At 44.7% G+C, this 121896-nt stretch overlaps 1 protein-coding gene across 4 annotated transcripts; it reads left to right on the forward strand.

Moving 5' to 3' along the window:
- The first annotated feature begins 2928 nt into the window (after window positions 1-2928).
- On the forward strand, window positions 2929-117979 carry LDLRAD3 (low density lipoprotein receptor class A domain containing 3). 4 transcript variants are annotated; one of them, XM_082760739.1, is made up of 7 exons: window positions 2929-3010; window positions 3258-3407; window positions 42695-42841; window positions 60774-60899; window positions 64494-64628; window positions 111024-111369; window positions 112966-117979. In XM_082760739.1, the coding sequence occupies exons 3-7, from the start codon at window positions 42754-42756 to the stop codon at window positions 113225-113227; spliced, it is 957 nt and encodes a 318-aa protein (XP_082616865.1). In that variant the 5' UTR covers window positions 2929-3010; window positions 3258-3407; window positions 42695-42753; the 3' UTR covers window positions 113228-117979. The 4 variants fall into 4 exon arrangements, with proteins under 4 accessions (XP_082616865.1, XP_082616862.1, XP_082616864.1 ...); XM_082760736.1 differs by lacking the exons at window positions 2929-3010; window positions 3258-3407 and adding an exon at window positions 11454-11577; XM_082760738.1 differs by lacking the exons at window positions 2929-3010; window positions 3258-3407 and adding an exon at window positions 11454-11577 and having other exon boundaries at window positions 112969-117979.
- The last annotated feature ends 3917 nt before the right edge of the window (window positions 117980-121896 follow it).

Raw genomic sequence — 121896 nt, forward strand, 5'->3', positions numbered from 1 at the left:
CTGCTCCTCCCACTGCAGTCTTTGCTGCACAGGTGTCCTGTGCTTGGGCTGCAAAGAAAAAAAACACACGACTTTTTATCTTCTTGCTGTAATTGTGCTTTGTGAGTGCGTGCAGCTGAAGGGCAACGTGCACCTGCTGGTGCAGACTTCAGACAGGCCCGTTTGCTCTCATGTTGAAGTTATTTGCTTTTCTCATCTGTTCCTGAGGGGTTAATGAAGACGTGTGTCTCTCCTGGACTATTTCTTGTCTGCAGAGGGGCTGAAGATGCAGCTTTGTTTTTATCTATGACAATGTAGTCAGATGTCCTGATGGCTGCAGGCAGAGCTGGAAGCAGCTTACCAGGCCAGCCGATATATCTCCCTCCCGATGCGAGGTTCATCCTTGAAGGGCAGTCCTCGTGTTTTAATCAATATGATATATAGGAGCTTCGATTACTTCCCTTGCTACCTCCTGCTTCTCTGCTGTTCGCAAATCCTAGAGCTGGCTGGAAACCCTGAGAAATTTGTTCTGCGTTCATAGCGTTGGCAGTGTGGGGAGGTCTGCTTCTGGTTGCAGTTAGCGCCTGGTAAGAGCCACGCATACAGATTGTTTGGAGGTTTGCTTTTAGGCTCTGGCCAGGCTGGGCTGCTCTGCCATAGCGTGGCTGCCGATGAACACAGGAATGTGTCCTTTGAGTTTTGCCTCAAATGGTGAAGTTCAACATTTTCCAGGCTCCGTGAGCAGCACGGACGATGAGGGTGTTTTATCTTCATGGGAAGATTAATGTCAAGCGTGAGGATTAGTTCTCTGCAGCGCAGGAGATTAAGTTAGGATTTTGCAAGCTTTCCCATTATCGGCTTTCTGCCGGGACGATCCCCACGCGAGTGGCTCGCCTCGCCATTTCCCCCCGCTCGGCTGGTGCTGGTCAGCGGGGATGTGCTGGGGACTGGCCTGTGTCTGTCTTCAGATCACATCGCCCTCCTTGCAGGCTTGGTCTGTGGGACCCCACAGACGTGTAACCCAACCAGCAGCCACGCCAGGACCATGCAGCCCCTGCCCTGTCCCCATTGAGCCAGCACCGAAGCAGTGAAATCTGAGAGCTGTAAAAAATGCGTTTTGACTTGAGTAATCAAGAAAGTGTCAAAGGAAAGGCCCTGTTTTATTACGAGCTATAAAACACAAGGAAAAGGCCCCATTCATTCTCGCCAGTTTTATTTTTAATAGATTTACTTAATGGGTTGGTGCAGAGGTAAATATATGTGTGCATAAAGAGAGCTTCAAAACGACGGTGCCCATACTAATGACCCCTCACAATGCTAAGGAAAACAGAGCGTGTGAAAGTGCAGCTAGCTCTCGATCTGTCAGGCCAGTTTTTATTTTGCACCTTAGCAAAGCCGGTCTCCAAACCCCAGTCTCCAGCCATAACTCCTTGCCCTGCCTCCCAAGGCTTCCCCTTCCCACCCCAGCACCAGACCAGCGATCCCAGTACATGCAGTGAGGACCAGGGGAGCACGTGTAGGAGCAGCCTGACCTTCTGGGCAGGGCTTTAGGGGCTTTCCTGGGGGGCAGCAGGGCAGTGCCCTCGGTGGGGAGCGCTCTGGCTGCCGGGGCTGGCGGTGTGGTGCTCTGAGCAGCCGCACACATCTGTGTCTGCTGAGGTAATGTGCTGATGTGCCCTTCCTAAAGCAAAGAAAATAATCTCTGCTAACCTCGCGAGCCCTCTATTGTTTACTGGAAAAGGCTAATAGGAAAAAAAGGAAGGAGACAGAAAGAAACAAGCCTTGAAATGAAAAGAAAATAATTGCATTGGATGGGATATGGAATCAGGGACAATATTTTTCCTCCCTGCTATAGGCATTTATTTTTACTAGTCGAGTACTGGGATAAGGAGACATTGTTCTCCTAACATAGTCAAAACAAATGTAAGATTCTCAGTCTGACATTGGAAATGACGGATGCTTTTGCAGAAGGCTGGACTGGGGCAATCCAGCTCGGTGTCGCTGTGTTCGCTCACGTTTAACTCGCCTCCTTCACGTCCACATAAAAGAATCCCAAACAGGCAGCTCGGGGTGCTGCCTGTCACATAAATGCAGTATCTGCGAATCAGAGCAAAATGCATACAGAAACAAAATGCCTTAAATCCGCAGTATTATGTAAATTTTCCTAATTGACTTTGTTAATCAGTAGAGCTTTAGGAGCTACAGAGAGCTGTGTGCTTGCAAAGGAGAGCACTAAGACCCCGAGCTCAGAGGGAGCGCGCTAAGGAAGAGGCTCTCTGGGAGAACAATAACTCAGCCTTCAGCTTCTAATAATTTTAGAAAAGATTTCATGGCCAAACACTCGCATGTTGGGGATTACCTAGCAGCAAATTATATGACTGTCGGCAAACCGAATCGTTTTGAATAGGGACGAACGAGACACGTAAGCTGAGTCAGAAAACTATTGTTAACTAATTGCTTGTCTGACCTTAACTGCTCCCTAATAACAGCGTGTAGATGCTGGGTGCCTTAGATAAACGTGTATAATAACATAATGCCTGTTACAGAAAGACCAGCAGCGCCTTGTATTTAGGCTCCTCAAGTTGAGAGCAGCGTTAAGCCCTGTGAGATGGAGCCGGGGCTGACGGCTGTCCTCTGGTTATCTCCCTGCTGCGGGATGGACCAGGTGGGACTTGGGGCATCGCTTTGGTCCCCAGTTCCCCCCTAGTTGTCCTCCCGGAGCTGGTGTCCCACAGCCCCTTTCCTCCCATCAGGGAGGGATCGGCTTCTCCACTTTTATGGGTTTTGGCCACCTGAGGCCTCCTGCTGAACGGCACCCGGCTGCGGGGGGAGCCGGCAGGGGCAGAGAGGCTCTGTGATCACCTCAGGCACACGCGGGGCTGTTCTCCCAAGCACGTCTGTCGTGACGGCATTGCAGGGGCCTCGGTCACGAGTGAGGTCTTCCTGGGGCCAGCACGGCGCTAGCACACCGGGGAGCGGTCGTCCAAACAGACAGAGAATAAAGGGGAAGCGGCTGCAAAGAAACGCTAAGGTTAGCTTTTGGCTCCCGAGAAGGAAAATGAATGGAATAGGATATCCTTTTGGTTAGCTAATATAACTCGTGCTGGAAAGGGTTGCCAGCACTCCAGTACTCTGCCAAGGCCAAGACTTTCTGGGGTAGTCTTACAGCACAAAATTGTTTTCCCATTCCTGGCTGAATTCCCCCTCTCTCCTCGGGATGCAGGTTAAATTCAAAGGTGTCTTCTCCATTTTTAATAACCGTCTTGTTTTTTTTCCAGGTGTCTGCTTTTGCATTTCTCTGATGTTTCCTGTGGGGATTTTCCTCCGCGACTCCCTGCGATGACACTCAGGAAGACAGACTGCTAAATATGAATCACAGATGCTCTGAAGAATTCCCTGACAGCGCTACCAAAAGGGAGGTGGAGGAGGTAAGAGTTAAGGGCAAAAAGTAATATCACAGTGGAAGAGATTTTTTCAATCCTACATGCTGCAGGAAAGAATTTTGTTAATGGAGTGTTACAATCTTTTGAGTGTGTCCCTTTCCCAGAAGGATTTCTTGGAAGCTCGTAAGTGCCTTTGGTAGGTCTTTGCATATAGGCCATACATCTCTTGTGTGGAGGACGTGGAAACTCTAGCTCCTGCTTCAGAGCAGAAGGGCAGACCCTAAGCATTGCTTTAACTCTTTCATGTTAGATTTGGGATGGGATTGGTGCAAGGTCTATTATAACATGCTGGACAGAAGTTGGCTTGACGTGTTGATTTTAAGCTGTCTGATGTTAATAGCTGCTTGTTTGCGTTCTTGTTGCCTTGCTTCCTGTTGAGTTACCACGTGCTTTAAAGTATTGTAACAGAACTGATGTGGGATCAAGTCATTAACTCCTTCCTCCTCTGTACAAATAAGAAAAAAATTATGCCCTCCTGCATTGGTGTGAGATGAAGACAGGAGATTTGTCATGATCAACTAATGCTATTGCTAGGATCCCTCTCACTCTTGAAAAAATACTTTATAATTTTTTTCCTCATTTTAAAGTCTTCAACTCTGTTTGCCCTAGATTTTTCCCAATTTTATGTTTCTTTACCCATCCATTTTCTATAATTTATAATCCTGATTGATTGTATACCATACAAACTTGTACTCAAATGTGTTCCTAACCTGGAGCTTCCATTTTGTGCAGAAATCAGAGCAGGGAGGGCTGTCTTTTAAATGATACTTCTTAGTCAGTTTTGGGCCGGTCTAATCTGACCTGCCACACCTCAGTGTGCATTGCAATTTAGCCATTAATGTTGTCAAATTTAGAAAGAAGAACTGACTGATTCAAACATGAGGCTTTGAGGTGAGGATTAATAAAGATAGTTCCCATTTTCATGCCATCGCAGCAGGTCCAGCTGCCAGCATTTCAAACAGCTCCACTAGGGCCTGACTTCCTCTAATGTTTGCAAGCTCAGGGCAGTGCTCCCTGTTTATGTCACTAAATTTTTACAACTAACCCAAAGGAATGCCTATATGGCGCTCTAGTCACCCTTAAGAGGTTTCTAATAGTACACTGAATAAATAAATGCTCAGCAGTTAACTAATAACCCAAATCAATCAACCCAATGGCCACGTACAGGCAGGAAAAGCACATGCTAGGTATTTGTGCAACATCTAGCGCAGGACTGTAAGTGTAATACAAACAGTAATGAAAGTATTTCAGGAGCGTTAGCCCCAGCTTCTAAAAAAAGGAACCCTTTGGGCTTTGGGGACGTTTTGTGCTCAGATCCAAATTTGCATTGGTTTTATATGAAAAATAAAATACTGTAAAACTGGAGCAACAGCTTCTCTGGCAGTGGTTCTGTGATCTTCCTCTACACCCATGAAAGCTGTACCCTGTCTCTAGAGGTCAGCTGGACAGTCTCTTACATGATGCCTCGTGTACTGTGAGTATGGAGTATGGGCAAACACAGCTTCTCTCGTAGTCAGCGACACAGCACGGCACATTTCACAAACATCAGCTGTCCCGCAGCGGAGCACACACTTGCTCCTTTTGTCGGACAGAGGAGAAGCAGAGGCTTTTGCAGGGGGAGATGCACAGGACAGGTGAATCTGCTGGCAGGAGAGTTTCAGGTGTAACTGCGCTGCCACGGGTTCTGGTTTGCAGCACCATCGTGTGTTTCACTGTCGGCCCTGCTGATGCTCCCAGCAGCCTCTGGACCTGCAAACCCCTTTGTGCTTCTGGTGTGTGAAACAAATACCAATGCACGCGCAGGAGAGGTCACTTTGGATTTCCATACAGACAGGTTTTCCTTTTTTTCTTTAATGAGATTTCAGGAGAGAGCGAGGGAAGGTGGCTGATGGAACACTATTATGGAGCTTGTAATTGCTTATACAGTTCTCCAACCTACCTGCACTAAGAAGAGCGTGAGGGAAGAGGCAAGGGGCTGCTGCTCTTTAGAGTGTGGTGGGGAAGGGCAGGGACGCAGGGGGGTGAGGGGTGGAGAAGGGCTCTTCTGACATTGCATGTGTAATCTAATCTAGGCCATAATCATTTCCTACTGGCTCAGCATCAGTCACATCGTTAGCCTAATGCTGAAATTAGATCTTGCCCGTCAGTGACATTTGCTTTCCTATCTGGACCATCTCCATACTGCAGCGCTTCCTGGCTCAATTCATATGGGACCAGCAATCCCAGTTATGTCGATCCAGACATAGCAGAAAGCTTTTACTGAGCACTCCCTGCAGACCAGGGAAACCATCAAAGTGAGTGTTTCAATATGCCATTGCTCTCTTGTGTAAACTAAGAACAACTTCACGTTACAATTTGGGGTCTTACGCCCTTCCGACTCCCTGCATTGATCACAAACAAGCAACAAAGACTAAAAAGGGATGTGAAGGATATCCCGTATTGAAATCCATGCCATAGCTGTGCCTATGCTGCATGCAGTCTGGGTGAGACACCGGGCTGCTGGGCCAGATTCCTGCAGCTGTTACTCCGCTTCCCCTGCTGGCAGTAGGACCACAGAGACGCAGTACTGCTGGCCCCTGTACCACACCTCTGGCCATACAAGCTTGGGATGTGATCTTACTTGTTCAACTCTGTTTAGCCAGCTCGTTTCTCACTTAGCAAGACTCAAAGTTTTCAAAAGTTGTGGCAAGGAAACGGGAGGTGCCCTTTCCTCGGATCAGCGCTATTAGAGCCACCACACTGACAATGCTACAAGCACTGAAGTTTTCCCTCTGTCCCGTGCCCCAAAAATGACAGATTATTCAGAACTACTTGTAATAACCAGAGACTGCTTCACACTTCAACAAATCAGAAAAATCTGGACAAGTTCCTGTGCAGATCATAAATTTCTGTGGGGTCTCCTGCACTGCCCAGGGTGCCAACTGCTTGTTGTGCCCCACTACGCTGTCACGCTGCTGTGTCTCCGCCAGCCAGCCGGATGGCTGCACCTCAGAGGCAGCAGAAGTAATCTGGGCACCCCTCCTGCCCCAGGAGGATGGCAGCGAAGTAAAGGGGATGTGCTTCCTTCCAGTCGCAGGTCTGTCTGTGAATGCATGAGCGAGGGATTCGTCCCCTCTTTGCTCAAGACATTTCCAGTGTAGTTGTTTCCTCCACAGCCAGGCATTGTGGTTCTTAAACATTCAATAGGCAAGTCTAGGCATTGAGCTCATCCTGAAGCAGACATTGAAAAGGCAGGTGAAGCCTAGAAGCACTTTCTAGGAGGACGTTATCTGTGAAGAGCAGTAGCCGTTGAAAAGACTAACCTTTGGACAAACTCCAAGTTCCTTTTGCTGCTTAAAAATGGAGCGTTTTAAACATTTTAATGTAAGCAAACATTCAATTTACTCTTGGTAGCAAACACAAAGTGACTAAATTCACAATTTAAAAAATACCAGCAGGGTTTCCAGTTAGGAACTGCAAACGCCATAAAAATGCCCTTCTCCCATCATCTTGTTGCCTTGCGTTTCAGGAGGGCTTTGAAGAGCCAAGATGGGTTCCCTTTTTCACCTCTTATCTAATCTTGAAGTCCCTTTGTGGTCAAGACCGTCTTTCAAGCTCCGGGGAGGTTTGTCTGATTAAGGACCTCAGGGTTCAATTCCAAAAGAATAAATTTCAAATCCAGCACTCAGAAAATGCAGTTTAGCTCAGGTCTTATTTTCGCGTGAAGGTTTTAGGATCCTGGCTATTCCATTCCCTCCCAGCCTTGTATTTTTAATGACTTCTCGGCTTCTTGCTACGTTCCCTCTACCCTGTATACAAAGGCATCAGTGTGAGATAGATAGCACAAATATTTTGAGAAAATATTAAAAAAAAAAAAAAAATAAAAATCCCACATCTGCACATAAAAAGAGGCTTTCATGATGTGTTTTTTCACGACCTGGAGCAAACGAGAGACGCTCTGCTTTTAAAATAGGTGTTAAACCAGTGCCATGAATTAAGCTGTCAGACCTTCAGGTGGCACAGATAGGTGGTGTAACATTTTACTTGAGCTGGGGATTTACACATGTAATGCAGTTTTATGGCATTTTCCTGCAAATTGAACCAAATTGTCATCATCCCGACATATCGATTTGCCTTTTGTTATTTATTTGTTAAAACCTCTTTAAGGGACAATTGGAGCTAAACTGCTGTGGTCCTGCTAGGCGATGCGTATTGATCCGGGCATTCATTTATTGATTATCTACTTTACTGCCAAATAATCCTCTCTTGTTTGCTTGTCTTCACCTGCTTTGGATTCGGGAAGCAGACTGGAAATTTCACACACTGCCCATTACGTTAATGGGAAGTATTGATATGCTAATTGTCCAGGAGGTGAGCAGAAGAAATGGGAACCACATAATAATCCTGCTGCTCCACTTCCTGTCTATGATTACTGATTTTACAATCATTAGCTGAAAATATTGACATGTTGGGTAATGAATAAAACTCACATCAAAGAAACAAAATTACTTTTGGAATTAAAAAAAAAAAAAAGAAAGCCCGCAAACACAATGGATTTCTAATCAGTCCTTCCAGAAAATACGACTCCTCAGAAGGTCAAGTATAATAAAACTGCGAGCTGAGGTGGTGAGAGGGGTGGGGGTGAGGAGCTCGCAAACAAGAAGACCTCTGTCTGGCTTTGTAGCTAGAAACTGTAAGTACAGAACCGCCTAATTTATATGTACATTCATAAATACGCGGAATGGCAAGGAGGCAGGTTTTTGAAAGTGCTTTTATATTGCAATTGAATCTGCTAGGGTAGTCCCTGCTGCTCCAGAGAAGGATTGAAAGGTAAAACAGGCATTGCAACTTTGCATCATCATCTCTGATTTTGAACTTTGTCCTTTGCATCAGAGTTGCTGAAATTGGGACTTTGCTGGGCTTGGGGAAGTCGTGTAGGGATGTGGAGTTGTCTGGATGGACTGGGACAGCCACGAGCATGGGGTGGGCAGGGCAGAGGAGTGCGAGGACTGCTCTGAAAGTGCTCCAGATGAAGTTTGACATCGCTCAGAGTGAGGTGGGGAGAAGGGAAGCCAGCTGTGTCACGGTGGGCAGAGCGATGAGCCCTGCTGTTGGGCAGTGCCCTGGGATGTGCTGCTCCCTGCCATGGCTTTGGCAGCAGGGGAGAGCTCGCAACCCAGTGCAGCCTGGGTCGGTAACTCTGGAGCAAGTGTGTGCCAGCATGGGCACAGTTTGTGCTGAGAGCAGAAGGACAGGGCTGAAGTTGTGAAGGCCAAAGTTATGCCCTTGGCATGGAAAAGGCGAGGAGAAGGGCCTTGGCCCACCCCAGGTCCCACCATCAGAAGGATGGGAGGCAGGTGGAGGAGGCCTGGCACAGCATGGGGGCCTCCCATATCCTGGAGGGCAGCCCCTCCATGCAGGCCTGTAAGAGGGGCCTAGGCAGGAGGCAGAAAGGTTGGCTGTGCAAAAGAGAACAACCTCTGCTCTGTCAAGGGCACCTAACACGCCTTTTCCATCTGTAATTCCTGAGTCACACACAGGGAATGCCACTACAGCCACAGCGGGGCCAAGTGGGAGCTGTGCGGCAGGGGGCTCTTTGCAGATGGGTGATGGGCGAGGAATAAAATGAAGAGGAATGAGCCAGAGCTTCGGGGCCTTCCCTTTCCATCGTGCTGGGACAGAAAGCCCAGCTGCTAGCGTAGAGCAAGGACTGCTGCAGTTTCTGTGCATTTTCCAACGCACTGAGCCCACAGCCTGGGGGCTCACAGAGAGGAAGAAGGGGGGTTAGCACTTAAGCTAGCTGAATTTGTACAAGCAGAACACCCCAGATCGGGTCTGCCATAACACACTTTTTCTGGATGCTCATTAAAACCCTCTCCGCACACAGAAAATAGAGCAGGTTGGATCTGCAGAGACCAGAGCTGGCGTTAACCATGTGCGTGCCCCAGGCAGTGCCCCAGGAGCGGGCAGGCTGGGCACGGTGCCTCTGAGGTGCTGCCCCCAAACCTGGCGCTTCTGGGGCTCCAGGACAGGTGTAGCCAGGTGCCTCCTGCAGCCGTGGGCTCTGCTATCCACAGTGTGCAGGGGATGGGGAAGCTTGTTGCTCTCTCTGAGCCTTGTTGTGGTTGGGTTTGCTTTTCTGAAAGGGCTGCCAGTGGAATTGCCTGTCTGAAAACAGTTCCTTACTTTTGTGATGGGTACCAATGCATCAAGGCATACAGTTTTTGCATGTTAAGATGTTATCAGAGAAGCGTATGAGTGATATGAGGGAATCTGACTGCCTATTATGGCTCCCCCTTTGAAAACTGATCTCCAGCTCTGCTTTCTAAAGAGAATAATGTTGCAATATTCAGGAGAGCTTCAAGCTTGATGCAGAGCTAAAGATCAAAACACTCCGGAGCCATAATGGAGATGAATCCTAATGGATAGATGGATATAGGGTGATATGCTAATACTCCTGTTTAACTTGATAGATGTTAATGGTGATGACAAATTGATAAATGTATTTGGATCTACATTTATCATTTTGCTGCAATATATTAAGAACAGGATTACTATTATTTTGAATCCATCAAAAGCTGTTGCTAAGCACAGTGCCAAACTCTCTGGCTTCCTAAGTGGCATTCAGTCATATACAAAACATTGCAATATATTATTACAAATTTTTATCTTTAATTAACACGTTCGTGAATTTTCATCATCATTTTCATCAATCCCGTCAGTGGGCATGACACATATAAATGACTAGAATTAATTTTTTTTCAAAGCACTATTTCTAGATTGAAGTCAGCAAGTTTAGATTGCATCTACAGGCATTATTGCATTTTGCTTCTGTGCCTCAAAACAGTCCAAACGCCCTAAAAAATCAACCGCTAGGTTATAGGAATGACTGTGAAATTAAATATGAGTTGTATACGGAGCTGCTTAGAAAGGAGAAATGAAAAAGGTCTGAGCTTCAGCTTACAATGTGCAGAGTGCCATTACCTCCTTAGCTCCTGGAGAGGTCAGGTGCTTGTGGAGATGCAGATCCTCTGCAATGTATTTACAATTTGTCCCTCAGAGTAAGGACTGGCACGTCTGCCAATACAAGATGAAGACACTCCACAGTCTGCTATAACCTAGAGAGAGTAGTTCTTCAGTTAATAATTGGCAGTCATTAGCTATATTTCAATAAATACCTGCATAATTTTACGGTGGGAAACCCTTTAAGTTATCTGATACCTTTCATGTGGGCATCTCAAAAGAATATGTAACTAAAAGGGGTTTAAATCCCACAATCCTGGTGGCAGGCTTGCAATACTAAGCCTAAATGCCTGACCCTTTGCAGCAAAGTAGATCGGAGAATGAACTTGATGCCAAAGCCAGATATCCTCACACCTATCCTGCTGTCATCAGCCACCCAGACTTTAAGAGTTTGCTGAGGGAACACCTGACTTATTCAGAGAGATTGGGATGTTTATGAAGTAGTGGGCTGATGATTTCATTGCAGAAGGTAAAGCTGCATTTGGAAACGAAATGCCAGCAGGATAAACCCCGCATCTTTTAGAGCAGTGAAGAAAGCACCAAAACTTTTGGCTAGCAGCAGTTGTGCTCATATAAACGAGCCTCTCTGACAAGCTGGGCTCGGAAGAAAATTTCCCTTTCTAGCCTTCAGTCCTCATGCACAAAGCTCCAGTAAGTGGCTCTCTCCTAATGGGTCTTGCCAAGACCCCAGGCCAAGCACAGCTCTTCATTACCCTGGCATCATTCACTGCAGTGCTAATAAAAGGAAGGAAATAATATTTTTTCAGGGTGTATCTCCTTGTTTGTTCGGACCACCCTTCTCTGCTGGTGCCCTGCATTACTCTCGCAGAACACGCAGTCAGGGCGCCCTACAGCCACCCCTTTCTCCTCGCAGCACCCCCGTGGTGCAGGCGGCCTGGGATGGCTCCTTGCCTCCCTGTCCCGAAGCAGAAACCCCTCAGGTGCGGAGCGGGGCCTCGGGGCGGCCTCGGCGGGGCGGGGCGGCAGCGGGCGCCGCCCCCGGGCCCTGCCACCACCGCCACCGCCTCCGCCTCCTCCCCGCCCCGCTCCTCCCGGCCGCCGGCTGCGTGGGGGCCGGGCCGGCGGCGCAGCCCCGGAGCTGGCGGAGCGGCCGGGGCCATGTGGCTGCTGTGGCTGCTGCTGGGCTCGGCGGGTGAGTGAGGGCGGCCGCGGGGGGCTCGGCGGGAGGGAGGGAAGGCGGCGGGGCCTCCCCGCAGCGCCTGGCGGGCCGGGCTGGGGGCTGCCGGCCTCCCCTGCCCTCCCCTCCCCTTCCCTCCCCTCCCTTCCCTTCCCCTCCCTTCTCCTCCCCGGTGGGAGCCCGGCCCCTGCTGGGGTCGCCCCTTGCAGGGGGTGAGCCCTCGGTCACACGGCGCGGTTTCGTTTTTTGAGGGGTGTTTGTTGTCGCGAGCAAGTTTGGAGCCTGCCGGCTCCTGCAGCAGAACTTGGCACCCCGTGGGTGTAGGGGGGAGATTGCTGAAATTGGGGAACTTCTCAGGCTGGGGGCCCTGCTCACGGGTATCCCAGCAGAGCCGTACTGGGGAGCCTGCAGGAGCAGCCTGGCGTTGTTTATCTGCCTGGTGTTGCCTCCTTCCCCACCGAGCCCCATCACGCTGCCAAACCGTGGCCCAGCTGCTCGCAGGACGTGCGGGTGCCCACCTGCTGATAGGACCTGTGTGCAGCCTCCCCATCAGCCTAACGCACAGGGCTGCGTGCCCCCAGCGCCCTGTCTGGGCAGGGGGAGGCTCCCAGACCCCATCCCGTGTCCCCTTAGGGCCCTGGCCACGCAGACCCAGACCTGTTTCTCATCTGGGACTCAGCGCCGCAGCCCGTCCGATGCTCTTGCACAAGAGTCAGGCTGCAGTTGTTTAACCAGAGCCCCTGGCTTATTTTGGTGCAGATTCAAGGAGTTTTCTGAAACTTCTTGAACGCCTTCGGTTTTGCTTTTGAAGGCCGAAGCATCGGGTCTTCGGGGATTTCTTAAAAATGTTTCTTCCTCTGTATGTTTTGGCACCCCCGTAACCTCCCCACAGGGACAGCTAGTTGGTCTTTGCCCAGCCTGCGCTCTGTTTTGGATTTTAGTTTTGATAACTCCTGAAAGTATTTCTTTCCTTTTGAGTCTGTTTTGGGTACGGATCAGAAACTTTGAAGCCCTGGGGATCAATTTCAGTTAACAGAAAATAAACGCTGATTCCAGTCTGCCTAAACAATTGTTCCTGCTGGCTTGCACAAGTAACTGGTGGCTTGGTTCGTGTCAGTGAAGACTTGCAAGGCAAAGTTCAATACTTTATTTGCATCTTTTTTTCTCAACAGTGTAGTTGGATTGAATACTGCTTTTGCTCCTGGAAGACCTTATCTGCATGGGAAAGGTTGTATCTTGTCACGATACCTAGTGTGAACTCACACAGGGCTGGTTTAATTTTACTGAGGGCTGATTAGAAAGAGATTGTTGATCTGCGGCTGCAACCTCTGCTCCCAGTGCAGGAGCTCCTCACCTGCCTTGCTTTCTTTTTCCACTCCCCACCTTGTTTCAAGTCCTATCAAGCTCTCACATGCGAGCACACCCAGGCTCTTTCATCTCTCTGTGCTCTTGCCCATATACCCAGGTAGTGCTCGGCTCCGATCCCATCCCTCTGCCGTCTTTGTGCCGTGCTCAGACCTGGTTCCCAGTGCTTTACGGTGGCTCCGTGTCTTCTTGGGGGTTCCTGGATGTGGGTTAGGTCCACATACTTAGGAGTCACACACACTTAGCTGAATGAACTGCTTTAAAAACGTGTGATTACAAAGTGAGCTGAAAAGGAAGACTGCGTTTCTTCTGACAGCTACAAAACTTGTTCCTGTGTGGGTATGAGGTAGTCTTACAAACATCAGCCTTCAGCAGGCCAGGCAGTCAGACTGCAGGACACAGCTGGAATGCCTATGTGTGGCCTCTGGGATGTCACAGGCCATTGCAAAGACCTTTCTAAATATATAGTATAGATATTATGCTTCTTAAAATGCATTCAACCTGCTCAGCCTTAGGGGGAGGCTTTTTTGTTCTGCTCCCCCCAGTCTTTTGAGCTAATGCTGTTGGCATCCAGACCTTGTTCCATACAGAGCGTAAACGTGCAGGGCCATGTGTGCTGTCATCACAATGTGCCACTACATCTCAACAGCTTGGAAAAGAAATGACACCCCCAAAACCAAGTAGGAGTGGAAAGGTGCTGGAGAGTAATGTTACCCCCTCCATACTCTGCATTGCAATGCCCGCTAGCTTAAAACTTCCTCACACTGCAAAGGAAATACCTAGGATTTCCCTGTGCAGGTGTTCATTTGTGCTGAGGTACAGAAGTGCTGCCTTGGTGGAATTGCCTTGCTGAAAACCTCCATGTGCCGCATGGGAGCTGAAGAGCTTTACAGCTCTACTGCTGTATAAATGGAGCAAGAAAACCACTCTGTACTTGGAGACACGTCTGTCCTGTGTGTACAGTACATTTCATTTCATATTCTTGATACAGGCCTCTTAAAAACTCTCAGACTGGGACTAGTGAGTCAATAACCAATATTGTCCTCTTTCACCACGCAGGGAAGCTGCAGAGGGTTGTAGCACATGGGCACGGGAGAGATGAACAAGGATTCCTGTAGTAGCTTTGGCAAGTCAAGAAACTTGCAGCTTGGCAGACTAATGGAAGAGAGGTGTTACACAAGAGGCACTGGGTATGTGCTGGAGGAGTAAACCCGGCAGCAGGCATGGTGAGAGCAGCTGGAGGGGCTACCTTGGTGACAAGCTCCACGTCCCTTTTGGGGGGGATGCCTGGGATTTCTAGCAGGAGACGGGGACCACAGGCAGGTTCTCTCAGGTCACTCGCTGGTTATGGGGCGTTTGATGCCTAAAGACTTCTTTTTTAGACAACTGGTACCCTGCTCCTTGTGTTGCTGTCCGAACCACCGTGTGCTGAGAGTCTGTCACTGCTCCCTTTGCTTTTGGGGTGCGAACAGTTGCCAGGCTCCACTTTTGTAAGTACAATTCTTGATGCAAGGACTCAAGTAAGCAGATGATGAATTCGTGAGTTTCACGTTAATGTCAGGGACCTCTGATAGCGGCAGGGAAACAAACCTGGCCTTGACCAGGGGTTTGTAAGTTTCCCGTTGCTGCTGGGCTATGAGGAGTTGCAGGGCCCAGGAGCTTCCAGCCACCCTGCGTGAGACAAGGTGATCTCAGCAGTAGCCTCAGCTGCCTGGGCTTGGGAGGCTGAACGTCTGGCTGCGATGTTGCAGTCACATATTGGGATAGGAAGTGGAGCCTGTGAACTATAAAGTAGGTTGCAAAAATGCACCTTTTGTGCAAATGGAAAATAAAATGTTTAGGCTGACCATCAGTCTGCAGAGCCTGTTGCACCAAGAGGCTAGCAAGCTCTTCAGATGAAAAAAAATCATGGTGATAGTGTGACGCGGGTTGTGGCAGCAGGAATCTGGCATCCCACTGCCATTTGCATGTTGACTGTCTACCAGGTGAGGAATAAAATGGCTCTTCCCTTTGCTGTAAATGTGGAAGACTGTCTGGGAGGTGATGGTTTGTTAGACAGTGATGGTGGAGCGAGCAGACGTTCAGGCATCCCTCTGTTTCAGGGCAGTGGGCTGGCAAGGACTGATGCAAAATTAATTTATCACCTGGGGACAGAATTTGGTTTCTCTTTTTTGCTTGTTTGCTTAAGCCAATAAATCTGAGCAGAATAGCTTCTGTGACACCCTGTCCTGTGCTTGCTCTCTGTGCAGGCAGAAAGGCAGAAACGTAGCAGGCCTGAAAAATCTGTAGCACGAGGCCTGTAGTGATGATAGCCGTGCTTTAAATTTCAGTATTTCTGTTGTGGGAGCTACGTGATGACTTTTGTGAGCTGGTAGGAAGCCTTGGAGGCTGTCATTGCTCGGTTGCCCTACCTGTTGCAGACAAGCTGTGGATGGTCCTACCTTTGGTGGCAGGCACTCTGCGATGAGTATTTAAACTGGTGTCTTCAGAGCCTGAACTTGGAAACAATTTTGTTGTCAGCAGGTAGGTTTTGAAGGTGAAGAAGGAAAAAAAAAATTATATCTTAGTAGCTGGTTGTTCTTTTTTTGTTGTTTTTGTTTTTTGTCTTTTAAATATTAAAGCAAGACTCTCCTGCTCTGGCAAGATCTCCTAACAAGATATGCTAAGATGCAGAATGGAATATTTCAAGTGAAACCAGTTCTAATGATGAGATGCATTTTGAAGTGTCTCTAAAATGAAAAACTGAATGACAGACTGCCCTTTGCCTGAAATGTAAGTAGATCATGGCTGAGGGTAATTTTATAGTCAGCCATTAGTGTAATCAGTTTATGGTAAATTTACTGAATGCTGAAGAATTTTTGAGGGGGAGCTTTGTATGTCATTATAAACAACAACAAAAAAAGGCAAACAGTTCTGCAGAAAAACATTTAACTAAATTAACATCTCCTCTAATGAAACTTTTAACTTTAACTTACACATGATGAATGGAAGATTCAGTCTGAGAGTTTTACACTGCTTTTGGCGTGGACTGAGATTGTGTATCCAGATCCTTATTTGACAAGTAAGAACTTGTTAAGCTGCAGTAACTTGATCATGTTGAGTCTGCTATTTTTTTTTTTTTTATTCATGGATCTTCTTGCGCAGTAAACCTGTGAGATTAGGAGCCAGTTCAAGCAAGCCTTGTGTTGCATGCAGTGTTTTCCATCAGGTCAGAAGGGTCCTTTTCAGGGAAAAAAAGATGATGTAATGCTAATTGGTTTAGGTGTGCGTTTGTGTGTAGTTTAATTTGCACATGTGAGGTAGCGAGGAGGTTTCTAAACAGAGCCACTGCTCTCTTTGTTCATGCTTGTTCCCAGCTGCTGGCACAGATAGCCGCATCTTGATTGCAAAGAAACCTGTGGAGTTAGATCTCCGATTGAGCTGCGGCTCACAGAAACATGCCCTTCAAAGTCTGAGAGCAGAGAGAGGCTCCCTGGGAGGGCGAGAAGTGTGTGGAGGGGCTGGGGAGAAATGTGGTAGGTAACCCGCGTGGCCCAGGTGAGTGAAATAAGCATGGAAGCGATTTGCAGGAGGGCTGCTGGTCACCACCTTCGCTTTTGCATTTCTTTTTTTGCATTTCTTTTTTTGCATTTCTCCTGTGACGGCCGGACCAGCTGTGAACTTGAGCACAATTAAAACACACGGAGTAGAGCTGCTTTGTGCATGAGTAAGCAGCGGCGTGAGTCGCTCAGTGATACACCTCCGGGTGAGCAGGGAACCGAGGTGCAGCGATGTGGCAGTGGCACTGCTGAAATCCTCTCTGCTGTGAGGGTGAGCCTTCGCCCAGGTGTGCAGCATCAGCTAGGGCTAGGGGCTGGGGAACCCCCAGCAGATCGGGGAGCTCCTGAATGCCTCTTATCCAGGGCATTCCCATTTTAAAATGGGTATTGCACCTCTCAGGAGGCCTGTGAGGCTTCATTTATTAATGATCGTGAAGTGCTTAGGCTGCAGATAATTAAAGTGTGCTGTTGTGTTTTTGAAATACCATTTTTTCTGTAGGGCCCAAAATACAATTATTCAATTTTTAGTGGTGTATTTTTTTTTTTCTTTAGCAGAGTTCCTGATTTCTTTCTTCCTTAAATTAAAGAAAAAGTCCCCAGGTTCCACACCTTGCTGTGAGTCTCTGCTGTTGTGATGTTCCCTGTCATCCTCTTAGACATTTTTATATTTGATTTGGTTTATTATGAGGGGGGGGAAATAGATGGAGATTTGTTTTTTTCTTTGGTTCTGGGTTCTTTTTATTGCGAATATTGTTTGGAAACTAATTGGACCAGTCAAGGTAGGTTAGATGAGGTTTACTTTGAAATAACTGCATGTGTGGGATGAAGAGTTCACTCAAGAAAATGCTACTTAAAATTGGTTTTATGGGGTTTTGATCAAGAACAGCAAGGTTACTGTAGCAAGTAGGTTGCAGTCCCATTAGATATTGAAGTGTGAATTCTGCCTGCTGAGTTATCACTTTCTCCTTCCTGCCCTGTTTCCTTCATTCCGCGGAGTCCTTCTTCTCGCTATATATATATTTCACAAATTTATTAGCTAAATTACGAGCAATTAAGATGACACACACTTACAGCTCCTGGCAGAACCCCGTTGCCAGCCAAATCTGTCAGTGGAGGACAGGCGCTGTGCTGGGCAGAGCTCCTCAGCTCGTAGTGCAGCGCCTTGTTCTCCGGGCTGTGCTCCCGATCACGGTGTGACTTTCACACAGGTTGTGGTGTTTTTTGGTTTTGGAAAGCAGCTCTTTGTTCCCAGCCTTCCTTCATGCTATTGGCACTGTGGATCCCTAATTTTTGTCAGGAGCTACGTGCTGCAGGTAACTACAGACATGCTTCTGAAGTGCAAAATAGTTCATCTCCTTGACATGTCCTGTCCACCTGGTAGGAGTTGGGGACAATGTAAGTAGTTTACTCAACACTATGAATTTTTCTCACGTATTCCTCTTCTCCCTCTCTCTTCTTTGTTCGTTGTTGCTGTTATGGTACAGATTCTTCAAATGGAAGAGTTTCAGGTTTAGCATAACATGAAACATGATGTAAACACACTGACATAATTATGAAAATCCCTACAATTGGCAAGTTGCACGTTGTTTTCCTCTTGTAAGGCAGAGCAAGAGCTGGCAATGGTAGCCCGGAGGGCTCTGTGTGCAGCCCACTGTGCCTCATGCTGACCCTGCGGCTGGTGCCTGCTGGTTCCCTTGGCAGGGAGCGTGGTCGTTGCCCCCACGGTGGTGTTTCTGAGTTTGGGGCTGCAACACGGCCTTCTGCTCTTCTGCTGCTGTTCTCCTGAAACAAGAGTAAGTTATTTCAGGGGCTGTGTCTTTCTATAAGCTTAAATAGCGCTCTACAGCTAAGCCTAGCTGCTATTTCTTTGACTGCGAATCCGTTTCTTGTCAGATTACAACTTTTTTCCCCTTTCTCTCTCAGCCTGTATCCTCTTCTCTCATTCTGTAGCTGCGTTTTGATGGCTTAGCCTCCCTCTGCTTCTCTCCATCCCCGAATCTTCTTACCTCCCTCCTACATGAACCTTGGTACCCCATCATCTTCTTTCCTTTGTGCATCGAGACTTCACTGTCGTGGTTCCGCTCGAGTGGGCAGCCGAGCTCCACCACAGCCGCTCTCTCACTCCCCCTCCTCAAAGAGGAATGGGGAGAAAATATGTGAAAAGGGCTCAAGGATTGAGATAAGGACGAGAAAATCACGCAATAATTATTGTAACGGGCAAAACAGACTCGGCATAAGGAGATAGTAAGATTTATTGCCTACAACTAACAAGCGAGAGAAGTGAGAAAACAAAGGGAAAAAAAACCAAAAGCACCTTCCCCCCCCATCCACCCTTTTCCACCTCCTCCCCCCGAGCGGCGCAGGGGAACGGGGAATGGGGGTTATGGTCAGTCTACAGCACTTCTTCTCTGCCGCTCCTTCTCGGTCACTCTCGTCCCCTGTGCTGTGGGGTCCCACCCACGGGATGCAGTCCTTGATGAACTGATCCGGCGTGGGCTTCCCACAGGCAGCAGCTCTTCCAGAGCTGCTCCAGATATGGGTCCGTACCACGGGGTCCATCCCTCAGGAGAAAACTGCTCCAACCTGGCTCCCCCACGGGCAGCAGCTCCTGCCAGGTCACCTGCTCCACCGTGGTCTCCTCCACGGGCTGCAGCGTGGAACCCTGCTCCACCGTGGTACTCCATGGGCTGCAGGGGGACATCCTGCTTCACCATGGTCCTCACCACAGGCCGCAGGGGACTTCTGCTCCGGCGCCTGGAGCACCTCTCCCCCTCCTTCTACACTGACCTTGGTGCAAGGCTGTTCTCCCACTCCCTTGACTCTCCCGGCTGCTGTGTGGCGCAGCGTTTTTTCCCTGTCTTAAATATGCTCTCACAGAGGCGCAAAACAACATCGCTTATTGGCTCGGATCTGGAAAACAATGGGGCCCTTCCCAAACATGGGGCAGCTTCTAGATCTTTCTCACAGAAACCACCCCTATGGCTCCCTGCTACCAAAACCTTGCCACGTAAACCCACTACATTCACCCGTAATTGTACCTGTTGGTGCTGGTTCTAGGCACAGGCTTCCTCCTCGTTCCTCTGTACTTGCTTATAAATGGAAAGCTGATACGTACACTTGTTGTTCCTATACCTGCATGCTAGGATTGTATATGTAGGAGGGCAATATGCTTCTGTGGGCCAGACTTGCAGCTGGGAGTTGTCTTTCCTTTGCCTCCTGGTGCTCTGCACCCCTCTGTGGTGCACACTGGTGTCCCAGTTCGTGTTGGTAGCAAGCAGCACGTCGAGACACCGCCTTTACCAGGCCGTGCTCCTCTTCATCTGCCTTCCGATTTGGATCTCACACTGTGTATTCAGCAGAATGTGGTGTCACTGATAGAGGAACCTCTGACACATAGGATGAGCTTTTACAGTGCTGAACCTGCTCCTTTTTATCCGTCCTTCCCCTTACCCAGCGCTCTGTGAGGGCACAGGCTTGGTGCAGCTCCTGCCGTGGCTGTGGCTGGCAGTGTTTGCTCAGAGCAGGCTGCGGGGCCTCGCTCTCCCTGGCTTCTTGATGCGGTTTGACAGGTGCATTGTGCCTCCTGAGCAGATTAACGAATTGCTCGGTGATTAGTTATGAAGTTCAGTTAATATTTACTTGCCACACAGCGCAAGGTGTGCCTGTCTCAATGGCTCAGAGTTTTGTGGATGTCAGCACTGCTGGAGAGGCTGATACCGAATGTGCCAGACCGCTTCCTCGGGCTGCTCAATATGCAGAGAATATTGAATATATGCAGAGAATGTGCCAAAGCACATCAGTTCTTCGTGGATAGATAAATTAATAGACTCGGCACTTAAAACCTCGGAAGGAAACACGTTGCAGCAATGACAATGAGCTTCAAAGGCAAACAAACTCCTCCAGCTTGCTAACCCATCTCCTGTCAGTGGCACAAGTTGTGCTTGCGGCTAGGGCTGAAAATCAGCAGTTTCCAGGGCCGGGTGGGAGTGCAGGCTGCTACAGCAAATGCTTGGTCTAACTGGAACCTGCATCACGTGCGTTTGGTCTTGAGGAGAGTGGCCGTCGACCGGAGGAGTTCGGGGCTCCCTGAGGTTTGTCACGATGCGGCTCTCGGGGCTGGGGATCTGACAGCCCTCCATGACCCGGACAATGCTAAGAAACGTGCCTTTTGGGGACTTGGCACGTTGTGAAGCAGAGCCCACAGCGTTGCTCGTTTGGGTGGCTGGGAAGACACAATACAGACGCTGAGATCGAGATCCGCTCAGGCTGGCAGGATGCAAACGGCGCTTGGCAAATCCTGGAGTCTGGAAGAACTGTACTTACTGCTTAATCAGTTTAAAAGACTGTGTCATTAAACTAATTAGGCATAATTCAAAATTGGCTAACAGAAGCAACAGCAGTGTGTTTGTGTTGATTGCAGTCTATTCAAACTCGAAATAGGCTTTTTTTTTTTCTTTCTTTTAAGACAACCTTTTGAAAGGTGGAAAGAAGGTGGAGAGGGCCCAAAAAAATCCACGTGGCTGATGTTAGTTATGTGTCTTAATGAAGTGCTGGCTGAATTTCAAGTGCAGGATTGTGACCAAAATAGAAGCCTCTCTGGAACAACAGGTAGAATTGTATTAAAGCAAAAACAAAAACATGTTGAACTTTTAAATGAATAGAGCACTCGCTTCACCATGTAACTGAGGTCTCGCATGTTAAACCTGCCCTTTATTTAATCAAGTCCTGTTGGAATTCTAATTTACGTTCTCTAAGAAATTTTTGTTTGCTGGCCCCTACTGAAAAGGTCAGATCTACCCCCACTTGTTTGGCATTTTCAATCTTGTGGATGTACCAGTTTGGATGTCAGCAAGTGTGAAAGCAGGAGAAAAAGGATGGCCTGTAATTTTTCAGTCTCTGAGCTCAAAAAAAAAACACAAGTATTTGTCCCTCTTCAGTCAGCCTGAGGACTCCCCTGCTGATCTGCAAGCAGTGCGTGAGCTTCAGGAACCAATTCCTTTTTGCTTCTTGAAGAAAGAACCACCAGGTGCAAAGAACAAATCGGGAGTGTGCTTCTGGCCAAAGATCTGTGTGACTAACAGAGTGACAGAAGACGAAAATGACATTGCTGGTAGACTTCCTGGTGCTATTTATAAAGTTCATAAACGCACAAATTGGTAGTACCTGTTAAACCCTAAAAATCTTCCATGAGGGGTGTTAGCTTCTGAATTGCAAGTTTGAGGTAGAGTGCTGTTCTCAGCTCTTTTTTTCCTGTAAGGCCTGCTGGCAGCATCGCATTCTGGCTTTTTTTTGAAACGTTTTTCAGTTGCAACCTTCATCTTCCAAAAGAGAGTCCAGAACAGTTGCAATGACCTTATTTCATACTTGAATGGCGTGTCCATTAAGGATAAGAGCACAATTTTTCTTCCTCCTTCCAATTTTCATAAAACAGAAACAAAATATTTTATAGTATGCTTTCCTCTTTGCACTGCAGCTTCACGTGAACTTTTGAAATGCCTGTCCTTTGAACAGCTAGGATATGAGTAGGTAATTCGTGGAGAATCGAGGTTCCTGGCTGTTTGCTCTCCTGAGGTAAGCTATTACTGGTATCTGTCTCTTTGTTACCTGACCAGAGACCACCCAAATTTAGGGGTACATGATGGCATTGGCTTGCACAGCTGTACCTGGTCATCAGGCTCACCTTGTATACAAGGTAGGAAGTTCCTGCTGGTCTTGCACAGACTATCCCTAGTAAAGACAGCGGGCATTTCTGCTCCGATTCCTTGAATCAGCTTTGAAAACTTCCAAGCTTTCAAAGTTAAGGGCTCGCTACTTGCTAATGGCTGCTAGATGAGGTAGACTTCAGAGTCTAATCGGATTGGGTGTCCTTAAAATTTCTAATGGGATCCTTGAAAATCTGCCAAGGGACTATCTAGGCTTTCTGATGAATTGTTTTAATGGAGCTCTGGCTTGCTATTTGGTTAACAGTCTTCAGCGTAGCCTCAGGCTGCTTACTTTCCAATTTTCTTGTGTTATCTGGAGATAAATGTCCACCTTATTGGAGCTTAATAGCCAATTAGCTGAGTGAAATAAAATCTGAAAATACAGAAAGCGGTTCTGATCACTGGCAGGATATTCTCGTCCTAGCTGAGGCTGAATCTGGAGCTGCTTGCCTGGTGACTGCCGCTGCTCCTTGGAAGTGGTCTCAGGAGGAAGCTGTGTTCAGCCTGTAAAGCACGGCTTAGCTGATTTTTCCCTGCAGTGCTGCTGCTTCATTTGTTTGCTCATCAACAGTTGCAAAATTAGACTGGCCACCTCGGTGAGCAGACTTTCCCATTTAAGAAGCAATCAACGTGACTTCCTCTGGGTCTGTATAGAGCCCGAAGAGACCTGAATAAGGCCTGTCAGATCCAGTTAAAATTAAACCTGCATGGCTTAGACTTCTGAAATATCTGGTGATTATCTCCGCTTTGGGCAGGAAGCATGTCTGGTAGGAGATATGTCAAAGGGAAAGTGCCTTGGGAAGCAGAGCCCTCCTTCCACCTTTTCAAACACCCAGCTCCCTGTACCGGCAAGGGCCAGGTTTGCAGACTTGAGCATTTCAAGCGACTGTATTCCTGTAAGAAACCTAACTTGGAACAGATTTAGGAAGTATTCCAGTGTTGGTTCAGTTTGGAAGGACTGCGTTGGCCTGTTTTGGAAAAAATGTGCTATTGGAGTGCTGTAGTGAATGTTTTGGTTAGAGAGCGCCTGGAGTGAGAGCAAGCTCAGCTGTCAAAATCAAACCCTCTGTGTAAGCAGCTATAGGAGGAGCCAGTCATTGCACGTTTCCAGGGCGAAATTGTTTTGGAGAAGGTGAAACATACAAATTCCTCCTCTGTTTTTAAACAAGCTTCCCGGGTTGTTCCTTTCTCCTCCAAAGCATCGCCCAACATTAAACACAAGTGAGTGTAAGTATGTACACACGCAATAGAAAACCAGAAATTAACACCATAGCAGGGGCCCAGTGAGCACAAATAAAAGAGGGCAGGTAATTTCTGTGTATTCAATGACTCGAATTTACCAGGTTCAGGGCTCTCTTCCCTCTACAGTCACTGTGCAGGCGGTCTCGTTGGTAGTTGGGCAGGCGGGGGCTCAGGAGGTGAGGTTGGTGTGTTGTAGGGGGCTGCTTGTTTCTGAATCACAGTCCCTGAACGGGGTTTTAGCTGCATACCTGCTCCCAGATTTCTGCATACGCCTTTGCATGTTTACTACCGAGGAATAAATTATTCAGGATATGGCTGTGGGCTTTTGATATTGATACGCTGCGCTTCTTTATGATGCTCCTTCAAAAGCAGTTTGCTTATTTGGAAAGCTGCTGATCAGTATATGTCTTCAGGTACCCATCTCCTCAGCATCTGAGCAGCATGGAAACATAAATTATGGATGCCTGCAGCATTCCCGTGGGATAGGAGAGCATTAGTAATCGTTAACAGATAAAGAAAGCTGAAGCCAAGGAAAGCAGAGTAATATGATCACACGAGACATCTGTGGAAGGGCTGAACCCTGTCTCCGGCCTTCTCAAATTCCACCCAGAGAGCTGCCCTTTCCTGAAAGGGATCCTGTCGGCGAGGCTGGGCTGTGCCACAAGTCCTGGCATTAATCTGCCTCCTCCTGGAGTCACAGCGCTGGCATTCCTGCCGGGGAGCGGGTCAGGAGTTGTCACACTCGACATGGGTCAGAGGAGATGGGGCTGCCGGCCTGAGGGGCTGAATCCGCCCTGGGCCCGGCTCCGCGCTGCTTCTGAGGGTGAAGCTCCAGGAGAGGCTGAAATAAGCGAGCATAGACAGTGTGTGGGGCTGGCAGCTCCACAGGTTGGGTAACACGCTGTGAGGTGAATGTCCACGTCACCCGCTGCCTGTTTGGTTTTAATGGTACAACTAAATAAAGGAGCAGGAGTGAGGTGTGGTGGGAGTGGACAGAGTTATCTTTTTCCTACATTACTTCCATGCATTAGTGATGGAAATGGGCCTGTGGGGCATTGCTGGCAGCCTCAAGTGGCTGGCAGGACTTTTTTGAATCCAAGACTCAATTCCTTATCTTTCTGGGCTCGTAGTTGTATTTATTTGCATTACCCAAAATAAACCAACCTAATTTGCAGGCATGCTCTGCACAGACTTGAAATTTCTTGAAATAGTAGGGCTTCAGGACCACCTTCTCTTCCTCAGGGCAAATCCTGCCACTGAACATATGTTGCAGATCACATTTTAAAAGTGTTTTTTTTTTTTTTTTTTTCTTCCCCTGCCTTCCCTTTCTGCTGCCCTTTCCTTTGAACAACACTCTTCTCTTTCCTCTGAAAAAGTGGTAGGTTGTAGTATTTATCAAAATCACTCAATTTGGTACGTGACGTACTCGCAGTGCCTCTCTGAAGTGCGAATTTTTTATGAACGGGGAGAGTTCGTAAAAAACACAAAATCAGGGTGTTGTGTGATCGTCTACAAACAGAGCTGAGATAACAGCCCGGAGAGCACGGCGATCCCTGGCAGGCACAACGTGAGGCGAGGCGGCGTGCTGTGCCTCCTCGTGCCTCACCTCAGAGGGCGGTGCCGCTCGCCCACCTCAGTTCCTTTGGTTTCATGAACGCAGGTAAGTGCTCAGTTCCTCAAAGCGAGAGCTATCAATAATTCATTACCACTTAATTGCCAGAGCTGGTTTCTGATTGATTTGGTAAGTGGGACGTGAGGAAATGGAAGCGTCCCCTGTCAGCCTCACTCCGCTGCGTTGGCAGATGCTTCACGGGGGAGTTGTCCATGTGCCTTCTTAGTCTTCTTCCTTGCAACTTTTATTTTTATTTTACCCTTTTTATGTGAGGATCACACTTCAGACCCCCCTGTCAGACACAGCCTGGGAATCAGGGAGGTTCTTCTTCCTAGCTGTCAGCATTGCCCAGCCGCGCCAGCCTCCTGCATGGCGAACGGCAGGTTTCTCTTCTGGCAGCAGGTTGGATGCTGGAGAGGGGAACTTGAAAATAGATGTCCAGGAAAATGCCTGGTGCTTGTTTTTATTAGCATAGGGTGGTCTCTGTACTGTGCAGGATATGGAATAAAACAGAAATGAGGAAGCGGTGTGATAGTCTTACACACCTAGAAATGAGAGGTGGGAAAGGACTTCTGGTTTGTCCGAGTAGTTTATTTCCTAGTGCTACTGTAAGCTTTTTTTTTCTTTTCCCAGCTCATTGTCCTGTCCAAAGGTAAGCGGGTACACCAGGACTTGAATCACGTTATCTTCTGATTGCTTTTATTTCATTATCGTAGAGAATCCGAACTGCTTAACACCTGGGTAGGACTCAGCCATGTGAATCCTTCCCAAAGGCTGTGCTGCGTCCTAATAAATAGCACAGTCTCCAGAGCATGTGTTTTATCTGAGTCTGGTTTGCCCAGGAGGCACTGGAAGGGAATGTATTGCTTTTTTTTTTTTTTTTTTGATATGAACTTACATAGATTCCAAACAGATCTATCTCTATCTGAAACACACATCGAGAATTAGTTTATGATTGTTTTGTACATCTTTGAGGCTGTGTGTCCAGATTTTTCTGCTCTTCAAATGAGCCTACACAAATGTGTTTCAGTGGGTCAACTCCCTGTTTATGTATCAACAGCCTGATTTTCAGAAAGGAGTCTTTTTGTTTTCAGGTGTCTTTAAACTTCATGGAAATGACAGGGCTGGAGAGAACATCATTGTCACTGAGCTGCTTTGTGGGATTTCCTAAAGATTACTTCATTTCTTCAGTTTCCAGTCAGCAAGTTGTCTTTAAAAAATGTTGGCTTCTAAAACCATATTTCAAAAGATGAAATTTCATTGAAACGGAAGGAAGTTAATCATTTCAGCCAGCTGTAATTTGTTCTGTTCACACAGTGTCACTCTTACCTCTCTTCAGGGGAAGAAGAGAGTAATTGGACATAAAAGGTGCTGTTGCTTCGAGTGAAGCTGCTGTAAAAACTGGGAGTTTGCCTTGCGTTTAGTGTGGATGGGATGTTGCAAGCAGGTGTGCACCTGCATGGTGTGTTCCTAAAGCTGTGGACAAGTTTTAGCATTGCATTGTTTTCCCTATCTTAGTTTTCCTTTATATTTTTCAGCTAGTCCATTGGATATAGAAGGCAAGATCTATGCATGTCCATGTTATAGACTAAATCGTGTTCGAATATGTGCAAATTAGTTGCATAGGAGGCTAGGAAGATGGGAAAGACGTATAATAATCACATTGCCTTTTCTTTTTCTTTTTGAGTGGTATATATTTAAGTAAAATGAATTCAGTTTATTAATAGACCTTCACACGTTAGCCCTTTCTTGAAGGGACTAACTGGTGAACAAAAGAGAAGCCCTGTTGCTCAAGCAGAAAGCAAAGAGTAGAAGAGCAGTGCTTTCAGTATAATGGACAACCGTGCAGTTAGTTTTTCCTGCAAATGCTCCAGTTACGTGGCCATTAGCAGTTACATGATTAATGAGGCACTGCTGAAGTAAGCCGCTTTGGGCTCTCCCCTCTGTGTGGCAGGAGCCCCTTCCAGCCGAAGCGGTGTGAGGTGCAGACCGGCTTTCCTCGGACTCACAGAGGAGAACGGGGTGAGTTGTCGGTGTCTTTCACAAACCTCAGCACTTCTAGTTCTTGAATTTTCTTCTACATTACCATGACCGTGGGGCATCCTCTTCCATGCAGGCCAGCACGGGGCTGCGGGTTGTCCAGCCAGGTCGCTGCCTCCTGGCCGTGCTCGTCCCGTGCCCTGGGCAGTGCCGTGTGTTGTCTCCCACGAATGTCAGGGTTGGAGTAGCCGTCCTGTTGAGTTGCTGTGGCAGTGTGTCACACAGCATTAGCCTTTCTGAGGACCATGAGGAAAGGAATGTTTAAGAGGAGAGCGTCCCTTTTTGGAAGCATCTTAAAGGACAGTGACATTTTTCTTTCATACAAGATTAAAAAAGGTCCCTAATTCATGGTCTGTGTCATCTAAACGCAGGATTCTTCATCTCAGCCAAGTATTTTTGCTTTTAAAGGTTGACTTCTGTGCTAAAGTACTGATCTCCATGCACTTTGTGTCACTAGCATGTTACAGAAGTAGAAGTGAAAGGTAAATTTAGGGAAGATTATGTCTAATTGTGCTAAATGAAAGCCCCCTCCTACTTCCTTTGTGGGAGGAAAATTGTTGGTGCTTAAGTCTGCTCCTTTTCACTTTTTCCTATTTGCCTTGCATCTTGCCTGAAGTACTGGATCTCTTTCTTAAGCTTTTAACTAATTTTCAGAATTCACAGCAGGGTCTGCTGCCTCAAAGAGCTTTGCACCCTACCAGTTTCTGTGATCCTAGTGAAGCAGATTCAGAGAAGAGAGAAAACCTCAGTATCGATGGTCTCAGTTTACCAGGCTTTTTTTTTTTTCTTGTCTTGAGGAAAAAAAAATTAGTTCTGGTGACAGCATCGACGCTCCGATGTGATGGCTCACAGAAATGCAGAGGCATGAGACCTTTGCTGCCAGCCTGTGTGAAGTGGGGTGTGAGAGGCTTGCTGGTGGTCTGTTTTTTTTGGCAGTGGCTGTCAGTCTAGCACAATCACCTGCAGAGTGCCCTTAAACCATCCATTATGTACAGTTCTCATTGTCTTCTGAATTTCTTGTAAGGTGTTGTAATGTGTGGGAAGGACAGGAAGGAAAGTGCCAATGTGCATGTAAGTGGTAGTGGAGAGCCGTAGCCAGAGCTAGCCAGTTACTGGTTTGAACACGGTTGTTAGAAAGAAAATGCGCTCAGGTTGTCCTTTATTCCAGACGTGTCTCTTCCTTCTTGCCTCATCTTTCCCAGATTTGATAGCTGCTTTGCAGAAATCTTGGCATTGCTCGGCACAAGCAATTCTCTGCTCATTGACCTAAAAGAAATTACTGTTGAAACTCAGCAATGCACAAGCTGTGCTGCCTTTGTCATCATGCAGTAAATACAGTGGGTTTTCTTGTTATTATTTCTAACCAGAGGTAGGGAGAAAAATAAACAAGCTTTCCTGAAACGTGATATACCTTTCTTTTAATTCTGATTAATCAAATAACATTCTCTACCAGTAAAATAAACACAACGTGTGAGACCCACCCAGTTAAATTTACACCCTGCAATTTTCAGACATTCATTGCCACTAAATGGCTGGAGTGACTGGAGCCAAACACACCTGCTTTGCAATTACATCCGCTGGGTTGGTATTTGTGGCAATGCCCAGCTAAGCCAATGAGATGCAAAATTAAAAATTAACCCTTAATGGCAACATGCTGAAACCGCTTCTTCGTTAGCATATTCATTAAGGCATTGAGGAGCCCTTTTTATGGTCCATCTCAGGAGCTACTGCAAGTGATGACGCTTGCTTTCCTAGAACCTTGACGAAAGATTGGGAAATCCATACACTTAGTGGATCCCAAGTCTCAGTTTGGTTTTATTTGAAACTAAGCACATCCTGTTATGGAACCAAGCAGACAGGCATTTTGAGATCAAAAACTTCAATATTGAATATTTAGAAGCCATGTCTTCTGCCAAGGTATCTTGAGTTCCCTGTAATATTATTGACTTTCGATTTTGTTGAAGGTTTTTGCAAAATTCTTGAGTCTGTTCACTCCAGGCCCCACCTGCAACTGCAGGCACTTCCCCAGCTTGTTGGTTTGCTTCACAGCTCCTGGAGTTTTCCAGTCTGGTGTTGTGTGTCAGGACATGCCTTTGCCCCATCTTCCTTGGAAAGTACGACTTGCAGCCTGCATGAATACGACAGATGCCAGGGGGCAGGTGGAGCTTTTGGGGATCATTTAACCAGCAAAATGATGCATGAAGCTATAGCAAGGTTTGAGAGATTCCCTGCATTTTGTTTTGGCGCATTTTAAGGATACCTGATGCAAAAAAAATGTTGAGTGAAGTCTTAAAAGGTGGAAGCGGTTTTGTAGTTAACCAGAAACTTGTTAATTTGTGTTAACTCACTGTCTGTCCCATTCTTGGTCCATCCTACTAAAACACATGCAGGTTTGGAAGCTGTGTGTGGTTGAAGTGAGGCACCCAAAATATACGGATAATTCTTCCTTAGCTGGAGTGTACTATGAGAGTTTTCAAGATTTTTTGTCTAATAGGCACCTTGAGTGTGGTAGCATAACTTTTTTCTTATTTTTTTTTTCTGAGGCCAGGATTGGTATTTAAGAAGCGGGTACTACTTTTCTTTATTGGATACTGTTCAGAGGATTTTAAGAAATAAAGGAAATGGAGTTGGCAGGAATCAAAGAAAGTGGAAAAAGAAGAAAGCTGTTACGTCACGCAGACTAAATCCTGAACTGTTTCTTTTGTGGCTCCAGAGACTTGGGCCAGAGCTCTGCCACAGTTGCCTCCAGCTCTCTAGGGGGAGCGTTCAATTTTCTCATTTCTTTCTCAAACTTTCTCAAAAGTTTTTATGCTTTATGCTAAACCTTTTCTGCTCATCTTTGTCCCAGTACTCTTCACTGGGGTGTTAAATGTAGCAACCGTTGAAAGAGCCAAAATCTGTAACTGCATGTATTGCAAACAAGCCCGACTCCACTGCAAGCTTGAAAGCATTTTGTAATATATGGTACGCATGGATGGTGTCTTGCTGTGGCAGTGTTTGCTGGGAAGAATCGGTCACAACTGCCTCCCAAAAAGATGGCACACCCACGCCGCCCACCCCACGTTAACTTCCCCTCTGCCTGGGGGCACTGCACGGGCTCCGCTGTAAGGGAGAAACATAATTCCTCTCAGCTTCTGCTACAGCGAGTAAGTGAAATAGATAAGGTGAAACTAAACTCATGTGAAAGGAATGAGCCTCTCACTTCAATATAATCCCTGCTGTGTATCTTCCTAACAGCATGTTTCCCATTGACAAAATGCAAATGCCATTTATTTTTCTGCTATTGATTTGCTTATAGAAAGCAGCAGCAATCTAATCCATGCAGCAAATTCTGAGTCGCTTTATCTTCTGTATATATTTTTATTATTACTGCATAGAGCACATCAAAGAACTCGGTTTGAACGGGAGAAAATCACATTTTAGATAGGTGGTTATAAAAACTGTTATTTTTCGCTTGAAGTGATTATTTTCTAGGTCTCTGGTAGTGATTATGGGAAATTCCCAACTTCAACTAAATAACCAGTTGTGTACATCTGTCATGCCCATGTCCCATCCTATTCTCCCATTTAACTTGCTCTGAGGCTTGCTGAGTGGAGGACACAGGACCAGAGCTACCAGAAAGGGGCAAACGTGCACCATCTTTTGTAAAAGAAACCTCTCAAAAGTAAAAAGTAAAAGCGAAGTCTCTTTGGATAGATCCGGGATATGATGTTTGAAGAGGCTTGGGCCTTGTGATGTCTTGCTGATGAGTCAAACCAGTATTCGAGCAGCAATCTCCAAAATATCATTGTGAGAACGATGTGAAAGTCCTAAACTGTCTAAGAATGGTGTTGGCTGTGCCATGGCTTGCCATGTTTTCAGTGTAGGGTGGCTAAAAATTAGCTGTTGATAACCCAACCTGGTGATCCTCTGAAGTCAAGGCTCTGTTTTTGCTTCTTACTTCAGAATTGGTTTTTGGAAAGGTGCTTCTGTCCATTTCTGTTATCACTGCGGCTGGAGAGGAACGATTTGCTTTTCCCCTTGAAGCTTCAAGGATACTCTCAGTTCCCCTTGCACCGTGTTCTGTCACCCAAGCCATGTGGCATTTCCAGGTCCGTGTTTGGCCTTTTTTTTTTGGTCTCATCTCTCTGTTGGATTTACATCCCTGTTTGAAGAGGTTTACCTCTATTTCCAGCTGATGTTCTTTCCAGGACCACCACCACCCTGTCTCCACAGGTGGCGTGCTGCCACAGGCACCTAGCACAGTCCCTCTGCTCCTCCCAAACTGTTGCCTTTCCTCTGCTCTGATTGCCTGCTGCTAACTGGTCCCCTAACTTTAGCAATCGTTTCTACATAGTGTTTGGAAAAACATTCTTGTTCCTCTTCCAGGCTTTTTTAGCAGCCTCAGGAGAGAGGTTTCTGGTCTCCTTGTTTCTGTTCTGAGGCTGGGACTTCAAAGCAAGAGCCGCGTTGCCTTCCCGGGGCAGGGGAGCCCGCGGATCTCTCTCTCTGCACTCTGATTAAAATCTTGGTTATCTGTCATCAATCTCCTCACACTTGGAAATTAGCTCAGTGCTGTTGAGTGAGAGGCTATGGGCTTTTTCCTTCTTGTTAAGGACATGGTCGCTGTTTTGTTTTGTCACCCTGGCCTGTCTGGGCCCTGAGGCGGGCCCTTCTCCTGACGGCCCACAGCCATGGTGCTCCCCTTGTTATCACTGCCACTTACTGTCCCGTGCAGTTGTGCTTCACTGATGTGCAGTCAAGTCCTAAGTGAATAAATCAGGGGAGAATATTATCAGAAATTCATTGTTTTGTTTGCTCTGTTGCCTTTCGAATCACTTCATGCCTACACTGAGTTTGCTTTCAGAGCCCGGCGCGGTGCCCTCTCCCCATAGCTGCCATCCTGGGTAAGGTGTCAGTGTGGGATCCCAGCCTCCTCCACCTGCAGGCTTACTGGGACACAGCACAGCTCGTCTGCTTCTGGCACGCAGCTGCCTTCCTTGCTGGGAAAGGGATTTTGATATGCAGCTGCCAAGACGATTATTGCTCTTGAAAACTGCTCACCGCTTAAAGAAGAAATTGGAGCATGGTTGTTAGGGACAAGCAATTTTATTAGACTAAGTGATGTCTTTGGGGTTGAAAAATGCAGAACTAAGAACTAGAGGCTTTTGTGATATCTTCATTCGGGCTTGCTGCCACCTGTATAGGAGTTTGCGCAACAGGATATCAAGAGGGAAGATGAGCTTATAGCCAGGGAATGGGGAAAAATGGGGGCTACAGCTTAAGCTGTTGAGGAGATGTACCTTTAGCTAGCTAAGCACAGCTATGTACAAGCAGCAGCTATGGTAGGTTTGCCATCATGCTTCTGCCACTGACCAGCATCATTCTGTAATGTCATCCTTTGCTGTGTTTGGAGTCTAAGGTCTCTGGAGGTGCACAAGTTGTTTTGTTCTCCTTGGTGGGAGAACTATTCTTCTGCTTACCAGTCATCAGTTTCTCTGAGCCACTTACAACGTGTAGCTCATACTTAAACTGCCTTCACTTGCAGAGGTTGGTCCTGTGTGTGATCAGTGCGGTGCTCTGGGAGAAAGGAGAGCAGAAATAATTAATGTTCTTATGAGTGGCTATTTGATGGAGAAGGGGCAAAATGATATCTCCCTAGCATCCTTCTGATGGAGCAGATCAGCATTCTCCTTTGTTACTGCTCTTCATTTTCTTTCCTCTCCTATGTTCTTCTCTTATTGCAAATTCAGGCACTGTTGCTTTCATATGCTGGGGTGTAGAGAGGGCTAGTGCTTCCAGTATGAGCTACCAGCACTGAAGATCTACAGTGCTTTTTATGCCTGTAAATTACAGCACACTGAAACCATTCGATGTAGTGAAATGCCCCTAGAGCATCTGTAATAAGAGTTGTTTTGTTTATTTTTGTTACTGTCCTTTACTGGTATAGGTTCACAGTTAACTGTTCCCCCTCCTTGCCATTACTTCTCATAGGAGCATCTTTTAAGTTACTGTTGCATGGCACAACAGCACAGATTGAGCTAGCACTTGAAAGTGGGGAAATAAACTAATACTGAAATAAGTTGTTTTCTCCAGACCTAATGGCCATAGGACTTTTCTTACATCTGGTGTAAGCCTGACCTACCAGAGCCTGTTCAGCTAGTGAGGCTGGACGAGTTTGCTAATAGTCATCTGTGAAGGTGCCTAAGTACAAGTAATTCAATACACGTTTTTAAGCAAGAAAATGTGGTTAACAACAGCTTTTTATGACCTGTTGCATCTGTGTAGTGCAAAAAACCCCGAGAACCAACCTTGTAGAAGTAAGTCTCAAAGAGCAATTAAAAACCTTTGATCTTCGAATATAGTGGTTCAGACGTTGTGACTGGGAAACTTAAGCCTAATTGTTCTAGGTAGGTGTGTTGTTCTTCTAATTTTATTTCTATTGACAATGCAATATTGTGTGAGGGAATTTAAACTTAGCCCCTTCCGATTGTTAGGAAAACACAGCAAAAAAGAGCTCAGCCCTTGTTGTTAAATGGAATTCCCACTCACCAGGTTTGTTGTTACAGGCTATTTGGTTAATTTTGGTCACTGAGTTCACTTTTTCTCTGGATCTGCAGACCTGCTAAGGCGGTGTTTGAAAACTGTTTCTTCACCTACTTGTCTCAAAAGCATGTACCCAAACTGCACTGATGGGATTCCTCCAGGCTTTGCAGCCCTTCATCAAAATTCCTAATATAATTTCCGTTCAAACTTTGTTCTTCTTCTTTTTTCTTCCTATAATTTAACTGAACAATATATTTTACTATTTTCTTAATCTTAGTGTTCATGTTGTACGAGATTTACTGTCCTGCTCTGACAGCTGTCCCTACCGGTTTACACAAGCTTATGATTTACGCTGGGCGATGCTGTCGGAAGTGTCCTGCTGCCAAGGAAAACGTAAAACAAAGAGGGCTGTGTTTGCTGGGAGAACAAGTAGCTTGAACCTAGACACAACAGCAGAAAGTGACTATATACAGATCTGTACGTAGCAGTTTGGTTTCATCACGCATGAATATTTAAAGGATTGATTTATGGGTGACTGCTCAGGCCCTGTGCTGCGAGAGCATTTTAAAATTTTATGTTTTGTTGTGTTTTGCAGACAGAATGGAGTTGTCTCGGTGGTCTGCAAAATAAAGACAAGCGTGTATTTAATTTCTTAGGGAAGGAAGATCCTTGAATAAACTAAGACTCGGTGGTAGTATTCTTCCCCCCCTCTAAGATGTTTATCTGTTGATAGGAGCCTGTTTCTTCTCTCCCCTCCCTATCAGTAGGCCAGGCAAGATTAGTCCTCTGACTTCCTGCTCTTGAAGAAAGGAGAAAAGAATCGGCCTGGAAATCTTATCGCGAGGTGGATGTGGACCATGAGTATGTTTCTCTCACCATATCTTATCAGCAGAGCAAGCAGCGAGATGAGACTGGTGGAAAGAGCTCCCACGTGAAGAGCTGCTGTAGATAGAGGAATGTAAGGCTGCCCCGACCGCGAGCGCTGTCGGTCCGCCCAGAAGGGGGGCTGCAGCCTCTGCGGTGGGTCAGATGGTGGGGGCCAACTTCCCAAATGGTGGAGGCTGGGAGCTTGAGCATGAGGTCTGCTAAACTGAGGTTTTCTGTAATCCTATGGGGGGAGTTCGATATGAAGATGTGATAAGATCAGTTGTTTGGAACGTAAATAAGAGTGGGATTACTTACTCTGTACACTCTCTTTATGTCCGTGCCCTGTAAGAGAGTAATTTAGGCTGTGGTTTCAGGATGACTAGTACCAGATGAGCAGATAGGCTGTCTGCAGCAAGCCTGCACTATCTGTTCAGTTAGATAACACACAGCAGCATTGGCTCTGGGAGGACAGATGATGTTGAAGCGATCACAAAGTTTACTTTTTTTGCTGCTCTCCCCATCAAGCTATACAAAGTTGGGTTGATGATGAACCAGAGCATGGAGCTGGTCTGGTGGCACTCAGCTTCCTTCTGTCAGACGCTCAGTTCCCTCTAGGTTTGTTTCTGGGGGGCTGCTCCATGCGCTGGGGGGCTGCCTGCTTTTGTTCAGCTGCACTGCTGGAATCTCCTTTGTGCCACTGAGCGTCATCTGCTCTTTTGTGAAAGGGGATGGGAACCTGTGGGTGAGATGAAATGATAAAAGATGGAGTGTTCTGTAACCTGAAGAGGATGGCTGGTGGAATATATTCTTTGTGCTTCATATTATTATTTTGTATTGTGTTAACTTTCCGTTGAAGTGCCCAGAGGTAACAGAGACTTTCAGCTCTTCTGAAAATATAAAGAACACGTAATTAGGGAAAATGTTTCCAACAATTAACATCCTCTGGATCGGAGGGTGCTGTGTAGGTGCCTGTGCCAATTTGCTGTTCAGTCATGGTTTTCAAAGCTTGCTTAAACTCACTCGGGGTGGAACTGGAGAGGAGTCTGGGAAAGACAAAACAATCCTAAATTTGGAGCATTGATCTTGCTCTGGGGGTGTGGTGCGTGTCTGGGGATCTTGCTGGGGAATGCTCCTTCTTCAGGGTGTACCCAGCTCAGTAATCTAAGTAGTTTCGCTTCTCCTCCTCTTCATCCTCTGTTGAAACTCGTGCTAGTTTGGGGCTGTGGATGCAGTCCTTGTTCACGCTGTGAGCCCACAGACCTGGGAGATGCATTATTGCTGCTGTGTACTCGGCAGCTGCGCTGCAGACAGACAAATACAGGGGCTCCAGGGAAATGCCCAGTCCCCCAAATATAGGATCCAGCCACCGAGGCTGTAGGATTAAAATAAACTTGTTCACCTCAGCTTCCTTTCTGCACTTGGTGTTGCAAGGAAAAAGCAAGTGGTTGTTTGTTAGGGAGTGATTTAGAGGGCTATATTTAATTCAGGATTTCACATGGCTGAGTGCTGAATGGCAGCCACCTGCTACGTGGAATGTGCCAATTGCCTCAGCTAGTACCTTGGGATGTTTAGAAAGAGATATCCCTGTTATATTACCTATGGTGGAGCTGGTGATGTGTTAATTGCCCTCCAGTTCAATAAAAGGTGTCTTGCTGTGAGGAATTAGCAGGTCAAGGATGGGCATCCACTAGTAGACTGACTTCCTCAGCGCTGTATTTCTGTATAAATTGAAAAAAGCTACCCGTTCCATAGAAATGCTGTTTGCATTGACTTTGGTTTGCCTTGGAAACGTTTGGTGTTTTCATCAGAAGTACCCGTAGGAATTTCTGCTGCTTTGGCTGGGCCTGATCTATTTTTAAGTCTTGAAAATGCTGGGTACAGAACTTCCTGCATCTCAGAGATCACAGCTGGAAAACTGAGGGAGGGGAAGCTGAACCGAAACGGCGAGCAGTTCCTCGAATTAATCACTAACTTACCTGCTGCTCCAGCGAAGAAACATTTTTGAGAACTTGTATTGCGGTGGAGCTGTCAATCTGTCTTTGCAAATAACCCTCATAACTTCTGATGTTGTGTAAGCAATGTAATCATCAGGCAGTTTAAATGAGGATAGGGGAGGATAGGGATTAAAATTGTTCAAGGGGATTTGAGTTGTCAGATAATCACTGGCAGGTGTCCTTTACTCCTGACAGATGGCTTAGGTGTTGTCAATGGTTTCGCAGCAGAGCAAGAACGAGCTTGTCTTACTCTTTACTTCCCAAAGCCATCCTGAACATGCACTGGGATGGTTTTCTTCTCTTCTGGCAAGGTATGTTTGCAGTAGCGCATAGGAAAGCAAATCATGCCGAAGACAAGCATTTATGGGGATTTATGAGGTGTACACATGCAGCTGCAAACAATTGTTTGGGGTTTATGTAAGAGATGAAAAATAAACTGAGTTCTTGTAGTGTATGTATCCTCATCTGCCAGTGCTGTTAGTGGACACTTATGCTCCATGTACTTGGATCCAGCATGGGACATGCTCTTAAAAGCTAGAGTCTTATTTGCATTTGAACAATGGGTAAATTGTAGAGAAGAGGTTGAGTTGCTCTGTCACTGACTTCGGGCAGCTGCGCTAGTCCTGACTTCGGTATGATCTCAGAAATACAACTCGTCAGTACCTTGGGTTTCACTGAGCTGTTACACCACGTCGCCCTGAACTCCCCCAGTGTTCCCTCGCTGACCACACACCTTTGCAGCCAGCGAGGTTTGTGCGTGTGTGTGTTACACTGAAGTTGGTATGTGAAACGTAATGTATGGAATTTCTTCATGCTCAGCTTTTGAGTTTCTTTGCTGGATGCATCTGTGTTGGTAGACATCTGCAAAGGAGATGTGGATTTGGCGAGTCAGATGCTTCATATCAACACGAAGAAGTATGAAAAGATGCATCTGTCCTCACCGCCTAAATCCCCAGAAGCAACTGGACCTGAATGTAAATATTTGTAAATAGTTTTGCAGTCTCTGAAGAAACAAGTCCTGTGATATCCTACCAGGCACTTAGCACTGCTTGTTTGCTGTCTGAGATGACTGAGGAAGATACAAAAACAGCTGTTGGAGTCTGCAGGTATCTTAGAATCAGAGAATATCCCGAGCTGAAAGACCCACAGGGATCATTGAGCCCAGCTCCTGACTCCACAAAGGACCACCTCTAGTTTCTTCCAATAAAAAATAACAAAAAAGCCCACAACAGAATATATATGCCTATGTTAACTAAAAAATAACATTTTTTAAAAAGGTTTGTAACTGTTAAGTCATGAACTGAGGTTTCAATCACAAAAGAGGAAGTTAAAGTGACTCCTGTCGTCTTTAGTTGTGATACTGTTTGCTGGGGAGCAGGTACTGGAGGTGTCTTTTTGATGCCGCCTTGTTGCAAATTCCAGCTACTGACTTGTTCTAGGCTCTTTCTCCATGTTGTTTTCACAACATGCCGCAGATCTCAGTGGAGTGAGGACAGATTGCTGATGCGCTGCCATCAAACCTGGTGTGGATTTACACCAGGCAAGGGAGCGATCAGAAAGAAAGGAGGAATTCATTCAAGTATGGAGCGTACTGTGCACCGTGTGCTAGGCAGGTAGTCCTAAGTGCCCATCCAGCATCACAGTTACACGCCAGCCTGGATCCAAACATCTTCGTGTTTGGAAGATTTTGCACAGAGGTCCATTGAAGGTATCCAGGGCGGATTTCCACAACAGGCACGTCAGGGGGTTGGCAGTGGAGTTCATCCACTTCATCCTCAGTGACAGATCTCTGCAAAGAGGCTGAAGTTACTGACATCATGAGGATGCTAAACCCATAAGTGTCTTGTATTTCTTCCTCAAAAGCTCCTTGGCCAGAATGACTGCCTGTTCTTCCTGATTACGCTTTCTGATACAGACACAGCAGTGTTATCAGCGGTGATCTGTTCTGTAATGTGCACTTCTCTGGAGTGCTTTCAGGTAAAGTGTCTTTTTTTTTTTTTTTTTTTTTTTTTTGTGAAAGATATCCTTGACTTGCTTTGTTAATGTAGTGTGAAGTGTTCAGTGTGACTTGTCCTTTTATTTATTTATTTTTTCCTCTGATTCTTGTTTAGCAAGTATTAAATATTTAGATGCCAGCGTTTTTGGAAGTGGCTGCTAAAACAGATTGGCTTTCCTTACTCAGTCCCCTTCAAAGTGAAACACGAGTCCCTGTTTTTTCATTCAGCCCAGATGGTATGCTTTTTAAAGTGAGCAGTGTGCTGCAGTGAAAATGGACTACTTCTTTCCCCCCTTCTTCCCCTCCTCCTTCACTTAACCAAACACATCCGTGCAGCTCATATTTGGGCTGAATTCAAAATTAGTCAGAGAGGCTGCAGGGTAAATATGTCAGCTATTGGAAAGCCAGCTCTGCCAGATTGAATGAATTTCTGCCCTGCCAACGAGCAGCGTAGCAAGTTGGCTGCACAGAATCTGACATCTCTACAGACCTCACGAGCATCCTGCTTCAGTCCTCCAGAAGAATGGACGAGGTGAGCTAATCCTGCCCCTTCCCTGCAGGTACCTCTGCTCCTCCCCACGTACTCATACACTCAGCAAGTGGGGCAGGAGCATCGAGTTCCTGCGGGCTGGGAGGTGATGGCCACGTGGAGGATTGCCTTCTGGGCCCTGAGGGCTTTTATATCCCATAGGGGAGGCTTCCAAAGTAAAGGAAGCAAAACGAGCTGTAGGATTTAAGCGGTTCCACGTGTGCCATCGCTCTGACAGTGCTTTATCCACCTTTGTTGGAGAGGGAGTAATGCACGTAGCCAGTTGCTGGGTGCATTGACTGGGACTCCGAAATTGCTCTGTCTGCAACCTGTGACTCCATTCCAGCAGCAGCTGAAGGTTACCTTTTAAGAGAAAGTGCTCGTGCTTTGAAATGGGATCGAGTCAGAGTTCAGCCTTCCCATTCTGCGACAGAGCCTGCGCAGGGCTGTCAGCGAGTAACTTAATCTGCCTGTATCTTTTGTTTCCTGTTTAGTAAAAAGGTTAGTGCTCCATCCTGACTGTAGCAGAACATTCGAGGATATATTTATCGTGTAACAAAGGAAACATAAACAGCTTAATTTTAAACAAAAATCGGTATCTGTTCTTGGCGTGTCCTTTCAGTTCAGTAGGGCTGGAGTACAGCCTTTATTTAAAGGTGTTGATGGCTTTTTTGGGGCATTGTTTCTGGGTTGGAGTCTTGCTTTTTGAGACCTAAAACATTCTTCAATGGTTTGGCTCGGTCTACGTTTTTCATTAAAGAAGCACGGAGATGCAGAGACCGTGCTGAAAGCCTTTCAGGCAAGACACAGCAGCAGATCTGCCAGGAGCTGAACTTTGGTTGCTCTGTGTAGGAGGTGTTAGAGGCTTTGGAAATGCATCCCGTTATCACGTTGTCTCAGGAATACCGCGATGCTTAGAGGGGAAGACGGTTTTCTAGCTAGGGCAGGTCCAGACCTGGCATCTGTTGTTAGCTAGCAGCTTGCCCAAGGAGGTCTCGCTGGAGTGTTGACAGCAGGGGTTTCAGTTTGAGAGGTGCAGCTTGCACATGGAAGTGGAGCAGGTTAGGGGAGAGCTGTAGGCAGGAGGATTAGACAAGAAGCTAGCAAAGAGCAACCACACAAATGAGAATGGCACCTTCTGATGGTATTGCCTGAAGGTGCTGCCTCAGTGCTCAGGGTTCGAGAGAACTAAATCATTGGTGATTCCGAGTTTGCTTGTGGCACTTGAAACACCTTCACTTTACAGCAGAGGTTTAGTCTTAGCTTGGAAACTAGTTTTGTCAATCTGTATCTGTAGCATTTGCAAACTTGTAAACTTGCTCTGATGGTCACTGTTTTGTCAACTACCTGTGAAGTCTGCCAGTGGTACCATACTGACAGGAAAGCTTTTTTTTTTTTTTTTTTTTTAAGAGTTGGGAAAGAGCTCTTGGACACGTTACAGCAAAGTTAAGAGTGTGGCACATTGACAGTGCCTTTCCATCGCAAGGAAAGTCCCGATCTCTCCTGTGTCTGGATCTGCTGAAGGCAGCCCTCGCTGTGCAGTGCCGGGGGAGGTTCCTGTGGTTGCAGGCAGACGTGGTGTTAGCATGCTGGGGGTTTGCTAACGGGAGGTTGGGTAATGCCGACAGCTTCTCCGTCTGTGCAGCTGCTTGAGAGCGGTGATTTTGGCTGGGTGATTACTTATCAGGTACAGGTCAGTGACACAAAGAAGGATTTGAAAGTTCAAGGCCAGGTTTGAGGAAAACAAAAGCAAAATCCCACCCCACGCTTGTGGGTTGAACGTAAAACTGCAGCACATTGCTACCAGTGATGCTGTAAGACTGCAGATGCCCAGGGGTTGTTGGTGCTGTATCTGATCAGCATTTCCTTGCAGGACTAGCCAAGGACAAACCATTTTCATTGCTGGTTTAGGGACTGGGGCACGAAGAAGGGCTGGACATGGCTCTTGCTGTGTTGCTGCTGAGCCAGAGCTGAGTTTTCCCCCGTCCTCACCCACAAGCAGCCTCTCTGCGTCGTGGCACAGAGCAGATCCACTCTTCCTTGGGCAGAAGAGGAGTGATGCAGAGAATGGAAGCGATAAAAGCAAAAAGACACGAAATTGTCAGCTGCGTAGCCCGGGCTTGCTTTTTGCTGGCTGTCGCTGTCTTCCTTCAAGGTGCTAATAGCAGGAGCATTGCACATGGCTCGAGGTGTGTGGCCAGTGGTTAAGGTTGCCACATCTGCCTCGCAAGCCTGTGTTTCCACTTCGCTTCTGAATTACCTTGTCTTTCAACAGCTCGGGGCAAATTTCCATTAAGGTGTCTGCTCTGTGCTGGCAGAGCTTAAAACATCCCAGGAGAGTCAGGCATTTGCAAGGAAGGAAATTTGAAAGGAAATGCGCTGTGTGGGGCAGAACTAGGCATAAAAATACTTTCCGAAGCATTCCTGTCATGCATCTTGTGAAACGGTGATGTAAACCTTAGCGGGGTTGCCTGTGCTAAGGGCAGAGCGTTTCAGTATGCTGGGGGGAGCCGTCTCCACCTGGCTGGGTCCAGAGCTTCGGGAGAGCCTCGTGCTCAGGGGCACGCTGCTTTGGCAGCACATTTCTCCAGGTACCGTCTGCACCAAACCCCTTCCCCTCCGTGCAGGACTGAGCTAGGAGAGGCTCCTCCCTGAACGTGGTGGGGCCAGCAGCCATGAGCTGCCAGGAAGGGTTTTATTTCTGGTTTTTGGTGGTATGTATACTTGGAGCACACTGCCTAGGACTAGCCTGGGCTGTGGCAGAGGAAGGTGGGAGAAGGACCTTCTTTCTCTCACCCTCTGCCTTGTCTTGCTGCTTCCCTCCAGGTCGATGGCTTGCGGTGCCATTCGTGCCACAGTTGTTCTGGGAGTGTCAGTCCTCTTGCACAGTCTCCAAGCCCAGCCTGCGTTTGTGGATGAATCTCTTTGCCTTATTAAAATATTTGTGCCATTAACTTCCTTCCTAACAGGTTTATGTTTCTGTAAGCTGTGTTCCCAAAACAACCAAATTTGGAGGCACGGTAGATGGAAATTATTGGCTGGAGCTGTTACAACATTAAAGGCAAATCTATTCTCTTTATCTCTTGCATCCTTCTGCTATCCTCTCTCTACTTGGCAGCCTCTCTAATGTGCCAGTTGCCTCACTTGCCTGTGGACAGATGTGTGGCAGGGCATTAGGCTAAGACCAAGAAGCTCAGTTCTGACTTTGACCAACAGCCCCATGTTCGAAACTTAATTGGAAAGCTGATATGAATTAGTCAATGTGCTACGTAGCTCCTAGCCCTTGGGTAACAACAGCAACAAAAAACAACGAGTAATTCTGCAAGCTAAATACCCATCTGACAGAAGCACGGGAGTGTGGAGCTGATGTCTTGTAGCCTCATCTATTTTACTGAGGAATTAGAGAGCTTTTTTAGCAAGCCACTTTGACCTGAGGATATGCCGAAGGCTAAATAGACGTACCCAGGAAGAAAATAGCAAGAAAGAAATTGGTAAAATGCAGAGTGTGACTGGAGAACCGGTGAAATCACGATTTAAGGAATGAAGTGCTACCAAGTACTGTATTTAGGATGCTGATAGGGTGATAAAACAAGATAGCCGGCATCAAGATTGTTTGCCTGAAGTTTGTTGTACTGCTGATCAACATCTTGCTCTGTGACTGCTTCTGCTGTCTTTTCTGAGTACCCTGTAAAGTTTCTGTTTCTCGTTGTTGTTGTTGCAGAGAGCCAGCTGTTGCCTGGGAATAACTTCACCAATGAATGCAACATTCCTGGGAACTTCATGTGCAGTAACGGGCGCTGCATCCCCGGGGCCTGGCAGTGTGACGGGCTGCCGGACTGCTTCGATGACAGTGATGAGAAGGAATGCCGTAAGTGACCCCTGCTGAGACCTTGGTGTGCCTGACACCACAGGGCTGGCTAGGTACCAGTACTGGTGTGTTTGGTAGCACACATTAAGCAAGCAATGAAGTCACTGCCAGTTTCTTAATTTCTTTATCGTTTGAGGAGATATAAGGCCCTTCCTATTGTTTCTGGTCTTTAAGGTTCTTTAAATTCGTCAATTTTAATTCAGTGCTTGGTAGCGGGTACCTAAAACCCTACTCACAGATGGATACACTGAGACAGACTTGACCTGTGGCTCTTCCAGTGGAAGACTGATGCCCTGTGTGTTTGAAGGGATTCAGCATGAAGGCCTATATAATAAAGACCTTTGTCATGTACTGCTCTAAATTGACCTCCACAACCACCAAGAGAAGTCCCTTTTGTTTCAGATTTTAGCTGTATCCTGTTACTTGTGTTTCACTCCTGTCAAATTGTAATTCCTCGCCCTTTGAAACTTAATAGTAACTTTCTGCAAAATAAAGGGAATAAATTGGCTCATAATGTTTACATGTTTTAATCCTCCCTACAGTGCTTCCAGTTCTAGAGAGCTTAAAAAGGCTTTGTGATTTTATCTCTTTGTTAGCACTAATTAAGTTTTAGTTAGTATTCTGCATCATTTAGTTAGCATGAAACTTTCTGGGCTATGCGGTATATGCAGACAGCAAAATTATGCTGCAGCATAACATCATGATATGAAACCCAGTTGGGAGGGAAAAACCCTCAAATGCCATGTTCTTCTAAAGCGTCTGAGAAGTAAGTTAGTGCTTTTTGTCTAACAAGTGTTGCTCCTTTACGTGTGTGCTTTACAGAGGTTTTTATTAATCTTAAACCTCCTTGAGAACCTTACCTTTCAGCCAACACGCTTCAAGGATGTCGTTAGCTTCACTTGTGGAGCAGAATAAAGAAAGAATAGCTTCTTCCAAATTCAGTTTAAATGCTTGCTTCTTTAATTTGATGCCTTACCTTTAATTCCAATTTTCCATCCCTTTCAAAATAAGGAGTCTTTAATAACCATGCTGTGGAAATCCACATACATAGTTCTGCTTTAAACCAGCAAGCTTTTTTTCTGCTTCTAAGGCATTAAAAGTATCTGTATAAAATATCTGATCCTTTGTAGTCTTTCTAAAGCATCAGACCTGTGTTGCAACATTGAAGACAGGTTAATTTATTGTTGTTGTAAGGATTGATCAGTTGTGCCTATCTTTTTAAACCCTAGCAGAATTGTTATTAGGGGGAGCTTTGACAAGAATAAAAAATGTCCAGAGTTCAACGTGCACCTTTCGGTCAGATGTTCCTGCTGACAGCAGCTGCGTGACTCGCAGGTTCCTTATTACCTAGCTGTTGAATATGCTGCTGGCGTGGCTTTTGGTGTGCTTCTTAAAACGAGCTGAATGAAGGCACTTCTCTGTATTCATAGGATGCAAACCCAGAGGTTTGTCTCTCTCCTAAGAATATTGTCATCCTCTGCCTTGCAGGAATTTCACTTCTCTTTGTTAGACTAGAAAATCATAATAAAAATTTACAGTAATCTTAAGGAAGATTTTCTTAATGAAGACTGGGCTGGACGTTTGCTCATGAATCAGTAATGGGAAAATACTCCTCATGACTCGCTGTTCGAAAGCCTTCTTACCACAATCAGTTGGGTCTAGTGAATTGCAGGCAATAATGACCATAGTAACTGACAATAAAATATAAATAGCTGCAAAATGACAGTTCTTACAAGTTATTCTTGTCATGACAGACTCAAATAAGCCTTACTGATCTAGGTTATGTTGCAACTATGAATTTCTGCGGAATTTTTCTTCTTTGGGTTTTTCATTTAAAGACTATCAACCCACTCGATTGGCTAACAGTTTTCAGGACGAGCATCCTTTTGATCATGCCCAAGTTAATGGAGGTAATTAAGCTGCTCTTTCTTCTTCACATACATCTATCTGCTCTAACTGATCACCTTCATAAATGTAAAATTAGCATGGAAAAGAGACAACAGAGAGCAAGGGATTCATATCCTGTGCTGGCTTGCTGTTAACAGGTCAGATAAGCCAAAACAGAATGGAAATACTGCTCATTTGAATCTCCAAGCAAGAAATTAATATTCATGCAAACAAGGCTCTGTAATGCATCCAGAGAGCTCCAAGCTGCCTGTTTTGCATCTCCTTCCTCTCTGTTGTACCAGGCAGCTTTTAACAGCCCCTGTTTGTGGGGTACTCCACCAAGTGCCTCCCCAGAGGCATGGTGTGTGTGTTTGCTTTCCTGTTTAGGACCGTGTCAGTGACCACAAGGTTCACAAGAGAAATGATCTTGTCACCAGGGTCCCCTTCATTGGCAAGTGTGGCAAAGGGGCAAGACCTGTCCCTGGGAGGCAGAATTATGCAGTTATGGAGGAGGCTGGAAAGGCTTCGTGGTGTTAGTTGTTGGCTTATGTCTGAGTTCAGGAGGCCGGTTTTCTGTCTTAAGGATGGATGATCCTTCTAACCTGGGAAATAGCCCATTTTGAATCCCACTAAGGACCTAGACCTCTAGACTTGCTAATAGCCTAAGAGGGTCAATTTGGTCTCTTGTATAAGTGGGTATAGCGGGTGCCGCAAAAAAAGTTTGTGTGGCTTTTATGATGAATTTTGAAAATGGGCCAGCTCTTCTGAGATACTCCTATAGCTGTCACCAACCAGTCTTTTACGTGGTGATGGAAATTTGCATCAGCTTCAACAACCCAAAAGTGGTGGTAGAGAGTTTCTAGGTCAGAGCTAAGCACTGAAAGGCATTTTGTTTGGGAAGGGTGGCGGATGAAAAATCACTTGTCTCTTCTCCCCTTCTCCAGCCTCTGCCAATCTGAAAAGAGAGGCTCATGGATGAACTGAGGCCGGAAAGGATTCTGGAGGTCTTTTGGTCCAGCTGCCTGCTCAAAGCAGGACTAGTGTGGATGGATCAGAGTCGCTCAGAGCCTTGTCTGCTCCGGTGCTGAGCATCTCCACGGATGGAGAGTCCACAGCCTCACTGGAATCCTGCTCCAGAGTTTGTATATCCATGCTAAGATTTTTTTCTCCCTATAATATATGATCACAGTGATTGAAGCTGAAGCAAGCAACCTTTAAAGATAAGCAGTGTGGTTAATGTGCAGGTCTGTAGTGTTGGGGAGAGAGAGGGTGTAGGAGCCTAAGAACTGATCCTCTGGGCTGCAGAAACAGCAGTGGGAAATTGAGGAGGTTGGCACTCAGGATGTGAGTGTGTCACGTCTGGCTGTGTCGCTGCACCAGCAGCAGTGGTTAGCAGAGCCAAGTTGCTTAGGAGAGGGCAGTCGTGCCTGAAAGTGCTGTTCTAGGATCGCAAGGCTTGAGGGACATGTGTGTTTGTGTGTAGGTAGAAAAGCTTTATTTCACTTTAATTGTTTTAGGCTAGGCTTTGTTACCTTCCTCCTACCAGGATAGGGCTCTGCTTACTACCGCGTACCTTGCGGCAGAAGCAGAGCCCTTTGTTTTCCGCTGAGATGTTGCTTTGCATCAGCTGAGCTGTTGATAGTGGAGACAAAGCCGTAGGAGTTGCATTAGCAGCACGAGATGGCTGAGTTCCCAGTGTGTTACTACCCTGAGCCGTGCTTTAAGCTGCTTTGTCTGTGATTCCTCATCGACTAACTGCTTCACATTTAAAGGCTTTAACCCTGCTTTAAAGTATCTGTGTGTGAATAGGAGCTTGCTTGCTGGATTCAGACGGTCCTGCAGGCTGATACCTCTGAAGCGAGCTGTGTTTTGGCGTGCCCACGGAGGCAGTTTCACACGTGTGCCGCCAAGTGCGACGTCCTTCCCTCCCTTTTGGGTTGCCTTATGGCTGAACACGGGTGCCCAGCACCATCTGATGAGTTCCATTACTGTGCCATTTTGTTCCGTTTGTTACCCTTTGGAGATGAAAACTTACAACTCTGCAGTTCTGCTTTTTGTTTTCTGCAGCCCTGGTGTGAAAAATGCTGGTCTGGGTGCGGAGGAGTTCTGTAAAAGCAGGATTATCAGCGCTTGGTCCACTCGTGGCTGCCCTTCCCTCTGTTCCACGTGTGCTTTTTCTGTCTGCTGCGTAGAGGACCTTCGCTGTGAACCACGTCACTTTGCTTGTGGGTTTTTTCTTCATCTTCTGCCTTCGCCAGAACCCGTACCATCTGTCGTGTTCCTGGCTTCCTCTCTGCCCTGACCTGTGCTCAGTTTAACACTTCCCATGCCAGCTGTCTGTACACTGTTTGGCACACTGAATATCTTTACTCTTCTTTATGCCATGGTGACTTGGCAGCAGAAAAGCTTCATCCAGTTTTATCCAGGCAGGAGGGTTGAGAAAAGGCGTAAGAGGGAGGGAAGAAGCTGAGATAGGGACTTGTAAATGAGAAATGCCTCTCCTTAAAGAGCATCTCTCTGGCTTTTCCTCCAAGCTACTAACTGGGCTTGGAAAGCAACTGACCGTGTCAGTGTAAATGTTCACGAGTATTTCTTGTTCTCAGCAGTGCAAATAACTTCCTTCAGAGCATCTCCCAGAATGGAGAACCTTTTTGTAAGTCGTTCCCCAGCTCTGCCACTTCCCGTTGGATTGTTGGCTGGCCTGCAAACTTGCGTACTGCTCGTGCACTTTTCCTTTGAACGCTGGTGGGCTTGTAGTTGCTGCTGCTGGTGCTCTGTAGCTGTGTACGTGATCTGTAACGGTGGCTGAGGCTCCTCTGGACAGGAGCAGAGCCTTTACCAACAGGATTTCCCTGGGGAGCTTGCAGTTGTTGACTGCACAGCTCCTGGATCCTGCTCTGGCTGTATCCCAGGCGTGCATACACCTGGAGCGTAGCGCTGGTGTGGGTCTAGAAGATCCAGAGTTACACCTGAGAGAATCTGAAGAGGAAGAACCTAGAAATATTTTTGGACGTTTCGAAGCATTTTGAGGTGAACAGAGTATCTGTAATGCTGTCCGATGTTCCTGCGGGGCGAGGCCTCCATCCCGCTGCTGGGAGGGTTTTCTCTGGGAGATTGGGGAGTACAATACTGTTCTTAGTTAAGCTCCTAATGTACTCTGTCATCTTTGTTTCCTCCTTTCTTTGCTCTTTTGTACTCCTTTGTGTTAGACTATTACAGAAAGAACAATGCAATCACTGAAAACGGCTTTTGTCAGCTAATGAGCAACAGCTAGTGGAGAGATGGCATGTTGCTGCCTTTGTCAGCTAACGAGCAGCAGATGGTGCAGATTCAGAGCATGGCACATCATCCGTGCTAAGTGCCTGGCATGACAGCAGCCAGAATGAGAGGTACCAAATACCCAGAAGTCTAGATTTTCCTTCATCACTCTTCCAAAAGCCATTTCTTACAAGCCACATCGGTGTGTTCAGCTCCGAGCAAGTCGTGGTGCACAGTGAATACAGTGACCAGCTGTCTTAGTCCGAGGGCTGAAGGCTGTGGGTGGGGGGCTAGAAAAAGGTCTCACACAAGGGCAGCCTCGGGGCAGTGGTTTCTTGTGTTAGGAACTTACATATCTCATGCATTTCTGTTTCCAGTTGCCACTGTTTCTTGAATCAACCATGAAGGCTTTGTTCTGAGAGATGGAGAGCAGTAGGGCATCACTGGTGCTTGTGAGACTGCTCCCAGCAGCCTGCACAGGTCAGGCTGCTGGGAGCTGGCCCATGCAGGAACGCCTGGGACTGCAGGAGGAAAAGGCTCAGTTTGTCACCAGCAGTTCAGCAGCAGCAGATCTTACTCTGGTTGTCCTTCAGACAGTTGAGAGTCTTTACATGCAGGTCTTCTCTGCGGGGGAGAGTGTCTTCATTAACTGAAGTGCTTCATGGAAATGGTGAATGTTAACTAGCGTTCCCCAGGCAGGTGTTGAGGCCACCTGCCAAGCGAGCTTCTGCTGAGGGTCCGCCTTGTCTCACCTGATTGCAAAACACATTCGTCTTCAGACACCTTCTTCTTCTTCTTCCTTAAAAAGGAAGTGTTTTCTGGGGGAATGTCTTTGAGCAGTGTGTAGCAGGAGTGTTTTCTTGACCTATTTGTGTTTTTATGATCGTAGCCATACTTTCATTGCTCTTGCAAGCATTTTTAAATCTTTGGCAATAATACTTGAGGTAGCACTGTAGTTACTTGTACACTGCTGGCATATTGGCATATCAATCCTTTATTTCTTCTTCTCTTGTATGTCTCTTAACCATGTTCTTGCTTTATCCCTGTAGAGTTTGAGTTGTGTGTTTATATATAAACACCGTATATTTTCACACTCCACTCCGTCTATCTTCTCTATATTGGGTATATTTTCAGTTCCATGTAATCTATCTAAACGCACGCAACATTTTATATAAATGTCTTACAGTCTCAGAAGACTTAATGAATCTTTTGGTGTTGTTAGGAGTGGAGTGAGGGGGTGGGAGGTGCGGCACAACGACGCTTGTACGTGTTTCTGTCTGCACTCTCGCTCTTCAGTGACCTTGCATTGGTGGGGAGTTAGGCTGGGTTAGCAGTACAGTGCAATTTGGAAATACAGGCACCAGTAACTGTTTTTAAGTTTCCCAAAGGTTTCCCCTGCGTTTTTGTTGCGACTCCAATTTAAAACCCACCTACCAGACAAATGTTTACTGCTCCCTCTGGTGTTCGCTTCCAACGGGTTTCACTGCTCAATGTGTCCAGGAATGGAGTCTCTGCTTGAAAGTGTTCATAACAAACAATTATCCACAACCATGTGTAAGACAGATAAAGTCTTTTTGTAAGAATGCTGAAGGAAACCCACACTCTGCAATTAACAGCCCGAGTTTCCTAGATTATGTGCTGGATCTTTTCCTGCGCTCTGAAACCTTTTCAGTTGGAAAACCGAAAATCTTGCAGAACAAAGGCAGGTTTGTGCAGTTTTCATCTTCAGACCGGCGCTTCAGATGTATGTTGACTGACTTAATTACATTCAGCTTCAACAAGAGGTAGTTTATGAAGAACTGTGGGTGTTAAAAGCTAAATGATGTCAGAGGGATGGAAGGTTTTTTTCCTCTTCAAAAAGCCTGCTGAAACTGAAGTCATAATTGATGAAGGTGCTCTGTGGTTGTGCAAGCCCAACGCAGGCAGCAGTAGGAAGGAGGAGGACTGAGTGAGAACTGTACCAGCATAAAACCCATGTCATGTGCATGGAAGCCTCAGGTTGGCATGGTCAAACTCCTTGTCCTGCCCTCTTACTGATGCAGGGTAGGTTTCAGAAGAGGCCCTTTAGATGATTTTTGCTTCTCACTGCTTTTAAAAAAAAAAAAAGTTTCATGGGGTTTACTCTTGAGATTAGGAGCATGCTTCAAATCTCTTCTATGGGAAGATTACACACTGGAATTACATTAAGGCACATTATGTACTCGTGTTTTTCCCTGTGTAAGTCTCAAAATTAAAATGGCGAGATGGATTGAATTTACTAATAAAGGGTCATTGCTCTTGACCCAAATTTTTCTGGTGACAGTCTGGATTTATGTGTTTGTCCTCACCTCTCCTTACGCTTTGCTGTGAGAGCAGTCACATTCATGACATCCACAGTGCTAAGAATAAGTAAGCAGATCTAGTAGCCGCTTTAAAAGATGGAGAGAAAAGGTCTTGTGGAGAACAGTGGGTTCTGCGATCTCTGTAAGCTCTTTAATGGCTGCTTATTACCATCCTACAATTATTACAGCTGCAGTTGTTTTGCTTGGGGTTTAGCCACTCAGCAGAGTCAGCCTGATGAATGGCTTTCATGTAAAGGAACAAAGGGCACAAAATAACTCTGGCTGCTATCCTTTTAAATACCAGGCTTTAGGCTCAACGAGCAGAGCTCAGTGCACTGGAGAATGAGCTGCAGCATTTTGTTAATAAGAAATGTCTGCCCAGTTCGGAATTAAGATCAGTAAGCTCTAGGGATTGTCCAAACCATCCAAGATCTCCTAGAAATGCAGCAGCAGGCCAAGAGTCTTGAGTAGGTTTAATCCTACCCATCTGTAAAGGCTACTGACTTGGTGGTGTTTAATATATCAGTGGTCACCACAAAGCTACTCATAAGGCATCAGCTAAAGCTTGGTGTTAACTAAGGGTAATGCCTCAGAGAAGGAGGAGGAGAGATACTTTCAAGAGACACCTTTGGATCCCTAGGAGTAAGATCCAGCAGTGCATGCCTTCGGCACCTTCTTGGACATCATCTCACCTGCTGCAGTCTATTGCTGCTGGCCAGGTGCACTTTTAGCTTTGAAAGGTTTCCATAGGTGGTTTCTGATAAATTGAGATTCTCTCTTGCTAGCTAACGGCTTATAATAGCGTGAGCTAATTAGTTGTGACGTGTGTCGTATTGAAGCTCATCACATTTTGGAAAAGATGGATAACAAATAATTGATACTTACAGGTAAGTGATTTAGCAACCTGTCACTTTTAAAAATGGAGCTTCAGCATGAAAATCACCGTGACGCTTATGAGGATTTTATCTTAAGAGTCTGACGCGATGCAGAAGTAAGTATTAGAGCTGGGCTTGTGCTCTGTAGTTCTTCAAGCCCATACCCGCCACTTCAGGAGGTGTGGAGTGGCTGTGACATGGCTCGTGGTGCTAACAGGAGGCTTAGGTGGCTGCGACCTTCAGGCGTTGCTTGTGTGCAGTTCTGGAGATGGTGACGAGCCTCTGCTGTAAGTGAATGTGTCCAGAGACAGCTGAACGGCTGATCTGTGTAAGCGAGGTAGCAGACAAGTACTGGCTGATGTAAAGTACTCTGCAGTCCCCCATGAGCATGAAGGAGGATGGTATAAGAAGCAAGATAAAGACATAGAGATAAATATAAAAGCAGTATGTTAAAATAACTAATATGATTACGGGAACTACAAGACTTCAAAACTCAGTGTTCCTGTTAATAAAAGACATGTGAAATAGTAGAAGTATGAAGTGCTTCTTTTCTTTTTTCTCCTCTGAGAGAATGATCTGGGAATTTAACTTTCCATATAAGCTGGACTAACAGTCTACCATTGTGGTCTCCTACTTTTCCATTCCATTTCTGTAATAAAGCCGATAAGTATTTTTTTTTTTTTTCCTTGACTACTTATTTTTTTTTTGGAAAATGTGGGATGAGAAAATGTAACATCAGGACCAGAATGAGTGAAGAGAGCTTGCAAACTGGAAAGCTCGTGCCAGTCACAGTAAAAAAAAAAAAAAAAAAAAAAAAAAAAAAAAAAAAAAAGCTGCAGCCAAAGGAGATTGTGTATTTATGTTAACGGCATAAGCATTGTCATGCGCTAGTTTTCCAGGCTGACAGATATTGTGCAAACAACAATCTTACAAAACAAACTTATTTACAGTCCAGTAATAATGTGTGTAAAAGGCTAATGAATCTAACGTATTGCTGAATAACTAGAATATATAGCAGGAAGTTAGGAGTTCTGAAAAAGCACTTGTGCATATATATGCACAGAAAACCTCTGTCTTAAGATCAATGAGTGCTTTTAGGCGTCCTTGTATTTTTATTTATGCTTCCTGGTTGACCTGACATATTTGTTGCTTGATGCTAATGCACCACCTGCAAATAATTTTCAGATACACCTGCAGGTTCCCAGACCCGGGAAAAACTCCTGGAGATCCAGGAAGGAAACCCAGCTTCAGAGGCAGAACACGAGTTTTACTGAAACTTCTGCAAGTCATCAGTATATCACGTTACCGCTGCTTGGCTTCCACTGCCTCACACAGAGCAATGTTTTGCACTGATGCTTAGAATCTGGGAGGCTTTCAGTAATCATCCAGCAGTTCTTCTGTCTGTAGTGTTTCTGATCTTTGGGAGACTTTGAGCTACACCTTGACTGTGCTGCTTCTAACGTCCTGCCTCCTTGATCAGTGCAATACAGGTGCCAGCCCTGCTTGATTATTCCCTTTGGAAGACTAAAAAAAAATCCAGCTCAAATGACTGATTGGGACGCTTGGTCTGAGTCTTCCGTTCAATTGCTTCAGTGGAACAAAAAAGCTGATGTGATGGAAGGGGCAGGAGGGGATGGGGAAGCATCTGGCACACTCTGGCCACAGGAGCGAGGAAGGACTCGGGGGAATCAGGCAGCTCAGGTCCCCAGCGCCCAGCTCAGTCCCCTCAGGGGCCTGCTATCCCAAGGCTGCCCATCGCACCGTAGTGCTACTCTGAAGGCCCACAGGTATTACTTCCCTCTGTGTTTTTCTGTGATGTCTTATCTTCCAGAAGTGGAATTTCTCCTAACAAGTTCTGAAGTGATTTGTGAAGTGTTAGACGGCAAGCCTGAAAGCTGAAAGAGAACCCAGCTCTCCCAACCTGCAATACATTTCCAACATAAGGCTGGCTTTGCCATTAAGCCGTTACTGTTTTTATGGACCTTAATTTTCCTCTCCAGCAAAATGCTCTTTCCAAAGCTGCTGTAGGTAAGATACCCCCAAGAATCCAGCCTGTATTACAGCACTCATGGGAAGTGAAGCAAAAAGGGAATTGGCTTCTGAAACCTCGCTGGCTGCCTTCAGGTGTACGTGCACTGCCACAACTCATAAGCAATCAAATGTCAGGGCTTTGCTGGCATTCATGCGGAGTGAGGGGGGCAGGCACAGAGGTGCTGTATTTCATCTTGTGTTCATAATGCAGAAACTCAGCTGGGAAAGGAGAATCATCATCTTTGGCAAAAGGATTTCTTAACTGCTCTTTGAACGTGCTGCTCTCCAGGATGTAAAAATAGCTTGGAGTGCCATTTAGCCAGCAGAACCACTGGAACATCAGCTTTACTGAAGTTTTTTAGTGAATTTCTTAGATAGGTGACAAGCATCGGGATTCTTAAACAAAGCTGAACTTTAAACAATGCATGAAATGAGCACCTGCATTAATTGAGAAGATGCTGCAAGCCAGCTGCTAATCTTTCTGTCACTTACTGAGCTGGCTCACAAACCTGGAATACCAAACTAGAATTAACTCTTACTTTCATTCATGATTAAGCAACCAAACACTTTGAGTTAGTTATAATACCGTTTATAATGAAGTGACCACGGTGAACACCTCATGTGAAGCTCAATTGCAGAAATTTACACATGAGTAAGGGCAAATGCAATAGCAACTAGCATTTGATGGCTTTTTATGCAAAGAGATCAAAAGGGGGTGTGGCGCTAAGTATTTAATCCTCTTGATGGTCCTCTCTAGATGGGGGTCAGTACTTGGCCGGTTTGGAGAGCTTTGGACTGGGGTGGGTTTGCCAGCTGGGAGCAGTCGGTGGCAGGATGCAGCGCGGATCAGGCAGCTACTGCCATGGATGGGGTGAGGGATCCAAGTCCTTGCCACACGGATGTCCTCAGGAGTGTTTCCCCTGCTGCTGAAGTCCATTACTGCCTTCTGTTCTGCTTGTACCAATCCTGAACTGGCTTAGACTTTGTGTTTGTCCATGAAATTATTAAAGAAAACATTACTTTACTCTTTGACAAGCAAAGGCCACTGTCTCCACAGTACTCCAAAGCCTTCTCTTTTTCCCCTTTTCAAAGGAAGCAGCTGATTCTGTGGTAGCTGAGTTGTTTTTTGGTTTTGTTCTTGTTTTTTTTTTTAACTTTAGTATTTTCTTTCTTACTATAAACTATAATGTAAATCCTGCCCATGTAAGCGGGTGATGGTTTATTAGGTCGGAGGCAACCTCTGATGTTCCCTGTGGGATTAGTTTCACTAATTTTTATAAAAACGTTGCTGCTTTTAAAACAAGCTGCTTGTTAGGCTTCCTTTCTGAGTCTCAATTAGCAGTTTCTGACTTGCAAGTTTTTCACATGAGTGGTTAAATAGGGAGCAGAGGTAAGAGTGCCCCAAGGGCTGTTTGTAGGTGCAACAAACGCTCTGTAATGGCTGTGTTTTGGATCAAAACTCATTAAAGTTTGTCTTGAATTGGAGAACTTCTGGTGTAGTAGACTTTTATGTGGATTTAATACTGGAAAATATTGCTCGAGTGCTAGCTGTTTTCTAGATAAGAAGAAGCAAGAAGAGGAAGTGAAACTTCTCCTTGTCGTTCTGCAGGGCTGCCCTGCTGGAGGGTTCAGTGAGCCCACGGGTGATGCATGGGTGTGCTGTGCTGAGGTGGCTGCCCGGCTGCAGGTAGTGGTGGCTTCCCTGCTGGGAACCGAAGTGAAAATAAGGCCCAGACAGCAATTAACCAAAGTTAGTATTAGCTGGGTTAGCATTTGTAGCAGTGCTTGAAGTGAAAGGCTGTCTTGGTGTCATCCTGCCTGTTATGTTGTGTTGGAAAATCAATCCTCTGTAAATTCAAGTTAAAACCCATTTTTCTGAAGAGCGTGGAGAACTTGAAGAGATGGCTGTTCCTGTCTCCTTCACAGAGTTGTGACTGAAATGCTGTGCGTAGCCACTCCTGGACCCACAGCACCGTCTGATGTGGCTGTGGCATCCATCAACACAAATTAACCTCAGGGATGCGTAAGGTGGTTCACTATCAAAGCCAGGAAAACACCTGTGGCCGGGCAGTAGTGAGCATCCGCACACAACAGTTTCTGTTTAGAGAGTTGCTCTGGCATCTAAGTCCTCAGGTTTTGATGAGCTGAATAAATCCCCGGCCACGGCTGGGTTGAGCCGTGTGGGTGTGAAGCAGCATGCGGCTGTTTTGCCTGATTGCTACCTGGGGGGGTTCTGAGGCAACAGCTTGATTGCAAGGATGCTGATGCTGAAATGCCGTGGAGTTCACTCCTAGCTGCAGGTTGTCGCAAAATGTCTGCTGCTGATCTGCTGCATCCTGTTGTCCTCGCTCCAGATTGCAAAATGACTGAGACGCGTTTCAAAATAGAATTGTTTGTAGCGGTAAAAGAAGGAAATGTGCTTGTCCTAGTGGCTGCATCGTGTGGGGTATGTTACGCGCTATCTTTGCATCTGCTGTGAAAAGAAGGGAAATGCCGGAGGTGTGGTTGAGCTGGCTCAACAGTAAAGGTCTGTCAGAAAGTTTCTTCCCCAAAGCTTCATTAGCAAGACTGTGTACTGGCTTCTGTAAGAGAAAATTGACTTGTTATAAATGTATAATGTCTTCTTTTCAAGCGATGTCCCATTAGAGTGACAAACAGATCTAAATTTTACTTTCTCAAAATAGTAGTTTAGTATCTCCTCACAGTTACGTAAGACTTTTTTTCCCCCCCAAGAGGTTGGCTGTACCATTTTGTCCTGGCAATATCCCTCAAATCCATAGTCCACTACTGCACTTCACTTGCTGATATATAGAGAAATCATTTGATGCCGTGCTGCTCAATTGCCATATTACCTATGGAAAGCAAATTGCTTGCCCATAACTAAAGAGGATTTGTTATAACCTTCTAATCAGGTTAAAAACCTTGTAGCCAAGTCAGGGGTATGAGAATTGCTGTTGTGCAAGGATGTATCTATATGCAGTATATGGTTTCATAAAGCATATGCTGAATCTGTTTTTTTTTTTCCCCCACTGTTCATCTTTTTGCTGAGAAATAATAAAATGGATTACATTTTTCGAAAAATACTTCTGTTTCACACTTGGTCCCCTAAAGATAGTAATATATTTTTCTGTTAATGCTGTAGAGCTGTGCCTGCAAACTGTCACACCCTCGGTGGGAACGTACAGCCGGTCCTGATTGGAAGTTACCAATATTTTTTTTTTTTTTAGAACCTTAAAAGAAGGGGGTGGGAGGATGGGTTTCTGCATAGCATAAGGAGCGAGTTCACACACTCGCGCACATAACTGCCAAAATAGTTCTCTTGAACTTAAGTAAATCAATCTGGGGGGAACATTTGGCAAGCTTACACTGTGGCCAGCAGTTCTCTGCGAGCATCTTATCCCCTTCCTTCAGGTTCGAATTTCAGGAGATGAGAACAGCGTGTCAGTGAGGAGCAGAGTTTCTTCCCATGGTTGCGGGAGTCAGGGGAGGCTGCTCCTGTGCATGCCAGATCAGTGGCACCTTTTTCTTTAAATACCACGGGAATTCCATTTTGTTTAATGGAAAAACAGATTCGTGTTAATGTTTCATTCCTGGATTGCTTGTGCCATGACTAGGTAACAGCTGAAGACAAGAACCCAGGTGAATCTCTCCTTTTCCACCCTAGGTTTGGGGTGGTTTTGTGCTTTTTATAGTTCTGCAACAGATTTGTCATCTGGATCCAGAGTGGATCCACTCTTTGAGTTGCCTTTCTTTAGACACAGTTTTGTAAGTTGCTGGGTGTTTTTTTTTCCTGTTTTCCAAGTGTGGCCTTCGTTTCTTTCCCCTTCCCCTCAGCTCATGGTCCCTCAATTTCTCAGGTTCGGGAGTCCTGGGCTCAGGAGGATTTTTACCAGTTCCTTTGAAAACAACCAATTTCTCCCTTCTCTTTCCCTTGGCTGGTGATAACAGCAAGGCTAAAGAATAAAGGTCAGATGATCCACATGTGTCCGTCCTTTTTCACCGCTCTTCTGCCATCTCCTGATACCCAAGTAATTTTTTATTATCCTGAGCCCATTTCATCCAAGTGTGACAGAAGGATATAGATTGCAAAGATAATGATGTCCTTGAGAGCTTATCAAGACTGAAGTCACTGAAGGAGCCAAATAAGTAGCTGCTGTTACATAAAAGTGAAGCTTTTCACGTACAGATCTGCCTGAAAACTTGAGGCCTGTGCAGCAGAAGACACAATGATGCGCAAAGGAGAGGAAAACCTTTTTCATAACAGTCGTGTAATGGGAGTAGGAATTGCAGAAGAGTGCTGTGGAGAGTGCAGCAAATGGCTTGAATCTACCACAGGCAGGCATGAGCCTGCTAGATGTATCTGTTAGTCATGAGGGAGCCAAGGACCTCAAGAAAACGGATAGCCTCATTGTGTTCAGGATAGCATTGCAGAATGAGAAGGTGCATTTTTGCTCGGGAAGAAATAATTGTGTTTTCCATAGGAAGTTTTGTGAGCAATGATCAAACAGCTCTTGCCTGAATACCTCGGGAAAGCTCTGCCAGAGGACAGCGAGGATGTTAAATTGGAAATAAAGCAGAAATTCCCCAGTAGAGGTATCAAGAGTCTCAGGGTATGTGGCTTGGACTACATCCTCATTTTTCCTGCATTTAAACCCAGCACATGAGCAATACATTTCGTATTTGGAATCGGGCTTTGGAAGGCAGCTCTCTTTGGGAGTGAGCCTTGTGCCTACCAGCTGCTAGCTGTGTGGCTAGTGAGTCACAGCGGCACTTGAAACGGTCCTTTATCTCTTCAGGGTATCTAACATGAGAGCACCTTTGAGTTGGGATTGGCTGGTGTATGTATTATGCTTGCTGCAAGTATGCAGAGGTGCATTTCTTTTTTGTTTGCTGTTATTTCCTTCCTTCAAGGATGAATAAATATATAATAATAATAAAAAAAAAAAAAAATCTTGTTCTCTGGCTTGCTGTTTCAAGAGGAGGAGGAACTAGGGAAAAAAAGGTTTGAAGAGAAAATTTTGAAGTAAGCAGTTGTCCAAGCAGTGCGTGCATTAATCAGTGTCCTGAATAGTTTCTCCCTCTTTTTGATGGGGTATTGGGATGCTTTGGGCAGACAGACAATGCATTTTCCAGAAATAATGACTTTTTTTGTGGTCAGTCCAGCTCCCTTTTCCTCCAGATGTTGTGAAACATTAAATACTGCTTATGGTTTGCCTGGTGTAGCTGAAGGGAGCGCACCAGATGTGCTTGGGGCCTTCACCAGGCGTGCCTGGGGCCTTCTCGCCTGAGGGGAGTGGTGCGGGGTGTGTGGATTTTCAGTGATGGCGATATCGGCCAGAAACTTGATAGCCTCCAAATTCAGAGCCCAAATTGTGACGGAAGTAAACCTGCTTGAAGAAACAGGATGCAGGTGGTGCTAACAGAGGCAAACCCACAGCTGCTGCTGCTTCACCCTCCGTTTCTTGGAACTGTTCGGGCTCAAAATACTCGCGGCTGAAGGAGGAAGCTGTCCAGAGGCAGCCGTTTGGGCTGGGGTGTGTTCTGTGATGTGGAGGAGATGCTAGCTTTTAGAAAAAGGGGAAGAAAAAAAAAAAGGGCAAAGCATTGGGAACCTCTTGATGTAGGAGCATTACAAGCACATGTTCCCAGCAGCAGTTCAGCTGCCTGGTTGGAGTGTCGAATGCTCCTACGGCCGGCTTGCTTCAGTGCCGGTCGTGGGATCTGTTCCTGAAGTGTTTGTTTTGCTGCTTTTGTTTGAAGAGGTGGGGTATGGCACGGCCTCAGACCTTGTGGTTACTGAATTATTTAGCTGAAATCAGTCTGCCACAAAACTCCAGCACGGGAGTTGCTCTTTGAAGCTGTGTGAAGTATTCAGGGGCTTGAGTGTCTTGGCTGAGGGTTTGCCATCGCTGGTGGTGTTGAGCACAGCAGCTACTTCAGAGTAATTTATCACCTGTTTTCCTACAAAGTAATGGCTCCTTTTTTTTTTTTTTCATAAGTAGACCTTGGATCTTGGATTCTCTTCAGAATGTGTAGTACTTGAATATCTGCAACCCAGTGATACATCCCATTTTACACTCCATAATCCTAACTTAAAACTAGTGGTATAATAATGAAGAAAAACATGTAACAGAGGAACTTGTAGGAATTTGCCTTGGGAGGCCACTAAATCAAGCAAGAGTTACTGTAGCTGTGGTTTAAAGCTGTTTATATGTACTGCACTGAGTGATGGAAGATGGCTCTGCTGCAGCTGCACTTCGTTTTTATCCCCGCAAAAGAGGTTCCCTTCCAAATTAAAACGAAGCTGCTTGTCCCCATTGAGTATACTTTCTGTTGTTGTTTTGTCTGTACTTCTGTGTTCCCTGACTTTGTCCTGACCTTATAAAACTGCCCACGTTGTCGGATTGGTATGCCATATGGCTACATAAAAAGACTGCCTGCCACCGCCATCTCCAGATCTGTCACATCTCAAAACCTGGGAGTTGTAAACACGTCTTGTACGTTTGGTGTAGAATTAGGGAAAGAAGGAAAAATGTACACAAAATCCCTGAAGTTAGAGAGCTGGCTTCTTTCCTGTTGTTCTCGTGTGAGTGGTCTGTGTGCGGCATCACGGCCTGTTGGCGTGCTCCGTGCTCGCCTCCCTGCCCTCAGCCAGGCTCTGCTTTCCAGGGCACTTACTGCAGGGTCTGTGCAGAAAATCAGGTTGTGTGCTAATCTGAAAAAAAAGGGAAGGAAGAAAAAAATCTAAATTAGGTTCAATTGTCTTTACTTTGGGAGTTGTTTTTTTCTAGGCTGGTGATAACACAAGACTGCACTGGTGCTTGCCTTGAGCAATGTGGAGGAAGCATCTGCATTACTCTTGCTCAGGGCAGTGTTCCCTTCTCCCTGCCATGAAGAGTTGCTGTGCAGTGAAGTAAAAAAATGCAAAGTGCTTGAGATCAAATGAGATTCTGTAATCATTTGTTAAACATGTTCTGATGCCATTGTTAGTATTTAGTGTTATGAATTGCTGTGCGAGTACAAAATAGAAATAGATGTGGTTTATGTCCTGAAGAGCTTTATAATGGAAGCCATACGATAGAGAGATGTACAGTAACAGATGCAATTCATGCAATTCATGTTCCTTTTGCACCCAATTTTATATAATTTTCTATAAAATTTATATAATTTTTATATAATTTTTCTATAAACTATGCTAAGTAACGGCAGTGTTAATTATAGCATTTTCTTTTTTTGAATTTGACTTTTACAGCCTTAAAAGTACTTTAATTAAGCTTTCTTATATTTCATCTTTTCACAAAGACACTAACTCACTTCATATCTTTCTATTCCCCTTTCCCTCTCTGGATACTTCCTGCATCTTTATATGCCTGTCTTGACACATTTCTTCCTCCAGATCCCAAATTCTCCAAACTTGCTGCCGTGTTCATTATCCCTATCTGCCTTGGCCTCTCCACGTGTAGGCTTCTCTGAGCACCCTGTACTGCTACAAAAATGTCTTTTAACCTTTGTAAGACATTTCCCTAATCTTCACCCTCTTTTGTGCCTTTCTTCTTGCAGCAAAAGCCAAGTCCAAGTGTGGTGCCACGTTCTTCCCCTGCGCCAGCGGCATCCACTGCATCATCGGCCGCTTCCGCTGCAACGGCTTTGAGGACTGTCCCGATGGCAGCGATGAGGAGAACTGCAGTAAGTAAAAAGCACGAGTGAAAGCATATATATATATTTTTTACATTATCTATAGTACACAGAATGGAATCCTAGCTAGCCTTTAGCTTGAGTCAGATAACCTAGGTGACGTGTGCTTTCTTTGCTTTTTTGAGAGTCTGTCAGTTGCACTGAATATGGATAGTGTTAATAAAATAAGTCAAATCTGCCTCAAAAGGAAATGTAAACTTTAGTTCTCACCTCAGAGGAGTCTCATCAACCTCGTTGCCCTAATCACTGCCTTACCTTCATCTTCCTTAGGAGGTGTGTATGTTCTCTCATCCTGAAGCACTGCTGTTTGCAGAAGGGAAGCTGCAAATCTTCCCTTCCAACCTAGTTACTTAGTTTTGTCAGGCACTGGCACTGCCTCCTACAACTTGTTACAGGGTGTATTTTCATGGTTGTTGGTTCAGCAGCTCAGATGAGACTTATGCAACAGAACAACTGTCTCTACAACAAGCAGCTCAAGACTGGTGGTAGGGTGACATCCAACTGCTTTGCAAACCACTGCATTTTATAATGGCAGATGGCCTAACTAATGAAGGCAAGGTTTCACCTGCTTTCATCTTGGTTTTGGTCGTGTCCAATTTCCACCTACACATACATAAACACTGTCTTTTTCATTAGTATATTCTCCACCTCTTCTTCGCTGCATTATTTTCACAATGTAAGTGGATGATTTCTTCAGCAGTGTTTTTTTTCCGGTTAATTTTAAGATGTTTTCTGATCCAATCGTTGCTACAGGATGGAGCCTGTGCTACTGTGTGCACTGTCAAGCAAAATCAGCAACACTCTCAAAATGTAGCCTCTCACTGCTGTCAGAGATAGAGAACCATGTGTGAAATCTACATCACAAAAACAGGGCTTGCCTTAAAAAAACAAACAAACAAACAAACAAAACATTTTAAGGATCCAATCAGTAGGAGTGATCTTTTTATAAGATCTAGCTCTGTTTTTTTTGTACTTAATGTCTGCATATTACGTTAAGACCCATTTGTGATTTTGAAATGAGATTTAAGCTGCATGTTTGCTTTTAACAGGTTCTCTGTGCTCAAATGCAATTCACATTGGGCAAATGTACAAATATGATAAAATTGTTTAATTTTTATTTTCTCATTTCTTGTCACCGAATAAGATTAATTATTTGTTTATCAGAGCATTTAGTCTTCTCTGTTTATACGTGTTACCAAACAACGAAAAAGCAAAGAAAGGGTTGTTTAGTGAAACAGGTTCTTGGAAGGAGAAGCAGGTTCTCAAAGTCCGATGTGCCTGCCAAGACACAAGCTTCAGCTCCTGAGTTGCTCAGCAGCTTGCAGGGAAGTCACAGCAGAGATATCATTTGAAGTACTACTTGACTTGGGCTGAAACCCTTGCGTGTGGCTGCATAGATCCATTTCCATCTGTAACTCTAGCAGGGATTTATCACAGCAGTAAGGAAAGGTTACGTTCGATCCAGCAGCCCTGCTGCTATTATCGGGATCTGGTAAAAGCCCTGATGTTGCGTGGGTCTGTAGGCGGAAGCTCAAAGCAAATACTTGCTCATTCTTCTGTTGGAGCGGGCTGGGTTTTTCCTTTTAATGTCATTTAAAGGTCAGGAGGAGGCCAACAGACACCGGCTTTCAAAGATAACAAAAGGGGCAGTCTTTGCCGTGATCTATCACTGTCTACTTCTTGGAGGACTTGCCTTTCTTGTTTGTGTGCTTCCCCCACATGTTGAGGTCCCTATGGCAGTGTGAGCATCCTTTAAAGGTGCCATCTGTTGTTGGTCCAGAGTGTTTTGGCTCCTGGGAGGCTATGGCAGGGAGATGGCACCTCTACAGCGGGGATGAGGGTAGTGGAAGAAGATCGAAGGCTAGGGATATTACATTGCAGTCGTTGGGTTATACTTGAACAAATGGGTTATACAAGCGTGCTTTGAATATCTTGTAGGTAGTGGACAGACAAATGGCAGGTTTCAGTTTAAAACAACCACCCTGGAGATAGTTATGAATTCCTCAATTTCTCATGTGCTTGTAGCATGTAGCTCCAACAGGGCCTTCCAGCTGATAACAGCAGGCCGCTGATCTTCCTTTTTCTCTTTGCCATTTAAGCGCACTCGTGGTATTTTCCAGCATACCTAAGTGTCTTGTCACAGCTTTGCTTATGTAGAGAAACAGCGCTGTAGGCCCTGAAGTGACCTGCAAATCAACATGCTCTGCAAGTACGCGGCAGTTCCAGACCAAAGGAGATTTGGCATGTTCATAATAAATGTGCTTTTGGGGAGCTGGAGGAATTACCCAGATGTAGGGAGTGTTTGTTATGTATACTGCAGATTACATGCATAGCAGACTTTAAAGGTCTTTTTTTTTTTCTTTTTATTTTTGAAAGACTCTTTAAGGGCAGTTCTTACTTTAAGGAATAAAAAAATAGGAAGCCAGTCAGTATTTGGGAGCTGTAATCCCCTTTGTTATTGTGGCAGAGAAGCACTTTGAAGCAGACAAGGCATCTAAACAGCTTTTTAAGATTTTCAGTTGGAATGCTGCAGTCGGTTTCAGTCACCTCATTACCAAAAGTTGGCGGGAGTTCAGAGAAGAGTGACAAAAATGATTAAGGGACAGAGAGATTGATTTATGAGGAGATATTAAAAACTGCTAAATTATGCATATCTCAGCTAAGCCATGACTACGCAGGAAGATAAGGCTATCTACGCTGTATGTGCAGGGTGCAAACATTGTTCAAGGAGGGATTACGTAGTTATGTATGCTGGGGGATAGCTAAGGGTAGAAGGATGGAATTAGGAAAGAGAAAACAAAGATGAGTATCAAGGAAATCTCCTTGGCAGTGAGACACATTGAAGCTGTGATGTAATCTCCTAGAAATGCTGAAACTGTGCTGCTTCAGGTTTGTAAATGAGACTAGACAGAGCAGTAAATAAGCTGTAAGGTGCGAGGTTTGCAGTGGGTGAAAAGACTGCTCTACCTAAATGAGTCTGCCTAAATACTGTTCTGTTCTTACTGAGCGTGCATTCACCTAACTCACAGGGCCTTGTTTTCCTGAAAGGATTTTCTGGGTGTGTATTACCCTCAAAAAGGAGTTTCAAATTCAAACTGAGAATTTGAGAAGTGTCAACGCTGCCGTTGTATCAATTCCAAAAAGCAAGTTGGAAAAAACAGAACCAGTGGTAAATTAAACCCTACACAGTAGTTCTCAGTTGGGACTGTTGGCTTATAAGACTTGAGCTAAACTGAGTTTGTCATAAGGGGAAGCAAAAGGCAGTGCTGCTTTCCGTTTGTCTTCAGGGTGAACAAAAGCTGAGCACAGTGCTCGTTACAGGGACTCTCATGAAAGTGAACAGAAGGCTTATCACGCAGTGGGTGGACTAAACCTCTGTTAATTCTAATGAATCTTGTATGAATTAGAAATTTCATCTCCCTCTGCTCAGAGAGACAAGGTGTGTTTGATTGCCAAGTTACTCCCACATGTTCAGTGAATTGACCAACTGTTGCATTGTGACCTGTTGTTGTTGATTGCTTAAAAGCTATTTCACTGCCCGATAGGAGAGTCTCTAATGAAAGATCTCACTTTCTCTTTTCGCAGCAGCAAATCCCTTGCTTTGCTCTACTGCCCGATTCCACTGTAAAAATGGTCTTTGCATTGATAAAAGCTTCGTCTGCGACAGTCAAAATAACTGTCAAGACAACAGTGATGAAGAAAGCTGCGAAAGCCCTCAAGGTAGGCATAGGGTTTTTATTCTAATCTGCAACATTATCCCAACCTCAACTAATGTGGAGCAGGCACAGTAGAAAATATGATTCTGTTGGCTTGCTCTGTGTTTGCTAGAGCTGTGGTTTCCTGATCCTGCAAATGAATGAAACACCGTGTGTGTTTGTGTGTATGCGTGTATTTCATTATCGGTGTTCAGAGGACTGTTATCTTTCTCAGATTAATAAAAATGCACTTCTGCAGGAAGTGTTTATAATCTGTCATCCAGAGCTCGCCAAAGTTGCTGGGAATGCGTTTAGTGACTTCCAAGAGGGACGGATTGGACCCGGAGGGATCAATAATACAACTTCACTTTGAGGAAGTTTGGTGGTCTGTCCGTTTACCAGATGAGTAAGTCCATGCAGGCTTAAAGCTTTAGATCCTCGTTGCTCAGTTATTTTCTGCAGGGTATGTTTCACTGTGGGACAAGACTACAGTGAAAGAACACATTCCTACCCATTTTAATTTCTGTTTTATGAGGAGAAAAAAAATGAAGTTAGGAAAAAGTTTTTACTAATGATTGAAAATTGTTTGTATTGAGCCTGGTGAGAGTCTCAAAACACAATCTCTGGCATTTTTCTTTCTTTTCAACTTTTGCTCTATCTCTGCATACAGTGTTCCCTGCATTTGTTTTCTGTAACTTAGTACCATGGTGCTTTATGAAATATGAAATATATATGAATGACCTGAGGGTGACGAATGATGTGTATCAGGCATCAGCTGCTAAACGTTTTCATGTCTGAGTTACTTCTGAGAGACCAGAGTAGAAAAAAAGGGAGACTGGGTCGATGTTTGCGGGGATATCGCAGTGCGCTGGGACCTATAGAGAGCAGGATACATGAAGGGAGAGATAAGGCAGGGTATGAAAGATGAAATCTGAGAAATTGAAGGAGAATTACTTCAATATTTAGCTGCACTGATGATTTAGTCCTTCATGAAAGAGAAAATAATTCAGAGCTCAACACGGTGATAAATATTCTTGACAACTCATAAGGGAAGAGGGAAAACAAGCAGCAGCGATGTCAACAAAAGAGGGTTTACAGCAGTGGTGTGTGATGAGCTCTGCTGTGTGGTTTCTCTGCCTAACCTACGAGCTCTGTGTTGGGCTCAAGATGTAAAAGCTGACTGGGTCAGCCTGGTACTTGCCCAGCTTGTGTCACGTCCCAGAGACGTAACTCAGCTCAGAGAGAGCCTCCTGCACTGCAGTTGTCTTGGGGAAAGGGAAGGGAAAAAGGGCTTGTGAGCGGCTAGCGCTCTGTATTGCTACTGCAGTAGTGCTGCTGTGCTGAGGGGTGAATTGTTTTTCACTATGGGCCTAGGGCAGCCTAATAAGATTAATGTGTGTGGTAAGGTTTTGTTGGGTTTCTGTTTTTTTGGCGTCGGTAGCTTGAAGCAGCAGTGTTCTTTTCCAAGGTTGGGATGGCTGCTTCCTCTGCAGATTAATTGGCTGGATTGCCTCCAGGTTGTTTGTTGTCATGACAATCTGCTTTTGGAAGTGACTGTCAGGCTCAGGAGAAGAAAAGAGCTGTATTTCATGAAGCCGCTACTTTGTCTTTATCTTTGGTCCTTCTGGAAAAGTCAGATTAGTAAAGGGGGTTATGCAAAGCAATTCTGCCTCCTTCTATGCATGAAAGAGCCCCCACACAAGGAAAAAGGAACTCTTTCATTAGGACCAGAGCAGCAAGGAGGTGTTTTTATTTATATATTAAAAAAAAAAAAAAAAAGCACTCAAAGGACAAGATCGGGAATAAGGAGATTCTGAGGTGAAATTCTGGTTGTGGGGTGTGTGTGCAATTGTCTCTGTCCTTTGGCAGTTGAAGAGCTTCCCGGAATTGCCATTTCCCCATCTGTAAGTGGGATACGTTTGTATACCTGTCTTTCAAAGCGAGGATTAAACAGTGTAATGTGCTCAGCTTCCCATCTGAATGTAAATGAAGATTCCCTCTGGAGTTCGCAGCTATGGGTATGTCAGTGCTGGCTCCCAAACACACCAAGTACTTTGTGTTAATTGAGAATTAGAGGCTACAGTGGACAGTCTCTTTCATTTCTCTCAATTCTTTCTATGGTAATTTATAATTACCATAATTATGATGAGTTTTGTGTTAACACAGCACCCAAGAATCCTGGTCATTAACTGGAATTTGAGTGTTCTGGGTGCTTAGGGACAGAGCAAAGCAAATCTGTAGGGCGTTGTAAAGGCAAGATGGAGGATTTTCTTTCCACCAGGCATGTTATCATGTCAAATGTAGTAGCTTTAATTCAGTGTAATTGAGTGCGGTCTGACATAGGAGATTGCCCTTGTGTGCTACTTTCCTATCTAAAAAAATGTTGATTTAGCAATCAGTAAGCTTTTGAACCACTCCCTGTAGTATGATAGTGTCATTATCGCCATTTAACAGATGGGGAAGAAGAGGCACAGATCAGCTGAACACAGCGCGGGCAGAGTAACATCCGGGCTGGTGGCAGAGCTTCATCTCTGCTCGTCTGCTGCAGGGGAATGTCGTGAGGCGTAATCAATGTTTGCAAACTGTTTAGAGATACTATGATAACATGTGGAATAGAAGTGTGAATTATTAATTGGTACTTTGCTCTCCTTCTGCTCTTGGGTTTACTGACAAGTTTTCTAAATTAACACCCCTTCCTACTCCTCCATGGACTTCAAAGGCCTCCTTTATCCTGCTGTCATTACTGGAAGGCTCCAGTAGCATATCTGGTTGGGTTGTGTCAGGTGCTCCTTCACTCATAGACTTCGTTTCAGTCAAGCACAGTCGCTCTGCAGGCTGGAAAAGAGGAGTGTAACCCCCTTCTGAAAAGTGTGTCCCATGTCAAGGCCAGGTCAACATTCAAAATGCACCCTTCTTGACGAATACTGGCTTTGCTCGAGTGCTGTGAGTTGAGGTGAGCCTGAAACTATGGGTTTATAACGATTCCTTTTAGTCAGAAATAGGGCTGGGTTTGTCTGGGGACAGGGGGAGGAGACACAGGCCCCAAGGCAAAAACGGGAGGAGGGTCAGATTTCTGGAAACACATTCCTGCCCTTCTTTCTCCTTAGCACTTGTTGCACATCTTTCAAGGGCTTGCGCATCTTCAGGGTGCAAGCAAGTGCTGCGTATCTTAAAAGGGTCTGTACATCATGGGGGAAAGGGTGAGTTTAAAAACTTAAACCATGACAATCTAGAAGCAAGTCGGATGATTCTGCTCTCATTCCCAACATGGGTATTTTAACCTTGGCAATCCTCAGAGCTGTTCCTTTATTCCTACCCCAGCCACACTCCACTTGTCTCTGGTGTCCAGCACTGAAGTTGAACGGCCAGACTTTTCCCTTGGTCTAGTCTGTGGTACATTCATCCGAGTATCTGCCCGGTTTTAGGACTGGATCCCCATCCACTTTGTTCCTCTTGGAGCTTCGAGTCCCTCCCATGCCCTGAATCTACTGCTGGTAACCAGCGGCCTTCTGCCCAGCACGGGGGATTCCCCACTCTCTGCCAGCCGTCCACCAAACTAGAAGGGAATTCCTTGTTCTTAATACTTTTCAACAACTGTGCAAATTTGTTCAGCTCTAGGGCTACCTAGCTTATTCCTTTAATTGCTTTTAATCTGAAGGTGTTTTCACAGTGCTTCTTCCTTAAAATTCTCCTCCATTTTGTCCCGCTGGGCTAGAAAGATTTAGCCCCAACAAAAGCACACTGGCTATTTGAATTCAAACTCCTCTTCCTTTCACGACCCTTCTTTTCTTTCCTACTAAGTTTGCTAAATACCTTTATTAGCCTTAACCCCGTTGCCTAGGAAAGAGAGTTTCTTTGCAGCCGGTCCACAGTCCCTGGGGCTGGGGCTGGCTTCAGGAACGTGGCCACAATTGGAGCTCCGCAGTTGTTGGCAAACAGTGCCGCCGCCGTCAAGTTGCACACCACGTGTTTTGCAGGTGCCCTACATTTGCACATTTCTGCTACATTTCTGCAATATATTTGGCAACGGCCACTGTCGCACATGTGGACGCTTCCTTATTTAGTGTTGTGTATTTTTAATTGAATTCTCATTAGGATTTTGATGTACCCCAATATTCTAAAACAAATTTAGAAGCGTACACAGTTGCCAGAAGTCTCTGATCTTTCTTCCGTGGCATATATAAATTGCTTGTGTAAAAACTGGCAGCATGCTGCAAATTGAAAAATCTGACCGTGTCAAACAAGCTGACAGCCGAGTGGAACAAACACTCCAAATTTCAGTGATACAACACAATACCCGACCTATAAACACCACAAAACAAATAGCTCTCAGAGCAACCTGCTCCGTGTGGAGCTCGTAGCCAGCCCTTTGCAGATGGCAACCAGAAATCCTGGAGTTCCCCAGTGCTGTGGTATCACTTAGGCTGCCCAAAGCCGGGTCTGGCTGCACGCGTTTCCCCTTACCGAGTCTCTCTTTGTCTCATTATTGACTCAGTCTGTAAAGTGGAGCTCAACTGGCAATTACCGTGTGTCAGCTCAGTCCAATTCAGCCTACAGCTGGAATTTAATACTCGGAGGCAGGCTGAACAGAAGCACAAACTTACGAAGGGATACAAATAAAATGTCACTGAATGTTTTATTAAATCGAGGCGATGCCTGAGCATATTTATCTCTCTAATAACCCTGTTTTATAACACTTGCTGGATGGAAGTCATCCTGTCAACCGTGCATTCTGTCTTTTCTCCATTCCCTGATCAAGTTCAGGGTGCTGCTTTCCCTTTTCCTCTCCTCGTGAGATTGTTTGAGAGGGTTTTTGTCAAAAAGCAGACTGATGCCTCTGTGTGGAGTAAGGTGAGCTCCAGGATGCCCGCGTTGGTACTCATCAGTACTGGCATTTTGGATGGCTGATCAGTTCGCCTGTGAACTGGTTCCAGCAGTGGGTTTCACACCACAGTCCCTGCTGCCTTTCAAGCCAGGCTTTTCCTTTCTATTTTTTTTTTTCCATTTAATTTGAACAGCAGGTAATAACACAGAGGTTTTAGATGGCCCCAGCCCAGTTCGGAAGCATGGTGACTTCTGAGCAGGGCAAGGAGAGGAATCCTAACTTGATGGCGCATGGGGGCTGTGCAATTTCGGGAGTGTAAAAAGCTGCAGCAGGGATCGCAGGGAGAAGCCTGTGCAGCTGGTACGAGTGTGTTCGAGTTGCTGCGCCTTGCAGCTCCTGCAGCTCGCAGGGGTGGGGGGGTTGTGCAGAAGAGGCGTATGTGCCTGGGGAGAAGCCTTGTGGTGCCGCTGGGCACTTTGGCCTAGCGTTTTGGCAGAGTAACAGAAGTGCCCAAATGTTAGCCCAACGCTGTTGGGAGAGTGGCTATTGCACTAAAAGCAGCTGTAATGTATCCACAGTCCAGCAGTGACTTCAGGTCTCCAAACCGGCAACAAAACTTTTTTTTATTTTTTTATTTTTTTATTTTTTTTGTAGCTGGGGCTGAAATTGTGGTTCTCTAGCTAGGTTCAAAAACAGTGCAGGCAGGCAGTAACCATGTATCAGCGACTTTGCTTTCAGCCAGAGGCTGATTAGGGAATTGAGGCTGTGAGTGGCATGTTTTTTCTCACCTGTGCAGAGATGAAATAAGAGCTCTTAACAATTGTGTCCAGATATTTTTATCTTCGCTTTGTTACATGTGCCTCATTAACAGCTCCAGAACAAGGTGATGACATGAGTATCCAGTTTCTTTGCCTGTGCTTCAAAACTTCAAAAACAGGTGATAAAATGTCACGCTAGAGGAAGACAAGTTTAAAATAAAGGACATTTTTTCCCATTGTTCTTCGGGCTAATTAAATTCTCCCTTGAGCTCTCATTAGTAAAAATCAATTCCTTTCAAATACTTTTTCTACGAGTTTTTAACAGCATGTGGGTGTTTGAAATACACCATACGTTTTGGCAATGTCATGCAATGTCCTGGCTGCTGAACTGCATTAACTTTTCAAAGGTGTCGGTGTCATTTAATTGTGGGGAAGGCTCCTGTTGCAGAGCAGTAGGCACAGCCCCCCGGTCTGTTCGCTGGCAGTGGAGAGGATCCAGATGAAAGGCACACAGGTTGATTTTTGACTTTCTCTAGAAAGATGACAGCTCCAGGTAAGGTGGAAAAGGATTATAATGTTTTTTGTTTGTTTGTTTGTTTGTTTGTTTGAAAAAAAAAGAAACCTGAATTCCTGTTAGCACAGTTTCAGTACCAGGAAGGTCTTTTGTTGTTTTTGTTGTTGGAAAAAGTCATCGTCATAGCAAATGGGAGAAAAGGGCCACAGCAAAGGTTTTGTGGTTTAGGGCCACCGCACAGGTTTTCTGGTTTAAGTATTGAAGAGTTCTCACTAGCAGAGTGAGTTACCTTGGCCACCTCTTCATTTTCTAGCCCTAACCTTCATTCATCAGACCTGGCTGCTTTAATTCTGCTTCCAAGCCCAGCCTAGAGCTGGTCTGCACTGCTTTCCTGCCACATCTGGCCCGTCAGCCCTGCACCTTCCTCCGGGTGGCAATGCTTGGTCTTTAGCCTGACTGTTGGCGTTGATCTGAGCTAGCTGATAACGCTTCAGCATAAATCGAGCTTTGAGACCTATCTCTGCTGGCCATGGCAGCAGAAAGTCTAATGCTAATTTAACCTCCAGTGCCTTCACAAATCTTGGTTTGGCATTCTTGTGTCTGTAACCACTAATTAGAAATGATTTCCTAAAGGGAATGACAGGGGCAGCTTGCTACCTTAAGAAGTTTGTGCAGGAAATTGAGCGGAGAGCACAAGAATTTTCTTGCTCCTTAGGAGTTGAGTTGTTCTTTTTGTCAGCAGCAGGATTACATTGAAGATCAATTTTGCTGCTCAGACCTGCGTGAGCAGGAAGAAAACATCCCAGAATCTTCTGTGTGAGGCTTTTGGGTTTTGCTTTTTATTATTATCATCTTTATTTTATATTTTTTTCCTGCAGCTGCTGCAGTAAAGTTGGTGGATGTGGCTCCTAAAATGTCAGGCTGCAATTCTGTCCCCAGCTGAAACTAGTTTTGCACATGGTTAAAATCTGTATCTTTTCACAGCTTCGGTTATATCTGGGAATAATTTGCGACATGTGAGCTCTGTCAAAGCTCATATGGGTGTTCTTACTAAAATGTAAAGCCACAAGCAAGTCCACATGACCAGGTGTAAAAGTTAGTGTCTATAGGCAGAGGTTGCAGCAGTTTAATACAGAATCAATTATGTAATTGACTCAAATCAGCATGATTTCTGTGTAGACAGTCCCCAAGAGCAGGGTTACCAAGCTCTGTTGAAAAGTTTTACTGACATCTGCTCAGCAAGAATAAAAGCAGTGCGGCTGGGTCAGCCAGATGTCTCTGCAGCTACAAGCTGTGCTGGTGCACTGCACTTGCATCGGAGGAGAGCAGTGAGAAATGCAGAATTGCCCTCAAAGGCAGAAGACCCTGTGTTGGGGGGACCTTGTTAGGCCTGGACAGCTCGTGTCTGCTTTCTTGGGAAATCCTTGGTTAGATTAATTATGTTTTTTTTTGTTTGTTTGTTTGTTTTTCTGTAAGTGGCTTTACGTAGCTGGCATGGCCACAATTTTACCTTGCCTTACAAAAAATACAACTTCACGTATTTTAAGATAAATAAGGGAGTGGGAAGCTGTATGTATTTGAGGGATACCTCACAGCTGTGTTGTTATTAACATCAGCGTGGCTACTAGACATCTCCACGTCTTTCTGGAAGAAGAAGTGGGCATGAAAAGCTGGTTCCAGCCAGGTCAGTGGGAGTGTTAACTTTGTGCAGCTGAAGCAAATGGCTTTTGTGTCTACTGCAGGTCATGCTTCAGTTGCTGTACCAGTCTGCTGTGTTCACTGTGGAGAAAAATTGCTTCAGGGTGATGTTTAAAACCTAAAGAAGTTGCCAACTGGGGTTCCAAAGAAAGGTATTTCACGCTGCCTGGTCTAAAACTAGCAAATGAAACTTGATAAGCAAATGGATTACCACCACAAATAAAGTTTGTTGCCAGACTTCAGATTAAACCAAGATTGATCCCCAGTCAAGCATTTCAGTACCTGTAAATCTGTGAAGGATGGGGCTGTTGAATTCTTAGCTTTACCTTCTTCGCTGCTCTTGCATTAAAACTCAGGTCCCAGAATCTGATCAAGCTTTCTTGGAAAGCTGGGCACCACAGCAGGCTTTCTGCCTACTGCAAGTTGTGAAGTGGTGAGAGACACCATGCCAGTCTTCAGTCTGTGCGCTGCTTCCTCAGCTTGCCAAACTAACTCAAGCTCCCATCTCACATTACCAGATATTCTGTGCTAATTTGCTGTAAAAGATTACGTTAAAAATCCATATTTATAAGGGATGTTAAAAACATAAAGCAATTACATGGTTTTCAATTACATAAACATCAACATGCAATGGGAATTAGAAGCTGAATAATTAATTTTCTGTTCATTTGTAATACGGAGTTTATGCAAACAGTAAAACCTGGAGAACAAGCAGAGGGAGGAGTGCAGAGGGAACAGTGAGGGAGTGCCATCACGTCTGGTCTCCAAACTAGCTTTTAGTATCTCTGTTCCAATCCAGATCAGATGTCCAAGTAGATGTTGGCTGCTGAGGAAAGCAGCGATCTGGTGAGCACTGGGTGCAGAAGTTGTGTTTGTACCTGCACCCTGTAGTTAAGTAGTACTTACATTATCCTGGCTGAAGGTTTGGAAACCGGGGTGCATTTCTCATGTCCTGAGCACAGAGGGAGCAGCAGTGACAGCCGCCTGGATTCTTCCTCCCGTTGACCTGGTTGACCGTGGGCATTTGGGGTAAACTTTTCTCGTATGCCTTATCTCTGTTTTACAGAGGAAGAATACCAAACTTCTTACTTTTGAAAGCTTTATGAAGGATTATAAAGTAATGTGAGGAAAATAAATATCATGAATCATTTCTGAATATTATCTGTCAGCTGCTGTGCACCTGCAAGTCACTGTGAGGTCTGGGCATCGGTGCCAAATTACATCCTCCCAGGCTTCAAAGCAGGAGCTTCAAGGTCTGCTCTCTCCCTTCCCTTAATTTATTTTAATAGCATTATTGCACCACAGTAAACGCAGCAATTACCAACTAGTTCTTAAGTGGAAATAATTTTGGGAATCCGATGTTCTGGTTAAGAGGTTAGGTAATATGTTCGACTGTACTAAAACCTCAGGGATTTAAACAAGCATTTTCCATTTGTTCAGCTGCTTATTCCTAGATCCTCATTTCCCTTTCCTTCCTACGTGCTGAATAGCTAGGAAGCACCAACCTCGTTGTAGTGACGGCTGTCCAGGAAAACACTTCTAAGACTTCTTGAGATAGGCTCTTCCATGGTGGATGGTGCTCGTGATTTACCCTCTACAAATGAAGACTTAAGGTTTGTCTTCTAAAGGACAAGTTTTAGGACTGAGAGTTTTCTTCAAGAACGCTTTAACTAAAATTTGAAGTATTATGCCAAATGATTTTGAAGTCCCTAGTGGCTGGAGCCTTGCTGACTGGTTTGTAGGGAGATGGCTCGGACTAGCCTTGGGGGAAAGGGATCTTACGTGCAAATATATGGGAAGCTTTGCAAGGCACTGAACCGTGTGAGACGCCATAGCTATAGGAATATTTTATGGGAAAGAGAATGCCCTTATGGAGACTAACTTGCTGTCAAATTTAATTTCCCTATTTTACACTCCAGCAGTAGAAAACAATAAGCATATGACTCAAAGAAGGCAACGCTGTGAGGGAGGTTATTTCCTTGGTTAGGAGCTGGATGACTACAATCGACCAGGAAGAGGCAGGGGGGTGAGAAGACCACATGTCCATTCAAAAGCTAGCAAATTCCAACTAATTTTTTTCTGCTCTTGTTTACGCTTGCTAGTAAATCCAACTTTGGCTGACCAGGCCCCGGAGCAGGTATGTTGGTGATCAGTTGGACTGGGAGGACTGTAAGAGTTGGGCTCAGACAGCAGGGTGGCTGCAGCAGGTATGGGAGGACTGAAGCAGCTGTTGTGATAAACGTGACACATGGCAGTAGTGTGCAGAGCCTGGCTTTCAAACAGGATGGAGATGATGGGAAGGATTTAAGTTGTGTTCCTAGTTTATAAAATTGTGTTTTGTGTTATGAAAGGATCACTTGTCCCATAGTCTTGCCATTTGCTCTTCTGTGGTATCCAGCTGATACAGCGTGAAGACTGAGAGGGTGGTAACAATCAGCCCTTACACCCACCCATACCATTGTTTCTGTGATGAAGCAGATGCCAAGGCTTACATTCCTGAGCCCCACATCTTATTCTTTCCATTGAGCTTGCAACACCCGTGTGATTGAATCCCTGAGTGTTTGTACAAGCCGCTGCTGGGCTCTCTCTTGTCTTCCAGCCTGCCCTTTTCAGCACTTCTTGATTTATAAATCCCAGGAAGTTGATGATTAGTTGGTGGCAGCGAGAGATCAGATTCTAGTTATGACTGATAACTGTAAGAAAATATCCAGAGAGTACTTTCCTGGCCAAACTGGATGTAATTCAGGACGCTGTACGTGAGGGAATCTGGCTGGAGGTGCCTGAGGAAGCACGCTGAGGCGTTCTCGTGGGCTGCCCTACTGCAGCAAGGTGCAGCCTGATGCCTTTGCAAGCTGTATGGCTTCTCAGAGGTGGAAACCAAGCAACGTGGAAAAACACTTGAGAAATGAGCTAACCTCCTAATAATGAATTTTCCAATAAGATACAAGAATGCTTTTGGTCTCTGCCTTTCTTATCTGTACATCAGTCTTGAGTTCAATCTTTCCTGAAAACCTAGTATAAATACAGAGCAGAAAAAACAGACTGAACATGTTCTTCCAATTTTGTGTTCATCATTTTAGATGATGTCAAATTTGTGCTTCTCTGGTTTTGTTTATTGCATTCTCTCCTATAAGCCATCCCAACCTTTTCCTCTTGTTAGTTTGCTTTCTTTCTCTCTCCAGTTCTCGTCACGTTTTCTTCATGTGCTTGGTTTTGGCTTTTGTTGACACATCAAACAAGGGGAGCTCTACATTAAGCTGAATTCAGACTTCGGTCACCTACACAGAGTTAAAATACTATCAAATTTTGTTGCTCTGTTCAAGTAAATCTTTCCTATTCAGTACTTATGTTCTAGTGTCACCCTGGAGGGGTAGGCGGTGGTGTAGGCTTTGAACACACAAATTCAGAAAACAAAAAAAAAATGAGGGAGAAATCATACATCTCTGAGAAGACTGGATAGAAATTCCTTTATTGCATACAGCTCTCTGATATGGAACATGTCTCTTGTCTCTGATACGAGTGCCAGATAGTGGCCCTCTGAGAATATCATCCAGCTGGCGGTATTCATAGCAAATGTGCATCTTGTTTATAATTTCAACAGACTTAATGCTACAAGTTCAGTGTAAGTCACAGGTAAGAGTGGGAGTCAATTCCTGATCCAGTTGTGCTAAAGCTGTTAGAGCAGGAATTTCCTTTCCACCTGTTTTACCCCATGATTTGTACTACGTATGCTTTATTGCCTTGATTTATAGCATTTGTCATCTGACACTGCTAGCGATTCCATGCATGCGGTTTGCCAGGTGGGAGCAGCCTCCTGATGCTTTTGCCATTAGCTCCGAGCTTTGGCAGCAGCGTTTTCCTGTAGGACACCGGAACCCAGCACGTGCAGTGGAAGGGGGAGTCTTGGAAGAAGCTGCTGCATTAAACTTCTGTTGGAGAGGGAAGTTTCCACAGGAGCTAGGCTAATAATCTACCTCCTGGGCGCCAGCTGGGAGCGACCCAGATCAGCCCTCTGCCACACGCAGCGCATGGCAGCAAACGAAGCATTGCAGCAGTTGGTGCAAAGCAGGAGCTGTGCAAGTTAAAGTTGCTCACTCCTATGTCAAAGGGAAGAAGGTGAGGAGACCCTGCAGTATGGCAGAAGGCAGGCTCCTGCTGCAAGTCATCTTGCATCGTTCGTCACGGCTGTGCATCCATGAGTGGTGTGTTGGAAGAAAATCTCTCCTGGGTTTCTGATGTTTTTCAACCACAAGTCTTCTTCATTTGGAACAGGGTTGAGTGCTCTGCACTGCATTTCCCTAAGCTTTTCCATCTCTGGAGCTGATTGAGGAGAGCAAAAGGGGGAGAAAACCACCAAGAGAGGAAGTCATCCTTTTTTACTTCTTTGCTGTTCCAGACGCTACAAGGCTGCCTCTCCAAAACAGCTGCATTAACCTTATGGCTGTTGCCTCTGGAAGTGTAATCCCAACAAATTCTTCTCTCTCTCTCTCGCAATGTGTTCATCTCTTCTCTTGGCTGTTTGAAGGGGTTTCTTTAGCTTTTTCCTCTTCCTCTTTTCTTGTCCCTTCTACTCCTGTGCTGCGTACCTCCATCCCTTTCACACAGGGAAAGGAATGTCTCTCTTATGTGGGTGCTGTGGTTATGTTTCAGCAAGAAAACCAAAAGTTGTGATGGTGGATTTTTTTTCAAAGTGCCTGTTTAGATGTACAAATAATGCCAATTTTAGTAGGTTCTGTGCTCTTAGGCATATTTGAAAACACCACCTTTTTATGTAAGATACAGATTTTTAAAAAGGAGATAAAAAGCAAAGCACTGTAGAAAACTTAATGGCAGGCAGCACTGTTCTCTGCTTGGGAGAGCACCAGTTTGAGCAGACACCATGTGGACTTTTGTTTCACTTCCCTCCTAGGTAGAGGCTTCAGAAATGATCTCTCCCTGCCAATTCCATTTGCCCTGTGAGCGCCGCTCTGCCAGGCTTCGTGCAGTGCAGGCTTCAAATCCTCAGGTAGTGAGGATTTCATTGCGGTTCCCAGGTGATTATTCTACCTGCAGTTCTCACAGTGAGCTTTCCTGCTCTGACTTCACCTCTGCTCTAGAGCTCCGTAAAACTCTTTGAGTATCACATTCCCTGCTTGGTTTCTGGGCCCCTACAAACCTGAAGTGCAGGTCATTTATTGCAGATAGGGAATGACGCTAACCTTTACCTTTCCTTTCTGTTTTATATGGAGAACAAACTCTCTAGTTCTTAGATATACCTGGAACCCAAATCAAGGAATGGATTTACCTCAGGTTTTGTGGATGAAGACTGATTAAAAACCACCACCGCACTACTTTACTTCCACTCTTACTGTAACCCATACCATGAATGTGCACCATGTGTTAGTGAACACCCATTCTGCGTGCGTTTTTTATGAAGGTCTCAGGCTGGTTGTTGCTGACGCTTGCTAAATTACTCTTGCAAGAAGATTCTGCTTGTCCTGAGACAGGGTCAGGTAGAACTGAGCATGCCTTCTGGCTTGCTAATTTTTCAGTGGTGAGATCAAGCTGAATTCATGCCCACTCTGTCATTAGGAACCTATTAAGCTGTTGCTCTCTGGCTTCATCTTTAAATGTGGACCTTACTGTTCATGTTTGGTGTGTGGTTCATGATGTCCTCATCGCTTTCTGTCCTCTGTTTTCTGTTTTTGTTTTTTTCCCAAGTCTCATATGTTTGCATAGGTGCATCATTTCAGAGGAATACAGGAGGGATGCAGATGTTATGACTTCATTTATTTATTACACTGTTTGGGCTTTTTTGATCTCTGGATCTCAAAACAACATTCAAATAAGGATTCTCTTTCATTTTTCTTGGCACTGGTTTCTCTCCCCATGGATGGAAGTGACTTAAGTTGGTTCTCACAGTCAGTGACTGATAATAAAAACATGACTCCACCCTCAGTCTAGTTGAATTTATAACCTATTTCTGTTTTGCTAGATTGCAATTTCCAAGGCCTCCTTCTGCCCCGCACAGCTTACATTTAGAGTTTCAGGCTGAATGTGTGCCCTGTGGGCTTGGGGAGGGGAAAATTTGCTCAGGGTTTCCCTTTTCCATTTTGCTTGGCTGTCCCTTAGCCAGAGCCCACCCCAGTGCTCAGCATGGAGGTGCTCGGGGGAGCAAGGTCCAGACCCTTGTCCCCAGCCTGGCCAGGTGGTGGCCAGGTCCTTCCTTGCTGGGGACTGTGCCTGGGGCTGCAAGCTAAAAGCAGCAGCTCTGCGGCAGCCCCAGCAAGTCCTAAGACAGCATCTATTGTCATAGGCATTTTAAATTGCATGAAAACAAGCTTCCTTTCTCCTCAGGAAGCAGAAGCATGTCTTACTTGCCAAGTATTGCAAGAAATGTCCAGAAGGAAGATCTGGTTAGGAGGAGACCTTCCTTGGGAGGGTAGGAGAAGAGGAGATGGGATTTGTGGGGTTATGTTGTTACATTTTGTTTTTGTTTTGGTTTACTGCTTTGAAACTATACCTATCACAGTTTATAAAATACTTAAATCTATCTGCCTACTGGCTCATTAGTTTCCATTTCAAACCTGGATATAATTGACATAATTTTATAAATACTTAAAAAATAATGAGACAGTGTGATACTACTTGAGGGACCTTGTTCTTCAGAGCATTATGTATATCGCTTTCTCTGCCAGTTCCTTTTGCAGAACGGTTTATTTGCAGCTTCAAAGTATTTATACTGCTTAAGAGCAGTGTTAAGTATCTTAATTAGCTTGGAAAATGTTCTGGGCTTTTTTGTTCTTTAATATATTTTAAAGACATTTTCTGTGGTGAGACTTCAAAGTGCCACTTCTGCAATTCCTTTGACTGTGCAAGTGAGCTGTCACATTCTCCAGAACTGCAGCTACCTGCTAGCATTTGTTTTGCTTTCAGGACATCTCATCAGATTGTTTTTTTTGCAGACAGACCCACAAGCCACGTTCGAAAGTGTCAGGAAGAGCTGGTGCCACATCACTGAGCCATTTATAGCAGAGAGGAGGGAGAAGGCTGGAGGGAAGGCTGTATGCTTTGCTGGGGTGCAACATGTTAATGGGCTGCGTACATCCACCTTGTACATTGCCCAAAGATAAAGGGCCACCTGCCCAGAGCCTGGGGTCGGCACAGGAAACCAGCCTCTATCCGGTGCTTTGGGGGCTGTGCCCACCCCTCCAGTCCTCAGTTCTCTGCATTTTGTTGTTTCATCCCAGTGTTTCATTGCCAGTTGGTGAGCTACTGGGAGATCTTAATAAACGTGTTACTGCTGGAAGAATATACTGAAGTGTTAAGCAGAAACTTCTGAAGCGGTAAGTGGGCATTAGAAGTTGTCAGAGGGAGTTCAGCTGGGTGGAAGGGGGGATCTCTTTGTCCAAGGTTCCTGGGGCTGTTTGCCACTAGAGATGGCAGACAGCCTTTGGGGAAAAAGCAGCGTGTGGTTGGTGTGGTTTTGGCTCCATTGGTGTAGGAGCAGTACTGGAAAAAACAGAAAAGTAAACATAAGTGGGAGATGAGACCCTTTCCCACCGTGCTGGCTTAGGGAGAGGAGGGCGAGGATTTCAGGGCTGTCCTGTGGCAGGTAAGTGTGGGTGGCGAGTGTTGTCATGCTCGGAGTGGGCGCGTTTGCAGAAGATGGCGTCATCCCGGCTTTTCCCAATTCGTTCCGTCCTGTAGCTTAGCCACGTGTTCTGCCAGCCCTGCAGAAAGCCGCGGCCTCTGCTTCCACCAGTTCACGAACCTCACAAGGAGGAGGCAGCTGCCTGCTGCCACTTGGCAGTGCTCACTGTTCGGGCTGTGGTGCTGGCTCTGCTTGAGCCCCGCGCTGTGATGGAGGCAGAGGCTGGGCTCGCTGAGGTGGGGCTGCACGGCGGTAGGGAGTCTTGGCAAGAACATGGTGCTCGTTCCTACAGATCGTAGTGATCTTGCTGTACTGACTCACGGTCAGGTAGATAAAGCTATTACTGCATCTTTTTTCATGTTGCTTATGTTTTTATCTGTCAAATGTATGTTTTTAAAACACAGTACTTCGTGTAGGCCTCCAGAGCCCGGGCTGGTTCTCTCCATGTTCAGTTAGATGCCTTTTGCTTCCAATTTTTCCTCATGAACTACCAAAAACTAATTTCATTAGAATAACTTGCTCAAAAGAAACGTGTTTGGAGAAGTCCAGAAGGCTAAGTGGGAGTCTGAGTGCTCTGACAGAAGTCGCTTTGCTCTCGGTGAGCGCTTTGTGCTGTGGCAGTTCTGGTTTTAGGTAGCTTTCCAGGCATGTTGTGTCGAGGGCAGTGGGCACAGACGTTGCAATAAGAGTCCTGTGAAAAATGCCAAAAATTAACTGCAGATCAGGTGTTGAAACCTTGAAGTACAGGACCGTATTTCAGTCCGAATGAAGCATTTGAACGTTGCAGAATCTTCTAGCACGATGCTGAGGCTTTCTCTAAAAATGGCTGCCTCATCCGCAGAACTCCTGTTTCTACTGTTCACAGCAGTGTTTTCTTTTTCTTTCCCTTTCTCCCTCTCTTCACACCATCACATGCATCTCAGGAAACTCATATACCCTAATCCTATGCTTGGCCCACGAGACCCAATGAGCTAATAACCTGAGAGTAAATTGCTGTAGCAACTGCATTCACAAGTATCATGAACAGCTTCTTTAAAGTGGTGTTTGATTACTTGAGACACAGGTTTCAAAACATTAAAACAGCTTAAATAATTACTTGGCTAAAGCAATGAAGTTCTGTGAATAAATTTCATTTTTTACGGACCACATTTTTTTCCTTTCCAGAAAATGGACAAGAAGCCTGTATTAAAAAGTAATTAAATCCGCAACCCAAGCAAGACAGAAAATTCAAAATATAATGCAAATGCAGTTTTTTCATTTTGGAGATGATTGTTGCCCATCCACACACACACACACACAAGTATGCACATCATTAGCATTGACAAAGAGCTGATGGTTAACTTTGAAATTCTTGGTTTCCAGGAGTTTATCTCACAATCTCATCATGTAAATGCATTTTTTTTTAACTTGAGCAGTTGCCATGAGAATAAGTGTCTGTCTAGAGCCCTGCATAGGATGCATCCTGCAAAAGCCAGGCAGAACTATCTGTTCTGTTGAAAGGGAGTCATGTTGCTTTGATTTATAATTAATCTTTAAGAATCTAAAGCATCGTGACAGGATAAAACAAACAAATCTGACTGTCTGACAGTGGTGGTTGCCAGCTGAGGCAGTGTCCCACATTGCATTGTATGCATGGCACTGAGGCTTGGTGGACTGCTGCTAATAGCTAGCTCTCCTGAAGAACAGGTGCGTGGTGTGTGAGGCCGTGCTTTGGTTGAAAATATGTAGAAAGGAATATGCTTTAAGAACATGTATCTCTGGCTATCTGGTAAAAATTGAAAAAATAAAATCAGTATTGGAACCTTAATTTTGCCATGCATATTCAGGACGTGTTTGTGGGGAGGGTGATACTTGACAAAACCTTATTCCCCTCGCTTCTGAAGGCCAGCTGTGCTTGTTGTTGGTTACACAGCTGATAAGCATGAGGAGGAAGGAGGGGAACTGCTGAAACCCAAAGCATGAAGCAGGGCAGTTGCTGGAGCTCCTGCTTCAGGTAGTTGACCTACCAAAAGGTAGAAGAGAAGCCTCAGTAAAGTCTGCTATGTGGCTGTTTTCCTTCCCTGGAAGTATGCTTTATTAGAATGGATCTGAACAAACTTCAATCAGAAAGGAAAGGCAGAAGTAGGGATGGTTATAGAGAGCCGGCAGGGGCAAGTGAGTAGGTGGCAGCCTCAACAAAACACCCACCACCACCACCAAAAACCCTACACCTTTAGGCGAGATTATTGCTTGGTATGAGATAAGATTTTTGTGTTAAACAGCCTTGTTTGTCAGTGAAGAACTTTCTTCCACCTCTCTGTTGTGCCCTGAAGATGCAAAATGGGGCATCTCAACACTAGAAGACTTGTAGTTTGATCATTGCAGAACATTTAATAAGCTATGTGTAGCTAGAGATGGCTATCCATTTTCTAATACGAATTCTTTTCATTTTCATGTGTATATATATTTCTCCAGTGCAATGAGAAGGCTTAAACCTTAGAGTAACATACAATACCTTGATGATTACTCAATATAATCTCTGCAATATCTTTATCGTGGTTTGGTTTGAATGCTACTTTGCCATTACTAGTGCTACAGCGCATCCTTCTGATAATGCTTTATCTTCCTTCCTTCTCACACCAGCAAGGTAAGGACCTGAATTTTGTTGGCTTGGTCTTTGCAGCCAGATGCTGCTAATAATACTGCTTCAGAGGTGAGCCATCTCAGCAAATGCAGTCTGGCTGTCAGCACGGTCATCAGCCAGGGCTCTGCCTCCTGGAGTAATATCCTCGTCTGTGACGGGCACAGCCCTGTGGGAATCAGCAGATCCAGATCAACTCTGCTGGTGGTGGTTTCCTTTGCATGGCTTCATGGCTTGATTCATGCATATGCAATTCACCACCATGGATTTTGACATTCAAAACACTTTTTTCCTGGCCTGATATAGTCATTGCTTTGAAATCTGAACTAATGTTTGGACTGCTTCCCATGTTTTGCCCCAGAGCTGCCAGTATACCTGTTTCTTCATACTTCTATTACTTGAAAACGGGCCACTTCAGACACTTTCCTATGTGAAAATTGAGGTAGATCTTTCTTAAGATTAACCTTAAAATTAGAAACTTTGCACTTGAATGTCTAAGTTGTGTGTAATTTGCCATGACTACAAGCACATAGGCTCTGTCACGGAAAGGTGAAACACACCGAGCCATTCCTGAATAAGTCTGCCTGCATTTCACCAGCTTTGTGCTCCCATTGTATGGGTAAAGAAAACTAGATTCTGTTTTGGCTGGGGTTTTCTAGTGTTTTATAGACACTGTGTGACTATGTGTGGTGGTGTCATGCTGTGTGTGACTGTGCTGTCTGTAATATATCTGTGCTGTGCCAGGGTTACACCATTTATACGCGCAGTTTCTGCTTTGCTACCAAAGGCATCCCCTACATGCTGGGTGTGGTTTGTGTTTAGCATACCACGGCACAGGGAAGATCATTCTTCTTTGGACTACACGTAGAAAGCTCTGGAATAATATGATGGTTGATTTCCTATCGGAACAACTTGCCATCTCCTCTGTCACTCCAGAGGATAATGTTTTCCCTTCTGGTTCCCATTACTGTAATTAGATGCATTCAGAGCATTCTGTTTCTATCTATTAACAAGTAACCACGTGGTTGGTTCTTGCTTGCCAAGCAGCCACTTTTTCCAAAGGAAGCATGTATTTTACGTGAGTTTTCAGAGCAGCTATGTAAACAGAAAGGCACAGTAACGTGCAGCTTGCATGCTAACTTTTAGACTTTTCTGTGCACTGCCTCCTTGTGCACCTCCCTAGCTTTCTGGTACTGTAATCACTGGTTCCCATGCTACGCTGCTTGCGTGGATGTGCAGAGCACTGGCTGTTTGACTTGCCAAGAGATGTTTCTGTATCATGGGGATTTTCTATTGATCAGGATTTAGTGGGAGGCTGACTTGTCTTTCTGAACAGATCGCTCGTGTTGGGGAAAGCTGCTGACCAAGGGTATTTTTAGACACTTAATAATCCAGAGAATGTACTGTCAAATATTTTCAGTCTTTTTTTCTTTCAGTTGGTATCACATCAGGTTAACATCCAGCTTGTTTAGGACGTGGCTGCATCCATTGGCACTATTAATTCTTTGCGTACTTTGCCCATAATAATTGCCCATAAAATTTTAGTGGCTGTGATTATTTCTGTACCCTCTGTTTCTTTCTTTTCCTGATGGAAGTGGGTAATACTGCTTCAGAACCACAGCAGAATTGCTAAAAGCAGTCAGTAGTTCTTCAACAAACACACACACAAAAAGCCCCTGCTTTTCAGTCCCGAGGAATTAAACTCGATGCCCATGGATAAAGTATGGATGATAAATGCAGCCTGCCTTCAAACTCTCTTGTTTCAAGTTGGTCTCAGCGTTAATTTTAGATTTGTGTACCTGCTCAACCAGCAGCTTTGTCGTTAGTCTTAACGCTGAGTTTAGTCAGCTGGAGGAGGCCAGGTGATACCTATCCAGCACGAAGTCTTCAGGCACAGTCACTTACTCATTTTCAACGAATTTCCTCAGTGTAGTGAGTTTTATTCCAAACCAGCACTTTGTATGATGTGGCCAAGGCGGTTTTGATTTCAGATTACTGTCTGTGTCCCCAGGAGCTGCAGTGGAGATAGAGCTGCTCAGCAGAACGTGTCTAATCCGACACACGGGTATTTGAAGCCACACAGATGAGCAGAGGTTTGCTGCACATTCCATTTACTGAAATCCTGAGCTGAAATCGTCCTTCTTGCCTGAAAGGAGGAACCCTCCTAATCCTCAGAGATGTAAAGAATGATGATGTAATTTCATTTCTTCATCCCTAACTCTCCAGTCCGTTGTGGCTTCAGGATTTGTTGTGGTTTGTGATACAGGCCAATGGCAAGGGAGATGAGAACATCTCTGCTGCTCCTGCCAGCATGGCCAATTGCTTTGCTGATGGACTCCAGAGCAGGGTGTCGGTGATACGTCTTGTGCTCGTTGTAATCTGCTGCTGTATTGATACTCTGGCTGTAACGATCCCTCCGTACGAGCCTCTTTGTGGCTGGGAGTGTTCCTTATGAGTCTCGGTGGAGCCCAGCTCGATGACGGCGTCTTCCAAAGGATCTTCCAAAGGAGGAGCAGAGCCTGTGGCAGGGGGCTCAGCATCTGTCACAGCTCGGTGCTGTGACTCGGAGCGCTCACCAGCTGCATGCGCGGGGCTCTGCCTCGGTGCTGAACTGCTCAGTGTTCATAAAGGAGGATCTGCATTGTCGGCAACTAATTTTGCAAGTCAAAAAAGCTGTCATTTCTATTTTCAGAAATACTTCTGTTATGGTAGTTGGAGTGTAAATATAGGGATGATCTGTCAGTGGGCTTCTTGGCATAGCTCTAATTGTCACCGCAGATCATAAAGGTAAGGATCAAAGAAAGCGTCCTTGCCACTTGGGCCATCCTAATCAAAGGACTGAGAGATTGAATGCAGTTCCTTGATCATCTGTGATCCTACAATGCGATTTACAGCAGGTTTCTGCCTTGATATTTCCTTTTTTCTTTTTTTTTTTTTCAAATTTTAAAATAAGAAAAGTGCTCCTGCATCTCTCAAAGATGTACTTGGAGATTATATAAACTTTTTGTTGATTGTTTACTAAGGCTTTCTCTTAGATAATGAGAGTTGCAACAGTCTAAAAAGTTGGGATTTTTAACATTATTCTGTGACACCCAAACCAGTGTATTCTAGCATTGACTCACGTTTGCGTGGTGCTTGCATCTAGCTAGTTCTTGAAGGTTGAATACGCTAGACACCCCAGATTTATTAGTGTCTCTTAGTCATCATGTTGCTGTGTTTGTTCAGTATTTGACGAGTGACAGACATCAGCAAAAGCAAGGGCAGCGTTTGTCCTGTCCACCGCAGATGCAAGCAAAGCACAGACCTGCCAATATCCACTAACTTTTTCTAGCAAAAGTTTGAAAAGAAAAGGGGCAGAGAAGAGCTGCCTTTCTTTTTCTGAGAGTAACGTGTGCATCCACAGCTCCTAAATGGCTAGGTTAGCACACCTTGTAGAGATGCCCAGTTGTGTGTGGCTGTTCTGCTGCAGCAAGATGAGAACTTCAGCCTGTATTTGGACTTCACTCTTGATAAATTTTGTGATGCCCATCTTCAGCAGACTCTCACTTGATCTTTGATCTTCGTAAGATTGTGACCATGGTGCTGTTTTACGTGCACATTATGCCTGTGGCTTAAGTGGGGCTGCAAGTTTAGATTTAACATCATTGTTTTTACGCTCCTCTCCAAGCTGTCAGAAAATAATGACAGGTGATAAACACACAGTTGTAAGCATCTGATCACAGGCACTTAACAGATTTATTATTTGATTTAGTGTTTTCAAGAGGCAGCATAAATTATTTTTAATTGCCAAACCATTATGTTAGTAGGGAACACTTTTTTCTTTGCAGTCCTAAGATTTTCTTATAGTGAGTATCTCTTCATGCTTACAACCATCACAACTGACTTATTTTTGACAGCATACATATAAAATAGGTTCATCTCTCTCCTTATGGGCTCTTACAGGCTTTACATGAGGAGGAGAATCATTTATGTAATTTTAAGCTTGAAAGAGTAGCTGTAATTTCAAGTAATTAAAAAAGAGGGGAAAAAAAAAAAAAAAAACAAAAAACACCCACCAAAGCTCTGTTGTAGGTAATCAGTCAACTGAGTGCTGACAAAGGCAAAATCTCCTAGGCATGCTGTTTGGGTAATGCTGTTTGCACCTTAATGTGGTATCCGGATCCTGCAGCAGGTTACCTATTTGCTGAAAGATTGTATCTCTGTCTGCTTTTAGCAGCAGGTTTTGTGTTACCTACACAAGCTGCAAAGCGAGAAATTACTGTCTAAATAGAGCAGGGCTACTTAGAAATGGGAAAAATGCACTTCATTGAATTTTTTTCTAAATGAATTGTGGCAATATCTTGCACTGAGATCTGAAAGCATTTATGGCAGTGGTCTTACAATGGCCGGTAGGTGCATTTTAGTAGGCTGCCTGAGCACTAACATCTGGTCTTCTAGGATCCAGCAGGGCAGAAAGATGCTGTCACAAGTTCACCTGAACACACTGTTGATGAAGAAGTTGATGAAGTACATGTTGGGAATCCTTGTGTCTCTTGGATTTACTCTTGGAAAAGGCTAAGAGCCAATGCATGCAGTTTCCCAGGGCATCTACTGCAAGGTGTGTTGGAGTAGGATGATGATGCGTGTGCTGGAATCCTGCTGTATGTTTTGGGATTTGATTCAATTCGTGCTTCTGCTAGCAGACTATGTCAGTGAGAGCACAGAGCTTGTGTATGTGGGGTTTCCCAGCAGATAACAAAACTTCATTACCCAAAATACGAAACAGAACTGCTGCCTGACTGCTGCGAGGATGAGGTGGGGGGATCTTTCTGCATGTGCAAACACTTGTATACTTGTATCACTCAGCTCTTAGAAGCGCAAGAAACAGATGTATGGAGTTCCCCTTGCTGATCAATACAGCCTGGTGCTAACTTTTTTATCCTTGTTTTTAACACGACTTTTTTATCCATTGTTAATCCTCTTAAGAAATTAGAGGACAAGAAGACCCAGTCACCTCTGAGTTCCTAGAAGGTAACACATTAGAGTTGTTTGGAGAAAACATGGAGACGAGGATATTATACACATCTCCATTCTGATCTCAGAATACTCACTTTGATCTCTAAATCTCTCCATAAAATGTTTTTTATTCGCATCTAGCAAAATATGAGAACATACCCTATCTTATCCCATTTTGTATTTATACCTTTTCATTTGATATCCACCTGGCAGTTGGTAAAATACGTATCAGAATCCCAGAACATAATTTAGTCACTGCTTTGCTTCCACTCTGCGAGTGAATAATGATGAAGTTTGTCAGTTGTCGCTTATTCTCTGTACTGGTTTTTTTGCTTACACTGGTAGGAAACTTAAAGATTTCTCTGTGTTTGAGAGGACGAAGGGCTTAGGTAGCCTCTTCCTAATTTTGACATACAGTTCTAATGAGTCTAGATATTTTTGTCCTCGCTTTCCAATGTAGTTTTTCATGGGTTTGTGTGTTGTTTTTTTTGGCTTTTGTTTTGTTTGGTTGTTTAAAGGTTGGTGTGCATTAGAAAGGCAGATTTTAGTTCTTTGAAAGGTTGCCTTTATTAAGGCAGTGCTCATCAGGAGGAGAATACCTGGTAGCTCAAGTAACGCAATGCATTACGAAGGGATTCACAGGGTTCTTTTTCAAGAGCTAAGTTTACGCTCATTCAGGGCATCTCTTATAAGTCAATGATATAGAAAGAGCGGATGTCTAGTTTTAAGTTAGTGAGGAAGGGCCAAAACATGAAGTAAAACACAAGATGTAGCACAGAAGAAGGTGGGACTGAGTTGTGGTTTTTTTTTTTCATTTGACAGGATAGCTTTTGTTTTGTCACAGCAGCAGGGGAGGAGTCTCGCTGTTAGTAATTAACAGCAGAAAGAAGTGTCTGGTGTTCCCGAGAAGGCTTTTACTTACAAAGCAATTGCTTTGTTGGTCTCTTGATAATGATCATGTTCATATGGTTTGGGTACATGCTGGCTTCTGTTTCCCTGAAGATGAAATACGCAAGCCCCTGGGAGCTTGAGGGATGGTGCAAAGGCTGTGGAGGTACCAGGGGACGACGACTCCTTGCTACTTGATTTTGTGATGATCTGAAGGCCGTATGCTTGCGGTGTTCCTGTCCCCCCTCAACTCCACAAAGATCATCCTGAGTTTGTTGATTGTTTTTCTAATAATTATGTGGGAAGAAGCTATTTTGTTTCGGCACTTCCAAAAGTTGCTTGAGTCTGCAAGGACAATTAAAAGTCTTTTTCCATTCTGAAGACACTTCTGCACTTTATATGATTCTGTAAGTACTGAAAAAGAAATGATATTTAAAACACATCATGCAAAACATATGCAGAACATGGGAGATAACACAGTTCGTTGATGTGAATTCCATATGCAGTGCTGCTCATCAACCTGCTGCTGTTCAATTACTTTGGATAACCAAGTGAAACAGTCCTCAAGTTACCCAAATTTGCCATTGATCATTTTATGAGATGCCAGTAATTATTTAGTGGATAAATGTGATAGAAGTACAACCTCTGCTACTTGAGATCATCAGTTCAAAGACACCAGTTGATGGAAAATCCAGCAGAAAGGATCAGGACACTGTGTGAGGTGAAAAGATTACCTCAGAGTATCATTTTCTAAATAGAAAAGGCCAAGTGAGAAGAATAAAGGTTGCAACAATTATTGGAATTTCTAGTAGTCAATGACCAATAAAGCAGTTAGCTATTACTGCCTTTCCACATGGTAAGCACACTTTCAAGTGAATATGATTTACCACGGAGCTTCCCTACCTATCTCTGTAATACTAAGCTAAAGCGAAGCATCAATGGCAGCAGCGTGATCATCAACTCCACGGGGAAGGCTGGATGCTGGCGGTGACAGCAGTTGTTTGGTACTGGTCGTGTGTTGTGTCGCTTTGGTGGGACACCGTCCTGAGCTCCTCAGAGTCTTGTGGGCTTAGAATTGCCCCTTCCTTGAAAAGCGGTGTATTTTGTAAAGCCTTATACCGTGAGACCTTTTGGGATTTGCATTTCTTGATTTCTTTCAGTGTCTGTAGAGGTGTGGAGGGAGGGAAGAAGGAGAAACAATGCAAAGAATACACACATTAAAATTTCACTAATGCCAGATAAAGTCACTTGATCTCAGCAGGAAGGAAAGAGGCTGCTTCCCTTCCATCATCTAGATTGATTTTGTCAAAGTCTGTCTGTCCTAATACCCCTTTCCTAACTGGAAACTATTAGCTAACCTGTAGGCTGTAAGGCTGGCATCACATTCAGATGGAGGCTGCCTTATTTTAACAGCACGGTATGTTAATAAACTTACATTTGCATCAGTCTGAAAAATGAAATGTCCGTCTCACTTCAGGCTTCAGCAAGTGCTCTAAGTTCGATGCCAATATTGGAGCATGAAGCTCGTACAAAATACTAATCGGTGTGACAGTATTTGTTCCACTGTGAGAACTTGTCGGCCGGCCCCAAGGTTTCTGAGTGTGTAAGTAGTTGAAATTGCTTTGTATTTGTCGCTGAGATGAATTTTCCAAGACGGGTTGCCCCGGGGGAATCAATATTAGGATTACCAAAATGTTAAGGACCTGCTCTCAGCATAATTTACTCTGTTTGAAATGGATAGCAAGTCATCTGGTACTGTTGTAATTAATACTGTGTAAATGAGATTAAAATCAGCATCAGATTAGTGGCTAGTGGGAGGCCCCTGATTGGAGCGAGTGTGTCTTCAGGGGCAGGGGAGAAATCCTCCGAGCCAGCTCCCTCATGCAAACCCCTCTCTTTGTTCTTTCCCACGTTTGCTACCGTGCTTTGTGCCTGTGCCTGAACTTGCAAGCTCTCGTAACCTAGAGCACTGCAATACAATTAAAGAGCCCTCCTTGGAGGGGAGTATTAAAAAACGGCCTGCTAATCTCTGCTAGCAAAGATAGACCTGAAACCAGAGAAGATGGTTGAAATGTATAGCGCTTAAAGGGTAGACCTTACAAAACTGCCTACCTAAGGGTGGTGAAATTGGCATATATTTATTTGTCCTGCTCTCGTATCAAGTCCCAGTTCTGTCTGCCTTTTCTCACACGCTTGCTTTATTGTTCTGCGCTGCTTGCATTCAGGTTGCCGTGCAGCTGGCTGACAGATGAGGGGGAATTGCATTTGTTTTTCTTTGAACAAACTGTATTAATTAAAATGCCTCCCACCGGGTTTGCCGTTTGCTGTAAGTAGCACATATCATTAGCTTTTAAAAACCAACAGGATCATAAACTTAAGGCTGGCTTTAGCCTAAACGCTTTCTGATTCAAAATGCATAACCCCGAGGCAGGACACTAAACTTGGACCTGGGTGTCCCGCAGAAGAATGTGGGCTTTTGTTGAGGGGGAGGAGGCTGTACCCGCTGTAAGGGGGAGAAAGTTGCTTTTTAACCAGCAGAGTAGGTTAATTGTCTGACCAGAGCAAACAGAAGTGAAAATGAGAAAGGAGCAGACTGTTCAGGCGGCACGGTGTGCCTGAGCCTTTCTTACTGGAGAGCAGAGCGCCTGGGAGGTTTTCTTCCTGCCAAAAAGAGCTCTGTAATAAGGAGCAGGCTTTATCCACGGCCAAGTCATGGCTTTCAAAGTGCAGGTCTGTGTCCCGTTTCCAGCCTTTCACCCTAGGTTGGAATATCTTTCTAGGCAGGTGAAAGAGCTTGCTTGCCTCTTTCTAGGACATTTTAATGACCCGGAGTTTCCAAGTTACTGGTGCGGCGCAAGGAGGAGCGTGCCAGAGCTGTTCCTGCAGCGTGAGAAACTTCGGGTCCCATGGGAAGAAACAGATCGGTTTCTCTGCGGGCCACGAAGGGGTGGAAGAAAAAAAATCAGGCGTAGCTGGTCTGCAGTAAGAGACCATGGACATGGAAATATGCTCTGGGTGCTTCAGGAGAAAGTGGTGTTAGGTACAGGAGGAAGGCAGGGGCTCGGGCGGTGTCTGTCCAGCATCTGGGGTAGCGCTTATTGACACGACTCCTTGAACTCCTAAAAATAATTGTGCAGTGTACAATGGAAGAACGAATAGCAGCTTGCTGCTGCTGGAAAAGAAGGCATTTCTAGGTAGTATTTAAAATGTTTATCTTACACCAGAAGCCCTAAAACGGAATGTATTGCCATGGCAAACGCCTGCACTTCGTGGCATGCATTCACTCAGTGTCAGTAAATAGAAGAGATGAAGTTTGTCTGCTGGGCTTCAGCTTAAGGGATGTTTCCCTTAGTTAAGGAAGTATTGGCCTGGGGTGATGTAATGCAGGATTTTTTTTTTTCTGCTCAGCCCACTATAAAAAATGCACTGCATTAGGAAGGATCATTAAAGAAGGATGTGCAGTTCATTAAGTGAAGTTCCTCATATCCGGTTAGCAAAGGAACAGCAACTAGTAAGCAAATGAAGAATTGTACCTGGAGTTTCAGCCAAGAGCTGCCTCAAAGGCAAAGTCATAAAGAAAGTTTGTTGCTGATCTGTCCCCTGTTGTTTAGGGCCGCACTGCTGGCAATGGTGGAGACAGCGGGACGAGAAGGACGCTTGCTTTCGCCACCGAGGCCTGGCAAGCAGTTGTTCAAAAACATAAAATAAAAATCTGCATAGGTTAATGGAGAGGAGGTGTTCTGTTTCTGCTCCCGTTTGGGCAGGGCAAAGCAGTTTGTCATCTGCCTCACGCCTCAGTCTGGTCGGGGTGCTCCCAGCAGGAGTTTGTTTACCACAGCCTCCCAAGGTGCAGCACTGCCATGCACAAACAGGATTAAATTCCACCTGAAACGGAGCATTTGCATCCACTTGCCTCAAACAGACCCAGGCTAAGCTGCTTTTCCCTTTCATCCACTATCACAGTCAAACCTTTGTCCAAGGGTATGGAACACATTGCTGCCCTCATCCTAAGGTGATTAAAACCAATATGCTTTAGGAGAGAGCTGTTAAGTGTGTGTCCTCAGGCTATTTGTGTGGAAACTCTCTTTTCCTTCCTTTTCCTTCTTTGTAGGAGAGTATTTGAGAGTCTTTGGGCTGGCGAGGGTGAGACAGAGGCAGGATGCTGCAAAGATGGCTGGGGAGGAGGCAGCTGGGTATGCCAGCTTGTGCATTTGTAGGTTGCACTGCGTAGAAAACCACGAGCAGTCCTTGGGTGAGAGACCAGAATCAGCATCTCCTGCTTCCCAGGTGAACCCTCTAATTGCTAGGCCGCACATCACAGCCCAGGTAGGCTTGGTAGCTTTGGGGAGATCAAAGGGCACGGGTCTGAATTCCCTTGAGCAGTTAAGATCCCACGGGCCTGATATCCTTTGCTGTCAGGTGCTGGTGAAGAAGAATAAAAAAAAAATCTTGTATTAAATGTCATAATGCTGCCGTCCTCCTGTGGAATTGGCATGTGATGAAGAGCAGGTAAAGTACCTGTTCTGGGCAATCAGCTTCGAGTTTAAAGTCTTTGTATAAAGCTGCCGTATTGAGAAGAGGGCGTGCAGCACAGAAGTTCTCATTGATTTCCCCTTCACCTCTACAGATTGGTACTTCTCTACTGGTTTAATTATTGTCCTGGGAATGGTCTCCTGCTGCTTATCCTTAAAGCGTCGTGGTTTAATTACCAAGCACAGAAAACCCCTCCTTTACTGAAGTTTGGCAAGTCACTTTCAAAAAGATGCAGTTTTTTCTATTCTGCAAAACCTGATTTATTGGTTAATATCCCTTGGAGGATGTAGAAAGCGTCATCCGTTATGTTCTGTGGGGCTTTGCTTTTTTGTTTTTGTCTAGACAGTGTATTAGAGTAGGGTTATAAAGATACTCGGCAACATCTGCAATTTGTAAATGCGAGAGGGCCGTGTTACTAAGTGCCTTCTCAGCCGCTGTCTGTTCTCCGTGGCGCACGGATGGTTTTCTCAAATAGAGGCAAATGCCTGCTGTTATCTCCTAAACAGCTTTGGTGTTCAGCTGCTCAGGTATCAGTGAGCCAGCAGTGGCTTTTGCTGCTTGGGTCCTGCCCAGAACCAGAACCGCAGTCTCCATCTGATCGAGTCTTTTGAGGTTCTCGGTCCCAAATCTTAGTGCAGGAAAAGAAGGCAGATGTATGTAGCTTTGCTTTTACAGAGGACTGGAGATGGGTGAGGTGGGTTTCAGGTTGCCAGCAGCCAGCGTGGAAGTCCCGTTCGGACATAGGTGAGGAGAGAGCAGAGCTTTTTGTGATCGTGTTGGCCTCGTTCTGCACGTTTGATGGGGAGCACTCCTTTGCACGGATGCTGTGTGCCTTGAAAGACTTCTGTGCAGTGACTCTTACTGCTGGCTTGAAGCTACTTCCTCACTTTCCCCTTCTTTTTTCTCCTTTCTGTAGCACCTGCCATCCTCTGTGAGAGCTCTGGCAGTTTCCCTTGGAGTGATTTGACCCCTGGCTGCAGTGCCAAGGTGTCTGTGTGAAGGAGTTGCTTAGAATAATGAGCCAGGGGAGAAAAATGCCAGTCAGAGCTGAGGATGCTGAGGGACTTCTGACATTGAGCCCGCTCCTACTGAAGTGACAGAGCTGGTGCTGAGCAGGCCATTTCCCTCTAACGGTCCTCTTCATTTATTTCCATCAAGTGCTCAGATGTCATAAATCTCAGGTGTATTTGTACTAACTTGTTAAAGCAGCACTTCTCTGAGAGCGCGGTACTGCTGGGAATGGCATTTCACTGTGCCGGAGGGGACAAATTCCTGTGTCCAGCAACTTGCCAAACTGAGGATTTTCCATTCGACTGAGGTTATCCCGCTAACCTTCACCGGGTCTCAAGGGGAAACAGCCTCTTTCGAAGCCGCAGCAGCAATTAAATCTGCATACCTACTTGACCGATTTGATATTTAATTAAAGCAGAAGTATTATGGTGGGTAGATTGAGATAAATGACAGTCAACATTTGCCAGACTGACATCTGATTTTTTTTTTTCCTTTTTTATTTCTGAGGTTTTAAAAATGAATCTTATTATAGTATGTAGTTAGTATAGTGTGCATAGAGAAATCCTTAGAAAATATGGACTAGCCTGAAATGTCCCTGGCACCTGTTCCCCAAGTTTTGAGTAGGATGTTGAAGGCTCACTACGTGAAAGATGAAGTGTACATTAAAAAAAAACAAGGAAGAATTTCACACCAAACCATTGGTTATGTTTTTGTGTGTGTGTCTGTGTAATGCTATTGCTAACTGTTAGCAGAATGAGGAAAAGCTATTTAAGGAAATGTTAGACTTGATTACAAAGCTTTGTGATTTTAAGTGACTTGAAGTACTTAACTACAGGCAGTCCATAAAGGTATTCAACTGAAGTTAATTTTTGCATCTCTTTTTACATTGGACATGGTAAACAAGCAGGGGTTTTTCATCATTGAATTTCAAATTATTTGTGGAAGAGAAATTGTTGCTGTCTGGCACTGTAGCCAGGTCTAGGTTGCTCACAACCCCCTGGTTGACAATACACACGTGGATCACAGCTTCAACAGCTCTTAGGGTACAGAGGCACAGAGCAAATACCAGGCTCATTTCCTGCCCTGGTAAGGGATCGCTGATCATAGCTCTTTACAACGCTTACTAAAAGTGTTTTTTTGGCATTCTTGGGCTCTTGACTTTCCATGCTTTTCTTAATTACCTTTTTAATTACTCCCTATCTACCCTGGGAACTCGCTGTTTGCTCTACACTGAGGAGTTTTAAAACCGGGAATTCCTTTTGGCAATTAAGGTTCCACCTTCCTTAGGGTAGCAACTCCAGTGACTACAATGCATGTGTCTCCCTGAAGTGATGAAAATGTGTTTGTCTCTTACTGGAGTGGTGATCCAAGGCTGCTTTACCCACGTGCCCCCTCATACAACTTTTTATTGACTTCAGCACTATTGTCACATGCTCTGAGAGGCAGTTTCCCACACAGGAGATGGGATTAAGTGTCTGGGATCTGATTTTTGCTGCAGAGAGGTCCTGAAACATTCTGGTTTTATTACATTTGAGGTTGCTTGTATCAGTTTTTCTTGATACCTCCTGTATTGACATCGTGCTATAACTAAGGTGTTCCTCTCCAGCACTTCGCGTCTTCACTCTTGGTAAGTAAAGGAAAAGTCAGCAGTAATGAGTCCCTTCTGTCAGGATAGCCCGCCCTGCGGATCTCCACCACAAAAGACAAAATTTACCCATGGAGCTGAGTTAGGTAAATGGCCTAGAGACTGTGGAGGAGTAAGGAACAAGTGCTTTGTCTGCAAATTTCTCTTGTCCTTTTGAAAGCCTACTACCTGATTGTCAAGTTCTCTTGACAGAAGAAAAAACTTAAATTTGCTCAAACCCAGAAAGAAATCCTTTAGAATTAGGCTGGCGAAGGTGTTTGAAGAGGAGAGATGCTGACTTTTTTTGTTGTTTGTTTTTCATCGATGAATTATTTCAATTGGCCAGAAAGTTAATGTTGACATTATTAGGTAGCAAGGATAAGGGTTTAAATGAAATAACCTTGATAGCTGGTTGATTCTCACAGGGCTGTGTGGTGCAGGCATATCACTGGTCCTGTTTGACCACCAGTTGTATTATGGAAACCTCTGGGGTCCCCATCTAGGGCTCTTGATTTGTGCCTGCTGTCACAACACGGATTTCGTAGACAGCAAGATTTTATGTTGTACTGGGTCCTTCATAAAAGGCCTATCCCAAATCAGTACACCACCACACGTACAAATGAAGCAGACCACCCCAGCAAATGAGGAGACCCTGTTAAACATTTGCTTATAGCTTTGAATGACTTAAACTGTTTATTTAAAAATTTGCCACATGGAACATGTGTTCCTAGGCAATTATTTTTCTAGGCAAAGTCAAAAAAAAAAAAAAAATCACTCAATTATTTTTCTAGGCCAAGCTGGAATTTGGCTTTCCTATTTGATTCTTCCTTCCCCCCGCCTCCCAAGAGAAGGAATATTTTCAAATTCTCTTGTTGAACTGGACATCCAAAATCATTAGTCGCCCTTGAAATATTAGGCAGACTGTTTGAACCACAGACAAGAAACAAAACCAGCGTTGAGCTTGATGTAAACTGAGTGTGGCACTGATGGAGTAGCTCGTGTCTCGGGGGATGACGTGCTCATGCATCACATGAGATGGCGAGTGGCAGTGGGCAGGCTGAGTGTGCTTTGAGCAGCACACAGTAAATATGTATTAAGCTAACAGTCTCTTACTTTAAAAGATAAAATTTGCAGTGCTCCGTGCTACGTTACTAAAAGCAATTAAAAGAACATTCTGCTGTATGGCACCATCAGAGGTAAAAGCACCAGGCTTACAAGAATGACTTGGTTTGAGAAATTTTAATTTTCAATTAAGCTTGAAAGGACAAAGTGCAAAATTAACTAACTTGCAATTAATTTCAGTAGTAATTATGTAAAAAATTCCAGGCATACAGAAGATGAGAAGCGTGGCATAATTAGTTGTGGAGGTTTTTTTACTCCTGTAATTACAGTGATGAATATGCATGAGGCTGTTTGGGGAAGGGAAGCACAGCAAGCAATTGTATTTAATTAAACTTTTAGCTGGCTTAGTTATGGAGGCTGTTCTTTGTTTTAATTCCTTCAGAACTGCCGTGAAACTCGTGAGGCAGGGTAGTTGCACCCCAGAGTGCGAAAATGGCCTTTTAGGATCTGGTTTTCCCATGTAGAGGTCTCCAAGGTCATCTGTCACTTCAAGAGTCGTAGGTAACCATTATGTTCTAATTCTTCTGCTCTTGAAACTTGTGTGAAAAGCCCGATCAAAGCAAATTTGACTTTTATTGTTTGGGTGTTCAGAAAGTTTGGAGAGAATGCCGTAGTGTTGCACAGGTGAGTGTGAGTTCAAGGAAGCAGCCTGATCTTTGAGAGCACCAGGAAGGAGTGACTGCGCTTCGCTCAGTGATGTTGGGGTCAGAGTCGGGCCCTTAGCCTCCAGAGGTCTTTTTGATGGGGTCCTTATCTACAGAAATAGAAATCAGCTGAAAGATTCAAGGAAAATGGCTTGGAAAAGGAGAGAGGCATCATGAGGAGCAAGTGTGTGTGTGTTTTTCCCCGATACTTTCCAGATGTTTGATATGTTCCACTTAGTCTAGAATCTGATTTGATTTTATTCTTTTTTTTTTTAGTATTTTCATTCCTAGTTCACGTCTAGTCAAGTTTTTAATCTCATATGTAGACGTGCTAACTCAATCTCTGTCTCGAATGATGGACACTTTAGATTACGTGATACAACATACAACATAGTGCTGGGGAGGGCAGCTCTGAGTTGCTTGAGAATAATTAGGTTTGCTTTAGAGGAAAGCAATAAAACTACCTCTTCTGTAGTAGTAAAGACAAAGTAAATACCTATAAAAGTATGTGTGGAGAGGAGGGTATGTGTGATGGAAGCTGAGAAGTCCTGCTTCTGATCCTGATGTTGCATTCAGCAGCTTCAGGTAAGTCACTTTATCAGTGGGAGCCTTGCTTTTTAGGCGAGGAGCGTATTTGCCTATCTTGTTGCATTGCTGTAATGCTTTTGTGATTTCTCTGTCAATACTTGAAGGAAGAGTACTATAAAAGAACCAGCACAGTTATTTGCATATGCACTATCAAGGAGTAGCAAATGGTTTCGTGTCTTACGGTTTGAAATGATACGTCCCAGCTATTACAAAAGCTGCTCCCAAGAAGCTTGTCCCACATGATGTGGCTATTCCCCAGCACTTAATTCTGCACACTCACCCAGCTTTTGTTTATAGTCAGGCAACATCGTGTCACCTATTTACTCTTGTATCTGTGAAATGGATTGTTAAATTTGTCCTGTATCTATTCCCTCTTGCCCTTGTTGCCTTTATTTGTGGTCTGCCCAACAGTCTAAAAATGAGTCACCCAGCTTCACTTTTATAACCCATGGCTATTATAAATACTTCAATCATGTCTCCTCTTAATCATCTTTTCTGTAGACCGAATAAATCCTACATTTTTTCTCTTGATATTTAAGCTCTGCTTCCCCATTCATCATCTTTGTTTCTGATGCTGTACTCTCACCAACCTAATTCTGTCTGTCTTCAAGTGAGCTGGCCAAAATAGGATGCTACAGTTCAAACGTGGTTTCACTGGGGTTTTGTGGAACCAAGCAACAATACTTTAATATCCTTTGCTTGTGATAAGCCAGTTTTCTATTAACCTTCTTCACCACTGCTATGCATTAGACCAAGAATCTGTCAATAAAGGTTCATTTTCATGTGACACATTAGCTAATTCAGGGCCTTTTAAACTATGCTTAGCTGTACTAATCATTATTATTTGCCTCCGGTCCTTCCATGCAGAATGTGAACTGTAAGTATGCTACCAAAAACCTCTCCATTTGTCCTTGCGTACAGTAATTATCTTGACATCGTTATTAATAATTATGATTCCTGCTTCTTAATGCAAACGTTAAAATACATTTTTCTTTCTTGTGTTGTACACAGATGCTTTTCATATCTGGGATTGCACAATTTAGTATGACTAGTTCAGTCGGTCAGCCAGGGTCAAAGGGAAGATAAATGTTTCCCCAATCTCTGTGGAAACAAAAAGCAAGACTTCATCTTCAGTGAGAACAAATCTGGCACTCTCACATTCATTAGGCTGTGTTTGTCAGTGCTGAATAAACAACCTTTCATCAAATGCAGCAATTTTCTTCGTTCTGTAATTAAAGATATTTTTTGCTTAATTTATTTATGTGAAAACTTGCTGAAGTGAGACCAAAATTTTTACAATGCATATTTCACAAAGAGGAATGAAGGTTCTGGAGAAAGTCCCAGGTACTATAATATCTTGATTTACTGTCTGAAATGTTATGCTGGATTCTTCTACAAAGGAAAAATGTCCAAGTTTCCTTTGCACATGAAAGGAGGAGATGAGCTCCTTCTTCCTTTATTAATGCGTGGTTAGCCTGGAAGGCTTGTACAATTTATAGGTTTGTCAATGAAGTATGAACTTCCACTGAACTTGGCAGTAGGATGAGATCATGCAACAAATTAAATAAAATTATTTAAGAGAAGATCCATGGTCATTGTTAGAGGGGTTTTTCAGTCATTTTTTCTGTTTCTCTCAAGACAGATTGGGCGAACCTAGTGCTGGCCTGTCAGCTCGCTTGGAAAAATAACCCGAATTTGGGTCTTGTGGGGTGTTGTGGGATATTCACTTGGCAGGGTCTGTTGTTTTTTGGGCTGCAGGCTAGCAGATATATTCAGGACTATCTCAGGTCTCAGGGGACCTCCAGAGAGGCATCTTGACCATCGTTGGCTGACCTGACGTCATCTTTATCTCCATTATTCTTGGCACACGTACCTGCCATGTTCTGAGGGTCTCTGAAGAGAGACCATGTTCTGAAGGTGAGGCAGGTGTGGAGTCTCTGGAGGTGATCTACTCTCATGCTTTATTTTCTCTCCCTGCCACTGAGAAAGCTGCCTGTGACACCGAGCTACACGCACGGCTTAGGAAGTTGACAGGAGGTCGCTGTGGGGCTTGGCCTTTTGGGGTAGGTGGCTCGGATGCAACCTGGCTTGATTGAAAGCTGTAGGATCTTTGATATTCTGTAGAAAAGCTTTGGGAAACTCTCCTAAGGACATAAAGGGATGTTCATCCATGTGAGAAAACCACAAGAACAGGCAGGGCAACCAGAAATCAGAGAGCACAAGGCACAGAGGCACGTGGTGGTATTAGAGCTACTGCAGCTCAAACACAAGGTAGCAGCTCTAATCAATTAGACGTATGAAATAAAGATGTGATCTCTCTTTTTATTCATTCGGGACACTTCCCTGTAGCTTTTGAAGGCGCTGAGTTTATATTGTTAAATCAGGTATTTCGATTTTCTCTCTCGTTTCAAACCCAAACCAAAATGCTTCTGTATTTGAAAATATTAAAAGCTTAATTCCCATGTTTTCTTCAGCCTGAACAAGCCTGATTCTTGCAACCTTTCATGGCAGACTGTGTCTTCAGGACGTGCTGTTCTCCACCAAACTGTTTTCTTGTTGGTTTTTGTTGGTTTTGTTTGTTTGAAGTGCGATGTCCTGAGCTTGCTAAATCCTCCAGCAGAGACACCCTGCGAGAGCTGAGCAGCGTTGGGGTTGCAGATTTCATCGCCAATTAACACCTTATTCTCTGCTGACACCTGACTGCATCTGCCCCAGACCATTTCAGCTATTATTTTCAGATCGTTTTGAATTTTAATCTTGTCGAGCAGGGCACAGGTAGCATTGCCTAACAGCGAGCTGAGTAAGTGTGTTCTCTCTGCTTTGCCATTCAGGTAGGTACCAAACAGCAGTAGGTTGAGAGCAGAGCCCCTTGGGCCTCTCTGAAAAGCTCCCTGGTTTGTAGTGAGCCACTGGCAACCACAGCCTTTGAATGGTCCCCTCCCACTCCCTATTTTCCCTGTCACATTTTCTGATCAAGTGAGATTTAAGCAGATGATGAAAAGCACAAGTTTATCTTCTTCTTCCTGGTGTTAATGCCTTCCAGATGCTCATTGATGTCCCATTTGTACGCTCTCACTTTCAAAGGCAGGGTTTGTTTTTTTTTTTCCACCTTGCTTCACTTGCTTCTCTCTTTTTCTTTCTTTGATTCTATTTTTTTCTTTTTTCTTCACTTTTTTATTCTTTTTTTTTCAGACTTTGCTGTCTGTTCTGTGACTTGGAAAGCCAAACCATACTCTTAGTACAATAACTGCTGTCACAGCCAACTGTTGTCATCTTCACTGTTGCTTTTTAGGCATTATTTCCTTTTCTTTTTTTTTTTTATAATATTAAAGGAAAGATTTTGATTTTGATTTGCAACCGAGTATGACATTTGTTGAGACCTTTTTAGAGGTCCATCTTGAAGACGGTGATGCTTGTAAGGAAGCACTGGTTATAGAACAATTGGGATGCAAAGTTGAGGTGGCTCTGAAGCGCAGCATCCTGCCATGCACCTTCACACTGGTGCTTTCTGTGGTGGAGCCAAGCCCTGAGCTCTGTCTTGGCATGAACCGTCTGCCCAAATGCGCTCCGTTGCTGAGGTCTGGCTTTCCTCTCTGGCAGGCAGAGGCCAGGGCAGCCTGCAGGGCTCTGGCTGGAGAGGTTTTGCTGCTGGTTTCCTCTGTAGCATCCCAGATGCAGTCAGTGGAGGGGTGTTGGGTAGGTACGAATGGGTGATGTGTGGTGTGTTGGGATGGCGTCTAGGTGACCTAGCAGGTCTTGTCTCTGCTTTCTGCTTTGGTTTTTCCTCAAGGTCACGTCCTGCTAACAGTTCCTAAATCGTTAGGACACGTGGTGGTGGTTTTACAGCTCAGCACCACACAGCTGCTCTCTCACACTCCCCAGGTGGGACGGGGAAGAGAATTGGATCGGTAAAAGCGTGAGAACTCATGGATAGAGATAAAGACAGCTTGCTTGGTAAAGCAAAAGCTGTGTGCGCAAGCAAAGCCATCCCAGGAATTCATTCGCCACTGCCCTGTGGTGTGGGGCATCCCTTCGGCCAGCGTGGGCCAGCTGTCCTGGCTCTATCCCCTCCCAGCTCCTGGGGCACCCCCAGCCTGCCTGATGGCAGGGCAGCTCGAGGAGCTGGAAAGTCCTTGGCTCTCTGCAGGCACTGCCCTGCAGCGGCTGAGAAGTGGGTGAGTTGCCACCACTACATGTATTTTCATCAAAAATCCCAAACACAACATTGTGGGAGCCACCACGAAGAAAATTAACTCTGTCCCAGCTAAAACTGTGATAGCTGCGTGGACTGCTTATCTGTTAACGTTTCTTCCTCTTCACAATTCTAGCAAAAATGGGATTCATAACAGTAATATCTGAAACAGAGCGCGTGGACTTCAGACTAGCAGTTCTTCAGAAAGTAGATCCTTTCAAATAGTCCTTGAAGGATTAGACTAAATTTAAAAGCTGATTAAAAAACTTACTTTGCAGTGTATCTAAATCACACTTAAGCTAGCAATATTCCTTGCAAAGTACAGCTGACTCTGCAGGCTCCATAAACCCTGCACCACGTCTCTTCAAGCCTTATTATCCCTCTTACACACCAGCTGTCCGTACCAATACAGCATCTAGGAAGAAGTTAATGTGCACGCTCTCGCTGAGCAGTGTGCCTCTCTTCTCACCAACCGCTGGTAGAAACTCTGTAAAATGCAATTCATCTGCCTGTCCTGGGCAGCATCCCACGTTCAGCTTTTTCCAGGCGTTTTGCTGAAATAACGTGCATTTTTTTGCAGGCATGTGGATTTAGATCAGCCATGATAGCAGTATCAGTTTGGCAACATGGTGCAACCAAGCTTCAGGGGCAACAGGTGATAAAAATGCAAACATTTAATCTGCTGATTTTCATTCTTATTAATCAAATAATTTATTTTGAGGTGTTTTGTTGTTGTTTTCTTCGTTTTAGGTGCTAAAGCGACTGCAAGGAATGTCAGCTGAGCGTTTCATGGCAGCTTAGATTCCAAACTCTCAGGGTCAGACGGGAATAGGAAAGGCAAGCTCACCTGTGGCCTTTGATAAATCTATTTTTCTTCATTCTTTCAACTTGAAACTGCGTAAAACCTTTCAAAATGAATCTAGGTAGTGCGTGCTACTGTGCTGGCGGGGAGCAGAGAGTTGATGCAGTGTCCAGGCTCTACCAACCTCAAGCTTCTGTTACACCAATTAACCTTTACAGGAGGCAGGACTCTGCACTTACGCATAAATTTGCCAGTGTTCCCAAAGATATGACAAGTGAACTTTCTACCAAATATCTTTGTTTAGTTAAAGAAGTAAAGATGAACCTGATGTTGGAGACTAACTTTGAGTCCCCTTTGGTCTTGCTGTTTGAATTCCACAACTCTGTTAACTTTTCCATTTAAATGTTATTTTCCTTTTTTTTTTTCTTGTTTTTATGCTATTTTTAATCTAAAATATTTTAGAGCCTAGGCGATTATGGATATTGCCTCTCAAGAACCTTGGTGACCTTGCTGAGGTTTGGTGGGGGGTGTCCTGGAGACATCTCATGCACAGGTGACATCATTTTGTTCCAGCTGTAGGACCAAGTGCTTTCTGTTTCATTATTTTTCATGTTAACTTTCAAGACTATACAATACCGCTCATTGATTGTATGCAGAGGATTACACAGATAAAGCAGATAATCAGAATCTGGACTCTTTGTGCAGCTGGGGAATGCTGCTTGTGACGTGCACAAGGCAAGACTGGAACATCTCCGGGGAGATGAGGGAAGGAGCAGGCTGTGGCACAGGATCACTGGCTTTTATCTCCAGTTTGGATGCAGTGCTGGGGCTGGGGCTGGTACCTGGGATGCTGCTGGTTGTCACAGGTCTTGACAAGAGCCCGTTTGTCACACAAAGAGAGCACAGTTTTCCTTTGAAGCACTTTTTGCTTTATTTGATAAGCTTGGGCCAGCAATGCCATGCATTTCAAAAGAGCCTTAGATGTAGTGGTGCTGTTTGACATTTTCCTTCTCCAGAAGTGGTGTAACCAGGTGGCTGGGAGGGGGACAATGACAGTGGAAGCCCCTTGAGCTTTCAGTGCTTCAGGCTCTTGCTGAGGGACGTCTTTCTGTCATAAAACGTTGTTAGGAGAAATGTACAGTAACAAACTCCTTGCCAGTCTCCTTGATTTTGATATCCCCTTTTCAAAAGAGAAAAAGGAAGCCAACAGGAGCGACTAAACCCCTCTACCTGGAGAGGAGGACTTTGGTAGGAGAACGTTCATCCCTTTTGTGCTCTTTCCCTGCTTTTATGCAGTTTCTATTCTGACTGTGAATTAATAAGCAAGTGACAGCAGCCTTTTGGGCTGATATGTCCAGGAAGTGCTGCTTAGATCAATGTCGGTGAATTGCCTTCCAGTAACACTTCTTTCCTCCTTGGCTCCCATCCAGGTGCCAGGCCTGGCCCTTTTGTTTCCATGCTCAATGGCACGTTTTGGCTTTGCAGGTTTTTACACTGCTGTCAAGTTAATTTTAGAACTTTAGTTGCCATGGCTACTGCGAAGTATTTCTTAGTTCTCTACTTATTTGCTCAGTTTGCTGCTTTTTTTTTTTTTCTTTGTTTCTTTCTTTTCCTTTTAACGTTTAAACTGCGATATGTGAAGTGCAGTGGAATAATTACCCAACCCTGCAGAAGATAAAAAGGAGGGCACGTGAGAGGTGAGGCTCCTGATCCGCAGGCTGCTGACTCAGCTGCTCTTTCCGCAGCTGCACTGCCTTGAAAGCGTGGTCAGGGTGAGGGGCTGCAGTCTGGGGAGGAAGGCACGGGTAATGGACTCACTGTGAGGCACTGGTTTTGCTGACTAATGCTGTCTGGAGGCTCATCTGTGCTTCGCTGGCCAGTTGTACGTCTGTCCGTCTGTGTTTGTGTGTCCTCTGGCTTAGCCATCGCCTTAACCTCTGCTGGACGATGGCCATCATCTTGCTCAGAGCCTGGACAGGACATAACACAGGGAAATCCTCTCTCATTACTAGAGCTTCATGGTGCTACACTGATACCAATAACTTAAAAAAAATAATAATTATGAATGGATAAGAAGCTTTCCATAGCAAGATGTCCTGCTCTGTTTTGGCACTCAAGGTCACGAATGTCTCTTCAGTCATCTGAAAGAACAGGCAAAGACAGAGCACGCAGAGCTATTTAGGCTTCTGATTAATATTTGAAATGCTTGCACTTCTGCAGAAGGTGTAGTTCTCAGTGCAGAAGGTCTTGGGAGAAGGTCCTGAGAGCCCTTCAACACACCAGGAGCTGTGGGGCAGTCTGCAGGGTGGTGGATCAACGCAGCACAAAACCAAAACAGCCCGTCTGTGCATAGCTTCTGTCCCTCAGAAAGGGGCAGCAGTGCAGAGGGGCAGTAAAAACTACATTTTGCATACTCTTATCATCACTGTATCCAGCATTTCTCAAACACCACGGTCAGCACAGGCTGAAACACAGAACAGCCTGGGGCCCTTCCAGGCCAGGACATCTGTGCAGCTCGGTGTTGTCTTGACGTGAAGCCATCGCTCTTGCAGACGAACCTGGAAGGAATCGGGGGCTTCAATCTGCTCGTTTCCTAGAAGTCTTCTCTGTTTGCCAGGTACCTAATAAGGTGTAATCATACCGTGTTATTTTGGCCAATACCCACAGCTTGTGTCTGTTCAGCACATGTAACACCTCTATTAACAAATCTCCTCTGTGCCTGAAACAGAGAAAGCCAACGCAGGACAGGAATGCTCCTCCTTCAGTGCAGTTGAAAACAAATCCTTCTCTCAGGTGTCTAAGGGAAATATGAGGCTGCTTGGGGCAGGGAGAAGAAACAATAACTGAGCATGAAACTGCATGAAGCCAAGGGCCTGTGCTGTCTGCAGTAGGCTGTATTTGTAGCTTGGAAGAAGGACAGTCGGGGGAGTTAAATGACAAGGTTGGAAAGGTCATCACTTGGACAAAGAGTATTTTGAAAGTCCAGTGAGCAAGATCTATTTAAGGCTTGTTTTAGTGGGACATCAAGTCATCAAAGATGAGAAATTCCAGGTTTGGAGACTTAGCTGGACACCCTGGGAAGTACTGCAGCACAAAAAGTAAATGCAGGGTGGGGGCTCAGCCCGTCTGGGTTTGATTTCTGTCGTCTTTCACCTTCCAAGCTGCAGATCTGCTCTTTAACCAGTTGGAATTTAAATGTGTTGTTACAGTAGCGTCTTTGTTGGAGATGGACCGTGACTTGTGTTCATTAAGGCTACAGATGTCTGCTCAGATTATGTATTTCAAAAGCTTTTTCTCTGATGAACTGTGAAAAGCCAGGCTTGAGCAGAGAATTGCGAAAGATAAAATAATAGCCCCTCATCCCAGCGTCTGGCAGGCTTAATGCAGTTACTCAGATCTTTTTAAAAACTTTGAGACAGCAAATTTGTTCACAGTCAATAAGATGGCCCTCTGAGCACAGCCCGTTACGTTTCCTTTATCACTCTTTTCCTAAATTATTCACAAAGGTTTTTACACTCCAAAAATCTCCAGTCTGCAGATTCAGCATTTCCCAGGTAATAAGGTTTAATAGGCATAAGTGGCATTGATAAACTGTTTATACGTGGTGTGATTAGAAAACATAGATCTTCTTCAGGGAAAAAAACATGAAAGAATAAATACGCCATGAATTTAAGCTAAATTAGACTGCCTGCTCACCTCTTTTTGTGGTGAATTTGCATTTAATAGAAGAGCAGACAAAACTTTTAAAACCTGCCTGGATAAGACCTGCTGCTTCTGGGAGAAGATGACTGAATTACCAAGAAATTCAGCTCAGTGACTTCTGCGATGTGTAAACATTTGCTGAAAGTTACTGGAGCAGAACGAAAGGCTTGCAGCTTCTTCTGTCTGTAGCAGTATTGCATGTCCAGCTAAGATTTCTCAGGTGTTGTGTCTCACCTTCTCCCTCTAAGGCACACAAAATGTGTCTGGCTTCATACAGCAGTCTCAGCTTCCCGTCATTCCCTTCCACACCCCTGTGTGGTTTCTCTCTGTGCAAAGCTTTCTCCTCACAGTCAGAGGCGCTGTCAAGGCAAGGTTGTAAGAGGAGAGGGAGGGAGCATGTGTACCTTCCCTTGTATTCTGCACGTTAGGGGTACAGAAAGGCTGAGGCACTGCGAGGGCATGGGAGAAGGTGCTGAATCACCAATAAGTTACTCATTGCAACAGGATTGGCTAATAGAAGAAAAAGCATGCTCTAAATGTTTTGTGTAGTCAAAACTGTCTCGTAGTTCTGCTGCTTCCAGCTGCCATAGAGATTAGTTGTCTCCTTCCAAAATAATGTTCCAGAAAGGCCATTAAGACAAATTCATTTCTTTTCTTTGCACGGCAAGTGTTTTCTCTAGGACTGCAAGTCAAGCACTGATGACAGGCTCAGGTAACGTTACTTTCATCTTTTACAGCTTTTCATTTCATGATTTTGCTAGGGAAGGAGAAGCCAAAACATAACTTGGTCTTGGTTTAAACTGCACCACAGTGGAAGTGGAGTACCCCTGGACTTCAGTTGTGACTGTCTTTTGCTAAGAGACTTTAGGATTTTGTGTTTTCAGTCAGGAAACTCACCTCTGAGGCAAGAATAAGTTTGTTTGTGTGGTGGGAGAAGAAGGCATTTCAGTGTTAGCCAAATATTTCAAGGCAGAGCTCTGTTTCTGGGGTATGGAGCACTCTGTGGGTGTAGAAACTGCCTGTTTGGGGAGCTGGATTATTGGTGTGGGGAGAGAACATCTCTGGCCAAGTACTTGGCACTGCCCTGGGCTCAAGAAAGAGCACTTGACAGACGCAGCCTGATTTTTTTCCCTCTTCAGAGGCTGTATCTGTACTCCTCAGTGCAGCATCATGTTAGGCATGCACAAACTCTCTGAGCTGATGAGATGCTGAGATAGATCCCCAAAGCAATACCCGCAGTGCAAGCAGAGGCTTCGCCAGGGAGTGCTCTTACAGGCCGCACCGTCTTGGCTGTGCTTGTGGTTCAGAGAGAGCTACGCTGCCCTTAGAGTGCTCTTCTTCTCAAAGATACAGTGAATTAAGTGGGAATACGAGCAATAAATCTAAAATCCTGAAAAGGAACAGACCATTAGTGGCAAACAACTGATTAGCCACAGTGATCCCAGAGATCCAAACCTGTATGTTAAGTGCAAACTTACCCCACATCTTTGTAAGATGGGTAGGTTGCTGTTGTGTGAAAAGGACAATAAAACCAGATGAAACAAATGGGGTTTTTATTTTTTTTCTTCAAGTTGTCCTAAAGCTGTTATGAGATCCCTCTTTAAGACATCCGACTTTTGGCAAAACATCTTTAGATCTGTGGAAGCTTTCCATGCGGGACCTAGAAGACGCTATGCTAAGCAGACAGATAACCCGAAGAGTTTTGAAAACAAGTTGACACACACTTCACTGCTCACATTTTCCTTCCCTTTTAATAAGATGGTGATTATAAAGAGAAGGGGCTGTGTTGCTGCAGAGTGATCCCAGGGTGACTAATTAGGTCTCATCAAGTCTGCAAAGGCATCCTGTTCTCAGTCCTATGCCAAGGCACTGTAACTGGTGAGCCAAGCTGAATGCAAGTCCTGTGCCGTGTTACTGGGGTGTGATGACACATTTACCGTCCTTGCACTGGAGAATCTCAGGCGGTGGCGTCCATCCACGGAGCAGTCCTTGCAAATCAACTCGGTGGTGTCTTCATAAGGCTGATCCCTATGCTGGCCCTTGTCTGTGGTATGTGACAAGCCTTCATGGCTCAGCTGGTGAATTTAGGCGGCGTATTAGAGAAGCCCTAGCGGTATGTGATGAGCTGTAATTAGATTTCCTAGTGCATGTACGCTCCTTTCTTCCCCTCTGCTCTGGCGCACATTCCTCACGCAGGCTTTGTTCGCTTTGCTGAGCGAGGCAGAGCCCTCGCCTTGTGCGGTGACAAGGAGATCTGCTCTCCTTCCAGCACTGTTGTGTGGGGGAATAAATTTATGGTGTGACACTAGATGTCATGAAAACGGGATGATTCTGTGGTGAAATGTGGCTTGCAGCTGGCCCGCAGAGCGGCTCTCTGATCCGCAGTTAGCGTGGCGTCATCAGCAAGGCACGTCCATTCGGAGCAGTAGTTCCCTTTGTAGTCGGTCACTGGGCCAGTGATCATGCTCTCTTTTTTCTGATAAAGTCTTTCTTGCCCTTCTCATCCCTTCTAACTAAAATCTCTTCTGTTCTGCCAGGTATGCTGTGTATCTACTTCATTATTTTGTTGCTGGAGAAGTTTGTAAGTGGCTCAGCTGCAGTCGTGAGTGACCAAGAAATGTTTTCAGTCGATAGGTGAAAGAAAGGAAAAATCATATATTAAGATTTACTGTCCCAGCCTTCTGCTGGAGGGAATGAAAAACCTGGATGGATGGTCCTCTTGTAGCTGTGTGGATTTTGGAGGGTCAGGGGGTTGGGATTTCTTGTTTGTTTCTATTCAGCCTCCTGTTTTTGCTTGATTGAGGAAAGTGAACGGCTTGTGTCAGAATAACATTGCTATTTTTGTGACTGTAAGGGGTTACAGCCTCCACAGAAATGGAAATTCTCCAAAAAGAGAAGGTGATGCTTAAACGCTGTTTGGCTTTGTCAGCAGGGTGCTGAAGTGGAGTCAGGAGAACGCGGTTGCTGGATCTGGCGCTGGGCTGAAGTGTGACAGTCACATCAGTGTGTCTGTGGCATTTTGCTTCTGAGTCCTTCCTCCTTTGCATTTTGTTGGCTTTCTTTTTTTTTTTTTTTTTTTTTTTCCCTCCTAAGATTTTCATGCTGTTCAAGATCCACGTGGATGTTGTCCAAAGCCAGCCCGTTACCTTTTATTGCTCTGGGCCAGGAGCCTGGGTAGAAATTCCTTCTCCTGTGTCGTGACTCTGAACAGACCCTATTTTAACTTTTTATAACACTTGGTAACTGCTGCTTCCTCAGCGCTTCCTGCACGTAAAGCGTTGACTGTGTGGTGTGTGAGGGACCTCTCCTGATCTGGTCTTCATCTCCTCTCATCATCAATCTTCCCTCTACCGCTGCTGTTTGCAGCCATGCTCCTGCTCCCTGGCTCTCACTCACCTTTTCCAGCCTTTCTATGGACCATTTCCATCTCAAATTGAAGCTCACTTGTGTGTCATGGCCTCAGCCCAGCCCTGATCATGTTTGATGTTTCCTCGTTTTGTTATACCCCAACCCATCTTTTTAATTTGTTTTTACCATTCATTTCCTAGACTGCACACTTTGCTTAAAAGCTTTCACACCTTTTACTGGTATCACACCTTACCAGGCTGACAGCACTGTTTTTGTCTGCAGTTCCAACACCCTTTCTCCTTTTGCGTTTCTTCCAGCAGGAGGTCTGCTGATCACAAACATCCAAATAAGCACACCTACCTGAGCACCTACTTGTGTTTTCTCTAGTATTTGTTTTGGACTGATAGATCTCTGGGGCGGAGCGTGTAGTTCCTAAATTTTTTGATAAACTCCACGTAAACTTCAGCTGCACTGCCCATTATCACTAAAACTAAAGATCAGGCTCTCAGATCTCTGATTCTAGTGTGCTTTGCAAGGTATAAAGAGCTAAGGTAGTGTGCTTGTGTCCCAGAAGTGGATGTTCTAACCTGTGGAGAAACAGTTATGATTGATAGGCAGGGCTGTGGGAGATAGTCTCAAGATGGTGCACGTTTCATACCGGTGTGTATTTTCCTGTTCTTCTGTTTCTCTCTCCCTGTTAGTTTGTCTGCAGGCACTGAATGCGGGTGAGGATGGATCAAGTGATGGCCATCCAATCTCTGAATTGCATGCGAGTGGTTTCAATATGCTCATTTTCTTTCCATCCAGAAGAAGAAAGGAAAACTTGCTATGTCATACAGCATGCTAATGGGAAGCACAGTGCAGGCTGAAGAACACAATTTTATCGTGAAACTTACCTCAGGCTTCCTTCTCTTGTTTTGCAGAGGCAGGCAGCGGACAGGATTACGTGACCTCAGAAAATCAGCTCCTCTACTACCCTAGTATTACGTACGCCATCATTGGCAGCTCTGTCATTTTTGTCCTCGTGGTGGCCTTTCTTGCCTTAGTCCTGCACCACCAGCGAAAACGCAACAACCTCATGACCCTGCCGGTGCACCGCCTGCAGCACCCCGTCCTGCTGTCCCGCCTGGTGGTCCTCGATCACCCACACCACTGCAGCGTCACGTACAACGTCAACAACGGGATCCAGTACATGTCCAACCAGGCCTACCACAGGCCCGTGGATCTGGACTCTCCGCCGTCTTATTCAGAGGCTGTGCTAGACCAAAGGTACGTACACGGGAGCCGATTCTGTTCTCACCAGTTTCACACTGCTGGTTGCAGCTCTGTGAATGTGTACCTGTGCTTCTTGTTTACCCTTATTATTCCTTTTGATGGAGGTACTGTGCTGCTATTCTGTCGGGTCCCCTTGCTCTTATTAGTATTAAAGACATGTAAGGCAGACTTAGGTCGTGCTCTCTCTGCACGTGCAGTTGAGCACTGCAGGACAATGCAAAGAAATGTATCGCTTCTCTCATAGAAATATCCTGTGCTGGTCTGGAATCAAAACATGAAAACTGAATTTGGATTTTTGCCCAAAGCCAGCTAGGCTGTAGGACATGTTATTGAAAACGAAAAAAAAAAAAAAAATGACGCTGGAGATGAGTGATAAGTTGAAGATCTGCATTTGATCTGTATGAAGTTGAGATCTGCATTTGGCATCAAGAAACTGTGTTGTCCCTCTGCTCTGTACCACTTCCCCTCTCACCCACAGAAGAGAAGTACTCAAACAGAAAGCTCTATTCTTATTTTAAGTAGCTGAAAGTGCTTTGAAGCTTTGTGGGTGTGTTACTTTTTGTAGCAGCGATACTGGTTTTATTTGTAGGTCATTAACCTTTGTTTTAACCCTATCTGTAAATCCTTTCCAAAGAAAACTGCTGAACTGACATCCTCAGTGCACAAAAAGGGCATGGTATGAACTTGGATGATCCAGATCGTTCACTTGCACTCTGTCGGTATTCTTTAGTGCAAACTCTGGGAATGATAATATAATAATTTATGTTCTTTTTCTCTGCTGCATTTGGCAGCAGCTTCCTTGTCTTAATATTGACATTCATAATAGTGATATCTTTTCATTAGTAAGGACAACTAAATGAGCAGCAGTCCAGATTGTAATCGCTTCGCACCTGGGCTGATACAAACCATCAGCAATTTCAGAGCTAATTGCTCCTGAGACCTCACATCAGTCTGCTAAGCCCTTCAGTCCCTTTACTCGTTTACTTCCAGAACCAAAAAAACGATTTTACTGAATCCAGTGCTCATTTTGTCTATGCCTACTTAGCAGTTGCTCTTCATGTGATATCATGACAACAAAAATAATTTGTCTTGTGTAGAATACAGTTCATTATTTATTTGTAGACTGTAAGCCATTAATCTCTGTCGCTTAACAGAGGTTTCTTCAGAGCTCTCTTGTGTTTATATCTATATCCATAGCTATAAATCCAGTGCTTAATTTACTTACTTTCTCTTAGTGCTTTCTCAGGTTGTGTAAATGTTACAGAAGAAAAATCTCACCTCTTGCAGCCCTCTTTGAGGGTGAGCCAAGACTTGTTCGTAAACACATGAATGAAAATCCGAGTGTGGCATGTTAAGCAGGAAGTCATCAGCTGTGTTGCTTCTTGACCAGAAACCTTGGTACCTGATGGTGCTGTGGAGGTTTTGGAATGACATGAGTGCTGTAAGGCACCGAGGTCTGTTTGAGATCACCTGATAGGAGTCATCACAGAAATGCCAAGAAATATTGCTCATTTTATTCTTAACTGAAAAACTCTTCCATACTCCATAGCGCTGTTTTCAGTAACTCTCACTGTGTTGTGTGTCTTGCAGCAGACCACCTTGGTTTGACCTTCCTCCACCCCCTTATTGCCCTGAGTCTGAATCCCCTAATCAGCCAGATCTTCCTCCTTACCGCTCACGGACGGGAAGCTTGGTGAGCACAGACACCCCCGTGGCTGGAAGCCCTCAGGGCACGGACAGCAGTCGGAGAAGAGATGTCCATGACAGCATGGATGGCCACAGGACTCTTCTTGAGAGGACAACAGATCCAAGTGATCCTCTGGTCAACCATGTTGATGAAAGAGAAGTGTAACTGCTCCAGCTTGGATGCCCATTTGGGATGGGCTGGAAGGGATTTACTTTTTCTTGTCTATGTTGGTTAATCTGCTGTTTCTAAAAGGTTTCGGGCAGGAATGTGCCTCAGTGATGACTTATTTGAATCCATGTTAAGTTAATTTTTTAATTCAGCATTTTGAGCTCATCAAAGACAGAGCTGGAGTCACGTCAGCTCTCCACAGTATTCTTGCAAGCAGGTTCCAGTTCAGACTAGCAAGAGAAACAGTGCTACGCTGAAGAACTGATGCCATGTATTTCTTGGAATGTGTACTGTATATGAATGTATATAGGTGCATGTATAATGTATACAGATGTTGCACACAAAATCTATGCCAGAGAGCTCTTGTTTGCGGACTGTCTGCTGCCTTGTGCGAGCCTTTTCTTCCTACTGCTGAGTGCCAACTGGTGGTCGTTGAAGCACGAGAGGGGCAGTCTTTCACCTTGGAGATCTGAAGCCCAGTCCTAGCCCACTGGCAGTGCTCAAATTGCAGAAAATGCTATAGTTGACCCTTCTCTTCCTGGCCTGGAACATTCTCACTCTGAATGTAATTTTCAAAGTTTAAACTTGTGAGGATGCAACAGAACAGCTCTCTAAATGAGCAAACAAGCATGTATTGTTGTTTTTTTTCCCAGATGCTAGTATCAAGGCCAAATTTTCATGGACTTCCTCAGGAAAATCACAAAGGTTGGCTTATCTGTCAAATTTCACAGCTGAGCACAGAGGCACTGAAGCTTCTCAACAAACCGGCGCAAGACTTCTTTTCAAGCATGGCAAAACAACATTGTTCCATGCGTTTCTTCTTGGACAAACAACAAAATACCACACACACAAAAACCCAGAACGCTTTTCCAGCTAGATCTTGAACACCAAAACCATCCTGAAGCAGATACCCAGCGTGGAAAGCTTCAGTGTAAATGACTAGTTTGTTAATCTTTGAAATAACTCAAAGCAGGTGATGTAGTGAAAGGTTTGGGGCTTGTTAGCATCATCTAGACCGTGCCTATGTACATGAATGGATACTCATGTTTAATACTCTATGTATGTAAGTAGTGTATTGCATAGGTTTACTTCTGTTTGTACCTGTAGAACTCTAAAATTTCAAAGTTTCTCTTATGATATTCTCATTGCTTTTTATGGTTTGCCATTATTCATATTCATTTGGTTGAAATTCTGGTCTTTTCAGAAAAACATTGTCTTTTTTTTTTTTTTTTTCTTAACTCTTAGAGTGTTCTTCCACGAAATGTCTTTCAGTGCACAGTGTTGAATGACCCTTGAGAAAGCAACTCAAAGGTAAAGATGTTCAGAGTGGAAAGAGGGAAGGTAAGCTGTGAATTTAAATGCCACCGCAGTGCTGTGCTTGTGCTTAGTATACAGAAGATAATGCACTGCCTTTCTCTTGTCCAGAGAGAAATTGGCCTTGAAAAATTATTTCCACTTGTGTATTAGACACATTTCCCACTTCTCTTCCATGTAACGAACAGTGTCATTAAACAGGATTTTCTGTTTAATGGAAAGGACATAAACTGTTTTCCCACAACCTCTGCTTTTTTCCACCGTATATAAGGTAAATTATTTCCCCCAAAGGTTAGATGTTCAGGACTCAAGAATTCTTGAGAATGGCTATATGTGGAAGAATGACTCAAGTTCAGTCTTAGTTTCCACATGTAAACCTGAACTGGTTTTGTGATTTATTTTTTTTCCATGTCAACTGACATGGTATGTGGGAGGCAGGCACCAGAGGGATTTGCAGAGGTCCTTCAGGAGTGAGATGGCACTGTGGGGAGACTGTAGAGCTCTAGAGCTTATGGTCTTGGCTTACTCTGGAAACAAATTAACAGCAGCCTTTTCTTATGGGCTTAGGCAGCCTATCCTGCAGTGCACCGGAGAAGCAATGGTTGTAAAGCAATGTGCAGTACTGGGGCAGATTCCACTCGTGGTGGGAGCTCAAGCAGAGCAGTTATGCTGTCCTGCACAAAGCAGGACCAGGCTCATTAATCACTCCTTGCAACTCACCAGGCAGGCAGCTGTTCCTGTCACACCGCAGACGGGTGTTCTGTGTTCTGCAGGTGGGTTAAACTCAGGTACGTAGCTGAATTTGTGGCACAGGGGTGAGCACCAGGCCCTGGCGCCGCCTTGCCTTTCTTTCGGGTTCTGCTCAGCCTTTTGTAAGAGCTACATAATACAGCCTCAGAACTGGCCTTAACATTTTTCTGTTGCGGTTTTTAAAATGTTTTATACTTTCAACTGTACTATTGAAAAGTTTGCAGTGGTTTCGTTAGAGTTTTATGTTTCCTGTTGAAGTGCCCTAAAGCTACACTAGTGAAACTAAGTCATTGTGTCCAGCGTAAATCATGTGGCACGTAGCCCTCAGGCAAGCCTTCCGTGGGGGGCTGCATTTCACCATGTGTGTTCAGAGTCACCAGGGTGCGTGCAAACCAAACACGTTTGCCTGTGGCATCTGAAAAACATTGCCTTGCATTGCTAGGAAGTAGGAGAAGAGTGGACATAGCCTGCTGCTTCTGTCTGTGTCAGTCACTGTTATACGTGTACATATTTATATATATAAGATGCTCTTTCAGGCTGTATATATTCATGTAACTTTTGCATTAAGATAATCCATTTGGACTTTACAAAAAAAAAAAGAAAAAAGAAAAAAAGGAGGAAAAAGCATTCTAAATGGTGTGACATTTTCCCTTCCAGCTAAGGGTGTATTTATCTTTGTACAGGAATCTTTTAGTTTTTATGCGAGTTATAAAAGGAGATTGTGCCTTTCTGATTGAATGTTGATTTGCTGGGCTGTTGACTACATTCCTGGGTGTTGTTACATATCATTGTCTAGAGATCCAAAAAGAGAACCAAGTCTTGTCTTCCTCTCTGTTGTTACTGTTGGGGACCATTGACCTTGGAGGAGTACAGGAGCTCAGTACCTTGTTCCAAAAAGGGCATGCCAAAACTTGAAGGAAGGTTTTCATCTTACTCCAGTTTCCTGGTATGTAGAACAGATTTTCTAGCAGGTTGCTTTGGAAATTGCTGTAGTATCACACAGAAATTGTTTATAACGTGTCACTTTTGGTAGTGTTAATACATCTCTATACTGCATTATTCAGTGGAATCTTTGGAGGAGCATGGTAGCAACAACCACGCTGATTAAATTAAATATTTCATTGAAAATCCTGCAGTTCCTTGATCTTTGCCTTGTAAGGCTGAAGCTAAATGTTCGTGAAATACCACGTAGTAGGATTTCTTTTCTGTAGCCAGTAAACTTGGAATTAATCATTCCATTGTTTGCAATTGCTCTTAACCTTTGAGTTTGAGGTGAGTCCTCCAGGAGCTTTCCTTTGTACTTAATATTTAATCAAATGAATGGTCTTTCAAAGATCTATTCTCACACAAGTAAAACAGATTAAAGTTTTCCTCCAGAGCCAAATTCTGGTTCCATATCTGTGTTGAATAGTGACCACTGGAATGAGCAGTTCCACTCAGAGCAGGGATTAATATATTTGATTTGTTTCAACAAAACAATTTGAAGAAATGACTGACTGCTTGAGGTAAATGAAGGAATTAGGTTTAGCCTGTTAGAAATAAGATTTGGGTTATTTAAAAAAAAAAAATAAATTAAACTGCAGAAGTTCTGAGTGTGTGTAACCTCTGCTGAAGTCAGAGTGCTGTGTATTTTAAAATTAGGCCATTAGTGAATCTGCTTGGTAGTAATCTGAAGTTCCTTGTAAGGCAAATTGCAATTTACCTCTCTGGTGCTATTGTGCTAATGGAAAATTGGCAGTAATGTTTTTAAAAGAGAGCCTCTGAATAATTTTCTCTGCTCTTGTCTGCAGTGACATACATGACAACACTGACTGCAATGCGATTTTTAAATAACTCTGCATTCGTTCTTCTCCTCCTTTTAAGTCAAATCAGTTTTATTTACACCACTTCACTTTGATACAGCTAATAGGGCCCTCGTGATAGATTTAGAAGTCGGGTGGAGGAAAGAGATGATTCTCATTTTAATTAATGCTGCAGCTTGTTAATCTTGTGCGTTTTACTTTTTAGACATCTTAGAGAAGACAAATGGTTTTAGTAGATAAGAAAAACTATTAATGATGAAAAGGATAGAGGGACACTGATTCTGAATTTAATTTTTAATGAATATTTAAAAATGTCTTAATGAAGGAGGGATTTAATGCTGTATTTTTAAAGTGGTGATCAAATGGCACGTACTGTTTTTAACTGTTGCTCATTGGTAGCTATTTTGCATATGATGCCGGGAACTAAAATTGTAAGACAAGTGCTCTTCTTGCAGTTCGAACTAGATCTGAAATGTATTGTATCAGCACAGAGCTGTAACTCACTCGTGGACTAAAATATGTGACTGCAGAAAGAATTTCAGTACCATGCTGGATTCTGCTCGAATGTATCCAAGTATAGGATTGTGGCCTTCATTTGTTCCTTTTTTTTTTTTTTTTTTTTTTTTAACTGATTTGAGTTTTTTTCAACTTGAAATTGAGATCTTATGTAAGAGCTTTAAGGGAGGTTGTATGTTGAAACCCAACCTTGTCTTAAACTTTTGTAAACTGGAAATCTTTGAAAATGTATTCTGTATTCCTGAATAAAGTCGGTGTTTTAATACTGTTCACAAGTGCAGATGTCCCCTATCTCATCAAGTCTCGTTTGGGTTAGCTTTACAGCCGCCTACCTGAGGTGGTCTCCAATTTCTGCATTCCTTGTGAAGTTTTGATAAATCGGTGTGGGTTTTAAACACTACTTTAAGAAAGGAAGTGATAATGGAAACCCACATGTGCATATGTGTATAAAAGCATACTGATACGTATGTCTCATATTTATACAGATGAAAATTGCTTAATTTCTTTCTTATCTTCCCATTCAGTTTGTGGTGTCAGAGAGGAGGCCCCGAAGCCCTGTTGGGTTGCTCTCTGGACTGTAGTAAAGCTCTGGAGACCTTGGCATAGCCTGGTGCTCTGCCTTGGTGCTGCATACAGATTTATCAGCAGAGCTGCAGGGCCTTTAGCATTAGCTTCTACCCCCCTCTTTCTGCCTGCCCCTTTCCCACCACATGCACCCCCGGTACAACATCCCTGTGTATGTCCAGCTCCGTGATCCACGTGCCAGCCACGTGAGCCAGGATCGAGTTGAGACGCTTTGTGGAGGGTTTGTGTCTGGCTGGAGTCCCACGTCGGGGCGCTTCCCCCAGCACACGCCTGCTGCAAGCACCGCCGTCATCGTGGGAACTGCTCAGCCCACCAAGCCCAGCCCCACGTTGTGTCTGGATCGTAGCCACTCTTCCTGCTGAGGTACGTGATTAGCCACACTCCTCTCAGAGGGCTAGCGTTAAGAAATACCCTTTCTATGACAACGTTATTCTCACAGTCTGAAGAAAATGGCTCCGAATACCATGTCAAAATATTTCTGTCTCAAAAAGAATATGGAGGCTGACATATTTCACTTCCATGACTCATCTCCACTCTCTACCTTGGCAAAGGCATGTCAGTTTTATCATTATCCCAGTTAATTAAGTCACATACCCTCACCAAAATGCTCAGACAGTAATCTTTGTTTGACACTGGCAAACTGCCCCCAAAATAAAGAGCTGTGGATTCAGAATTCACTCCAGCACCGCAAGGGAGAAGGATCTGTTGATGCTGCCACAATGCGTCCTCCGCGGGGGGGGAGCTTGGAGCCGGCTCATTCAGTCATGTCCCAGCAAGGGCTACGCTTCAGAAATGTTGATTCAGAAGACAGCCGCTTATGAAAACAAATAGCATGCTCTCCAGCTAAGCTCCCTGATTAATCATTTTTATTCTCTCTGCTTCCAATTTGTTTAAAGACCTTAATTTTTACACCTCAAAAATTAAATATGCAGTTTATTTCAGCAGTGATTTTATGGCGTCTTTTCTTGCTGATTTGTGGCAGCCTCCTAATCTTTCAGCCTCGGTTATCTATTGGTGAGAGAGCTAAGAGGCTTTTCACCTTTTGGGGAGCTATAGTCCAAAATGATGTGCTGTTATTACTTGAAGTAGAGGCGTCTTCATGTGGAAATTCACAGCTCTTCAAGTGCGCTTTTCAAAGGAGAGTTGAGGGTATGCATATTGCATAAAGCCCTTTGGAAAAGTACTGGATTGATCTCTCTAGGGAATTAAATTTTCTGTTTATCCACAAAACATAGTGTGAATAGCTAAACTGAAACGTGATTCTCTGCTTCCCAAAATCCCAACAGTTCCTTAAGGCCACATTGAGGGGACTGCTGCTGATCCGGCCCTTAGCATTTCTGTGGGAGTGCACCCAAAGAGTTTCAGTCCTACAGCTGCTGAAGACCACAGAGAAGACCACTTTTTCATTGAGAACTGATTTGGGACCATCAATGCCTATGTTCTTCTCAACAGCCAGTGTAGAGGCAAGTACTTTTTCCTCAGTAGATCTCACCTAAGATTAATTCATACCAGTCACCTTGAGGTAAAAACAAAACAAAACAAAATCTCATTACTTAATGCCACAGCCTGTAACTCCTTCAAATTTAAGTGTGGTCATTTCTCAGCACAAAACCACAAGAGCCTTCATCAGTGTAAGAACAATAGGGGTAATAGTCTAGTTTGACCCGAAACTGCTTGTTTCAAGAAAAGCACCCTGGCAGTGTCAATTTGATTGAATGAATGAGTGGTCTGTCACATTTGTATGGGATACCTGCTGTTTCCTTGACAAATGTGAGCCATGTCACAGCACAGTGATGAAGAAGTATGATGTTTTATTTGACAGAGTAGATTTTTCTTCTCGTTTATTTGTGACAGGGTTATCTTAGAAAACGCTGCTTGCTCAACAATGCATCCAAAGTAACACTTGCTTGCACAGGTTTGGGGTAGGGAGAGGAAGATCTGGTTGGTTGGTTGGTACATGTTAAACCTCCAAAGGGGTTATACATCTCCATGCATAGGAACACTTATGAAGTGAGAGACCTGAATTTTTCACATCACAGATGAACCATCTCCTGTGACTGCTGAATGTGCAATGAGAGGGACAGTACAAAATTTACTGCACAAGACTTTCTAGAGAGGGGCAGTGCTCTTCATATAGCCTTTGCTGTGTATTGTGGCCTCGTGTTGTAGCGGACCGTGGATGTGCTCACTGAAACAATCCTGATTCAGGTCACAAGGAGATAGCAGGTACATTTGAGAGGGTTTATTTGCAATGGAGAAGGCTGTCTTTCCAGTGTATCATTATATGTGGGAGGATTTTTCCCTTATGTTTAATGAAAACCGGTGTTTTCAACTTGTGTTTTGTTTCTATATTCTACCTGTTGTACCTGAAGAAGTATTTAAATGCTGCACAGTAAACGTGTTTGCAAACTAAGAAAACATCATTGATATTTGGCTGTTTTCTGTTTACTCAAATATGATTCAAAGGTGAGAGCAAAAATTGTTCATGCATCTGGTTCTGTATTTATCAGTATCCCCTGGTAGGCTGTGCAGAGCAGAGGAGTCAGCAGAACCGATGAATTATCCAGAGTGGATTTGGAGAATGCTCTGCTTCAGAAGTAATGGAGCTGGCTTAAATACCTGCTTCTAAGGTGTCATGTTAGATATGCTGGTTAAGACATGGATTATGTAAAATAATACAGTACCTGAGCTTCTACAGAAAGAAAAGAGCGTGCCCACCTGAGAGATGGAGCAGGTTTTCATTAGTGAAGCCTGCCTCCAGAAGCTGCTTGGCCCCAGGCTTCGAAGTTCCTGTGCTGTGAGCCCTGGTGGGCCTGGTGCTGAGACAGCAGTCACTGCTGTGAAAGCTGTGGTTGTTACAGGTTCTGCAGCACATGTTGGTCTGTCTGGTATGTGAAAATAACTCTGGAATGATTGCCACCTTCCTTCAGGAAGCTAGATAGAAATCCTCTGGCTTCTTTGCTGAAGTCATGCTTCTCAAGCAACTAACTGCTCTTGTTACTCTTAACAGCTGACTCCTCTTCTTTTTTCTCCATTGCAGGGGTGTGAGAAAGATTTGCACTCTTTTGTAAGTGAGAACATCTGAAACAGGGACAGACATCAAGATTGGTTTGGGGAACAACAAAACTGTCATCTTCCAAGATCCAGCCTCCTGACCATTGGGTGTGCTGTCTGATCCAGCCATTTATAATCTTCTGAATCCATTCAGTTTTACAGAAGCGTATCGCTTGCAGATTTAAGAAAAAAGACAAAGGGAAGTCTGGACCTGCAGGTAACTCTTTCAAGTTCTCTTCTTTTTCAGAAAAATTAGGGCAGCAGTAGAAACAAAAATTTAAATTCTGTATTTTCGCCTAACCTCTAGGTACTTGTTTGCATTATTTATATTTGCAGACTTACTGAAACAGTTATTCTGTATAGCTCTGCGTGGAGGCTTCTGTTCTAGAATAAGTTTGCAATTAATCGTGAGTGGGCATTTTGGGAGGTTTCCACAGGTTAACAAATACGTGGACTGTGAACGTCTCCCAGAAGGGAGCTAGGGTGTATTGCAAGCGGCGTGCCATAAATAATGCTGATATAGATGCAAACTGCACTTTGTGTGTGAATTGTAGGGTTATGGGTGCAGGGGCTGTAGCAACACCTTGCCAGATGACTGATGCCGCCAGCTTTTGCTTTACACCATTGGAAAGGGAGCAAGGGGGG

This window comes from Aythya marila (genome assembly GCF_965140915.1).
Source record: "Aythya marila genome assembly, chromosome: 5".
NCBI lineage: Eukaryota > Metazoa > Chordata > Aves > Anseriformes > Anatidae > Aythya > Aythya marila.

What these genes read in the sequence shown, in the direction of transcription:
- LDLRAD3 (XM_082760736.1), top strand. Translation starts at nt 11,544, where the DNA reads ATGTGGCTGCTGTGGCTGCTGCTGGGCTCGGCGG. An exon ending in AAGCTGCGAAAGCCCTCAAG is followed by an intron (nt 64,629 to 111,023) that starts GTAGGCATAGGG and finishes CTTGTTTTGCAG; the next exon opens with AGGCAGGCAGCGGACAGGAT. An exon ending in GAGGCTGTGCTAGACCAAAG is followed by an intron (nt 111,370 to 112,965) that starts GTACGTACACGG and finishes TGTGTCTTGCAG; the next exon opens with CAGACCACCTTGGTTTGACC.